This window comes from Carica papaya, chromosome 8 (genome assembly GCF_054855325.1).
Source record: "Carica papaya isolate Zhongbai chromosome 8, ASM5485532v1, whole genome shotgun sequence".
NCBI lineage: Eukaryota > Viridiplantae > Streptophyta > Magnoliopsida > Brassicales > Caricaceae > Carica > Carica papaya.
This window is the reverse complement of record NC_142316.1, coordinates 2,692,271-2,836,449: the sequence shown is the minus strand read 5'-3', so window position 1 is coordinate 2,836,449 and position 144,179 is coordinate 2,692,271. Positions and strand designations below refer to the sequence as shown.

The 144,179-nt window shown below is 36.9% G+C and overlaps 6 protein-coding genes and 1 long non-coding RNA gene across 12 annotated transcripts; 2 read left to right on the top strand and 5 right to left on the bottom strand.

Moving 5' to 3' along the window:
• Positions 1 to 11,121: 11,121 nt before the first annotated feature.
• Positions 11,122 to 12,519, bottom strand: LOC148240351 (uncharacterized). Its single transcript, XM_088209734.1, has one exon. It carries the CDS (start codon positions 12,517 to 12,519, stop codon positions 11,122 to 11,124), a length of 1,398 nt encoding a protein of 465 aa, XP_088065860.1.
• A 26,177-nt stretch (positions 12,520 to 38,696) lies between these two features.
• On the bottom strand, positions 38,697 to 47,678 carry LOC148240350 (uncharacterized). Its single transcript, XM_088209814.1, has 2 exons — positions 47,144 to 47,678; positions 38,697 to 42,025 (listed from the first exon to the last, which is right to left on the bottom strand). Exons 1-2 carry the CDS (start codon positions 47,676 to 47,678, stop codon positions 41,967 to 41,969), a joined length of 594 nt encoding a protein of 197 aa, XP_088065940.1. The 3' UTR covers positions 38,697 to 41,966.
• Positions 47,679 to 53,150: 5,472 nt separating this feature from the next.
• LOC110826025 (uncharacterized) lies at positions 53,151 to 61,107 on the top strand. The gene is made up of 2 exons (XM_088209733.1): positions 53,151 to 54,401; positions 60,994 to 61,107. Exons 1-2 carry the CDS (start codon positions 53,151 to 53,153, stop codon positions 61,105 to 61,107), a joined length of 1,365 nt encoding a protein of 454 aa, XP_088065859.1.
• Positions 61,108 to 71,874: 10,767 nt separating this feature from the next.
• LOC148240349 (uncharacterized) lies at positions 71,875 to 79,436 on the bottom strand. Its single transcript, XR_015813993.1, has 4 exons — positions 73,680 to 79,436; positions 73,399 to 73,469; positions 73,068 to 73,165; positions 71,875 to 72,096 (listed from the first exon to the last, which is right to left on the bottom strand). It is a non-coding gene; the product is annotated as an uncharacterized LOC148240349 (long non-coding RNA).
• A 22,472-nt stretch (positions 79,437 to 101,908) lies between these two features.
• Positions 101,909 to 103,273, bottom strand: LOC110825604 (uncharacterized). 2 transcript variants are annotated; one of them, XM_022056070.2, is made up of 3 exons: positions 103,115 to 103,273; positions 102,350 to 102,577; positions 101,909 to 102,186 (listed from the first exon to the last, which is right to left on the bottom strand). In XM_022056070.2, the coding sequence occupies exons 1-3, from the start codon at positions 103,262 to 103,264 to the stop codon at positions 102,052 to 102,054; spliced, it is 513 nt and encodes a 170-aa protein (XP_021911762.2). In that variant the 5' UTR covers positions 103,265 to 103,273; the 3' UTR covers positions 101,909 to 102,051. The 2 variants fall into 2 exon arrangements, with proteins under 2 accessions (XP_021911762.2, XP_088065878.1); XM_088209752.1 differs by having other exon boundaries at positions 101,909 to 102,174.
• Positions 103,274 to 103,556: 283 nt separating this feature from the next.
• Positions 103,557 to 110,980, bottom strand: CEV1 (Cellulose synthase family protein). Of its 4 annotated transcripts, none has more exons than XM_088209749.1 (16): positions 110,859 to 110,980; positions 110,638 to 110,758; positions 109,801 to 109,997; positions 109,497 to 109,692; positions 108,921 to 109,141; positions 108,720 to 108,834; positions 108,430 to 108,631; positions 107,889 to 108,155; positions 107,410 to 107,755; positions 107,127 to 107,264; positions 106,803 to 106,928; positions 106,508 to 106,720; positions 106,074 to 106,338; positions 105,344 to 105,546; positions 104,795 to 105,145; positions 103,557 to 104,425 (listed from the first exon to the last, which is right to left on the bottom strand). In XM_088209749.1, exons 3-16 carry the CDS (start codon positions 109,822 to 109,824, stop codon positions 103,841 to 103,843), a joined length of 3,252 nt encoding a protein of 1,083 aa, XP_088065875.1. In that variant the 5' UTR covers positions 109,825 to 109,997; positions 110,638 to 110,758; positions 110,859 to 110,980; the 3' UTR covers positions 103,557 to 103,840. The 4 variants fall into 4 exon arrangements, with proteins under 4 accessions (XP_088065875.1, XP_088065876.1, XP_021911761.2 ...); XM_088209750.1 differs by having other exon boundaries at positions 110,638 to 110,719; positions 110,859 to 110,979; XM_022056069.2 differs by lacking the exon at positions 110,859 to 110,980 and having other exon boundaries at positions 110,638 to 110,826.
• Positions 110,981 to 122,147: 11,167 nt separating this feature from the next.
• LOC110809291 (folate-sensitive fragile site protein) lies at positions 122,148 to 143,781 on the top strand. 2 transcript variants are annotated; one of them, XM_088210430.1, is made up of 11 exons: positions 122,148 to 122,634; positions 122,798 to 122,865; positions 124,278 to 124,353; positions 127,110 to 127,193; positions 127,573 to 127,612; positions 129,198 to 129,243; positions 130,378 to 130,436; positions 139,080 to 139,147; positions 142,660 to 142,743; positions 142,828 to 142,892; positions 143,405 to 143,781. In XM_088210430.1, exons 1-11 carry the CDS (start codon positions 122,579 to 122,581, stop codon positions 143,488 to 143,490), a joined length of 732 nt encoding a protein of 243 aa, XP_088066556.1. In that variant the 5' UTR covers positions 122,148 to 122,578; the 3' UTR covers positions 143,491 to 143,781. The 2 variants fall into 2 exon arrangements, with proteins under 2 accessions (XP_088066556.1, XP_021890766.1); XM_022035074.2 differs by having other exon boundaries at positions 122,151 to 122,634; positions 124,278 to 124,359.
• Positions 143,782 to 144,179: the final 398 nt, after the last annotated feature.

Here is a 144,179-nt window from a genome sequence, read left to right as displayed (position 1 = left end):
ACAACCGGACGGGGTATGGGGACAGCCTGCTTCACCCTCATACCAGACGGGGTATTGAGGTTTAATGTCTTGGTGCTCATACCGGAAGGGTATAAGGATGGCCCTAGAATTAAGATTGTTAGGGGAAATGGTTCACGTGTAACAGGGACACCCTTATAGATCCCCATGGAGACTGGTAGGCTGGTGAAAATGAGAAACAGTGATAATCAGCTATTATTAATGAATATGGATTTATGATATGTTTTATGTTACTGATTATGCATGAAATTGTGATTTGTATGATATTACTGCTTCTGTAATTTGTTTCCACAAATTCCCCGATGGTAAGAAAAAAGGTAAGTGGTTTTATTTTAAATAAATGTATTGGTTTAAATCTACTGCTCCAGTGGTTTTTTTTTATTTTCTACTAGCCTTTGCTTATGTGATTGTGATATAGTGTGATGTCCTTACTGGGCTAGTGTAACTCATTCCTTATTTAACAATTTCAGATTAGGAGGACCTAGTTCCCGAGCCCAATCCACAAGAACACTGCGAGTAGATGCTAGATACTTTATAGTTTCCTTTATTTTTTTCATTTCTCGTATTTCTTTCAGAGAACTTATTCCGTGATGTTGTTTAGTACTTTTAAGTTATTGTGTAAGGGACGTTAACCTTAATCTTTTATTTCGCTTCCGCACTCAGATTATTATATGTATTTTTTTTTGTTCCTCGGACCCGTCCCTTACACAATAATACTTAGAGAAACACCAAACCAATGAATCATTACTCAACCATTCCTTGTGAAATGCAGGTACAGAGAGATGAGAAGAGGAAGACCTCCACTAAACCGAGTAGCCCAGGATGGTTCGGGAAGACGTTGACAAGATATCTGAGATGCTGGAGAGACTCATTGCTGCCCAGCAGGGTCGAGAGGAGAGGAGGGAGCTACCTGACCCTCCCCCGCTGCAACAGGTTGAGCCACCACTGCAGCGAGAGGATCCCGAGCCACCCCGATATGACCCTGCTCCTCTACAGTACCACCCGACACCACCGCAGTATAATTCAGTGCCCCAGCCACAGTATAATCCAGTGCCCCCACCGTATCAGCAAGTACCACCACAGGGCCCCCCAGTCTATCCTCAACCTGGCCCAGTCCCTCTTCCACGGGACCTAGTTCCTCCCACGATTGACCCAGGCTACATAGAGAGGTACAGAAAACTGAACCCATCTACTTTTGCAAGGGAATTCTCTTTTGAAGATGCCCAGTACTTGTTGGCGGAGATGGAGAAGGCCTTCAAGACCCTAGGGGTGACTCCCGAGCAGTGGGTCACCCTTGCTACCAACATGCTAGTAGGAGAAGCAAACTGCTGGTGGGAACTCAAGTAGACCACCCTGCCTGTTCCAGTTACTTGGGAACAGTTCCTAACAGCCTTTCATGCAGAGTACCTCCCAGAGCACATCCGACATCTGAAGGAGATGGAGTTTGTCCAGTTGGTTCAGGAGAACATGACTGTGTTAGAATATGCTCGTAAGTTCCTGGAGTTGGGTTGATACTCCCCTGAGATGTTGTTGGATGAGGGCAGGAAGGCTAGGAGGTTTCAGTGGGGCCTCCGCCCAGAGATCAAGCAACATGTATTTGTACTGGAGCTCGGGACTTATTTGGTTGTTTTGGCCAAGGCACAGTTAGTGGAGAGGAGCCTCCACACCCTCCCTCAGTCAGAAGGGAACCACAGACCCTTAGCTCCACCCCACAGACCGGTGATCCAGGCTCTCCCTCAAGCTCTAGTGGGAGGACGTGCTAAGATCTGTTAGCATTGCGGCAGGGATCACGGGGACAAACCCTGTTACCGCCTCAACAACACCTATCGCATATGTGGTAGTGCCAACATTATGCGAGAGAGTGCCTGAGGAACCAATAAGGGCAGACACCTTATTCAGGGCAGAGCTTACAACCTCATCCAGCAGGATGCCGAAGCCGACCCAAACGTGGTTCAGGGTATGTACACTATCTGTAACCATCTTGCTCATGTTTTGATTGACACTAATACATCGCATTCATTTGTTTCACCTATTTTTGCATCAAAATTGAATGTATTACCTAATAAACTTGATTCAATGTTATTTGTGTCTACTGCTGGGAGTGTAACACTATTGGGAGAAGTTGCCTACAAGGCTTGTGCCGTAGAGATAGCAAATAGGAAACTAACTGTAGACCTAATAGAATTAGACACGGAGAATTTTGATGTAATTTTAGGGATGAATTGGCTAGTGGCGTATCACGCCACCGTAGATTATTTTTGTAAGAAGGTTTTATTCACTCCTCCTAATGAGGAGCCATTTACAAATTAATAAAATCATTTAGTACTTATTCTTTGATGGCAAATTTTCTTATTCGTCGAGTGCCTTAATTTTGCTGTTTTCTCTAACTAGGCAAACCAAAGAAAGAGAATTGTATTCAAGAGATTCCGGTAGTCTGAGACTTTTTAGATGTATTTTTGGATGAACTACCCGGACTGCTAGTGGACAGCGAAGTCGAGTTCACCATAGACCTACAGCCAGGCACCCAGCCTATTTCAGTTGCTCCTTACCGCATGAGCCGCGTTGAGATTGAGGAGCTGAGAAAACAGATCACTGAATTGCAAGACAGTGGTTTTATCAGACATAGTGTGTCCCCTTGGGGTGCCATAGTCACTTTTGCCAGAAATGGAGATGCAACTTGAGACTATGTATTGATTACAGAGAATTGAACATGGTCAAAATCAAGAACAAGTATCCCCTTCCCAGGATTGATGACCTCTTCGATCAGTTGCAGGGTGCGCAGGTCTTCTCCAAAATAAACCTGCGATCAGGTTACCATCAAGTAAAAATAAGGACAGAAGTCATCCCCAAGACGGCTTTTCGAACTAGGTACGGATACTATGAGTTCCTGGTCATGCCATTTGGGCTAACCAACGGCCCAGCCATCTTCATGGATATGATGAACAGGGTCTTCAGACAATTCTTAGATCAATTTGTTATCGTGTTCATCGATAACATCCTGGTCTATTCGAAAAGCAGAGAGGAACATGCTCACCATCTAGCTCAGGTTTTGCAGGTTATCAGAAGAAAGAAGTTGTATGCAAAGTTGAGTAAGTGTTGATTTTAGCTTCGGTGATAATCAGTTATTGTTAGTGAATATGGATTTATAATATGTTTTATGTTACTCATTATGCATGAAATTGTAATCTGTATGATATTTCTGCTTCAGTAATTTGTTTTCATAAATTTTCCGATGGTAAGAAAAATGGTGAATGGATTTATTTTAAATAAATGTATTGGTTTAAATCTACTGCTCCATTGCTTATTTTGATTTTCTATCAGCCTTTACTTCTGTGACGGTGATATAGTGTGATGTCCTTACTGGGCTAGTGTAACTCATTCTTTATTTAACCATTTTAGATCAAAAGGACCTGGTTCCCGAGGCCGATCCACAAAAACACTGCGAGTAGATGCTAGATGCTTTATGGTTTCCTTTATTTTTCTCATTTCTCGTATTTCTTTCAGAGAACTTATTCCGTGATATTGTTTAGTACTTTTAAGTTATTGTGTAAGGGACATTAAACTTAATCTTTTATTTCGCTTCCGCACTCAGATTATTATATGTATTTCTTTTTGAATTTCCAGGGCCGTTACAGTTGGTATCAGAGCCGTGTTCCTCGGACCCCTACCTAGCACAATAATACTTAGAGAAACACCAAACCAATGAATCATTACTCAAAACTTCCTTGTGAAATGCAGGTACAGAGAGATGAGTAGAGGAAGACCTCCACTAAACCGAGCAGCCCGGGATGGTTCACTTTGGGAAGATGTTGACAAGATATTTAAGATGCTGGAGAGACTCATTGCTGCCCAGCAGGGTCGAGATGAGAGGAGGGAGCTACCTGACCCTCCCCCACTGCCATAGGTTGAGCCACCACTGCAGCGAGAGGATCTTGAGCCACCCCAATATGACGCTGCTCCTCCACAGTACCACCCGGCACCACCGCAGTATAATTCGGTGCCCCAGCCACAGTACTGCCTGGCACCGCCACAATATAATCCAGTGCCCCCACCGTATCAGTAAGTACCACCACAGGGCCCCCCAGTCTATCTTCAGCCTGGCTCAGTCCCTCTTCCACGGGACCCAGTTCCTCCCACGATTGACCCAAGCTACAAAGAGAGGTACAGGAGACTGAATCCATCTACTTTTGCAAGGGAATCCTCTTTTGAAGATGCCTAGTACTGTTTGGCGGAGACGGAGACGGCCTTCAAGACCCTAGGGGTGACTCCCGAGCAGAGGGTCGCCCTTGCTACCTACATGCTAGTAGGAGATTCCAATGGGGCCTCTGCCCAGAGATCAAACTTTGTGTCTAAATACTTGGTATGTCAGCAGGTCAAGGTAGAGCATCAGCGCCTAGGCGGGTTACTTCTGCCATTACCGATCCCATAGTGAAAGTGGGAACATATCGCCATGGACTTCGTGACAGAGTTACCCAAGGCACACTCAGGACATGATGCCATCTGGGTAATTGTTGACCGGCTTACCAAGTCTTCCCACTTCTTGGCCATTAAGGTGACCGATCCCCTGGACAAGTTAGCAAGAATGTATATCCAAAAAATAGTCAGATTGCATGGAGTCCTAGTGACAGTGGTGTCCGACAGGGACCCCCGGTTCACTTCTCGATTTTGGAGTAGCTTCCAGCAAGCCATGGGAACAAAGCTGTCCCTCAGTACTGCCTTCCACCCTCAGACTGATGGACAGTCAGAAAGGACGATCCGTACACTTGAGGATATACTCTAAGCTTGTGTCCTTGACTCCGGGGGCTATTGGGATGACCATCTACCCCTGATAGAGTTCGCCTACAACAACAGCTACTAAGCGAGTATTGGCATGGCTCCGTATGAGGCATTGTATGGGCACCGATGCAGATCACCGATTTGTTGGGAAGAAGTGAGTGATAGAAAATTGTTCGGCCCGAAGCTGGTAGAGGAGACTACATCCAAAATAGCTAAGATCAGGAAAGACATTCTGACGGCTCAGAGTAGGAAGAAGAGTTATGCGGACACCCAGAGGAGAGATTTAGCATTTGAGGAAGGCGACCGGGTGTTCCTTAAGGTTACTCCTTTTAAGGAAAGCAGTAGGTTCGGCAAGAGGGAGAAACTGAACCCTCGATCTAAATAATGATATCAAAGTAGTAACAATGACGATGATAATATAGTAACAACATCAATAACAAAATATGGAAGAAACTACTAAAAAATTTAAGCAAATGGATTTAATTTTTCGTATGATTACTATTATTCTTATTATTATGATTATTATTGTTATAAGAGAGAATCAAATCAAAATAAAAATAAAAAGACTAAAAGTGGCAGCCTAGTCTATTTTGCGCCTCAATTAAGTGTGTTTTTTTTTTCTTCTTTTTCCTGTTATTTTCATTTTATTTCTTGGACCCAAGCCTTCAACCTAGTAAGTAGACCCAATCCCCATCCATGAAGAAACCATAAAGAAATCCAAATCAGCCCTGTGAAAGAAGCTTACAAGTTATCTCGGCCCTTTCCTTACATAATCCAGAACACATTATTTTATAGTCATGAAAAATTACACCCCAAGGTTACTTGAAGGATTCTTTGTTGCTTGAAGGTTTGATCATGATTTCTTTTAGAATGGATCGTGATCTCTTGTTTACAAGAAAACCTAAAAGAGTTGATGGAGGATGACACTTACTCTTAATCTCTTTGCAACTCTTTATACAACTTTAGAAATCTCTATTTTTCATGCTGATAGAAGACCTTTATTTATAAAAATTTCATGCATAGCATGTGCTGATATATTTATATAATATTGACCTTTTCATACAGTGTTTGCTTGAGAAAAATGCCCTGCCTAGCCCGAATTCAGAAGCGTGTGCAAACCAAAAACATTTAATAAAAGCAAAATCAATTAACCATTCCTTTATTTTTAATTTTTAGCTCCTAGTCTTCCCTTTCTCCCCTATTTCATACTTGCACATATACCTTTACAAATACACATATATATATATAGACACACATATGCACATATAATAACCAAAACAAAAGCAAAAAACTCTATAAAAATATCTTCTTATCTTGGGTCTCTAATGGTGCTCTTGGTAGCTAAGTTTACAAAACTCTATATTAAACTGGAGAATCACCATCACTATCACCACCACGATGATCATCAATGATTAGAAGAAGCCGTATTGGGTTTTTAATATGATATTTTCTTTTCCCTCAATCAGTTTGTGGGAAATTAGAATCCAGTTGGATTATAGAGCCTCTCCCTACCATGGATTTAGCAAGCCTTAGAGCTCATACCCATTGTCAACCAAGCTTTTGTAAAGCTAGCTGTGGATATAGACTATCCCATGAGAAAATGGGAGGCTACTTCTGTTGAGAATTATCTCAATGACACCTTCCACATCTTACATCTTCTCAATTCCTTTAGTTCAACACTTTTTCAGCTCGGATAAGCCTAGCTTTCGCTGTCCCATGCTCTCAGCCTACTTGAGAATTCACCTTCTCTGGCACTCTACCATCTCAAAGTGAAGAATTCAATTTCAGTCAAGGATTTTCTCAAGCCAGAGAATAATAACAAGGTAAGCAGTGAAGACATATCAGTATCATGGTCTGGAAAAGAGAGAATAGGCTTATGGGTTTGTAGTATTCTACTATTTGGTTTGCATGGAGAAACTACACTATATTTGGAGATCAAAAAACTGGCAGATGAGTTCACTAACTCATCAGTGATTGGATTGGATTTGTAGCTCATTTCGAGTAAAGGGTTTGTGTTGGAGGATGTGAAAGGTCCGAATTATGATGTGGCTTCCCTTGCAGCAGCCATAACTAATGGAGAACAACAGAGTGATGCAGCTGAGGTATAATACCCAGGCTAAAAAAATTAGTCCGGAATAAATTTTGTTAATTTAAAGATGTATAAAAAATAAAATAAAATACATTTTATAAATTAATTTAATGAAAATTTTGTTTTATTTGGAAAAAATAAATTAGGGATGAGATTGAAAATAATTTTGGTAAAAATGGGTAAAAATTTGAGTTCAAGGGATTTTTTTGAAAGAAAAATTAGAAATTGAGAGTCGTAATGTAATTTTAAAAATTTTACCACATAAGACCACCCAGTCAGTAGTCTCGACGAACAGGAGTGCGCCGCGTGGCAAGGCATGCTGAATCGGTGCTACGCGGGAGGCCATGTTGACGATTCGCTTGCCCCGCGATCGGATGACCCAGAAGCCTTCCCGCGCGTGTGGACGAATCTATTCCCTCCCTAAGCGTGATCAGACGGTCACGATCAAACGCAATGAACGGTCCATATTCATTTTCTCCTTATGCGCGATCAGACGGTCGAGATCAAATGCAATTAACGGTCCAGATTCGTTTTCTCCTTAGGCGTGATCGAACAGTCAAGATTAAACACGATGAATGGTACAAATTAATGTGAGATTGGTATAAATATTTTGCATCACAATAACCCGAACCCTAGCCACCAGCGCCCCACCAAAGAAGAACCAGTCGCTTGAGAAGAGAGTTGACCACCGCACGTCGCCACACTGAAGCTACCTCCGACCTCTAAAAAATGTAAAAATTCTCCCACCCACTAAGAATTTGATTTCGAGCACCCCTATGGCCATATCGGAGTAAAACAAATGGTGGATGAGCTGAAAACTGTGCGCAAAGCCTGGCGGCGCTGCCACGGGCAAAATTGCAATTGCCTCTGATGAGCCCCTTCCCGTTTCCCGTTTCGTGCGATTTTTTCACCGTTGTGTTCAATATTTTATTTTCTACAGGTTGACCAAAGAAAAATGCCCAGCTGCGAAGGTGAGCCGGCGGAACCGCTGCACCAGAAAATTCCACCACCGATAGGTTTATGTTTTTTGATTTGTTTTGGCCAACTGAGGCCCCCTAACGTATTTTCTCATAGGGATGGGTACAAAATCGGCTGAAATCAGCCAAAATCGGCCAAAAACTGCCAAGCCAAGGCGTTTCTGTCACCTCGGATGGTGGTGCCATCGTTGGAGCATGGCGGTGCCGCTGTGTCAGAATCTTGAAATTGGTTGGAAAAGAGTTTTTAACACCAATTTTGAATTTTAGAATATTATTAGGTACGTAAAGTGTGTTTTAATCTCCGCATGAAAATTTAGGAAACTCAGAGACCGTCAGTAGGTGCAGTAGAAAGTTCGGTATTCAGATGCCGATTCGAGTAAACATCTATCATCTTACTCTATGTTATGGAGTTGATATTTAATAATCGATAATATAGTATTTTCTGTAATTTAAAAGACTTTGAGAATAATTACAGGTTACTAATGGAACCAGAACTGGTTAGTTATTTATTATTTGTCTTGTTTAACTGATAATTTGATTTTATATCTTTAAATACATGATAATATACTGGAATGCTTAAATGATTCAGTTATTCTTCCTTGATGCATGTATTATTTGTCTTGCATGATTTATGGTTAATTTGTGAAATTAAAAATTAAAATGTAAATGAAAAATTACTTGGTTAAGTGAATTAATAAAACGGTAGTCTTACTGGATATCCTGAGAGATAGTGGACGGACCGGGTAACTAGGGAACCCTACTGTGAACGTTGTCTCATACCGGATGAGGTATCGAGGAATGGTATTTTTAGCACTCATACTGGACGAGGTATGGGGACGGTCCGATTCACCCTCATAGCAAACGGGGTATTGAGGGATAGTATTTTTGGCGCTCATACCGGATGGGGAAGACAGCCGATTAGTTGACAAGTTTTGATATTGGTTCACGCGTAGTGGGACATCCCTATGGACCTCCAAGGATATCAGTAGGTAAATAAAAAAAGAAAAGTTATTGTTCTTACTCACTTGAATATAACATTAAAATATTATTTAAATTATTGTCTCTATAGGCCAATTTTAGAAATCTCGCAACGGTAAATATATGCAATAAATAGTTTTTCTTATGATAAATGAATTTACTTAAATCAAGAGCTCCACTGGTTGTTTTTATAATTTTTACCAACCTTCAATTCTTGTATCGGTGAGTAATGTGATATTCTTACTGCACTAGTGTAGCTCACCCTTTCATTAACTATTTCAAATCAAGATGGTCAAGATTCAGATCCCGATCAACAAGAGGGTTGTAAATAATTCACCTCCTGGACTCCCTTCAAAAGCTAGTGAAGGTCGTCCTAAAATGCTCAGTTGTTTATTTTTCGCTTATTTCTTTAATTTTCGTTTGTTCTTTTTGAAATGGACATTCCTATAGCCCTATTGGGTATTCTAAACTATTATGTAAAGAATGTAAACCCTAACTCTATTATTTTGATTTCGCATTTAATTATTACTTTATTTCATTTTAAGTTCCAGACCTTTACATGAGGAATTGAGGAGGAAACTGAAGGTGGTTGGGAAGCCTTTGGAGGATTTAAGAGCAAGAGTGGATTACATATTTTTCTCAACATTAGCCATAAGAAATCAACTTTTTGATATTGTTTGAAAACAGAATCAACCATGGCAACGGGAGTAGAAAATTTTTAATCATACAAAAAAATTATATTTTTAAATTCCTAGTCTGTACATAGATTGATTTGAATTTGATCATTAACTACAATGTATCAATCAAAAATTTCGTGCATAGCATGTGCCAAAATAAAGTAACATATGTTCTGAATTCCAATGAGGTAAGGTCTCCCTAATGCTCCAATTCATCTTTGTATATAAAAATTATAATTATTCTTTCAAATATAAATATTTTACTATTTTACAAATTTTTAATTTGAAAAATGATAAGATATTTTTGCATCTACCTATAATGACGAGAATAAGAAAATTCAAAGAAAAATACTTCAAATATTATCCATTTAAATAAAATAGTAGTCAAAATTATAAATAAATGACTCTGTTATATTTTTTGACATATCATAGGGTCTTTTTAACAATAAAACAAATTATGTATGTCAAAATATTTAATTTATTGATTTCTGCAAAAATAAAAATAATTAATAAAATGTAAAAAATATTGTATTAGAATATAAAAATGTGATAAATAATATAAACAATAACATTGTGACTATAATAAAAGGAAGAAGAAATTAATAATTTTATTAATTGAAAGTACTATAGAGACCCATTTGAAAATTTTCAAATAATACGAAAGGCTTCTAGAGTACATATTTTTTTAGGTTATGACTTTTAAAAAGTGTCATTTTTTTTCAAAAATTTGAAATTTCTTGTTCGGATCCAATCTTTTGCGGTTTCTTTCAAAAAGTGTTAGGTTCGGGTATATTCAAGTTCGAGTAAGCTGGATTTGGTGGGGCGGTATAGGTTCATGTTCAAAGATGAAAAATCTATCTGAATGTAATCCAATACTTCAAATATAAATACTCAAAAGATAATATGTGATAATGTTGTTTGTGCATCTCTTATAACTTCTATGTCAATTGGGCTTGAATTTACTGCAATAATACCATTTATTGATTTTGGCCTAACTCAAAGCAGTAAACCAGAATTCTAGTAAAGTGCTTGATTTTTTTTTTCTATTAAACTTATACATTTATTTGAAATAACTAAGCCTATTGGATTCTGTATTTAGTCTATTTATACTCTTAGTATCTTTTGGTGCTACTTTCAAATATTAATTTGCTTTTATCTGCACATGTAAATAAAACTCCATTAAGTATTTATTAGGCAAAGACTTGCTCCTTATCAAGATAAATATCATGAAAATGATTGATAATTCATCTCTAGCACCATTCAAATTCCAATAATTAAAAATTTAATTTTATCAATAACTTATACGATCAAGGTTATTTGATATGATATATAATATTAAAAATAGCTTTATTATAATAACTACATTATGAAAGATACAACAAAACACACAAGCAATAATAAGAGCACAAGTTCTTACCCAAACATAATAGAGACATTAACACAATATCCATAACACATTACAGGAGCATATGACAAGAAGTGGGACTTCGCGACAGAGATAAAGCCCATTTTATTGTAATAAGTAGCTAGCTAGGGTACCACAACCATAGATTTCTTCCCTTAGCTAGGATACCACAACCATAGATTTCCTCCCCTTTTAAGTCGATCAAAGTTTCTCTTCTTTAGCTTCATACTTAAAATTGAAGGAGTTAATACCAGTGTAAAGACCATCATCCAGATAATAAGTAGTTTGTTCTCCATTTGTAAGGGTATCGCGCTGAGAGTATGAGAATGGAACATCACACGTTCCTTTTGTTGCAAGCAAACTCACTGTTATTGTAGTCATTGGTGGCACAATAACCTTGTAAACTGTCTCTATTTCTTTTTTTGTTTCTTTTGTTTCTCCCCATTCATATGATCCTTCAAACTCTGCTGAAATTTCAATATCTCCTCCTGCGATGATTGGAATGCTCGTCTTAATGGTAGTTTTAACACCTAACTTCAATGAAACACTTGAGTTCCAAGTATTGCTTGTAGTATCTGAATATGTGAACTTGATTTCTGTTTCATTTGGTTGGTTTGTGCTAATCACTGCAACTTCCTTAGCCATGGTAACAACTTTCTCATCATAGATTCGGGCATCAAGGAGGCGAAAGTTGACATTATAAATTTTCCTTAAAATGACAAGCTCTGAAATCTCCATGCGAGCGTCCCTAGAAATAGTTGATACCCCAGCATTAAGACAATTTGTTTTACCTTCAGTTGTAAGTCTTTTGCAAAAGTTGTTGTTACCCAAATTTCGAAGGGCAACAACATTGCTAGAAACTTTAACTGGCCAAAATAATGTATCGAGATTATTACTGTTGGTGTCTGTTGTGTCGGCCCATATCCAATTTGGACTGCACCTCCAAAATTTACGAAAGTAATCAGATTTCACGCGAATACTTCCGTCATTAGTTGTAAAAATCTCATAACCCACAGTTGGATCACCAATATCATTCGATGCATATTGGTGATATTGATGTCCTTCTATCCAACGAGCACTAAGATACTGGTCACTGTCACCCTTGAAGGCAACATGTTTGGGCAATATTAACAATGACTCCCAATCAATAGTCGTGCAAATATCACAACCATCCTTGTCAATTTGTTTAAAGCCTGCAAACAAGCAGTCACCAAAGGGTGGTGCTATCCTCCACAAACAACAATATTGTTTAAGTTGGACATGGAGAAATCGAAGATTTTGAGAATCGGCATCCACTGAAATGGGTTGAAATAATGTGCAAGACCAATCAGATAGATTTTCATTTTGTTGGTCAGCACTGCAAACAATCCACCAATGATTTTTGGACCACCTAACCCAATATTTATTGTTGTAACAACACCGTAAGTGTACAAGTCCACTTGCAGTCTTAGAAGGCTCTACTTCAAATTTTGAATATGGACTTACAACCTCATCTCCGGAGAATTGGAGAAATCCATGGACTTGCGTATCTTCATGAATGTAGCGTAAATATTTGTTATTGTATTTTGATTTTAGGACAATGTACCTTGGCAGTACCATTTTCTCTCTTCTCTTCTCACTTGTAAAGTAGTCTCTTTTTAGCTTAGTCTTACTTATGTGATTTTGTTAAGACAACTTGCTATGTTATTTATACCAAGCATTCAGGCAATGAAATGTTAATTTATTGGCATTTAAAGAACATATTCTCATTGTGTCTTGTTTTTTGCAGTGCATAAATGAGGAAGAAAAAAACAGGTGATTGTGGTGGACCATTAATTTTGGACTCGTGCTTCCTATTCCATCATCTGGTGTGAGAACAAAGCAAATACTTGCCAAAATCTTAGAAACACGTAAAGTTAAATATTTTATATGAACTAAAAGATGGCACTAATTTAAAAGTTCTGAGTTCTGAAATACAATTTATATATTTATATTGATAATCCATATATATATATATATATATCCACGGCTGAATATTTTATATGAAAAATCTTAACCAAGCTATATTTATCAATATCAAAGTATTTCTTCTGTTTTCGTACTTCTGCCACCTTCATTTTTTATATTTTTTTATTTCTTTCCCGTTTAGAATTATTAATTTTCTTTTTTAACAATTTTTTTAATTTTAAATAATTTCTTATTATTTCTTTTACTTTTTACATTTATTTATCTTTTCAAATACTTTGATTTTATTATTTTATTATTATCCTTTTTTACGTTATTTATTTTCACACATTTATTTATTTTATTATTTTGTTTTGAGTTTTGTTGATAAGATAAATTATTAAATTTATATTTTTGTGCACAAGTTTAATGTCTTAAAACTTATAACTCTTTTATTGTTTACTCAGAAAAATTAGGGAGATGGAGGGAAGATAAAACCAAACAAGGTTCAATTTTTTTTTAATGATTTTTTTAATTTAAAATTGAAGGGGGCTTTCGTTTTTTTTTTTTGTTTCTAATTAAATTCCCAGATTATTCTGTAAAAAAATATTTAAAAGTAAAAAATAATTTGGGCCAAATTCAGAAACCAAATCAATAATTTTCATTCATAATATTCAAGTAAAATATTGTTAAAGTCATATAATGTTGAGTGCGGAACCCTTTTGATATAAGCATGGATGACATAAGCCATCCCAAACAAAATCCAAGCAAAGAAGACAAAGAGAGGGATGGCCAATGGAGCTTCATGGGTGGCCAAGAGGAAAAAAGGCCACATGGATGGCCAAGGGAGCTTCATGGGCGGCCAAAAGGAAAACTTGGGCAGCCAAGAGAAGAATTCATGCGGCAAGTCTCCACTCAACAGTGGAGACTTGCCGTCATGGAGGTTCGAGACAAATTTCAGGTAATTTTGATGGACTTGGATCATCTGGGAAGAGCATTATGATGACAAGTGGACCCATTACAAAAGAAGAGCTAAAAGACTCCAACAAACCTTTCAACTCTTCGTTCATGAATGGATAAGTGAGGAAGAAATACTTAGATTTAACAAAGATGCCCACAAGAGGGAGAAAACAAGCCCATAAAGCTAATGGTATAATGGTATGCATCATAATTTAATTGGAAAAGGAAACTATGAGAAAAAGGGAAGGAAATCTTCCCATGTGGGAGTCCTCCCAACCCGAGAGGGACTTCCTCCCAAATTGGAATTTTCCGATTGCAACTGCAAGCAATCTTCTCCCATTTAAGGAGGAATCGACCGTCAATGTCATTCCTTTCCCAAACCAATCATGATATCAAGAAAAGAAAAATAAATCTCAGGCCTTAATGGGAGTTTAAACCTCACGATTTAGGGAGTATTAGGGGCTATTTTGGCTTCTACAAGCCAGCCCTAAACTTTCATTTTTCTTCATCCTAAAACATCCACAATTAATAAAGATTTTCATGATTAATTGAAGATATTTTCACAAAAAGATGGCATATCCACACTATTTTAGTTTTTATTTAATTTTCTATGTAAGTTTTATAATTAATTTAAGAAATTTATTTCCTCACATGGGCTATAACTATAAATAGGTCTTCAATTTATAGTTTTAATCATCAAGTTTTGAGATTAATAAAATTACAAATTTTAGTTTTTAACAAGTAAGATATTCTTCATCTTTTTTGTTGAGTAAGGAATTGGTCCAACTTATTAAGGTAATTTTGTGATATTTTATCAATTCTTTAATTTTCTCAATTACCTGAGTTCCTGAGTTACTATCACAAATTGTGTAACACCCGGACAAAAAATATGGCCCGGGATAATTTATTTTTAATTTATAATATATATATATAAATAATTAAATTTTATTTTAATTTAATTTTGTTAAATTGTTGAGAAAAAAATGAATCAGGGACGAAATTGAAAATAATTCTGGGAAAAATGGATGAAAGTGTGAATAAAGAGGGTGTTTTTGAAAGAAAATTTGAAAACAGTGGGTAGAATCACAAAAAGTGAATGTTTAGCCAGGTGGGACGGTCCGGTCAGTAGTCACGGCGAACCAGAGCACGCCATGTGGCGGACATGCTGCCATCGGCACCATGCAGGATGTAACGGCCCCGGAAAATATTAAAAAAAGAAATGAGTATTTAAATATATCGAATGCGGAAGCGAGATCAAAATTTCAGTTAACATCCCTTACACGAAAAAACCAAAAAAACGTACTTAAAATATAAAAGGTTAAACTAACTAAGAAAGAAAACTCGAAAATAAACTATGCGTATGACTACAGAGTCTCTAGGCATCCCCTTCGTCGTCCTCCTGCGGAACGGGCTCGGGAACCATGTCTTCCTGATCTGAAATGGTTAATTAAGGAGTGAGCTACACTAGCCCAGTAAGAACATCACGATATCTCACCGTCACGGAGATAAAGGTGGGTAGAAAACCACAAAAAGACCAATGGAGCATAATTTACAATAAACTCGTTTATTAACATGAAAACCTTTACCATCCACTTACCTCGGTGGAATTTATGAAAACAATATAAGAAAAATAATAACATTATCACAATCATGGAATAATATAAGCTGTAAAACATAGCACTTATCACGCCTTTTGTAATTCAATCATTATACAACATATCCTTTTCTCATTTACCAGCCTACTAGTATCCGTGGGGGTCCATAGGGGTTCCGCTACCCGTTAACCTTTAACATTCATAATCAGTTTCCAGGGCCGTCCCCATACCCCGTCCGGTATGGGCGCCAAAACCATGAACCTCAATACCCCGTCCGGTATGAGGGTGAAACGGGCCATCCCCATACCCCGTCCGGTATGGGCGCCAAAACCATAAACCTCAATACCCCGTCCGGTATGAGGGTGAAACGGGCCGTCCCCATACCCCGTCCGGTATGGGCGCCAAAACCATAAACCTCAATACCCCGTCCGGTATGAGGGTGAAACGGGCCGTCCCCATACCCCGTCCGGTATGGACGCCAAAACCATAAGATCTCCATACCCCGTCCGGCATGTGAGACCACAATCCCGGTAGGGTTCCCTACGGACCCGGTCCGTCCACCATCTCCCAGGATATCTAGTCAGGCTGACCCCCATAATACAATTATCAGTCTACACAATCTTTCATTTTCCTTTTCCTCAGTTAGCATCATCAATTCACATACAAACAAGCAAAACAGTAATTCATGCCAAACAGACAACATACAGTATCAGTTTTTTCAGTCATTCAACCCATGATTAATAAAAACGTAGTATATGCACACAAATCTGTAAAATGAACACATCAAACCTCATTTTGCATTTAAAGCTGTAAACAGGCCAAATAACAGTAAATCACCAATCACACTAGACTCGGGCTCCATTAGCCACCTTAAGCAATTTCACACATTCGTTAATTCAAGAAATACCGTTTTATCATTTTGAACTTTAATACCGTGATAGGAAATAGGGTGAGGGGTCCTTACTTGTTTTCGGGATCCGAATACGATTCACAGTGCGCCTGCAGGCTGTCCCTAATTTTCCCTGAATTTTTCCCGGGGAACTGAAACACACTAACAGTACCTGCACGTGTTCCAAAAAAAATCCATATTAGGCCCAGGGCCTCTTTCGGCCCAAATCGCAACTCCGGCACGGCGGCTCCGCCGTGCTCCGGCGACGGCGCCGCCGCTGGCGGCGGCGAGTCGCCTCGGGTTGACTGTTTTCGACCGTTTTTTGGCCGAATTCGGCCACACTCGCATTGGTCCTTGTCAGAAAACAACCCTAGGGCCCTCGGGGGGCCAAAAAATCACGGAAAAACAGAGCTTACCGGCGGCGGCGCTCTCGGGTGCAGCGGCTCTCCGGCAAGGTTCGTGTTTTGGTGATTCGGCTCCGGTCAACCTGTAGAGAAAAGAATGGTGATCACGGTGATATAAAAATTGCATCAAACGGAGGCCGGGAAGGGCCTCGTCGGAGGCAAAAACCGAGAGGGGGCGCGGCGGCGCCGCTGGGCTTCGGCCGCGTATTCCGGCCGTTTGGCTGGGATTTCGGCTTCGATTTGGCCATAGGAGGAATCAGTGGGGAAAAACGAGTCGGGGGTATGAAATTTACCTCGATCGGCGGTCGGAAATTTCCCCGGTGCGGCGGCGAGTGGCGGCGGGTGGCGGCGGTCGGCCTCTGGTTCGTCTTCTCCGGCGAGCGGCTGGCGGCTAGGGTTTGTGGTCTGGTGTGGGGGTTCTATTTATAACCCCTTGCCTTTTGATCACAGCCGTTCATTTCGTTTTAATCTGGGCCGTTCGTTTTTGATTGAATCTGGGCCGTCCGTGTGTTTGAATCTGGGCCGTCCGATCGCGCGATTGATCTGGGCCGTCGGATCGCACCCACGCGGATCGCCAACGTGGCTCCTTTTGGAGTGACGCGATCTTGCCACGTGGCAGGCCCCGGTTGGCCGGGACTGCTGACCGGGCCTGCTGACGTGGCTGCTGACGTGGCCCCCCCCCCCTTTTTTTTTTTTTTTTTTTTTTTTTTTTTTCCTCCTCCTTTCCGGGTGCTACACAGGAGGCCAAGCGGGCAATCTACGTGCCTAGATAATCCGACGGTCCAGATTGCATCCCGAGCGCATGAACAGTCTAGATGCATTCCTTCTTTAAATGCGATTGGACGGATGAGATTAATCGCAATGGACGGTCCAGATTCGTTCATACAATTGGCCTAAATAGGCAACTATTGGACGACTTTCCTGGCTCCACGTCGATGCAGATAAACGGCCAGGATCGAAGAGAAGAGAGGTATTTAAACCTTTCTTCAGTCGGCCTCGAAACCCTAACCGACACCTAGTCGGAGAAGACGAAGAGGAAGGCGGTCAGAGGGAAGACCAGCTGCTGGAGAGACATTATGTAACACCCAAAAAAAAATCTTTTTTAATTTCATTATTATTATTTTATTTTATTTTATTTTATTTTAATGGAAATAAAAATAATAATAATAATAATAAGGGGTAAAAATTATTTAGAGATTTAATTGAAAATAATTTTAGGGAAAAGGGGTGAAAATTTGGGTTTTGGGGGTATTTTTGAAAGAAAAATCAAAAACCGAGGGTTAAAATGTAATTTTAAAAAATTGCACCATGTTAGCTGCCCGGTCAGCATCCCTGGCCAACCAGGACGCGCCAGGTGGCAGAGATGCTAACGCGGGAGGCCATGCGAAAGGGAGTCACGTGGGCAATCCGTTTGCACGCGATCGAACGACTGAGATCCTTTCGTGCGCGCAGGACGACCCAGATTGAATTGCGCACAGACAGCCTAGATTGAATCGCGATGAACGGTTCAGATTTATTTCTTATTTAATCCCGATCGAACAGTCCAGATTAAATGCGATGGATGGCTCAGATCAAAATTGGATGATTATAAATAATCTCATTTGCACCCAAACCCTAACCCTAGACGCTAGAGCCCCTCGCCAAAGAAGACAGCCCATTCGCCAGGGAGCCGACCGCGACCACCCGCCGCAGTATTGGAGCAATTTTAGGCTGCTAAACGAGGTAAAAATTCTATCCTTTGCTCAGAATTCGATTCTAAATCCACATATGGCCAAATCAGAGTGAAAGCACCGGCCAATTGGCCGGAAAATGCCACTGAAACCCAGCGGCACTGCCGCGGGGTGTCCTTATTTTTACCTCCGATGAGGCCCTTTCCGATTCCCATTCGACGTGATTTTTTCACCTTTGTAATCACTATTTCCTCTTCTACATGTTGACCGGAGCAAAACACCCAACCGCGATGTGAGCCGGAGGAGTCACCACACCAGAAAGCCTCACCACCAGTGAGTTTCAGTTTTTCACATTTTTTCGGCCCACCGAGGGCCCTATGTGTGTTTTCTCATAGGAACCGATGCAAGTTTGTCTGAATTCAGTCGAAAACGGCCGAAAACAGCGAACCCAAGGTGGATCGCCGCTGCGAGCGGTGGTACCGTCGCCGAAGCACGGCGGAGCCACAGTGCTGGAATTCTGAAATTGGCCGAGTAGGTCCTGGGTCTGATTTTTTGAGTTATTTGGGACTTGTGTAGGTACCGTAAGCGTGTTTCAGTTTTTGAGAAAAAAATTTAAGGAACCCAAGGACCGCCCATAGGCACAGTAAAAATATAGTTTTCAGCGTCAAATCAAATAAAGACCCCTCACCCTATTTCCTATCATGGAATTGAAGTCTGAATAAATGATAATACTGTATTTTGTACAAATTAAGTAGATATACATAATTAATTACGGTTGTTAATGGAGCCCGAACCAGACCTATTTCTCTCTCAGTTCCTGTTTGATTTATTTTCCCGTTTAAGTGCATTATGGTATCTCGTTTATCTATTCTATGGTTTTAAATGCATAAATCACTGCTTACTTCACCACTGTTTGATTTTAGGAATCTAAGATATGCTTGCTTTGTTGGATACACGTTACTTGTTTATGTATTCATGTTTGAGTTAGTAAGTAAAACTAAGGACCAATAGGAATGGGATGTAATTTGATAAATAGATATGATGACAGCCTCACTAGATATCTTGGGAGATGGTGGACGGACCGGGTTCATAGGGAACCCTACCGTGAACGTTGTCTCATACCAGACGGGGTATGGAGACTTGGTCATTTGGCGTTCATACCGGACAGGGTATGGGGACGGCCCACTTCACCCTCATACCGGACGGGGTATTGAGGTTTATTCATTTGGCGTTCATACCGAACGGGGTATGGAGACGGCCCCCTCTACCCTCATACCGGATGGGGTATTGAGGTTTATTCATTTGGCGCTCATACCGGACTAGGTATGGGGACGACCCGCTTCACCCTTATACCTGACGGGATATTGAGGTTTATTGTTTTGGCCCTCATACTGGACGGGGTATGGGGACGGACTTGGAATTAAGTTTGTTAAAGGGAATGGTTCACGTGTAGCGGGGACCCCTATGGATCCCCATGGATACTAGTAGGCTGATAAAAAAAGGCAATTGTTGTTTGATAATTTGAATATAAAAGTATGATATGTGCTATGTTACAGATTATATATGAATTCATGATATCTATAATGTTATTGTTACTATAGGTTGTTTTTATAAATCTCACTACGGTAAGTGGACGGTAAATGGTTTGATTATTGATAAATGAATTTGTTTAAAATTTGTGCTCAATTGGTTGTTTTTTATTTTCTACCAACCTTTACTTTTGTGACGGTGATATAGTGTGACGTCCTTACTGGGCTAGTGTAACTCATTCCTTACTTAACCATTTCATATCAGGAGGACCTGGTTCCCGAGCCCGATCTACAAGTAGACGGCGAGTAAATGCTAGATATCTTATAGTTTTCTTTATATTTCTTTCATTTCTCGTATTTCCTTTAGAGCACTTGTTCTTCGATATTGTTTAGTACTTTTAAGTTATTGTGTAAGGGATATTAACCTAAATCTTTTATTTCGCTTCTGCACTAAGATTTTTATATACATTTTCTTTTGAATTTTCAGGATCGTTACACGCTACACCGTCGCATAAGAGCCATCGTCGACCGCTGAAAAAGGTAAAATTTTTCCTTTCCTTCTCAGAATTCAATCTCGAGTCTCTCTATGGTCATATCGGAGCAAAAGAGTCAACGGGTGAGCAGAAAACTATGGGAAAAGCTCAGCCTAGCTGCCACAGCCAAAACCCAAAACACAAAACCCTCTCTGATGACCCCCTTCCTGCTTCTCATTTCATGTAAATTTTGACTGTCATGTTCACTGTCCTTTTCTAGTGCAGGTTAGCGGAAGGAAAACTTCAGCCGCGAAGGAGGATCGGTGGAGCCGCCGCACCCGGAGACCTTCCGGTGGTAGGGTTTTGGTTTTTTGCCTTTTCTGGCCAACCAAGGCCTCCTAACTTGGTTTTTTTGCATGTTTACGTATAAAACTGGCAAAAATCGACCTAAATCGACTAGACTGAGGCGAACTGCCATCATGGGCACTGAATTCGGCGCCTTGCTGGATCCCTAAAATTGGCTGAAAAGATTTTTCAATGTCTATTTTGGCATTTTGGGATATTTTTGGATGTGTGACAAGTGTTTGAATTTCTACAAGAAAAATTCAGGAAACCCGAGACCACCAAGAGGCGCAGTAGAAAGTACGATATTTTGGACACCAATTTGAGGTAAGAATCTCTAACCCTTTTTCCTGTTACGGTAAATTAAATCCTAATAATCGATAATATTATATTTTGTAAAAATTAAAAAACCCTAAAAATAATTACAGGTTACTAGTGGAGTTAGAACCGGTCAGTGCATATTTGCCTTATCTTACTATTTATTTTCTCTCGTACTATTTAAAATGCTTACTATTATATTATGTGTATTAAATTGCTAGTTTAAATTTCTCGGTTATTTGGTTTACCTAACTACATAGCCCTCATTTGTTGATGTGTTTTGCAATAAATATCTCAGTCATGTTTCTTGATGTATGTATCGCCCATTTGCATGACTTACATTTGATTCGTAAATATGAGATATTGGTATGTAACTGGTAATTGATTAATGGTGTGAATATATGTATGAAAAGGATTACTAGGTACCCTAGAAAAGGGTGGACGAATTCGGTACATAGGGAACCCTACTGTGGATATTACTTCAATCGAACGAGGCTAATAAGTCCCATACCAGAATAGTTTGGGAGATATATTTTACCCTTATACCGGATGGGGTATCGAGGCGATGGTTTATTTTGCACCCATTACTAGACGGGATATGGAGACGACCAGTTAATTGACAAATTTGGATATTGAGTTTATGTGTAGGGGGACATCTCTATGGACCTCCAGAGGTACCAGTAAGCAGCTAAAAAGGAAAGTTGTTGTTCTTGCTCACTTGCATATGAAATCATAATGTTATTGTAGTTATTGTCCTTATAGATTGATTTTGAAAACTCATAACGGTAAGTATAAAATAAACAGTTTTATATTAAATGAATTTATTTAAGAAAGCAAATGGTTCCAGTTGTTGTTTTATAATTTTTACCAATCTTCAGTTTTCCGTGTCAGTGATTAGTGTGATATTCTTATTGGCCTAGTGTAGCTCATCCCCCTATTTAACCATTTCAGATCAAGAATTGAACAGCAAGAGAGTTGCGAGTAAAGGTTACCTCTTGGCCCCATCAAAGTTGCTAGTGGAGGTTAACCCCATAGGATTTTAACTTCATTCATGTTCTGTTATTTTAACTCTTATAAAAAAGGAATATTCTTGTAACCCTATTGAGCATTTCAAATTACTGTGTAAAGAATGTAAACCCTAATTATTATTTTCTTATGCTATTTTAATATATATATTTCTTTCCATAAAGGCTGGACCTCTACACATTGATAGTGGGTTAAGTAGAAATGATTTATTTAGGGATTAAGTCTTTGGTACTAATTAAAATTGTATGAGTTTTTTACTGCATTGTTGATTCTGGATTCTGCATCATTTGGTATCACAGCTTAAACTCGACATAAACCTTACTATCTTTGTAATGCCCAAAACTGAAAAGGAGATAAAGACATGAATTGAATGGGAAAGCGAAATAAGAGAGTTTAAGTAGCTTTTGAAGGAGTCCAGGTGGTGAATTATTCACAACCCTCTTATTGATCGGGATCTGGGTCTTGGTCCTCTTGATCTGAAATAGTTAATGAATTGGTGAGCTACACTAGCCTAGTAAGAATATCACACTACTCACCGATACAGAAAATGAAAGTTGGTAAAAATGATAAAAACAACCAATGGAGCTCTTAATTTAAGTAAATTCATTTATCAAAAGTAAAACTATTTATTGCATACTTACCGTTGCGAGATTTTCAAAACTGACCTATAGAGACAATAGCTCAACAACATCATGATTTTATATTCAAGTAAGTAAGAATAGCAACTTTTTCTTTTTATTTGCTTACTAGTATCCATGGGGGTCCATAGGGATGTCCCACTACGCGTGAACCAACATCCAACCTTGTTAACTAACTGGCTGTTCCCGTATCTCATCCTGTATGAGTGCCAAAAATATCATCCCTCAATATCTTGTCTAGTATGAGGGTTAAACGGACAGTCCTCATACCCCATCCGGTATGAGCGCCAAAAATACCAATCTCCGATACCCTGTCCGGTATTAGACGACATTGACGGTAGGCTTCCCTTTGTACCAGGTTCGTCCACCATCTTCCAAGATATCTAGTACGGCTACCATTCAGTCATTCACTTAACCAATCAATTTTCTGTTTACCTTTAATTTTTAGTTTCACAATTTAACCGTAAATCGATGCAAGACAAATCATACATGCATCAAGAAAACGCAACTAAATCCTTTTACCAATTTTAGTATATTATCATATATTTAAAGCTGCAAAATCAAACAATCGATTAAACAGGACAACAATAATAAATAACTGGTTATGACTCCATTAGTAACCTGTAATTAATTCTCAAAGCTTTCTAAATTATGCAAAATACCGTATTATTTATAATTAAACTACAATTTCATAACAGGGAATAAAGTGAGGGATTCTTACCCGAATTGATGTCCGAAATATTAAATTTTTTTCTGCGTCTATTGGTGGTCCACGGGTTTCCTAAATTTTCCTCCGAAGGTAAAAACAAGCTTCATATACATAAAAATACCCCAAAAATCTAAAATCGGTATTAAAACCGTTTTCTGGCTAATTTCAAAATTCTAGCACGGCGACACCGCTGCGTGCACGGTGGTTTGCCTCGGACTAGACATTTTCGGCCAGTTTTGGCTAGTTTTTGCCAATTTTATACTAATCCCTACGAGAAAACACGCTGAGGAGCCTCGGTTGGCCGAAAAAGGTGGAAAAATAAAAACTTAAGGGCAAAATTTTTCAGTACAGCAGCTCCACCGGCTCGCCTTTGCGGCTAGACATTTTTCTTCGCTCAACTTGTAGAAATCAAAATGGTGAACACAATGGTGGAAAAATCACATGAAACGAAAAACAGAAAGGGGTTCATCGGAGGTGATTTTTAGTTTTTTCCCCAGTTGCGTCGCCGGGCTTTACTCGCGATTTTCATCTCATCCACCATTCTTTTTGCTCTGATTTGGCCATGGGAGTGTTCAAAATTAAATTCTGAGCGAATAGAAGAATTGCTTATCTTTTTTTGACGGTCAGAGATGGCTCCGGCGCATCGGTGGGCGACAATCAGCTCCCTTCTCCAGCAGGGGGCTGGCCGGTTTAGGTTCGATATGAAGTGAGATATTTATACCCATCTCCATTAAATCTAGACTGCCAATCGAGTTTGATCTCAACCGTCCGATCGTGTTTAAAGAGGAAATAAATTTGGACCGTTCATCACGATTTGATCTCGACCGTACGATCGCATTTAAAAAGAAAATAAATCTAGATTGTTCATCACATTTAATCTCGACCGTGCGATCGTGCCTGAGGAGGGAACGGATCCAGACCGTCCACGCGCACAAGAACACATCCGAGCCATCCTATCGCGGATACGTGGATTGCCAGCGTGGTCTTCCGCGTGGCACCGAGTTAGCGTGCCTTGCCACACAGCGCGCTCCGGTTCGTCGAGGCTGCTGACTAGGCAGTCCTATGTGGCGCACTTTTTTTAATTGCGTTTTGACCCACCGTTTCTTATTTTTCTTTCAAAAATACCTCCTGAACCCAAATTATCACTCATTTTTTTTAAAATTATTTTTAATTTCATCCTCCACATATTTTTTCTTATTTTTACATTAAATAAAAATTTAAAAATTATATTTATATATATTTAATTTTAAAATTAATTTCGGATTAAATTTCGGGCCCAGGTATTACAATTTTTACATTTATCCTTATACTTATGTTCATCATTATCCATTGTTTAAAAAAAAAGATTCAAGCAAGAAGGAACAGCTTGGAATGCTTTCTTTGCTTGTTACTTTTGCCTATTAAGCATCATCATCATCGTCTTATTTTGTTCACTTGAATATCTTTCCATTTTTAAACAAGTGACCAAGTTTCCTACTTAGTCAAAATAAAAGGGGAAGAAAATCTATCATTCAACATATCATCTGGTACACACTTTTGTTGCTCACTATTCATCACTCTTAATTGCAAAAACTAACATTTCTTGGTTTTTTTTTTTGTGCAAGGCCAAAAGTTTCACCACCATCAAATGACTTTCCTTTTTTGTTTTCTATTCCAAAATCAACTTACATCACATCTATATATACACATTACATTAGCATTAAAACTTTATCATTAGAGAGTAGCGTACATCGAGATTAGAAATTAGGGACATCTTCGGTTTCCTGGTTAATGACAAAACCGAATCCATACATTATTTTCATAATTGTTTTCTTGCACTCCAAGTTTTTTTCCTTCTTAAGTTTTAGTTCCAAGATGCTATTAAATAACTAATGCATCCTAGTTATTTAATATAATAAAATAAACACACTTTACTTCTCATTCATGTGTTAAACTCTTCCTTCTAAAAATTATGCTATACTTTCTTTGCATAGGACTGAGTGAAGTGTTTTAAAACAAAACTTAAATACCTTGATTCAAGAGGATCCTATCTAACACTCAACTTGCTTGAGGAAGACAGAGAGTAAAAGACAAGAGCAGTTAAGCTCAAATGAGGGTAAAATCCGAATTTGAGTGAAACACGAGAGACCTAGTAAGGAGGTAAATTTTTTTTACTAACTTTTTTCCATGAAAATTTTTTAAAATATCATAAACCAGTGAAAATCAAATTATCATTGATATAAGACTCTTTAAGGAAACAACATAAAGAGAGATGACCTAAATTAGTAAAGCGTTGGAAGAATTCAGGATGAGGCATGATGAAGTAAGACTAATGCAAAATCCATGACCAACAATGCAATCCAAAATTTACACAATTGTTAATAAATTTCAAAATCAATTTTGTTGTCTAATAGCAAGAACCATCTTTTTAATGGCCTTATGGTCGGGTATTGGAGCAACATTACTCCTCGATAAGTCCTTAACTTTAGGTCCTTTTAATTTAAATTGATTCAATTGTAATGTAAATGTATTACACTTTCACTTTTATTTCGTTCATCATATAAACTATAGCTTCTACTCCTCTTGATGATTTTCCATAGAGAGTTAATTTTTATATTACTTTTTTATAATTATTATGGAATTACATACATTATATATATAATTATCATAAAATGTCGAAAATTAAACTAAAATAATAAATATTTTAATTATCTAGAAATTATAATTTTATCTTTTATAAAATATTAAATATGTTATAATTATGTTTAAACATTTAAATCAATAAATTGGGCCAAAACTTCTTTTTTTTTTCACTTTGTATTTAATAAAAATCAATAATGATATATTAAGTATGTCTTTAATCATTACATAAACATATGTAATTAATAAATTTTATATAATAATTGTGATGATAATTATGAAGTACGTCCTTAATATTACGCCAACATATGTAATTAATAAAATTCATAAGTAATATAAACCTTGACCCGATGCCAATATTATAAAACTTAATAATGATCAACTTAATTATTACATTAAGGAAATTAGTCCCACCAGATAATTACAGTACTATTCCTATTTTAATATTGCAAAAGCATATGTCAATTTTACAGTGACATAATTGGGGAACATAACCCACTAATTATAATGTATATAATTTCTAAGCAAACAAAAAAATTTTATTAATCGTAATTTATTATGTCTGTAATCAATAGTTAAATCAAAGTGCTTTTGAAATAGAGTAATACAGAGGTTTTGTCAAAAAGAAAAGAGTATTCAAAGGGTGGGGATGAAGCCTCGTGATGGGCAAGAATAGGAAATTTAAATTTTATATTGATTTTTATTTTATAACTATTATTCAAATCTTTTTATTTATATATATATTGGAACATATTTTAACTACATTAAACCATACCTAAAGAAGCTTTAAAGATTAAATATGTGAAAATATAAAATTCAAGTGTTATGAATATGTGTGTGTAAGATATCCGAGATGGATTTGATATGAAAGATTTTTGTTTTATGAAATATGTGGATCCATTTGTGTGTGCGCTAAATTTTATAGATGTAAAACTTATGTAAAAGAATGCGTAGAAGTGCGGAAATGAAATTAGTAATAAATGTGGAAAATGAGAAGAAAATGAAGAAATTAGTAAGATATGCGAATCATAAGGAAAATATAAATTGAATAAGGGGTAAGAATTCATAAATAATATAGTAAATAAGATTATAGTAGAATCATAAAGATAAGGATAAGTTTTTATGTTTGATGTTTTGCCTGGTAGTTCTTTCATTTAAAATTATATTTTTTTAATATATTTGTTCATGAATGTGTGAATGTAAATCTTCGTTATAAAATATTTTTTTTACTGAACTCGTAAAATTCACCCCAGTTCACACTCTATTTGAGATCTGGGAAGACCAAGAGGGATTTCAAGATCAATAGGAGATATTGAAGAAAACTTTTTATTTTTTTGTTTTAAAATTGTACAGTAAATAAAAATTAAATTAAGAAATTATTTATAAATAATTTTATTGATGCCTCACAAATCTCAAATTTAATTATTATTCTGCTTAAGGGATGTATAATAATGTGTAACGTTGCTGCATGTATTAATATTTTTATTCGTTCTATTAGTTAAAAATGGTGTACAAGTGTCCGCACCTACCAACATTAGGGTTGAAACATTACAAACAATCATTGGTTAAGTTAAAATATCTGTTAATGATAAAAGTCTTGAAAGTTGCTATACAACATTAATTTTACCTATAAAAAGGCATAAGTAATTATACTTTTTAGAATATGAAAATAAAAGTTATATTTGAAATATCCTAAAAACTTTATCACGATATATATTAGAATAATAAAATCTTTTTCTATATACTTAAGATGGAGCAAAAGAGTCCTGGAATTTAGTAAAAAAAATTTTGCAATCAGATACAATATGTAAATTTTAATCTTTCTCTTAGTTAATATAAAGTTATGTTATTTACTAAGTTTTCAAATTATGACTAGTAAGCGATAACGTGTCACATGAGGTGTCTTTCACGTCAAGATATGTTAGTTGATTTTTTTTTATCTAAACCTTTATACGACTTTATAATCTATTTCAATGTTATACTTTCAAATTTTTACTGAATCCATCCTTAACACTGTATGAGTTTTTAGTATTGACTAATGCCGTTTTATAATTTTTGTTACACCCCAAGTCCAAGAATTAGGCTCGAAATGTTGAATTTTAATATTTTTCTAATAATAAAAATAAAAGAGTTTTTAATTTTTATTTACATTTATTATGTTTTAAGAATTATGCATTTTGGACGTTTTTGAAATAATTTTCAGAAGTCAGGGCCAAACTGTAAATAAGAGGAGGGTATGTTTGAAAGAAATCTATAAAAAACGGAGCCATTTCGCAAATTAAAAGAAATTATCCACGTAGGATGGCCGCATCAGTAGCACGACGAATCAGAATGCACCGCGTGGCGGACACACTGGCACGGGCTCCACGCGGGCAATCCGCGTGCCAGGGTGATCGAATGGTCTGTATTCACTCCTGCACGCACAAACAAACCAGATCTATTTCTCGAATAAGCTCTAATCAGATGGCTTCTGTCGTCCCACATAGACCCGGATGGACGACCCAGATTGGTTTCGCAAATAGGCTCGATCGAACGACCATCTGCATGCCACATTTCCCAGAATGGACGATCGAGATTAGAAGAAGAAAGGTATTTAAACCTCTCTTCAAACAAACCCTAACTTTAGCCAACGACATCAATCTAGAGAGGAAGAAGAGAAGCGGCCGGAAGGAGACCTAGCCGCCGGAGGAATATCGACGCCACCGTGTCGGAATGCCGAAAATTCTTTCCGTTCTCTCTGTTTCTCCATCTTTAACCGTATAACTTGTTTTTGTTTAGGGCAAATGAGAACAACTGCGAACTGCGAGGGAGGAACGGTGGAGCTTAGTTGAGCCACCACACTGAAGGACCAAAATCGTAGATAAGCTTATGTTTTTCCCCTCCTTTCCTCGAGAAACACCTACTAACCATGATTTAAACAGATTTTTACCGAGAATTAACAAAAAACGAGCTGACCAAGAGGAAGAGCCACTAGAGAAAAAGGACTAGACAGTGGAGCAGGGCAGCACCGCTGTGCCGAAACCCCAACCTGAGGCCCCGATGAGATGTTTTGTCTTTTTTGTTGTTTTTGGCGTATTTTCACGCCATTTTGACGTACGTTTCGATCTTAGCAAGAAAACTAAGATATTCAAGAACCGGGAACCATAGTGAAAAAGGGCAGTGTTCTTAAAACCAATCCAAGGTAAGAATCCCTCACTCTTTTTTTCTGTTATGGTTAAATTGAAGTCAAACTGATAATAAATAAAAATGTTAGATAATTGGCAGCCCTTTAATTAATTAAGTACAGGCTGTCAATGGAGTAAGTAACCGGTCAGTCTATGCTTATTTTGAGTTTTAATTGCAGTAATTATTTCTTCAGTCATTTATTATACATATCTCTTCATTGTTCTGCTTACTTTAATTTATTCACTTTAAGTCTATTACTAACGTGATAAGGTTTCTTAATCTATGTTTTCATGTCGTTCTATTGGGTGCATAATACGTTTTTGTCAGCATAATGCATGTTTATTTCATGTACATACTCTAAAATATGAATTCTGTACTTATATGTTGCTTGGGATGCAGATATACATATCTTTTAAGGCTAAATAGTGAATAAAAGAAAAGATATGCATGAATTAATGGTGTTAAATAAAAGGGGCTTACCGGATGTCTTCAAAAAGAGTGTACAAACTTGGTGGAGGTTGAATCCTACCGTGTATGTTATCCTCAGCCATACGGGATTGAGAAGTCCCGTACTGGATGGGGTATGAAATTGTTTTAATTACACTCATACCATACAGAGTATTGAGACGGTTGTGTATTGTGGCGCCCATTATTGGACGGGTATGAGGACGACCGTTTGATTGTAGAGAAAATATTCGTGTCTATGTGTAGTGTAGATCCCTATGGACCCTCAACAACACCGGTAAGAAAGGTAAAATGATAGAGATGAATATGGTAAGGAATCAAATTTTAAAAAATACCGTAGGATTAATTGTAATATGTCTTTTAGAATGTGTATTGTAGATTGCTATCCTGATTCTTACCTTAATAAATAGCATTTAAGAATTTACATGTGAGTTGAGAAAATATTAACGTTTTTAGTGAAATGAATAATGAATACACTAGTATTCGAGTTTTATTAAGAATGAGCTCCATTAATTGTTTTATGTTTTCTACAACCCTTTGATTTTTCATATCATTGGTATAACGTTGATATTCTTACTGAGCTAGTGTATCTCACCCCTTTATTATTAACCATTTCAGATTATGACGACCAAAACCTAGATCCTGAACAACACGAAGCTAGTTAAGAGATTGCCTCTTTCGCGTCATCAGTTTTGAGTCGAAGTTAATCATATTTATTTTCTCTTATATTTTTTTCATTTAAATTTCAAAGGCAATCCAGTAATCTTATTGGGTATTTTAAGTAAATTGTGTAAGGAATGTAACCTTAAATTTTATTTATTTATGTTAAATTATAAATTTCAGTATTGTTTATTTGATTACTACTGAATTATATGTTCGGAATTTCTAATAGGGGTTTAGGCTTTTAGAGTTTGTCATAAACTTATAAAAAACTGTAAATACTATTGTTTAACTTTTTTCAACTTCTTTATTCTCTATGCGAAGATTCTACGAACTTTTTTATTTGTTTAAGGAACCACAATCGGCAACAAAGAATGCTATATTATACTTATAGATTTATTCATATTATTTGTTATTTATATTACAACATAAATTAGTGCATAATTTTTAGTTATTGTTACACTTTTACCTTTGTTCTATTTACCATATAAAGTATAATTTTCTCTTTTAGATGATTTTCTAAATAGAGCTAATTTTTATATTACTGATTTCTTTTATTATTATGGAGTTACATGCATTTCTTTCACTTTATATTTATTAAAAATTAATATATATATATATATATATAGTTTAACTCAGAGCTAAGCACGGGCTTCACCTGGTTAATAATTATGATACATGAAGTTTGCCCTTAATCATCACATAAACATATGTAATTAACAAATATTATATTGTAATTATGATGATAATTATGAAGTATTTGCTTAAAATGTAATTAATAGATTTATGTAGAGTTAATTGCCATTCTCAAAGGCTTGACACTTTCTTTAAGAATCACAAAGGTGGCTTGTAATAATAAACAACTATAATTTTCTAAATATAAAAAACATATGTCAATTTTACAGTAACATAATTTTTTATTAGATAAAAAATATGAAAATATACATGATTGGTAGAATTTTTTATTTATGTATATAACTTCTAAGCAAATAAAAAAAAAATTATTAGTCGTAATTTATTATGTCTGTAATCAATAGTTAAGTCAAAGTGCTTTTTTGAAATAGAGTAATATATATATATATATATATTGTATCATATTCTCACTATATTAAACCATAAATCATGAACCAACATTAATAATTTCTACAATTAATTTTTAATTAAACACATGTATTAAAGTATATCATCAAGTAATTTTGGCTTATATTATTCTACAATCTTATATACATTTATTTTTCCAATTCATCTTTGTATATAAAAATTATTTGATTGCGGTAAATCCCTCATTGTATTTGTATTTAAAATTTAAACTAAATTAAAAATTAGATATTTTGTCTTATCTATAAATAAAACCTGTAAGTACTCCGAAATATTTAAGAGTTATAATACTTGTAAAAATTAAAAGAGAAAAAAAATGATTTAAAATTACAAAACGTATATATATATATGTAGTGACCCGGAACCTAAAAAGAAATAAATTATAAATTAAATACGGAAGTGAAATAATAGAGTTAGGGTTTATATTCCTTACACAATAATTTAGAATACTCAATAGAGATACGGGATTGAATCTTCTAAAAGAGCAAGCGAAAAATCAAAGAAATAAATGAAAAGTAAACAATTAGGTATCCTAGTACGATCTTCACTAGCATTTGAAGAGAGTCCGGGTGGTGAACTATTCATAACTCTCTTATTGATTGGGATTTAGATCTTGATCCTCTTGATCTGAAATGGTTTATGAAAAGGTGAGCTACACTATCTCAATAAGAATATCACACTACTCACCGATACAGAAATAAAGGTTGGTAAAAATCATAAAACAACCAATAAACTTCTTAATTTAAGTAAATTTATTTATCATAAACAAAATCATTTATTGCATACTTACTGTTATGAGACTTCCAAAACCGACCTGTAGAGACAATAACACAAATAATATCATAATCTCATATTCAAGTGGCCAGAACAATAACTTTCCATTTTTATTTGCTTACCGGTATCCCTGGAGGTCCATAGGGATGTCCCACTACGCGTGAACCCAAATCAAAACTTGTCAATTAACCGACCGTCCCCATACCCCGTCCAGTATAAGCGCCAAAAATACTATCCCTCAATACCTCATTCGGTATGAAGGTGAATCGGGTCATCCTCATACCCTGTCCGGTATGAGGTAACGTTCATGGTAGGGTTCTTTATATATCCGGTCTGTCCACCATCTTCTAAGATATCCAGTAAGACAACTGTTTTATTGATTCACTTAACCAAGCAATTTCTCATTTACATTTAATTTTCAGTTTTACAATTTAACTGTAAATCACGCAAGACAAGCAATACATGCATCAAAAAAACACAACTGAATCATCTTGCCAATTCCAGTGTATTATCGTACATTTAAAACTGTAAAATCAAACAATCAGTAAAAACAACACAAACAGTAAAAAATAACCAGTTCTGCCTCCATTAGTAACCTGTAATTAATTCTCAAAGTTTTCTAAATTATACAAAATACGGTATTATTTATAATTAGACTTCAATTCCATAACAGATAATAATAGGGTCGGTCTCCATGATCTTTGCCACAGTGCTAGCAAATTTTATCGCATCCTGCTATTGGAGCCTCGGGAGGAGCCTGAAGTGCGGGTTTTGGTCTCTTGTTCTGTTGGTTCAGTGCAGTATGTGCTGGTCTGCGATGCAGAACTGAAGGCCTAGAGTTGCCCCTTGCTAAGGGAAATATACGAATATTCCTCTCGATCAACTGTGCATTGGCCAAGACTGCCGAATAAGTGTCAAGCTCAAACACAAAGTTGCGATCTAATCTCAAAAATAAGACTCCATTCAAACCTTTTTGCTTCCTGCCTTTATCTATCATGCTCTCAGGGGAGTACCGACCTAACTCTAGGAATTTTTGAATATATTCTAATACTGACAAATCTCCTTGGACCAGGTGCACAAACTCTATTTCTTTTAGATGTCAAAGATGTTCTGGAAGATACTCAGCATTGAAGGCTGCCAAAAACTGTTCTCAGGTGATTGAAGTGGGTAGAGTAGCCTACTTGAGTTGCCACCAATGCCTTGCCTCATCCACGAGCATATATGTGGCAAAAACAATCTTCTGTTCGAGAATCATCCAAAGTGTCACGAAGGCCTTCTCAAAAGTAGATGGTTAAGAATTTTATATCTCTCTATGTAACCCGGGTCCATCGTAGACGAAGCTAGGTCCTACTAAAGGGGAATTAGATTATGTTGGGGAGGAACTGGGTAGCCCTATGGCAGCACCGAGTTGTACGGTCGAGGCACTAGATTGTGCTGCGGCGGTGACAAATGGTACTGTGGAGGAATTGAGTTGTACCATGGGGGTATTAGATCCTCTCGGTGTAGAGGTGGCTCATACTGTGGTAGGGGTGGAGGGGGATCAGACAACTCCCTTCTCTCTTCCCTGGCATGCTGGGCAGAAATCAGTCTCTCAAGCATCTCGAAGAGTCGATCAACGTCCTCCCAAAGTGATCCCTACCGAGCTGCTCTATTTAACGGGGGTCTTCCTCTCCTCATGTTTCCTTACCTACATTTCATAACAATGGTTGAGATTTAGGTTGCATTAACTTCATTCTAACTAAATGTGCAAGGAATGGTTCTGAGAAACGCGACTCTGATACCAACTGTAAATGTTCAAAAACACCTAACAGGGATTTCAAGGGTTTTGTTAAAGATTTTGTCCATTTGTAAGGGTATCGCGCTAAGAGTAAGAGAACAGAACATCACACGTACCTATTGTTGCAAGCAAACCCACATTCACTCTAGTCATTGGTGGCACGGTAACCTTGTAAACTATTTGTATTTCTTTTGTTGTTTTGTTTGTTTCATCCCATTCATATGATCCCTCAAACTCAGTTGAAACTTCAATATTTCCTTCTGCGATGATTGGAATGCCTGTCTTAATGGTTGTAACACCTAACTTCAATGAAACACTTGTGTTCCAAGTATTGGTTGTTGTATCTGAGTATGTAATGTGATTTCTACTTTATTTGGTTGATTTGTCCTATTTATCGCAACTCCATTTGCCATGGTGACAATTTTTTTATCATAGACTCGATCAAGGAGGTAAAAATTACATTATAAATTTTTCATGAAATGACAAGCTTTGAAACTTCCATTCGAGCCTCCCTAGAAATAGTTGAGACCCCAACATTAAGACGATTTATTTTACCTTCAGTTGTGAGCCTTTTGCAAAAGTTGTTGTTACCCAAATTTTGAAGGGCAACAACATTGCTAGAAACTTTAATTGGCCAAAATAATGTGTCACGGTTATCGGTGCTAGTGTTTGTTGTGTCGGCCCATATCCAATTTGGACTATGCCTCCAAAATTTACCAAAGTAATCAGATTTTACGCAAATGCTTCCATCATTGGTTGTAAAAATCTCATAACCCATAGTTGGATCCCTGACATAATCACATGCATACTAATGATATTCGTGTCCTTCTATCCAATGAGCACTAAGATACTTGCCATTGTCAACCTTAAAGGCAACATGTTTAGGCTATATTAACAATGACTCCCAATCAATGGTCGTGCAAATATGACACTCATATTCTTCAGGATGATCATAGCCGGCGAACAAACAATCACCGTAGGGTGGATCTAATCTCCACAAATAGCTATAGTGGTTAAGTTGGATATGGAGAAATCGAAGCTTTTGAGAATCGCCATCTATGAAAATGGGCTTAAATAATGTACAAGAGAAGTCATATTAATTTTCATTTTGTTGATCAGCACCTTAAACAATCCACCAATGATTTGGGGACCACCTAACCCAATATTTGTTATTGTAACAACACCGCAAATGTACCAGTCCACTTGCAGTCTTAGAAGGCTCTACTTCAAATTTTGAATATGGACTTACAACCGCATCTCCAGAGAATTGAAGAAATCCATGGTGTAACATCCCGCGTTCTCTTCCAAGGAGAGAGCACTACCATACACATAGAACCTAATTGTTTATGCAGTATTATGCTAAAATTTATAAGTCAACGTCACATCTCTTATACGGAGTTACCATTTATGAGACTAACAAAAATCTTTAAACCATATCTCTATACTATATTTAGATCCACTTTAGAACAAAACTTCTAAAATCGCTAAAACTTCCTTTAGAGTCTTCTTTTGATCCTGAACTTGCTTTTGATCTAAACAAATCTACGCCGGAAGGGTGGTGGGAATTGGGATGAGCTTCACAAACTCATTAAAAAGAGGATAATGTCCAGACAAAGATATGCAAACAAACAATCATACATATTTTTATAAAACAAATGCTGATTTTTATTTTTATAGAAATCCAATTTGAAAGGCAATCATACTCATCATCATTATCGCAAAGTATAACAAAAAAAAAAACAATTAAGAACCTTATCCTTTTCATTACCTATCCAACATATTTATATCTAGATACCGTAGATATCATTCTCATTCATAAATATCATCATATCGTATTGGATTCATATTCAGATAATATTGTTTCGTTCACAAATACCATCAACCACACCAAATACGTATTCAGATCATTTTTATTTCTATTACATATTTTCATTTCCATTACTAGTATCGCTGAGGGCCAAAAGAATCCCTGCTACACACAGATATACAAAATAATGACGGAAGCGTTCGCGTGAAATCTGATTACTTCGGTAAATTTTGGAGGCGTAGTCCAAATTGGATATGGGCTGACACAACATACACCAAAGATAATAATCCCGATACATTATTTTGGCCAGTTAAAGTTGCCAGTAATGTTGTTGCTCTTCGAAACTTTGGAAACAACTATTATTGCGCACGACTCACAACTGAAGGTAAAACAAGTTGTCTTAATGCTTCAGTGCCAACTATTCCTAAGGAGGCCAGGATGGAGGTTTCAGAACTTGTCATTTCAAGGCAAATCTATAATGTCAACTTTCGCCTCCTCGATGCTCGAGTTTATGGTGAGAAAGTTATCACCATGGCGAATGGAGTTGCGGTGAATAAGACAAACCAATCAGATGAAGTCGAAATCACGCTCACATATTCAGATACAACAAGCAAAACTTGGAACTCAAGTGTTTCATTGAAGTTGGGTGTTACAACCACCATCAAGACAGGAATTCCAACCATTGCAGAAGGAAATATTGAAATTTCTGCTGACTTCGAGGGATCGTATGAATGGGGAGAAACAAAGGAAACAAAACAAGAAATACAAACAGTTTACAAAGCTACTGTGCCACCAATGACTACTGTGAGGGTGATGTTGCTTGCAACAGTAGGTACATGTGATGTTCCATTCTCATACTCTCAGCGCGATACCCTTACAAATGGAGAACAAACTACTTATTATCTGGATGATGGTCTTTACACTGGCATTAACTCCTTTAATTTTAAGTATGAAACTAAAGAAGAGAAACTCTGATGGTTGTAAAAGGACAGGAAATCTGTGGATGTGGTATCCTAGCTAGGGAAAGAAACCTATGGTTGTGGTATCCTAGCTAACTACTTATTAGAATAAAGTGGGCTCTATCTGCCGCAAAGTCCCACCTCTTTTGTTGTGCTCATGGACGTGTTATGGTTGTCGTGTCTATGTCTTTGTAATGTTTGGGTAAGAGGTTTGGCTCTTATTATTTCTTGTGTTTTTTGTTGTATCTTTCATAATTTGATTATTATAATGAAGCTATTTTTAATACCACATATCGTGTCGAATCACATTGATAATACAAGTAACTTATAAAATTAAATTTTCTAATTACTGGAATTTGGAAGGTGGTAGAGATTGAATTATATATTATTACCATGATATTTATCTTAAAAGGAGCAAATTTTTGCCTAATACGTACTTGTTGGAGTTGTGTTTACTTGTATACATAAAAGCAAAAACGTTCGTGAAAGTAATGACAAAAGTTGCTGAAAATATAAGTAGACTAAACTGATAAATCAGTAGGCTTAGTTAATTCAAATAAATGCATAGGCTAAATAGAAGAAAGCTCAAGCACTTCAGTAGAATTTTGGTCTATTGCTTCAAGTTGGCCAAAACTAATAAATGATACTATCAGGATAACTTCAAGCCCAATTGAAATATAAGTTATAAGAGATGGATAAACAACAGTTTTCACATTACTTTCTAGAATCTTTCTTTTAAATTTTAATTATCTTACCACATCTATGAATAAAAATCTTCTATCAAACTTGAAAGAATCATTATAATTGCTTAGAGAGCTCAAGTATTCAAGCCATTTTAAGGATTAGACTGAGTCTTCCGTGAGAGTATTCATAAAGGGATCAATAAGCAAAAGTGACAAATTTCCAGCATGTATTTATTAGTCTTTCTTTCACCAAAGTTTACCTTGGTTGTCAAATCAAGGAATATCTATGGAGTTCAAAAGAAGGAATAGTTTAAAACTCGTTTATTTGTCAATAAATATAAATTGATTTTTTTCTAATATAATTTTGTTTAAGTATTTTAGACAGTAAATTTGCCATTATAAACTTTTAGCATACCCAGTGAGATTAATCCACCTCTCATCTCTCTCCCATTCAATAAGACATCAAATTGCTCAAGAAATTAGATCTTACACTTAACAATAAGTAATAAAAAGAAAGAGAGACTTGTAGAAAGAGGAGGGAAGAGAAAATAAAAAAAATTCATTAATAGAGAGAAGAAGAAACTTAAAGCATATTATCGTAAAATGTAAAGCTTAATATGAAAATAAGTAGAATGTTTTCAAATTTTGAGGTTTTTATTTTTCATTTAGTAGAGATATTTTATTAGCTTCTATATTAATTGATTTCTTAATAGAAATTTTGTACATATTTTTTGCCTATTTTAAAAATGTATTTTCAATTTTTTTACCGAAATCCACTTTCAACATTATATGTTGTATAGAGGTTGTTAACTTTTTGATATGTGGTTCACAACTTACCTACTCATGACTAGTGTGCAATAACGTGTCACTTAACGTGTAATCTACGTCAAATTAAAGAAATTAACATTAATGCCCTATCAACCTATGTGCTAGTTGATTTTTTTTTAATCTAAACCTTTATACTAATTTATAATCTATTTTAATGTTATACTTTCAAATTTTTACTGAATCCACCCTTAACATTGTATGAGTTTTTAGTATTGACTAATACCGTTTTACAATTTTTCATAAACTCATAAAAAGCCGTAAATGTAACACCCCAACCCTTTTCTTTTTTTTTATTATTATAATTATTTTATTTTAATTTTTGTAATTATTATATGAATATAATGATTTATTATGTAATAATATATGGTTTTAATTTAATTTAATTTATTTAAATAGAAATAATAATAAAAAGTGGTAAAAACAGTATTTAGGGATTTAATTGAAAAAATTTTGGGAAAAAAGGGTAAAATTTTGGGTTCTAGGGGTATTTTTGAAAAGAAAATTGAAAACTGGGAGTCAAAACGTAATTTAAAAAGATTGCAGCTCGGTCAGCAGCCCTGGCCAACCAGGACACGCCGTGTGGCAGAGATGCTGACGCGAGAGGCAACGCAGAAGGGAGCCACGTGGGTGATCCGCGTGTGCGTGATCAAACGGCTGAGATCCGTTCTCGCGCGCACGGATGACCCAGATCAAAAACACGCACGGACGGCCCAGATTGCACGGGCACAGATAGACCAGATTGAATCACGCACGGACGACCAAGATTGCATCGCGATGAACGGTCCAGATTCATTTCCTATTTAATCGCGATGAACGACTTAGATTAAAAGTTGATGGTTATAAATAATCTCATCCGCACCCAAACCCTAACCCTACCCGCCAGAGCCCATCGCCAGAGAAAATAGCCCAGCCGCCGGGGAGCCGACCGCCGCCACCTGGCGCCACACCGGAGCAATTTCTGGCCGCCAAACGAGGTAAAAATTCTCTCATTGGCTCAGAATTCGATGTTGAGCCCACCTATGGCCAAATCTGACAAAAAACATCGGCTAATTGGCTGAAAAATGCCGCCGAAGCCCAGCGGCGCTGCTGCGGGTTTTTTCAATTTTTGCCTCCGATCAGGCCCTTCCTAATTCCCGTTCGATATAATTTTTTCACCATTTTGACCATCGTTCCCTCCTCTATAGGTTGACCAGAGTAAAACACCAAATCGCAACTCGAGCCGGAGGAGCCACCGCACCGGAGAGTCCTGCCGCCGGTAAGTTTCAATTTTTGGTGTTTTTTCGGCCCACCGAGGGCCCTAGGGGTATTTTCTCACAGGAACCAACGCAATTTTGGCTGAATTCGACCAAAAACAACCAACCTGAGGCAGATCGCCGCTGCTCGCGGCGGTGGCACTGTGCCGAAATTTTGAAATTGGCCAAGTAGGCCCTGGGTCTGTAGGCACAGTGAAAATGTGTAGATACCGTAAGCGCGTTTCAGTTCCCAAAAAAAAAATTCAGGAAACCCAGGGACCGCCCGTAGGCACAGTGAAAATTCAGTTTTCGACGTCGAATCAAGTAAGGACCTCTCACCCTATTTCCTATCATGGGATTGAAGTATGAATAAATGATAAAACTGAGTAGATATGCATAATTAATTACGGTTGCTAATGGAGCCTGAATCGGACATATTTCTCTGTCAAATCCTGTTTGATTTATTTTACAGTTTAAATGCATTATGGTATCTGGTTTATTTATTCTATGATTTTGAATGCATGAATCACTATTTATTTCACTACTGCTTGATTTTGTAAATCTAAGATATGCTTGCCTTGTTGGATGCACGTTGTTTGTTTAAGTATTCATGTTTGAGTTGGTAACGGAGACTAAGGACAAATAGGAATGGGATGCGAATTGATAATTGGATAAGATGACAGCCTCACTAGATATCCTAAGAGATGGTGGACGGACCGGGTTCATAGGGATCCCTACCGGGAACGTTATCTCATACCGGACGGGGTATGGAGACTTTAAATGTTTTGGCGCTCATACCGAACGGGGTATGGGGACAGCCTGCTTCACCCTCATACCAGACGAGGTATTGAGGTTTATTGTTCGGCGCCCATACCGGACAGGGTATGGGGACGACCCTGGAAATTAAGTTTGTTAAGGGAAGGGTTCACGTGCGGCGGGGACCCCTATGGATCCCCATGGATACTAGTAGGCTGATAAAAAGGGGGCAACTGTTGTTTGATGATTGAAATATAAGAGTATGACGTGTGCTATGTTACAGATTTTGTATGAATTCATGATATATATGATGTTGTTGTTTCCATGGGTCGTTTTTTATAAATCTCACTGAGGTAAGTGGACGGTAAATGGTTTGATTATTGATAAACGAATTTGTTTAAATCTACTGCTCCATTGGTTGTTTTTGGTTTTCTACCAACTTTTACTTCTGTGACGGTGATATAGTGTGATGTCTTTACTGGGCTAGTGTAGCTCATTCCTTACTTAACCATTTGAGATCAGGAGGACTTTGTTCCTGAGCCCGATCCACAAGAAGACGGTGAGTAGATGCGTAGATGTTTATTAGTTTCATTTCTAGTATTTCCTTTAGAGGACTTATTTTTCTTGATATTGTTAGTACGTTTAAGTTATTGTGTAAGGGATATTAATCTGAACATTTTATTTGGGACATGTGTAGGTACATGTGTAGGTACCATAAACGCATTTCAGTTCTCAAAAAAAAATTTAGGGAACCCAGGGACTGCCCGTAGGAGCAGTGAAAATCCAGTTTTCGACGTCGAATCTAGTAAGAACCCCTCACCATATTTCCTATCATGGGATTGAAGTCTGAATAAATGATAAAACTGTATTTTGTACAAATTGAGTAGATGTGCATAATTTATTACGGTTGCTAATGGAACCCGAATCGGACATATTTCTCTGTCAGTTCCTGTTTGATTTATTTTACAGTTTAAATGCATTATGGTATCTGGTTTATTTATTCTATGATTTTGAATGCATGAATCACTGTTTACTTCACTACTGCTTGGTTTTATGAATCTAAGATATGCTTGCCTTATTGGATGCACGTTGCTTGTTTAAGTATTCATGTTTGAGTTGGTAACGGAGACTAAGGACAAATAGGAATGGGATGCGAATTGATAATTGGATAAGATGACAGCCTTACTAGATATCCTGAGAGATGATGGACGGACCGGGTTCATAGGGATCCCTACCGGGAACGTTGTCTCATACCGGACGGGGTATGGAGACTTTAAATGTTTTGGTGTTCATACCGAACGGGGTATGGGGACAGCCCGCTTCACCCTCATACCAGACGAGGTATTGAGGTTTATTGTTCGGCGCCCATACCGAACAGAGTATGGGGACGACCCTGGAAATTAAGTTTGTTAAGGGAAGGGTTCACGTGCAGCGGGGACCCCTATGGATTCTCATAGATACTAGTAGGCTGATAAAAAGGGGACAACTGTTGTTTGATGATTGAAATATAAGAGTATGACGTGTGCTATGTTACAGATTTTGTATGAATTCATGATATCTATTGTAACGGCCCCGGAAAATATTAAAATGAAATGAGTATTTAAATATATCAAATGCGGAAGCGAGATCAAAATTTCAGTTAACATCCCTTACACGAAAAACCAAACAAACATACTTAAAATATAAAAGGTTAAACTAACTAAGAAAGAAAACTCGAAAATAAACTATGCGTATGACTACAGAGTCTCTAGGCATCCCCTTCGTCGTCCTCCTGCGGAACGGGCTCGGGAACCATGTCTTCCTGATCTGAAATGGTTAATTAAGGAGTGAGCTACACTAGCCCAGTAAGAACATCACGATATCTCACCGTCACGGAGATAAAGGTGGGTAGAAAACCACAAAAAGACCAATGGAGCATAATTTACAATAAACTCGTTTATTAACAACAAAACCTTTTATCAATAATAAAACTTTTACCATCCACTTACCTTGGTGGAATTTATGAAAACAATATGAGAAAAACAATAACATTATCATAATCATTGAATAATCTAAGCTGTAAAACATAACACTTATCACGCATCTTGTAATTCAATCATTGTACAACATATCTTTTTTTCTCATTTACCAGCCTACTAGTATCCGTGGGGGTCCATAGGGGTTCCGCTACCCGTTAACCTTTAACATTCATAATCAGTTTCCAGGGCCGTCCCCATACCCCGTCCGGTATGGGCGCCAAAACCATGAACCTCAATACCCCGTCCGGTATGAGGGTGAAACGGGCCGTCCCCATACCCCGTCCGGTATGGGCGCCAAAACCATAAACCTCAATACCCCGTCCGGTATGAGGGTGAAACGGGCCGTCCCCATACCCCGTCCGGTATGGGCGCCAAAACCATAAGATCTCCATACCCCGTCCGGCATGTGAGACCACAATCCCGGTAGGGTTCCCTACGGACCCGGTCCGTCCACCATCTCCCAGGATATCTCGTCAGGCTGACCCCCATAATACAATTATCAGTCTACACAATCTTTCATTTTTCCTTTTCCTCAATCAGCATCATCAATTCACATTTAAACAAGCAAATCGTAATTCATACCAAACAGACAACATACAGTATCAGTTTTTCAGTCATTCAACCCATAATTAATAAAAACGTAGTACATGCACACAAATTCGTAAAATGAACACATCAAACCTCATTTTGCATTTAAAGCTGTAAACAGGCCAAATAACAGTAAATCATCAATCACACTAGACTCGGGCTCCATTAGCAACCTTAAGCAATTTCACACATGCGTTAATTCAAGAAATACTGTTTTATCATTTTGAACTTTAATACCGTGATAGGAAATAGGGTGAGGGGTCCTTACTTGTTTTCGGGATCCGAATACGATTCACAGTGCGCCTGCAGGCTGTCCCTAATTTTTCCTGAATTTTTCCCGGGGAACTGAAACACGCTAACAGTACCTGCACGTGTTCCAAAAAAAATCCAAATTAGGCCCAGGGCCTCTTTCGGCCCAAATCGCAACTCCGGCACGGCGGCTCCGCCGTGCTCCGGCGACGGCGCCGCCGCTGGCGGCGGCGAGTCACCTCGGGTTGACTGTTTTCGGCCGTTTTTGGCCGAATTCGGCCACACTCGCATTGGTCCTTGTCAGAAAACAACCCTAGGGCCCTCGGGGGGCCAAAAAATCACGGAAAAGCGGAGCTTACCGGCGGCGGCGCTCTCGGGTACGGCGACTCTCCGGCGAAGTTCGTGTTTTGGTGATTTGGCTTCGGTCAACCTGTAGAGAAAAGAATGGTGATCACGGTGATATAAAAATTGCATCGAACGGAGGCTGGGAAGGGCCTCGTCGGAGGCAAAAACCGAGAGGGGGCGCGGCGGCGCCGCTGGGCTTCGGCCGCGTATTCCGGCCGTTTGGCCGGGATTTCGGCTTCGATTTGGCCATAGGAGGAATCAGTGGGGAAAAACGAGTCGGGGGTATGAAATTTACCTCGATCGGCGGTCGGAAATTTCCCCGGTGCGGCGGCGAGTGGCGGCGGGTGGCGGCGGTCGGCCTCTGGTTCGTCTTCTCCGGCGAGCGGCTGGCGGCTAGGGTTTTTGGTCTGGTGTGGGGGTTCTATTTATAACCCCTTGCCTTTTGATCACAGCCGTTCGTTTCGTTTTAATCTGGGCCGTTCGTTTTTGATTGAATCTGGGCCGTCCGTGCGTTTGAATCTGGGCCGTCCGATCGCGTGATTGATCTGGGCCGTCGGATCGCACCCACGCGGATCGCCAACGTGGCTCCTTTCGGAGTGACGCGATCTTGCCACGTGGTAGGCCCCGGTTGGCCGGGACTGCTGACCGGGCCACCTGACGTGGCTGCTGACGTGGCCCCCCTTTTTTTTTTTTTTTTTTTTTTTTTTTTTTTTTTTTTTTTTTTTTTCCCTCCTCCTTTCCGGGCGCTACAACTCTCCCCCCCATAAAGAAATTTGGTCCCCAAATTTGCCTCATTACTCTTGATCAAACAGATGAGGATATTGGGCCCTAAATTCTGATTCCAGCTCCCAAGTCGCCTCCCTAGGCGTGTGGTTCTGCCACAAGACTTTTACAAATGATATTTCCCGGTTACGGAGTATTCTGCTTTCTCGGTCCGTGATACTGACCGGTACTTCTTCATAAGACAAGTCCTCTCGGAGTGAGAGCGGTTCATGAGCCACGACATGAGAAGGGTCCGGATTGTACTTGCGCAGCATAGATACATGAAACACATTGTGAACCCGGGAGAGCTCAGGGGGCAGTGCAAGTCTGTAGGCAGTGGTACCAATCTTGTCTGAGATTTCAAAGGGTCCAATGTATCTGGGATTTAATTTTCCCCTTCTGCCGAACCTACTAATTCCCTTAAAGGGGGTGACTTTAAGAAACACCCGGTCACCTTTCTCAAAGGCCAGGTCTCTCCTCCGGGTATCAGCATAGCTCTTTTGCCTACTCTGAGCTGTCTGGATGTTCTTCTTGATCTTAACTATCTTGGACGTGGTTTCTTCCACTAAATCCGGGCCAAACAATCTTCTATCGCCCACTTCCTCCCAACAAATCGGTGACCTGCACGGACGCCCGTAAAGCGCCTCGTATGGGGCCATGCCGATGCTTGCTTGGTAACTGTTATTGTAGGCAAACTCTATCAGGGGTAGATGGTCGTCCCAATGGCCTCCGGAGTCAAGGACACAAGCTCGGAGCATATCCTCCAGCGTACGGATTGTCCTCTCTGATTGTCCATCGGTTTGGGGGTGGAAGGCAGTACTGAGGGACAGCTTTGTTCCCATAGCTTGCTGGAAACTATTCCAAAACCGAGAAGTGAATCTGGGATCCCTGTCGGATACCACTGTTACTGGGACCCCATGCAGTCTGACTATTTCCCGGACATACATTTTTGCCAACTTGTCCAACGAATCAGTCATTCTGATGGCCAGGAAGTGGGAAGACTTAGTGAGTCGGTCAACAATTACCCATATGGCATCGTGTCCCGATCGTGCCTTGGGTAGTCCCGATACGAAGTCCATGGTGATGTGTTCCCACTTCCATTCTGGAATCGGTAAAGGCTGAAGCAACCCCCCTGGGCGTTGATGTTCTGCTTTGACCTGCTGACATACCAAGCACTTAGATACAAAGTCGGCTATATCTCTCTTCATCCCATTCCACCAGAATCGGGGTCGCATAGTTTGGTACATTTTTGTACTTCCTGGATGCATGGCGAACCTTGAACTATGGGACTCTGTCATGATGTCTCTTTTTAATTCATTGTCGTCTGGGACACACATTCTGTCCTTGAAACGAATCAATCCGTCGGCAGAGATCTGAAATTCTGAGTTCACTCCCTGTTCTGCATCCTTCTTGCGGTTTACTAGGGCGGGGTCGATTGACTGGGCTTCCTTTATTCTTTGGATTAGCTCGGGTTGGACTGCTAGGTGGCTCAAACATGTGGCCTTCTTCAGATCTTGCAGTCGAACCTGCTGCGTAGCCCCAATGGACCTGCATTCCGAAACCATCAGATGGGCTAGGGTGCCTGCACTCTTCTTACTGAGGGCATCGGCTACTACGTTGCCCTTACCTGGATGGTATAGGATGTCACAATCATAGTCCTTGAGGAGTTCCATCCACCTTCTCTGACGCATGTTGAGATCCTTCTGAGTGAAGATGTGCTTCAAGCTCTTATGATCGGTGTAGATCTGAAAGGTCTCTCCATACAAATAATGGCGCCAGATTTTCAAGGCGTGTATGATTGCGGCAAGCTCCAAATCATGGGTAGGATAGTTCTTCTCATGATTCTTTAGCTGTCTAGACCCATATGCTATAACCTTTCCATGCTGCATCAGGACACAACCCAGGCCCAGATAGGAGGCATCACTATAAACTGTATACCCTCCTGATCCACTCGGTAGAGCCAGCACGGGTGCAGTAGTCAGTCGCTTCTTCAATTCTGAAAAACTCCTTTCGCAGTTCTCATTCCAATCAAACTTTGCATTCTTCTTTGTGAGTCGGGTTAGAGGGGCCGCTAGACTGGAGAACCCTTCGACAAACCGGCGGTAATAACCTGCCATCCCTAGGAAACTGCGAATTTCCTTAACTGTTGTCAGCCTTTTCCAACCAAGTACCGCTTCAACCTTTTCGGGGTTCACCGACACCCCTTCCTTCGATATAACATGTCCTAGGAAGGCGGTTTGCTCGAGCCAAAATCCACACTTGCTCAACTTTGCATACAACTTCTTTTCCCTGAGTACCTGGAGGACTTGGGCAAGATGATGAGCATGTTCTTCTCTACTTTTTGAGTAGACTAAGATATCATCGATGAACACGATGACAAATTTATCCAAGAACTCTCTGAAGATTCTGTTCATTAGATCCATAAAGATGGCCGGGGCGTTGGTTAGCCCAAACGGCATAACCAGGAACTCATAGTGTCCGTACCTGGTTCGGAATGCCGTCTTGGGGATGTCTTCTGCTCTCACTTTTACCTGATGGTAACCTGATCGTAGATCTATTTTAGAAAAGACCTGTGCACCCTGCAACTGATCGAAAAGGTCATCAATCCGGGGGAGAGGGTACTTGTTTTTAATTGTTACATTGTTTATCCTTCTATAATCAATACACAGTCTCAACGTTCCATCTCATTTCTTTGCAAAAGTAACCTCGGCACCCCATGGGGAAATGCTGTGTCTAATGAAGCCACTGTTTTGTAGCTCAGTGATTAGTTTCCTTAGCTCTTCCATCTCGATGCGGCTCATTCGGTAAGGAGCTACCGAGATGGGTTGGGTTCCTGGCTGTAAGTCTATGGTGAACTCGACCTCTCTGTCCCCTGGTAGACCGGGCAGTTCATCCGAAAATATGTCTGGAAAGTCTCGGACTACTGGAATCTCTTGGATACAAACTTCTTTCTCGGGTTTACCATGTACCACGTCCGGGTCTGCGTCGGCATCCTTCTGGGTAAGATTGTAAACTCTGCCCTGGATTGGAGGCCTTCCTTGATTCTGGTTCCTAGGACACTCCCTCGCATAGTGCTGGGCACTGCCGCATATGCGATAGGTGTTGTTGAGGCGGTAGCAGGGTCGGTCCCCATGATCCCTGCCGCAGTACTGGCAGATCTTCCCACGAGCTGCCCCCATAGCCTGAGGAGGGCCCTGAGCGGCAGGCCTGGGTCTCTTGCTGGGTTGGACCGGCATGGTAGGCGCTGGCCTGCGGAGCGGGGCTGAAGGTCGGGAACTTCCCGCTAGCTGAGGGCGGGTGTCGAAGCTCCTTTCTATGATCTGCGCCTTTGCCAGGACTGCCGAATATGTCTCGAGCTCCATCACTAACAAGTGCTGTCTGATCGCCGGGCGGAGGCCCCACTGGAATTTTCTGGCCTTTCGGCCCTCATCCAACAATGTCTCCGGGGCATGTCGGCCCAGCTCCAGGAACTTGTGGGCATACTCCGACACTATCATATTACCCTGGACCAATTGAGCAAATCCCAATTCCTTTAAATGTTGGATGTGTTTAGGGAGATACTCCGCATGGAAGGCCGCTAGGAACTGCTCCCAAGTAACTGGTACGGCAGGGTGGCCCGCTTGAGCTCCCACCAGCGTACCGCTTCCCCTACCAGCATGTAGGAGGCAATGGCAGTCCTCTGCTCAGGAATTACTCCCAAGGTCTCGAAAGCTCTCTCAGTCTCTGCCAGCCAGTATTGGGCTTCTTCGAACGAGGATCCCCCTGAGAAGGTAGAAGGGTTCAGTCTCCTGTACCTCTCTATGAAGCCGGGGTCGATCAAGGAAGGAGCAGGGTCCGGGGTAGAGGGACTGGGACCGGCTGAGGGTGAACTGGGGGACCTTGTGGTGGAACCTGCTGATGTGGTGGGGGTACTGGAATGTGCTGTGGCGGCGCCTGCTGGTACCGTGGCTGTGGTACAGGGTCGTACCGCGGCTGTGGCGCCGGGTGGTACTGTGGAGGAACAGGCTCCTGCCGGGGTGGCTCGGGATCAGCCTGCTGTAGCGGGGGCTCAACCTGCCCTAGCGGAGGAGGTCCGGGTAACTCCCTTCTCTCCTCTTGCCTTCGCTGGGCAGCTACGAGAGCCTCCACCATCTCATACAGTCTGTCAAGATTCTCCCGAAGCGAATTATCCTGAGCCGCTCGGTTTAGTGGGGGCCTTCCTCTCCTCATTCCCGTGTACTTGCATTCATAAGGAATGATTGAGTAACGATATATCGGTGAGTATTTATCTAAGACACTATTGTGTAAGGGATGGATCCGAGGAAATGCGGCTCTGATACCAACTGTAACGGCCCCGGAAAATATTAAAATGAAATGAGTATTTAAATATATCAAATGCGGAAGCGAGATCAAAATTTCAGTTAACATCCCTTACACGAAAAACCAAACAAACGTACTTAAAATATAAAAGGTTAAACTAACTAAGAAAGAAAACTCGAAAATAAACTATGCGTATGACTACAGAGTCTCTAGGCATCCCCTTCGTCGTCCTCCTGCGGAACGGGCTCGGGAACCATGTCTTCCTGATCTGAAATGGTTAATTAAGGAGTGAGCTACACTAGCCCAGTAAGAACATCACGATATCTCACCGTCACGGAGATAAAGGTGGGTAGAAAACCACAAAAAGACCAATGGAGCATAATTTACAATAAACTCGTTTATTAACAACAAAACCTTTTATCAATAATAAAACTTTTACCATCCACTTACCTTGGTGGAATTTATGAAAACAATATGAGAAAAACAATAACATTATCATAATCATTGAATAATCTAAGCTGTAAAACATAACACTTATCACGCATCTTGTAATTCAATCATTGTACAACATATCTTTTTTTCTCATTTACCAGCCTACTAGTATCCGTGGGGGTCCATAGGGGTTCCGCTACCCGTTAACCTTTAACATTCATAATCAGTTTCCAGGGCCGTCCCCATACCCCGTCCGGTATGGGCGCCAAAACCATGAACCTCAATACCCCGTCCGGTATGAGGGTGAAACGGGCCGTCCCCATACCCCGTCCGGTATGGGCGCCAAAACCATAAACCTCAATACCCCGTCCGGTATGAGGGTGAAACGGGCCGTCCCCATACCCCGTCCGGTATGGGCGCCAAAACCATAAGATCTCCATACCCCGTCCGGCATGTGAGACCACAATCCCGGTAGGGTTCCCTACGGACCCGGTCCGTCCACCATCTCCCAGGATATCTAGTCAGGCTGACCCCCATAATACAATTATCAGTCTACACAATCTTTCATTTTTCCTTTTCCTCAATCAGCATCATCAATTCACATTTAAACAAGCAAATCGTAATTCATACCAAACAGACAACATACAGTATCAGTTTTTCAGTCATTCAACCCATAATTAATAAAAACGTAGTACATGCACACAAATTCGTAAAATGAACACATCAAACCTCATTTTGCATTTAAAGCTGTAAACAGGCCAAATAACAGTAAATCATCAATCACACTAGACTCGGGCTCCATTAGCAACCTTAAGCAATTTCACACATGCGTTAATTCAAGAAATACTGTTTTATCATTTTGAACTTTAATACCGTGATAGGAAATAGGGTGAGGGGTCCTTACTTGTTTTCGGGATCCGAATACGATTCACAGTGCGCCTGCAGGCTGTTCCTAATTTTCCCTGAATTTTTCCCGGGGAACTGAAACACGCTAACAGTACCTGCACGTGTTCCAAAAAAAATCCAAATTAGGCCCAGGGCCTCTTTCGGCCCAAATCGCAACTCCGGCACGGCGGCTCCGCCGTGCTCCGGCGACGGCGCCGCCGCTGGCGGCGGCGAGTCGCCTCGGGTTGACTGTTTTCGGCCGTTTTTGGCCGAATTCGGCCACACTCGCATTGGTCCTTGTCAGAAAACAACCCTAGGGCCCTCGGGGGGCCAAAAAATCACGGAAAAGCGGAGCTTACCGGCGGCGGCGCTCTCGGGTACGGCGACTCTCCGGCGAAGTTCGTGTTTTGGTGATTTGGCTTCGGTCAACCTGTAGAGAAAAGAATGGTGATCACGGTGATATAAAAATTGCATCGAACGGAGGCCGGGAAGGGCCTCGTCGGAGGCAAAAACCGAGAGGGGGCGCGGCGGCGCCGCTGGGCTTCGGCCGCGTATTCCGGCCGTTTGGCCGGGATTTCGGCTTCGATTTGGCCATAGGAGGAATCAGTGGGGAAAAACGAGTCGGGGGTATGAAATTTACCTCGATCGGCGGTCGGAAATTTCCCCGGTGCGGCGGCGAGTGGCGGCGGGTGGCGGCGGTCGGCCTCTGGTTCGTCTTCTCCGGCGAGCGGCTGGCGGCTAGGGTTTTTGGTCTGGTGTGGGGGTTCTATTTATAACCCCTTGCCTTTTGATCACAGCCGTTCGTTTCGTTTTAATCTGGGCCGTTCGTTTTTGATTGAATCTGGGCCGTCCGTGCGTTTGAATCTGGGCCGTCCGATCGCGTGATTGATCTGGGCCGTCGGATCGCACCCACGCGGATCGCCAACGTGGCTCCTTTCGGAGTGACGCGATCTTGCCACGTGGCAGGCCCCGGTTGGTCGGGACTGCTGACCGGGCCTGCTGACGTGGCTGCTGACGTGGCCCCCCTTTTTTTTTTTTTTTTTTTTTTTTTTTTTTTTTTTTTTTTTTTTTTTTTCCTCCTCCTTTCCGGGCGCTACATCTATGATGTTATTATTTCCATGGGTCGTTTTTTATAAATCTCACTGAGGTAAGTGGACGGTAAATGGTTTGATTATTGATAAATGAATTTGTTTAAATCTACTACTCCATCGCTTGTTTTTCGTTTTCTACCAACATTTACTTCTGTGACGATGATATAGTGTGATGTCTTTATTGTACTAGTGTAGCTCATTCCTTACTTAACAATTTCAGATCAGGAGGACTTGGTTCCCGAGCCCGATCCACAAGAAGACGGCGAGTAGATGCCTAGATGTTTATTAGTTTCCTTATAGTCTTTCATTTCTAGTATTTCTTTTAGAGAACCTATTTTTTTGATATTGTTAGTACGTTTAAGTTATTGTGTAAGTGATATTAATCAGAACATTTTATTTCGCTTCCGCACTCATATTCTTTATATACATTTTCTTTTAAATCTCTGGGGTCGTTACAGTAAATATCATTGTTTGTCTTTTTTTTTACTTCTTTATTTTATGTGCGAAGATTTTAGGAATTTCTTTTTTTGTTTCACAAACCACAATCGGCAATAAAGAAGGCTATATTTTACTTATACATTTATTTATATTATAACATAATTTAGTACATATCTTTTAGTTATTGTTACTCTTTCATTTTTGTTCTGTTCATTATATAAAATATAATTTTTACTATTTTTGATGACTTTCCAGAGGGAGTTAATTTTTTATATTACTGTTTTCTTTTATTATTATGGAGTTACATGCATTATATATATAATTATCATTAAATGTTGAAAATTAAACTAGTTAAACAAATATTTTTTATCTAAAAATTATAATTTTATTTTTTATAAGACATTAAATATGTTATAATTATATTTAAATATTTAGATCAATAAATTAGGCCAAAACTTCTTTTTTTTTTCTTTCACTTTATATTTATTAAAAATTAATATATATATATAGTTTAACTCAGAGCTAAGCACGGGCTTCACCTGGTTAATAATTATGATACATGAAGTACGTCCTTAATCATCACATAAACATATGTAATTAACAAATATTATATTGTAATTATGATGATAATTATGAAGTATTTGCTTAAAATGTAATTAATAGATTTATGTAGAGTTAATTGCCATTCTCAAAGGCTTGACACTTCTTTAAGAATCACAAAGGTGGCTTGTAATAATAAACAACTATAATTTTCTAAATATAAAAAACATATGTCAATTTTACAGTAACATAATTTTTTATTAGATAAAAAATATGAAAATATACATGATTGGTAGAATTTTTTATTTATGTATATAACTTCTAAGAAAATAAAAAAAAAATTATTAGTCGTAATTTATTATGTCTGTAATCAATAGTTAAGTCAAAGTGCTTTTTTGAAATAGAGTAATATATATATATATATATATATATATATATATATTGTATCATATTCTCACTATATTAAACCATAAATCATGAACCAGCATTAATAATTTCTACAATTAATTTTTAATTAAACACATGTATTAAAGTATATGATCAAGTAATTTTGGCTTATATTATTCTACAATCTTATATACATTTATTTTTCCTGGCTTATATTATTCTACAATCTTATATACATTTATTTTTCCAATTCATCTTTGTATATAAAAATTATTTGATTGCGGTAAATCCCTCATTGTATTTGTATTTAAAATTTAAACTAAATTAAAAATTACGATTTTATTTTTTATAAAACATTGAGTATGTTAATTATATTTAAAAATTAGATATTTTATCTTATCTATAAATAAAACTTTTAAGTACTCTGAAATATTTAAAAGTTATAATACTTGTAAAAAGTAAAAGAGAAAAAAAGAAATGATTTAAAATTACAAAACGTATATATATATATATGGGGATTTATCATCATAAATATATAAATTGTATTTCAAAACTCACAACTTTAAAACCAGTTCCACATTTTAGTGTAAAATACTAACTAATTTCTAGTTAATTACATATATTAGAAAATAACTTCACATGTTTCTAAGGCTTACCAAGATTTTGACAAGTGTTTGCTTCACTCTCACACCAAAATTATGCACTAAGATCCACCACAATCACATGTTTTTTTCTTCCTCATTTATGCACTAAAAATACAAGACACAATGACAATAAATTAACTTTTCATTGTCTGAACGTTTATTATAAATACCGTAGCAAATTGTCCTAACAAAATTACAAAAGTGAGATTAGTTAAGAAGAGAGTACTTTACAAGTGAGAAGAGAAGAGAGAAAATGGTATTGCCAAGGTACATCGTCCTAAAATCAAAATACAACAACAAATATTTACGCTACATTCATGAAGATACGCAAGTGCATGGATTTCTCCAATTCTCTGGAGATGAGGTTGTAAGTCCCTATTCAAAGTTTGAAGTAGAGCCTTCTAAGACTGCAAGTGGACTGGTACACTTGCGGTGTTGTTACAACAACAAATATTGGGTTAGGTGGTCCAAAAATCATTGGTGGATTATTTGTGGTGCTGACCAACATAATGAAAATCAATCTGACTGGTCTTGCACATTGTTTCAACCCATTTTCATAGATGGCGATTCTCAAAAGCTTCGATTTCTCCATGTTCAACTTAAACATTATTGCTCCTTGTGGAGGCTAGATCCACCCTTCGGTGATTGTTTGTTCGCAGGCTATGATCATCCTGAAGAGTATGAGTGTGATATTTGCATAATTGTTGATTGGGAGTCATTGTTAATATTGCCCAAACATGTCGCTTTTAAGGGTGACAATGGTCAATATCTTAGTGCTCGTTGGATAGAAGGACATCAATATCATCAGTATGCATCTAATGATATCGGGGATCCAACTGTGGGTTATGAAATTTTTACAACCAATGACGGAAGCGTTCGCGTGAAATCTGATTACTTCGGTAAATTTTGGAGGCGTAGTCCAAATTGGATATGGGCTGACACAACATACACCAAAGATAATAATCCCGATACATTATTTTGGCCAGTTAAAGTTGCCAGCAATGTTGTTGCTCTTCGAAACTTTGGAAACAACTATTATTGCGCACGACTCACAACTGAAGGTAAAACAAGTTGTCTTAATGCTTCAGTGCCAACTATTCCTAAGGAGGCCAGGATGGAGGTTTCAGAACTTGTCATTTCAAGGCAAATCTATAATGTCAACTTTCGCCTCCTCGATGCTCGAGTTTATGGTGAGAAAGTTATCACCATGGCGAATGGAGTTGCAGTGAATAAGACAAACCAATCAGATGAAGTCGAAATCACGCTCACATATTCAGATACAACAAGCAAAACTTGGAACTCAAGTGTTTCATTGAAGTTGGGTGTTACAACCGCCATCAAGACAGGAATTCCAATCATTGCAGAAGGAAATATTGAAATTTCTGCTGACTTCGAGGGATCGTATGAATGGGGAGAAACAAAGGAAACAAAACAAGAAATACAAACAGTTTACAAAGCTACTGTGCCACCAATGACTACTGTGAGGGTGATGTTGCTTGCAACAGTAGGTACATGTGATGTTCCATTCTCATACTCTCAGCGCGATACCCTTACAAATGGAGAACAAACTACTTATTATCTGGATGATGGTCTTTACACTGGCATTAACTCCTTTAATTTTAAGTATGAAATTAAAGAAGAGAAACTCTGATGGTTGTAAAAGGACAGGAAATCTGTGGATGTGGTATCCTAGCTAGGGAAAGAAACCTATGGTTGTGGTATCCTAGCTAACTACTTATTAGAATAAAGTGGGCTCTATCTGCCGCAAAGTCCCACCTCTTTTGTTGTGCTCATGGACGTGTTATGGTTGTCGTGTCTATGTCTTTGTAATGTTTGGGTAAGAGGTTTGGCTCTTATTATTTCTTGTGTGTTTTGTTGTATCTTTCATAATTTGATTATTATAATGAAGCTATTTTTAATACCACATATCGTGTCGAATCACATTGATAATACAAGTAACTTATAAAATTAAATTTTCTAATTACTGGAATTTGGAAGGTGGTAGAGATTGAATTATATATTATTACCATGATATTTATCTTAAAAGGAGCAAATTTTTGCCTAATACGTACTTGTTGGAGTTGTGTTTACTTGTATACATAAAAGCAAAAACGTTCGTGAAAGTAATGACAAAAGTTGCTGAAAGTATAAGTAGACCAAACTGATAAATCAATAGGCTTAGTTAATTCAAATAAATGCATAGGCTAAATAGAAAAAAGCTCAAGCACTTCATTAGAATTTTGGTCTATTGCTTCAAGTTGGCCGAAACTAATAAATGGTACTATCAGGGTAACTTCAAGCCCAATTGAAATATAAGTTATAAGAGATGGATAAACAACAGTTTTCACATTACTTTCTAGAATCTTTCTTTTAAATTTTAATTATCTTACCACATCTATGAATAAAAATCTTCTATCAAACTTAAAAGAGTCATTATAATTTCTTCGAGCCCTCAAGTATTCAAGCCATTTTAAGGATTAGACTGAGTCTTCCGTGACAATATTCATAAAGGGATCAATAAGCAAAAGTGACAAATTTCCAGCATGTATTTATTAGTCTTTCTTTCACCAAAGTTTACCTTGGTTGTCAAATCAAGGAATATCTATGGAGTTCAAAAGAAGGAATAGTTTAAAACTCGTTTATTTGTCAATAAATATAAATTGATTTTTTTCTAATATAATTTTGTTTAAGTATTTTAGACAGTAAATTTGCCATTATAAACTTTTAGCATACCCAGTGAGATTAATCCACCTCTCATCTCTCTCCCATTCAATAAGACATCAAATTGCTCAAGAAATTAGATCTTACACTTAACAATAAGTAATAAAAAGAAAGAGAGACTTGTAGAAAGAGGAGGGAAGAGAAAATAAAAAAAATTCATTAATAGAGAGAAGAAGAAACTTAAAGCATATTATCGTAAAATGTAAAGCTTAATATGAAAATAAGTAGAATGTTTTCAAATTTTGAGGTTTTTATTTTTCATTTAGTAGAGATATTTTATTAGCTTCTATATTAATTGATTTCTTAATAGAAATTTTGTACATATTTTTTGCCTATTTTAAAAATGTATTTTCAATTTTTTTACCGAAATCCACTTTCAACATTATATGTTGTATAGAGGTTGTTAACTTTTTGATATGTGGTTCACAACTTACCTACTCATGACTAGTGTGCAATAACGTGTCACTTAACGTGTAATCTACGTCAAATTAAAGAAATTAACATTAATGCCCTATCAACCTATGTGCTAGTTGATTTTTTTTTAATCTAAACCTTTATACTAATTTATAATCTATTTTAATGTTATACTTTCAAATTTTTACTGAATCCACCCTTAACATTGTATGAGTTTTTAGTATTGACTAATACCGTTTTACAATTTTTCATAAACTCATAAAAAGCCGTAAATGTAACACCCCAACCCTTTTCTTTTTTTTTATTATTATAATTATTTTATTTTAATTTTTGTAATTATTATATGAATATAATGATTTATTATGTAATAATATATGGTTTTAATTTAATTTAATTTATTTAAATAGAAATAATAATAAAAAGTGGTAAAAACAGTATTTAGGGATTTAATTGAAAAAATTTTGGGAAAAAAGGGTAAAATTTTGGGTTCTAGGGGTATTTTTGAAAAGAAAATTGAAAACTGGGAGTCAAAACGTAATTTAAAAAGATTGCAGCTCGGTCAGCAGCCCTGGCCAACCAGGACACGCCGTGTGGCAGAGATGCTGACGCGAGAGGCAACGCAGAAGGGAGCCACGTGGGTGATCCGCGTGTGCGTGATCAAACGGCTGAGATCCGTTCTCGCGCGTACGGATGACCCAGATCAAAAACACGCACGGACGGCCCAGATTGCACGGGCACAGATAGACCAGATTGAATCACGCACGGACGACCAAGATTGCATCGCGATGAACGGTCCAGATTCATTTCCTATTTAATCGCGATCGGATGGCCTAGATTGAATCGCGATGAACGACTTAGATTAAAAGTTGATGGTTATAAATAATCTCATCCGCACCCAAACCCTAACCCTACCCGCCAGAGCCCATCGCCAGAGAAAATAGCCCAGCCGCCGGGGAGCCGACCGCCGCCACCTGGCGCCACACCGGAGCAATTTCTGGCCGCCAAACGAGGTAAAAATTCTCTCATTGGCTCAGAATTCGATGTTGAGCCCACCAATGGCCAAATCTGACCAAAAACATCGGCTAATTGGCTGAAAAATGCCGCCGAAGCCCAGCGGCGCTGCTGCGGGTTTTTTCAATTTTTGCCTCCGATCAGGCCCTTCCTGATTCCCGTTCGATATAATTTTTTCACCATTTTGACCATCGTTCCCTCCTCTATAGGTTGACCAGAGTAAAACACCAAATCGCAACTCGAGCCAGAGGAGCCACCACACCGGAGAGTCCTGCCGCCAGTAAGTTTCAATTTTTGGTGTTTTTTCGGCCCACCGAGGGCCCTAGGGGTATTTTCTCACAGGAACCAACGCAATTTTGGCTGAATTCGACCAAAAACAACCAACCTGAGGCAGATCGCCGCTGCTCGCGGCGGTGGCACCGTGCCGAAATTTTGAAATTGGCCAAGTAGGCCCTGGGTCTGTAGGCAGAGTGAAAATGTGTAGATACCGTAAGCGCGTTTCAGTTCCCAAAAAAAAAATTCAGGAAACCCAGGGACCGCCCGTAGACACAGTGAAAATTCAGTTTTCGACGTATTATCTTAAAATGTAAAGCTTAATATGAAAATAAGTAGAATGTTTCCAAATTTTGAGGTTTTTATTTTTCATTTAGTAGAGATATTTTATTAGCTTCTATATTACTTGATTTCTTAATAGAAATTTTGTACATATTTTTTGCCTATTTTAAAAATGTATTTTCAATTTTTTTACCGAAATCCACTTTCAACATTATATGTTGTATAGAGGTTGTTAACTTTTTGATATGTGGTTCACAACTTACCTACTCATGACTAGTGTGCAATAACGTGTCACTTAACGTGTAATCTACGTCAAATTAAAGAAATTAACATTAATGCCCTATCAACCTATGTGCTAGTTGATTTTTTTTTAATCTAAACCTTTATACTAATTTATAATCTATGTTAATGTTATACTTTCAAATTTTTCCTTAATCCACCCTTAACATTGTATGAGTTTTTAGTATTGACTAATACCGTTTTACAGTTTTTCATAAACTCATAAAAAACCGTAAATATTACTGTTTATCTTTTTTTTACTTCTTTATTTTCTGTGCGAAGATTTTAGGAATTTCTTTATTTGTTTCACAAACCACAATCGGCAACAAAGAAGGCTATATTTTACTTATAGATTTATTTATATTATTTATATTATAACATAATTTAGTACATATCTTTTAGTTATTGTTACACTTTTATTTTTGTTCTGTTCACTATATAAAATATAATTTTTACTATTTTTGATGATTTTCCAAAGGGAGTTAATTTTTTATATTACTGTTTTCTTTTATTATTATGGAGTTACATGCATTATATATATAATTATCATTAAATGTTGAAAATTAAACTAGTTAAATAAATATTTTTTATCTAAAAATTATAATTTTATTTTTTATAAGACATTAAATATGTTATAATTATATTTAAATATTTAGATCAATAAATTAATTTAATTTATTTAAATAGAAATAATAATAAAAAGGGGTAAAAAAAATTATTTAGGGATTTAATTGTAAACAATTTTAGAAAAAAAAAGGGTGAAAATTTAGGTACTGGGGGTATTTTTAAAAAGAAAATTGAAAATTAGGGGTCAAAATATAATTTAAAAAAATTGCACCACGTCAGCAGCCCTGGCCAACCAGGACACGCCGTGTGGCAGAGACGCTGATGCGGGAGGCCACGCGGAAGGGAACCACGTGGGCGATCTGCATGCGCGCGATTGAACGGCTGAGATCCGTTCCCGCGCGCACGGACAACCCAAATCAAAAACACGCACGGACGGCCCAGATTGCATAGGCACAGATAGACCAGATTGAATCGTGCACGGACGGCCCAGATTGCATCGTGATGAACGGCCTAGATTCATTTTCTATTTAATCGCGATCAGACGACGCAGATTGAATCGCGATGAACGGCTCAGATTAAAAGCGGATGGTTATAAATAATCTCATCTGCACCCAAACTCTCACCCTACTCGCCAGAGCCCCTCCCTGGAGAAGACAGCCTAGCCGTCAGGGAGCCGACCGCCGCCACCTGCCGCCACACCGGAGCAATTTCTGGCCACCAAACGAGGTAAAAATTCTCACATTGGCTCAGAATTCGATGCTGAACCCACCTATGGCCAAATCAAAACAAAAAAACCGACTAATTGGCCGAAAAACACGCCCAAGCCTAGCGATGCCGCTGCAGGTTTTCTCAGTTTTTGCCTCCGATCAGGCCCTTCCCGATTCCCGTTCGATGTAATTTTTTCACCATTGTGACTACTGTTCCCTCCTCCACAGGTTGACCGAAGCAAAACACCAAATCGCGACTCGATCCGGAGGAGCCGCCGCACCGGAGAGTCCTGCCGTCGGTAAGTTTTGGTTTTTTGTATTTTTTGGGCCCACCGAGGGCCCTAGGGGTATTTTCTCATAGGAACCAATGCAAGTTTGGCTGAATTCGACCAAAAATAGCTGGAAACAGCCAACCTGAGGCAGATCACCACCACCGCGCCGAAATTCTAAAATTGGCCGAGTAGGCCCTAAGATATTTGGGACATTTGTAGATACCGTAAGCGCGTTTTAGTTCCTGAAAAAAAAAATTCAGGGAACCCAGGGACTGCCTGTAAGCGCAGTGAAAATTTGGTTTTCGACGTCGAATCAAGTAAGGACCCCTCACCCTATTTCCTATCATGGGATTGAAGTCTGAATAAATGATAAAACTGAGTAGATATGCATAATTAATTACGGTTGTTAATGAAGCCCGAATCGAACATATTTCTCTGTCAGTTCCTGTTTGATTTATTTTACAGTTTAAATACATTATGGTATCTGCTTTATTTATTCTGTGATTTTGAATGTATGAATCACTGTTTACTTCACTACTGCTTGATTTTGTGAATCTAAGATATGCTTGCCTTGTTGGATGCACGTTGTTTATTTAAGTATTCATGTTTGAGTTGGTAACGGAGACTAAGGACAAATAGGAATGGGATGCGAATTGATAATTGGATAAGATGACAGCCTCACTAGGTATCGTGGGAGATGGTGGACGGACTGGGTTCATAGGGAACCTTACCGGGAACGTTGTCTCATACTGGACGGGGTATGGAGACTTTAAATATTTTGGCGCTCATATCGGACGGGGTATGGAGATGACCTGCTTCACCCTCATACCAGACAGGGTATGGGGACGGCCCTGGAAATTAAGTTTGTTAAGGGAAGGGTTCACGTACAGCGGAGACCCCTGTGGATCCCCATGGATACTAGTAGGCTGATAAAAAGTGGGCAACTGTTATTTGATGATTAAAATATAAAAGTATGACGTGTGCTATGTTACAGATTTTGTATGAATTCATGATATCTATGATGTTATTGTTTCCATTGGTCGTTTTTTATAAATCTCACTGAGGTAAGTGGACGGTAAATGGTTTGCTTATTGATAAATGAATTTGTTTAAATCTACTGCTTCATTGGTTATTTTTTGTTTTCTACCAACTTTTACTTCTGTAACGGTGATATAGTGTGATGTCTTTACTGGGCTAGTGTAGCTCATTTCTTACTTAACCATTTCAGATCAGGAGGACTTGATTCCCGAACTCGATCCACAAGAAGACGGCGAGTAGATGCCTAGATGTTCATTAGTTTCCTTATAGTGTTTCATTTCTAGTATTTCCTTTAGAAGACTTATTTTTTTGATATTGTTAGTACGTTTAAGTTCTTGTGTAAGGGATATTAATCAGAACCTTTTATTTCACTTCCGCACTCATATTCTTTATATACATTTCCTTCTAAATTTTCGGGGTCGTTACAGTTGGTATCAGAGCCGTATTCCTCGGACTCATCCCTTACACAATGATACTTAGAGAAACACGAAACCAATTAATCATTACTCAACCCTTCTTTGTGAAATGCAAGTACGGAGAGATGAGAAGAGAAAGACTCCCATTAAACCGAGCAGCTCAGGATGGTTCACTTCAGGAAGATGTCGACAAGATATTTGAGATGATGGAGAGACTTATTGCTGCCTAGCAGGGCCGAGAGGAGAGAAGGGAGCTACCTGACCCTCCCCTGCCATAGGTTGAGCCACCACTGCAACGAGAGAATCCTGAGCCACCTTGGTACGAGCCTGCTCCTCCACAGTACCACCCGATGCCACCGCCGCAGTATAATCTGGTGCCCCAACCACAGTACTGCCTGGCACTGCCACAGTATAATCCAGTGCCCCCACCATATTTTCAAGTACCACCACAAGGCCTCCCAATCTATCCTCAACCTAGCCTAGTCCCTCTTCCGCGGGACTCAGGTTACGTAGAGAGATACAGGAGACTGAACCCATTCACTTTTGCAAGGGAATCCTCCTTTAAAGATTCTCAGTATTGGTTGACGGAGACGGAGAAGGCATTCAAGACCCTAGGAGTGACTCCTGAGAAGAGGGTCACCCTTGCTACCTACATGCTGGTGGGAGAAGCAGAGCGCTGGTGGGAACTCAAGCAGACCACCCTGTCTGTTCTGGTTACATGGGAACAGTTCTTAGCAATCTTTCATGCAGAGTACCTCCCAGAGCACATCCGACATCTGAAGGAGATGGAGTTTATCCAATTGGTCTAGGGAAACATGACAGTGTCAGAATATGCTCATAAGTTCTTGGAGTTGGGCCGATACTCCCCTGAGATGTTGATGGATGAGGGCAAGAAGGCTAGAAGGTTCTAGTGGGGCCTCCACCCAGAGATCAAACAGCATTTATTTGTACTGGAGCTCAGGACATACTCGGTCGTTTTGGCCAAGGCACAGCTAGTGGAGAGGAGCCTCCACACCCTCCCTTAGTCAACAAGGAACCACAGACCCTCAGCTCCACCCCGCATACCAGCACCTACTGCGCCTGTCCAACAGAACAAGAGGCCCAGACCAGTGATCCAGGCTCCCCCTCAGGCTCCAGTGGCAGGACGTGGTAAGATCTGTCAGCATTGCGACAGAGATCACAGGGACCGACCATGCTACCGCCTCAACAACACCCATCGCATATGTGGTAGTGCCCAACACTATGCGAGAGAGTACCCAAGGAATCAGAATCAAGGAAGACCTCCTATTTAAGGCAGGGCTTACAACCTCATCCAGCAGGATGCCGATGCTGATGCTGACCTGGACGTGGTATAGGGTATGTACACTATCTGTAACCATCTTGCTCATATTTTGTTTGACACTGGTGTATCGCATTTATTTGTTTCACCTGTTTTTGCATCCAAATTTAATGTATTACCTGATAAACTTGATTCCATGTTATTTGTGTCTACTGCTGGGAGTGTAACACTATTGGAAAAAGTTGTCTAATGGCTTGTGTCGTAGAGATAGCAAATAGAAAATTGAGTGTAGACCTAATAGAATTAGGCACGAGGGATTTTGATGTAATTTTAGGGGTGAATTGGCTAGCGGCGTACCACGCCACCATAGATTGCTTTAGCAAAAAGGTTGTATTTAATCCTCCTAACGAGGAACCATTTACAAATTGATAAAATCATTTAGTATTTATTCCTTGATGGTAATTTTTTTAATTGTCGAGTACCTTAACCTTGCTATTTTCTCTAACTAGACAAACTCAAGAAAGAGAATTGTATTCAAGAGATTCCGATAGTCCGAGACTTTCCAGATGTGTTTTCAGATGAACTACCCAAACTACCAGTAGACAGGAAAATGGAGTTCACCATAGATCTACAGCCTGGCACCCAACCTATTTCGGTTCCTCCTTACCGCATGAATCGCGTTGAGATGGAGGAGCTGAGGAAATAGATCACTGAATTGCAAGACAATGGTTTTATCAGACACAGTGTGTCCTCGTGGGGTGCCGGAGTCACTTTTTCCAAGAAGGGAGATGGAACGTTGATGCTATGTATTGATTATAGAGGATTAAACAGGGTCACAATCAAGAACAAGTATCCCCTTCCTAGAATTGATGACCTCTTTGATCAGTTGCAGGGTGCGCAGGTATTCTCCAAAATAGACCTGCGATCAGGTTACCATCAAGTGAAAATAAGAACAGAAGACATCCCCAAGATAGCCTTTCGAACCAGGTATAGACATTATGAGTTCCTAGTCATACCATTTGGGCTAACCAACGCCCTAGCCATCTTCATGGATCTGATGAACAGGGTCTTCAGAGAATTCCTATATCAATTTGTTATCGTGTTCATCGATGACATCTTGGTCTACTCAAAAAGTAGAGAAGAACATGCTCACCATCTAGCCAAGATTTTGCAGGTTCTCATAAGAAAGAAGCTGTATGCAAAATTGAGTAAGTGTGGATTCTGGCTTGAGCAGACCGCCTTCCTAGGACACATCATATCAAAGGATGGAGTATCGGTGAATCCTGAAAAGGTTGAAGCGGTACTCGGCAGGGAGAAATTGACATCAGTTAAAGAAATCTGTAGCTTTCTGAGAATGGCGGGCTATTACCGCAGGTTCGTTGAAGGATTTTCTAGTCTAACGGCTCCCCTAACCCGACTCACAAAGAAGAATGTTAAGTTTGAGTAGAATGAAGACTGTGAAAGAAGTTTTTCAGAACTGAAGAAGCAATTGACTACTGCACCTATGCTGGCCTTACCAAGTGGATCGGGGGGATATACGATCTATAGTGATGCCTCATATCTAGGCCTGGGTTGTGTCCTAATGCAGCATGGGAAGGTCATAGCTTATGGGTCCAGACAGTTAAAGAGCCATGAAAAAAATTATCCCACCCATGACTTAAAGCTTGCCACAATCATACACACCTTGAAGACCTGGCGCCATTATTTATACGGAGAGACCATTCATATCTATACCGATCACAAGAGTTTGAAACACATATTCACTCAGAAGGATCTCAACATGTGTCAGAGAAGGTGGATAGAACTTCTTAAAGACTATGATTATGATATATTGTACCACCCGGGTAAGGGCAATGTGATAGCCGATGCACTCAGCAGAAAAAGAGCAGGTATCTTAGCCCATTTGATAGTCTCAGAATGCAGGCAAATTGGGGCTACACAACAGGTTCAACTTCAGGACTTGAGGAGAGCCACATGTTTGAGCCATTTGACCGTCTAGCCTGAGTTAATCCAGAGAATAAAAAAAACTCAGTCAGCTGATCCCACCTTAGTAGCCCTCAAGAACAATGCAGGATAAGGAGTTAGTTCAGAATTATGAATCTGTGCCGATGGGTTACTCCGATTTCAGGACAGGGTGTGTGTTCCAAATGACAGTGAATTGAAGAGAGACATTATGACTGAGGCCCATAGCTCAAAGTTTGCCATACATCCCGGAAGCACCAAAATGTACCAAAGCATGCGACCCTGATTTTGGTGGAATAGGATAAAAAGGGACATAGCTGACTTTGTGTCTAAGTGCTTGATATGTTAGCAGGTCAAGGCAGAACATCAGCGCCCATGCGGGCTACTTCAGTCTTTACCAATTCCAGAATGGAAGTGGGAACATATCGTCATGGACTTCGTGACAAGGTTACTTAAGGAACGCGCAGGACATGACGCCATCTGGGTAATTGTTGACCGGCTCACCAAGTCTTCCCACTTCTTAGCCATCAGAATGACCGATCCCTTGAACAAGTTGGCAAGAATGTATATCTGGAAAATAGTCAGATTACATGGAGTTCTAGCGACAGTAGTGTCCGACAAGGACCCTAGGTTCACTTCTCGATTTTGGAGTAGTTTTCAGCAAACCATGGGAACAAAGTTGTCCCTCAATACTGCCTTCCAACCTCAGGCTGATGGATAATCAAAAAGGACAATCCGTACACTTGAAGATATGCTTCGAGCTTGTGTCCTTGACTCTAGAGGCCATTGGGATGACCATCTGCCCCTGATAGAATTTGCCTACAACAACAGCTACCAAGCGAGCATTGGCATGGCTCCGTATGAGGCGTTATATGGGCGTCCATGCAAATCACTGATTTATTGGGAAAAAGTGGGCGATAGAAAATTGTTCGGCCCGGAGCTAGTAGAGGAGACTGCATCCAAGATAGTTAAGATCATAAGGAACATTCAGACGGCTCAAAGCAGGCAGAAGAGTTACGCGGACACCCGAAGGAGAGATTTAGTATTTGAGAAAGGCAACCGGGTGTTTCTCAAGGTCACTCCTTTCAAGAAAATTAGTAGGTTTGGCAGGAGGAAAAAATTGAACCCCCGATTCATTGGACCATTCGAAGTTTTAGACAAGATTGGTACTGCCGCCTACAGACTAGCACTACCTCCAGAACTTTTCAAGGTCCACAATGTATTTCATGTGTCCATGCTACGCAAGTACAACCCGGACCCGTCTCATATCGTGGCCCACAAACCCCTCCCACTCCAAGAGGACTTATCCTACGAGGAAGTACCAGTCGGCATTACGGATCGAAAGAGTAGATTGCTCCACAACCAAAAAATATCCTTTGTAAAGGTCGTATGGCAGAACCACAAATCAAGGGAGGCTACATGGGAGCTAGAATCAGACTTTAGAGCTCAGTACCCCCATTTGTTCGATCAAGAGTAAAAGGTAAATTTGAGGGACCAAATTTCTTTAAGGGGGGCGAGTTGTAACACCCCAACCCTTTTCTTTTTATTATTATTATTATTATTTTATTTTAATTTTTGTAATTATTATATGAATATAATGATTTATTATGTAATAATATATAGTTTTAATTTAATTTAATTTATTTAAATAGAAATAATAATAATAATAATAATAAGGGGTAAAAAAATTATTTAGGGACTTAATTAAAAATAATTTTGAGAAAAATGGGTGAAAATTTGGGTTTTGGGGGTATTTTTGAAAAGAAAATTGAAAATCGAAAGTCAAAACGTAATTTAGAAAAATTGCACCACGTCAACAGCGCAGTCAGTAACCCCAGCCAACCAGGACATGCCGCGTGGCAGAGACGCTGACGCGGGAGGCCACACAGAAGGGAGCCACGTGGGCGATCTGCGTGTGCGCGATCGAACGGCTGAGATCCCTTCCTGCGCGCATGGACGGTCCTGATTGCATCGCGATGAACGGCCCATATTCATTTCCTATTTAATCGCGATTGGACGGTCCAGATTGAATCACGATGGACGGCTCAGATTAAAAGCGGATGGTTATAAATAATCTCATCCACACCCAAACCCTAACCCTACCCGCCGAGCCCCTCGCTGGAGAAGAAAGCCCAGCCGCCGAGGAACCAACTGCCGCCACCCGTCGCCGCATCAGAGCAATTTTTGGCTGCCAAACGATGTAAAAATTCTTTCCTTGGCTCAGAATTTGATGCTGAACCTACCTATGGCCAAATCGGAGTAAAAACACCGGCCAATTCGCTGAAAAACGCTGCCGAAGCCTAGCGGCTCCATTGCGGGTTTTCTCAATTTTTGCCTCCGATCAGACCCTTCCCGATTCCCGTTCGATGTAATTTTTCCACCATTGTGACCACCGTTCCCTCCTCTACAGGTTGACCGGAGCAAAACACCAAATCACAACTCGAGCCGGGGGAGCCACCGTACTGGAGAGTCCCGCCGCTTGTAAGTTTCAGTTTTTGGTATTTTTTTGGCCCACCGAAGGGCCCTAGGGTTGTTTTCTCACAGGAACCAATGCAAATTTGGTTGAATACGGTCGAAAATAGCCAACCTAAGGGGGACCGCCGCCGTGCTGGAGTTCTAAAATTGGTCGAGTAGGCCATGGGTTTGATTTTTGGGTCATTTGGGACATGTGTAGGTACCGTAAGCACATTTCAGTTCCTGAAAAAAAAATTCAGGGAACCCAGGGACCGCCCGTAGGCGCAATGAAAATTCGGTTTTCAACATCAAATCAAGTAAGGACCCCTCACCCTATTTCCTATCATGGGATTGAAGTCTGAATAAATGATAAAACTGTATTTTGTACAAATTAAGTAGATATGCATAATTAATTACGGTTGCTAATGGAGCCCAAATCGGACATATTTCTCTGTCAGTTCCTGTTTGATTTATTTCACAGTTTAAATGCATTATGGTATCTGGTTTATTTATTCTATGATTTTGAATACATGAATCACTGTTTACTTCACTACTGCTTGGTTTTGTGAATCTAAGATATGCTTGCCTTGTTGGATGCACGTTGCTTGTTTAAGTATTCATGTTTGAGTTGGTAACGGAGACTAAGGACAAATAGGAATGGGATGCGAATTGATAATTGGATAAGATGATAGTCTCACTAGATATCCTGGGAGATGGTGGACGGACTGGGTTCATAGGGAACCCTACCGGGAATGTTGTCTCATACCGGACGGGGTATGGAGACTTGAAATATTTTGGCGCTCATACCGGACGGGGTATGGGGACGGCCCGCTTCACCCTCATACCGGACGGGGTATTGAGTTTTATTGTTCGGCGCCCATATCGAACGGGGTATGGGGATGGCCCTGCAAATTAAGTTTGTTAAGGGAAGGGTTCACGTGTAGCGGGGACCCCTATGGATCCTCATGGATACTAGTAGGCTGATAAAAAGGGGGCAACTGTTGTTTGATGATTGAAATATAAAAGTATGACGTATGTTATGTTACAGATTTTGTATGAATTCATGATATCTATGATGTTATTGTTTCTATGGGTCGTTTTTTATAAATCTCATTGAGGTAAGTGGACGGTAAATGGTTTGATTATTGATAAATGAATTTGTTTAAATCTACTACTCCATTGCTTGTTTTTCATTTTCTACCAACCTTTACTTTTGTGATGATGATATAGTGTGATGTCTTTACTGGACTAGTGTAGCTCATTACTTTCTTAACTATTTCAAATAAGGAGGACTTGGTTCCCGAACCCGATCCACAAGAAGACGGCGAGTAGATGCCTAGATGTTTATTAGTTTCCTTATAGTCTTTCATTTCTAATATTTCCTTTAGAGAACTTATTTTTTTTATATTGTTAGTACGTTTAAGTTATTGTGTAAGGGATATTAATCAGAACCTTTTATTTTGCTTCCGCACTTATATTCTTTATATACATTTTCTTTTAAATCTCTGGGGTCGTTACAGTAAATATTATTGTTTGTCTTTTATTTTACTTCTTTATTTTATGTGCGAAGATTTTAGGAATTTCTTTATTTGTTTCACAAACCACAATCGGCAATAAAGAAGGCTATATTTTACTTATAGATTTATTTATATTATTTATATTATAACATAATTTAGTACATATCTTTTAGTTATTGTTACACTTTTATTTTTGTTCTGTTCACTATATAAAATATAATTTTTACTATTTTTGATGACTTTCCAAAGGGAGTTAATTTTTTATGTTACTGTTTTCTTTTATTATTATGGAGTTACATGCATTATATATATAATTATCATTAAATGTTGAAAATTAAACTAGTTAAACAAATATTTTTTATCTAAAAATTATAATTTTATTTTTTATAAGACATTAAATATGTTATAATTATATTTAAATATTTAGATCAATAAATTAGGCCAAAACTTCTTCTTTTTTTTTTACTTTATATTTATTAAAAATTAATATATATATATAGTTTAACTCATAGCTAAGCACGGGCTTCACCTCGTTAATAATTATGATACATGAAGTATGCCCTTAATCATCACATAAACATATGTAATTAACAAATATTATATTGTAATTATGATGATAATTATGAAGTATTTGCTTAAAATGTAATTAATAGATTTATGTAGACTTAATTGACATTCTCAAAGGCTTGACACTTCGTTAAGAATCATTAATATACATGATTGGTAGAATTTTTTATTTATGTATATAACTTCTAAGCAAATAAAAAAAAAAATTATTAGTCGTAACTTATTATGTCTGTAATCAATAGTTAAGTCAAAGTGCTTTTTTGAAATAGAGTAATATATATATATATATATATATTGTATCATATTCTCACTATATTAAACCATAAATCATGAACCAACATTAATAATTTCTACAATTAATTTTTAATTAAATACATGTATTAAAGTATATCATCAAGTAATTTTTGCGTATATTATTCTACAATCTTATATACATTTATTTTTCCAATTCATCTTTGTATATAAAAATTATTTGATTGCGGTAAATCCCTCATTGTATTTGTATCTAAAATTTAAACTAAATTAAAAATTAGATATTTTGTCTTATCTATAAATAAAACCTGTAAGTACTCCGAAATATTTAAGAGTTATAATACTTGTAAAAATTAAAAGAGAAAAACAATGATTTAAAATTACAAAACGTATATATATATATATATATATGTAGTGACCCGGAACCTAAAAGAAAATAAATTATAAATTAAATACGGAAGTGAAATAATAGAATTTGGGTTTATATTCCTTACACAATAATTTAGAATACTTAATAGAGTTACGGGAATAAACTTTCTAAAAGAGCAAGCGAAAAATCAAAGAAATAAATAAAAAGTAAACAATTAGGTATCCTAGGACGATCTTCACTAGCCTTTGAAGAGAGTCCGGGTGGTGAACTATTTATAACCCCTTTATTAATTGGGATCTGGATCTTGGTCCTCTTGATCTGAAATGGTTAATGAAAATGTGAGCTACACTATCTAAGTAAGAATATCACACTACTCACCGATACAGAAATGAAGGTTGGTAAAAATCATAAAACAACCAATAAACTTCTTAATTTAAGTAAATTTATTTATCATAAATAAAATCATTTATTGCATACTTACTGTTATGAGACTTCCAAAACTGACCTGTAGAGACAATAACACAAACAACATCATAATTTCATATTCAAGTGGCCAGAACAATAACTTTTCCTTTTTATTTGCTTACTGGTATTCCTGGAGGTCCATAGGGATGTCCCACTACGCGTGAACCCAAATCAAAACTTGTCAATTAACCGACCGTCCCCATACCCCGTCCAGTATAAGCACTAAAAATACTATCCCTTAATACCTCATCCGGTATGAGGATGAATCGGGTCATCCTCCTACTCTGTCCGGTATGAGGTAACGTTCATGGTAGGGTTCTCTATGTACCTGGTCCGTCCACCATCTTCTACGATATCCAGTAAGACAACTGTTTCATTAATTCACTTAACCAAGCAATTTCTCATTTATATTTAATTTTTAGTTTTACAATTTAACTGTAAATCATGCAAGACAAGCAACACATGCATCAAGAAAACACAACTGAATCATCTTACCAATTCCAGTGTATTATCATATATTTAAAACTGTAAAATCAAACAATCAGTAAAAAATAACCAGTTCTGCCTCCATTAGTAACCTATAATTAATTCTCAAAGTTTTCTAAATTACAAAAAATACGGTATTATTTATAATTAGACTTCAATTCCATAACAGATAATAAGGTGATAGATTCTTATCCAAATCGGTGTCTGAAATACCAAAATTCTACTACGTCTACTGACGGTCCTCGAGTTTTTAAATTTTTCAATAGAGATTGAAACATACTTTACGTACCTAAAAATACCCCAAAAACTCAAAATTCGTGTTAAAAACTCTTTTTTGGCCAATTTTGAGATTTCGGCATGGCAGCACTACCATGCTCCGATGATAGGACTACTACCTGTGGTGGCGGTTTACCTCAGCCTAGCCATTTTCAGTAAGTTTTGGCCGATTTTATACCTATCCCTGCGAGAAAAAAAAGGGGCTGGCCGAAAAAAGTTAAAAAAAGAAAACCTACTGGTGGTAAAATTTTTTGGAGCAACGACTCTGCCGGCTCACCTTCACGACTTGATGTTTTTTTTGGTCAACCTGTAAGAAATAGAACAGTGATCATAATAGTGGAAAAACCACACGAAATGGGAATTAGAAATGGGCTCATCGGAGGCGGTTGCGATTTTTGCCTGGGGCGGCGGCGGCGGGATTTGCCCGTAATTTCTGTTTCATCCGCCGTTCCTTTTACTCCAATTTGATCATGGGTGTTCGAAATTAAGTTCCAAGTGGATAGGAGAATTTTACCTCTTTTGGCAGTCAGAGGTGGCTCCGGCGCGGCGGTGGACTCCCTTCTCCGGCGACTAGTTCTTCTTCTCCGATAGGAGGCTAGCAGCTAGGGTTTGGGTTTGGTTTGATGCGAGATATTTATACCTGTCTCGCATCAATTTGGGTCATTCATTGCATTTGATCTCGATCGTTCGATCGTGTTTAAAGAGAAAATTAATCCGGACCGTTTATCGCGATTTGATCTTGATCATATGATCGAATTTAAAGAGATAATGAATCTGAACTGTTCATCACATTTAATAGTGACCGTTCGATCGCACCTGATAAGGGAATGGATCTAGACCGTCCACGCACGCAGGAACGCTTTCGGACCATCCGATTGCGGGCATGCGGATTGCTAGCATGGCCTCCCATGTGGTACCCAGTCAGCATGCCTTGCCACACGGTGCACTTTGGTTTGTCGGGGCTACTGACTGGGCAGTCCTACGTGGTGTAATTTTTCTTAATTGCATTCTAACTCCCAGTTTTTTATTTTCTATTTTCAAAAACAACATCCAAACCAAAATTTTCACCCCTTTTTCTCAAAATTATTTTCAATTTCGTCCTCAACTATTTTTTCCATAATTCACATTAAATTAAATTTTATTAATTTCAAAATTAGATTTTTATAATTTTTTTTAGAATTTTAAAATTAATCACGAACCAAATTCCGGATTCGGGTATTACAATATATGTGTGTGTGTGTGTGGATAGTCATCATAAATATATAAATTGTATTTCAAAACTTAGAACTTTAAAACTAGTTCCATATTTTAGTACTAACTAATTTCTAGTTAATTACATTTAGTAGAAAATATGTAACAGCCCCGAAAATTCAAAATGGAATGTATATTAAAAATATCAAATGCAGAGGCGAAGTCAAAAATTCGATTAACATCCCTTACACTAAAACCAAAAACGTGCTCACAATATAAAAGATCAAACTACCTAAAGGAGAAACTTGAAAGTAAAAGCTACAAATATGACTATGGAGTCTTTAGGCGTCTCCTTCGTCGTCCTCCTGCGGAACTGGCCCGGGAACAATGTCTTCCTAATCTGAAATGATTAAATAAGGAATGAGCTACACTAGCCCAGTAAGGACATCACGATATCTCACCGTCACGGAGGTAAAGGTGGGTAGAAAACACAAAAAGACCAATGGAGCATAATTTACAACAAAACCTTTTATCAATAATAAAACCTTTACCATTCACTTACCTCGGTGAAATTCATAAGTCAATATACGAAAACAATAACATCATCATCATCATGAAATCATATATAAACTGTATAATGTAATACTTATCAAGCCTTTCGTAATTCAATCGTTACACAATATATTTTCCTCATTTACCAGCCCACTAGTATCCATGGGGATCCATAGGGGTCCCGCTACCTGTTAACCCTTAACACTTGAAATCATATTCCAGGGCCGTCCCCATACCCCGTCCGGTATGGGCGCTAAAACTATAAACCTCATTACCCCATCCGGTATGAGGGTGAAACGGGCCGTCCCCATACCCCGTCCGGTATGGGCGCCAAAACACATAAGATCTCCATACCCCGTCCGGTATGGGAGACCACAATCCCGGTAGGGTTCCCTACGGACCCGGTCCGTCCACCATCTCCCAGGATATCTAGTCAGGCTGACCACATTATACAATTACCCATTTACATAATCTTTCATTCTCTTTTTCCCTCAGTCAACATTATCAATACACATACAAACAAGCAAAACGATAATTTATGCCAAACAGACAACATACAGTATCAATATCCCAGTTATTCAATCCATAATCAGTAAAACAGTAAAATATGCACACGAAACTATAAAATGAAAACATCAAACCTCATGCTGCATTTAAAACTGTAAAACAAGCCAAATAACAGTTAACCGACAAACACACTAGACTCGGGCTCCATTAGCGACCTTAAGTAATTTCACACATTCGTAGATTCATGAAATATCGTTTTATCATTTATTGAACTTTAATACCGTGATAGGAAATAGGGTGAGGGGTCCTTACTCATTTCGGGGTCTGAACACGGCTTCACAGTGCGCCTACAGGCTGTCCCTAATTTTCCCTGAATTTTTTCCCGGGGAACTGAAACGCACTACTGGTACCTGTACGTGTTCCAAAAAATCCCAAATTAGGCCCAGGGCCCCTTTTCGGCCAATATCGCATTTTCGACACGGCGGCTCCGCCGTACTCTGGCGACGGCGCCGCCGCTTACGGCGGCGATTCGCCTCGATTTGGCCGTTTCCGGCCGAATTCGGCCACACTTGCATCGATCCTTGCGATTAAACAACTCTAGGGCCCTCGGGGGGCCAAAAAATTACGAAAAACTGAAGCTTACCGGCGGCGGTGCTCTCGGGTGCGGCGGCTCTCCGGTGAAGTTCGTGTTTTGGTGATTCGGCTCCGATCAACCTGTAGAGAAAAGAATGGTGATCACGGTGATATAAAAATTGCATTAAACGGAGGCTGGGAAGGGCCTCATCGGAGGCAAAAACCGAGGAGGGGCGCGGCGGCGCCGCTGGGCTTCGGCCGTGTTTTCCGGCCGTTTGGCCGGGATTTTGGCTCCGATTTGGCCACAGAGGAAATCAGCGTGGAAAAACGAGTCGGGAATATGAAATTTACCTCGATCGGCGGTCGGAAATCCCTCCGGTGCGGCGGCGGGTGGCGGCGGCCGGCTTCTGGTTCGTCTTCTCCGGCAAGGGCAGGCGGCTAGGGTTTGTGGTCTGGTGTGGGGGTCTTATTTATACCCTTTTGCCTTTTGATCTCAGGCGTCCATTTGATTTTAATCTGGGCCGTCCGTTTTTGATTGAATCTGGGCCGTCCGTGCGATTGCATCTGGGCCGTCCGATCGCACGTTTGATCTGGGCCGTCCGATCGCGCATACGCGGATCGCCAACGTGGCCCGTCCCGAATCGACGTGGTCTTGCCACGTGGCAGGTCCCGGTTGGCCGGGCCTGCTGACGTGGCTGCTGACGTGCCCCCCCCCCCTTTTTTTTTTTCTTCTTCTTCAATTTCCCGGGCGCTACAAAATAATTTCACATGTTTTTTAGGCTTACGAAGATTATGACAACTGTTTGCTTCACTCTCACACCAAAATTATGCACTTAGGTCCACCACAATCACATGTTTTTTTCTTCCTCATTTTGCACTAAAAATACAAGACACAATGACAATAAATTAAATTTTCATTGTTTGAACATTTATTATAAATACCATATCAAATTATCCTAACAAAATCACAAAAGTGAGACTAGGTAAGAAGAGAGTACTTTACAAGTGAGAAGAGAAGAGAGAAAATGGTATTACCAAGGTACATTAGCCTAAAATCAAAATACAACAATAAATATTTATGCTACATTCATGAAGATGCACAAGTGCATGGATTTCTCCAATTCTCTAAAGATGAGGTCAAAAAATCATTGGTGGATTGTTTGTGGTGCTGACAAATATAATGAAAATCAATCTGACTGATCTTGCACATTGTTTCAACCTATTTTCATAGATGGCAATTTTCAAAAGCTTCGATTTCTCCATGTCCAACTTAACCACTATTGCTCATTGTGGAGGTTAGATCCACCATTCGGTGATTGGTTGTTCCAAGGCTATGATCATCATGAAGAGTATGAGTGTGATATTTGCATAATTGTTGATTGGGAGTTATTGTTAATATTGCCCAAACATGTCGCCTTCAAGGGTGACAATGACCAATATCTTAGTGTTCATTAGATAGAAGGACATCAATATCACCAGTATGCATCTAATGATATCGGGGATCCAATTGTGGGTTATGAGATCTTTACAACCAATGACGGAAGCATTCATGTGAAATCTGATTACTTCGATAAATTTTGGAGGCGTAGTCCAAATTGGATATGGGCTGACACAATATACACCAACAATAACAACCCCGATACATTATTTTGGCCAATTAAAGTTTCTAGCAACATTGTTGCTCTTTGAAATTTAGGTAACAATAACTTTTGTAAAATACTCACAATTGAAGTTAAAACAAGTTGTCTTAGTGCTGAGGTCTCAACTATTTCCACGGAGGCTCGAATGGAGATTTCAGAGCTTTTCATTTCAAGGCACATCTATAACGTCAACTTTTGCTTCCTTGATGCTCGAGTCTATGATGAGAAAGTTATCACCATGGCTAATGGAGTTAGAGTGAATAAGACAATCAACCAGATGAAGCAGAAATCACGCTCACATATTTAGATACTACAAGCAATACTTGGAACTCAAGTGTTTCAGTGAAATTAGGTGCTACAACCACCATCAAGATAGGCATTCCAATCATTGCAAAAGGAAATATTGAAATTTCTGCTGAGTTTGAGGGATCATATGAATAGGGAGAAATAAAGGAAACAAAAAAAATACAAATAGTTAACAAAGTTACCATGACACAAATGACTACAGTGAGGGTGATGTTGCTTACAATAGTAGGTACGTGTGATGTTCCATTCTCATACTCTCAGTGTGATACACTTATAAATGGAGAACAAACTACTTATTATATAGATGATGGTCTTTACACTGGCATTAACTCCTTCAATTTTAAGTATGAAACTAAAGGAGAGAAACTCTTATGGATGTAAAATTACAAAAAATCTATGTTTTTAATATCCTAGCTAGGGGAAGAAACCTATGGTTGTGGTATCCTAGCTAGCTACTTATTAGAATAAAGTGGGCTCTCTATCGCGAAGTCCCACCTCTTTTGTTGTGCTCATGGATGTGTTATCATTTCTTGTCTATGTCTTTGTTATGTTTGGGTAAGAAGTTTGGCTCTTACTATTTCTTATGTGTTTTATTGTATCTTTTATAATTTGGTTATTGTAATAAAGCTATTTTTAATACTACATATCGTGTCGAATCACGTTGGTCATACAAGTTATTTATAAAATTAAATTTTCTAATTATCGAAATTTAGAAGGTGCTAGAGATTGAATTATAAATCATTATCATGATATTTATCTTAAAAGGGAGCAAGTTTTTGCCTAATACGTACTTGTTGGAGTTGTATTTACCTGTATACATAAAAGCAAAACAATTCATGAAAGTAATGACAGAAGTTGCTGAAAATATAAGTAGATCAAATTGAGAAATCAGTAGGCTTAGTTAACTCAAATAAATGCATAGGCTAAATAGAAAAAAGGTCAAGCTTTTTAGTAGAATTCTAGTCTATTGCTTCCAGTTGGACGAAACTAATAAATGGTACTATTGGGGTAACTTCAAGCCCAATTGAAATATAAGTTTTAAGAGACGTATAAATTTGAGCAAAGTTGATAAATAAATATATAAAAAAAATAATTAAAAAATATACAGAGTGTAAAGTAAAATAAAAATAAAATTAGAAAAAGACTAGACAAAACAAAAAATCACAGGTCTTTATTTACTATAACAAAAATTAAAACAAGAAAACATGAGTGTTGTTTTGTGTTTATTTAAATATTACTCTATCAACTTTAAAACCTGATTATTGAATAAGCTAATTAATTACGCTTATAATAAACACAGAACCAACCTAAAACAAAGAAAGTTGAGCCTCAATTTGTAAATAACTTCTCCCTAAAATCCCTATATGTTAAACTCCTATACAAATTCTCTCAAATATTTAGAATCCTACCATGTTACTTGAACTTTCTATCATTAGGTCAGATACCCTCTCTTTCTCTTCTCACATCCAGCCTTTAAAATGACATATTATAGAGAGATTTATCATGACAAAACCAATAATCGCATGCGATTATATCTCATCATGTCATGGTATCAAATCCTCTATATATACTTTATTGACACTTCTACTAGCCTATATACAGACATGCAACTTACTAATTTAATAATTACATATTTAAAGAGCAAACACAAAATAGTAAAACGATTCTGTTAATCATACCTAGTACATTCGGAACAAGATGGATTTTTCTAACCAAAAGAAAAAACTAGTAAATTCCTAATTGTGAGTAAAATAAGCCTAGTGCAAATCTAAACACACTTTTAAACCAAATCCTTGGTTATTGACTTCAAATTTTTCTCTTAATTAAACTTAAACAAGAAATGAAAGACTTCAGCAATAACCATAAACTAGTCAATCTTGGACAGGTAAATTTCCATAAGTATCTCAATCTAATATAATGGACAGCAAATGACTGAAAGAAGTGTATACTCTAAATAGCAATAATAACATATATAAAAAGCATTTCTAACATATTGATTGTTTTTATTAACAAATGTCAACAAGAAACATGGCAATGTTATTTTAACTTGCAAAAATAGAACATATTTAAAAGACCTAGAAAAGAAAGACTTCATTGAAACCCTCTATGATTTCAGGCAATGAACATCCTCCAGTTAATCAATAATTAAGCATTACTACTTAGAACAAAGTTTAACTGCATTTAATTTGAATCCTCAAATAGCAAGTAAAAATGGACTGAGGAAATAATAGACATATCTATAATAGTGAACTACAATTCAAACCTAACTTTGGTCATGTATGAAGTTCAATTATAACATACTCCATAAACATTCAACTAATAAAGATGAATTACAATCTTTCTTATCACAATAAGCAAACATTATTATGGTCATACCATAGTACAAACAATACAAAAGAAAAAATCCATATTTGTTAAATCTTAAGTGGACTTTACTAAAACAGAAGCTGAACAAGTATATGCTAGCTAGAGAGGAAACATAAATTCTTCATTCCATACGCAATAGTATTTTAATTGAAATACTTAAACACCAACAAAGAGACACTTATATCTTAAGTGGGCCGTGGTTAGGCATGTTTTTTTATTTCTCCTTTTATTTTATTTCTTTATTTCTTTGACCCATGCCTTCGACTTAGTAAGTAGACCCAGTCTGCATCCATGAAGAAACCAAAAACGAATCCAACTCAAGCCCATGAAAGCTTCCTAAAAAGGAGCTTGATCCTTACCTTACACAAGCCAAAACACATTGTTTTGTGGTCATGAAAAATTTCACACTCAAGTTGCCTAAAGGATTTGAACATTGATCTCTCCTTCTTGGTTGCTTGGAGGTTTGATCATGATTTTTTCTTGGCTTGGATCGTAATCTCTTATTTACAAGAAAGCTTGAAAGAGTTGATGTTGGATGAGGCTTCCTCTTAATCTCTTTGCAATTATTTATACAATTTGGAAAAACTCTATCTTTTGTGTTAATAGAAGACGTTTATTTATAAAGATAGTTAGTTTGTTATGATATAAAATAATTTTTTAAAAAACTAATATGGATACGTTCCTATATCTTTTGTTTAAAATAAAGTCATTTATTTAATTTAGATCGAAGTCAAAGCACTAGACCAGAACCTCTAGTGAAGGTTATGAGCCTTTTTCTATTTAGTCCAAACATTTATTTGAATTAATTAAGCCTAATAAGTTCTAAATTCGGTGCGTATATTCATCTAAAAATTTTCGTCATTATTTCCACGAAATACTTTTATCTTTATCTACACATATAAGTAAACCATCGAATGTGTATTAAGAAAAGAGTTGCTCACTTTCAAGATAAATATCATGATAATGATTGACAATTCATATTTAGGAACATACCTAAATCCCAACAATCTATAAAGTTTATTTTATAAATAATATTTATGACTAAGGTGATTTCACATGATGTATAATATTCAAAATAACTTTATTGCAATATTTAAAATTTAAAAGACATAATAAAGTACACAAGCAACATTAGTAGTAGAACTTCTAACCCAAACAATACAAATATTGACACAACAACAATACACCACATGACCAGGGGAACTTTTAAATAGCAACAGAGGCAACTAGTGTCTCTTTTTGTGTTTCATACTCCCAATTAAAAATCATGCAAATATCACGGCCATCCTTATCAATATGCTCAGAGCTTGCAAATAAGAAATCATTGAATGGTTGTTCCGCACTCCATAAGGAACAGTAGTGTTTAAGTTGGACATGGCGAAATCGAAGATTTTGAGAATTACCTTCTACAAAATTAGGTTGAAATAACGTACAAGTCCAATCAAATTGATTTTCATTCTGTTGATCAGCACCACAAATGATCCACAAATTATCTTTAGACGACCTACCCCAATATTTGTTGTTATAACAACACCTTAAGTGTACCAGTCCACTTACCGTCTTTGAAGACTCTACTTCAAACTTCGAATATGGACTCAAAACATCGTCTCCAGAGAATTGAAGAAATGAATGCATTTGCCTATCTTCATGGATATAACGTAAAAATTTGTCATTATATTTTGATTGAAGCACTATATACCTTGGTAATGTCATTTTCTCTCCTCTCTTCTCACATATAAAGTACTTTCTTTTTAGTTAATCGCACTTTTGTAGTTGCCTTAGAAGAACTTGTAGTTTATTTATAATAAGCATTCAACCAATAAAAATTAATTTACTACCATGCAAAAAACATGATCTCCTTTTTTATACTTTATTTATTAATTGCATAACATGAAAGCAAAATATTTTACCCTTTTAATTGTACATGTTATTATGGTACTAACCATTAACTTTTGAAATAAGGGTGTATAAGCAATCAATTTGGTTGGTTTGAGTAAGAGTTCTTAAAATTAAAAACCCGAATCATTTTAACCAGATTGAACCAACCGAACAAAGAGTATAACCAAAATCGAACCCAATCAGATAAATTTAGTCTATTTGTTTTTGAGTCGAGGAACCAATTTCTTTAGCATTTTCTATTCTTTAATAAAATTAATGGATAATTTATAAATTTAATAATTATATATTTATTTTTAAAAAAAAAAAAGAGAGATTCATGGTTTATTTAATAATTTTATTCTTTTTATGTTTCTCAACAACATATGTACATCTTTTGTTCTTAGTTAAGTAACACATGTTCTGTCACATATTTTGCCTTATTTTTTTAATAAACAAAAGCTATTTTTTGTGAATACACTCTTACTCGCAATAAATATGGCCAAAGCTTCTTTTTCTACTTTATTTTATGAAAGATAATTAAATTTTAAAAGATAGTATTAACCCGAAGATAAGCATAGGCTTTACCTCATTAAAAATTATGAATACAAATTTAATTATTACATTAGAATATTAATCGTACAAGACATTACAGTAGTGTTTCTATTCCTTTATAAAGACGTATGTGATTGATAAAATTTATATAACCCACTGAAAGAGCTTAAAATTTTTTTTTGGAAGACCAAATATAAAAATATATATGAGTTATATAACTTTCTAAAAATTATGAATACAAATTTAATTATTATATTGGAAATTTAGGCATGCAATATATTATAATAGTGTTTTTATTTCATTATATAGATGTATGTGATTGATAAACTTTATATAGAGATAATTAGCAAATACAAGCCAATGAAAGAGCTTAAAATTTTTTGATGGAGGAGCAAATATAAAAAGAATATATATTTGATTCGCATAACTTCTTAGGCTGAAATAATGAAGTACCTTGTACTATATAAAAATATTCAAAATTCAAAATTCATCTAGTACTTTCAAAAAAGTTAAAGTTTCACTTCTCTGTTAGATCCAGTTAACACTTTTTTATTTTTGAATACTCATGAATAAGTTAAAATACCATAATTTCCTTTGTACTATAGAAAAATCTTTAGAATTCTCCTAAACTATTTTTTTGTTCAAAACATCCTTTTCTTTTTACTTTTGAAAAAACTATCAGAAAATTTTTCTCTCTCCATTAAATGTAGCTAACACCATTTAGGAACACTAAGGTGGTAGGTAATATGTCAAGTGACTTATCACATTGTTTTAATTTGTCAGTGCAAATGCCATGTCAGCAACACATCAGGGCCAATTCCAACAATTTTGTTTACAAGTAGACCGTCATTTCTCCATCTTCATCTTCAACCTGTTTCGAATATAAAAAGCTTCAGATATGTTGAAAGCTAATAGTAACACAACTATGGATGTTGTTAACCCAGAGGTTTCTATTACATGCATAATTTGTCTCATGTGAGAAACACCTTCCACCTTGCTTTATTATGCACTAGGTGCCTCACATCTGAAAAGCTAGCCAAGTGTGAAGCTTCTAGAGTTTTTGACTCCCCGAATTATTCCAAAGAAGTCATGTTTAGCTCTACCAAAGCCCATTGACTATGTCTAATTTGTGATTGACAAAGGACACCTGGGGCAACAATTGTCGTTCAACTAGAGAAATATTCTTCTGATACTTAATGGTTTGTTATGTCATGAGAAGTTATATGAAAAAACACTCTTTGGATTTATCATTTTTCTTTGTTTTGCCTTCATCAAGTGAAGGGAAAAGGAGTAAGATTCTTTCCAAATTTTCTTTAAAAATATATGAAGCTTTCTTGCTTTGGGCACATTGGGACGAAGAAAATGTCACACGTCACACCCCGTCTTATAAGGTAATAACCGGAGCATACTTTCTTAAATCATATAGACTTAAGTAAAGTAAAGTAACTTAACTTTATTAATAATAAAAGAGTCGCAGAAGTATTACATCTTTTAAATATAAAACATAAACATAAGTACGAGACTCTAAATTTTCTTACTTATATTATTAAACAAAAGTACGAAATAATAACTTTAATATCAGAGTTTAGACTTTAGAAATTTCTTCTGTATAATCGCTCACTCTGTAGTGGTATCTTCAATATCTGGAGGATGATAGGGGGTGAGATAAAATATCTCAATAAGTAATATTATGAAATCATAGTATAGTACATGCAATACATAGTTTCTTTACAAATAACAAAATATATATCATATAATCTTTCCAAAATGTATACGAATCAGAAGATGAAAGCACAAATCAAAAAACATATTCATTATATACTTCATCACTATTATGGAGGATCAATCAGTTACTATACATTATGCATAAGTACAGATACTTATCATTGGTTCCCCATGTACCCGAACACAGAACGACATACATGAGTACCTTGAAATACTATTACGCCCCAAACATGGAATGACTAGGGCATGCGAATCAGACTATTTTCCCATACATCCAAACACGTAACGGTTATGTATGGGTACACACTTATCACTTCGCCAATACACCTAAATACGTAACGATTATATACGGGCAGATTGAAGCCTAACATAATGTAGGTGTTTTCAAAATAACTTCTTTCCACAATAAGTGGTATACACATATCAAAATCACATTTTGAAAATACAAAGCGAAATAATACTTATATTAAAATAAAACTTTAACAAATACTTACTTAGCAAATTTGGAAGATAAATAAAATACGTGTACATTTTTATATTGAAAATACGAAAAATACTTCAAAACTATGTAGGCTATGAATCCATAATATCCACTTACCTGAGGTCCGTAGCAGTCGTAGTCTTAATTCCGGCAGAGTTCCAAATTTATTTATGACTTTTTCTTCTAAAAAATTCGGAAGAGTTTTGTGATGATTTTTGGTCATTTTCTTGACTCAAAAATATCCAACACAATATTAAAAAACTAATTCCAAAAATCAAAGAGAAACTGAACTTCAAAAATTAAGAAAAAGCTTATCATTCTAATGGTTTATAACTTCCTTTTGATCGTGATCCTTATTCTTCTTCTTTTCCTCTTTCTCTGCTCTCACAAATTTAGCAGAGTTTCTTCAAGGTTTTTATCTAAAAGCTCAAAATACTCTCAAATATCACACACTTCGTACTCCCTCTTCTTTCTTCACCTATATGCTTTTCATTATTTTTCTATCATCCGAAATGTCTCTTCCTCCCTTCTCTTATCCCCTATTTATAAGAGTGGGGAGCCACGAGGAAAAGATTGCCACTATTTCGTCATACTATTTTATCTAAAAGTTGTCACTTTTCATCATGTCACTTCACTTAAAAGGTTACCACTCTTCACATGTCATTTTATCTATAAGCCCTTTTCACATGCCACTTTATCTAAAAGGTTCCCACTTTTCACATGCTACTTCATCTAAAAGTTGTCATTTTCTGTAATGTCACTTCATCTAAAAGTTGTCATTTTCTGTTATGTCATTTTATCTAATAGTTATTACTTTTCATTATACCACTTCATTTAAAAGGTTCCTACCTTTTTCCATACTTCTTCATGCTTATTGTAGCTCTTTCATCCTTATCCATCTTTTGTCTCTTTGACTCTAAACTATATCCGTAACCTTATTATATATTTTCAAACACATGTAAAACTAATTTAAATATATCAAATATAAGAAATTAACCCGGATGTATTTTCGAGCTATCACATCCTCCCTCCTTAAAAAGAAATTTGGTCCTCCAAATTAGACTTACCAGTAGTCAAAAACATATGTGGATATTTGGCCTTCATTTCCTCTTCTGGCTCCCATGTGGCTTCTTCAGTCTAATGGTGCTGCCATTGTACCTTTACTAAGGAGATTAACTTGGACTGTAATATCCTTTTTTTGCGATCCACTATCTAACAGGAAGCTTAATGTAAGATAGGTTATCCTAAAGTGCAAGGGGTTCGTATATGAGTACATATGATGGATCTAAGTGATATTTCTTCAACATCGAAAGATGGAAGACATTGTGTATGTTGGATAACTTATGTGGCAATGCTAAACGGTAGGCGACAGCTCCCACTCTATCCAATATCTTAAAAGGTCTAATAAATCGAGGACTGAGTTTTTCTTTCTTCTCAAATCTCATGATCCCTTTAATTGGTGAGATTTTCATGAATACACGGTTGCTTACTTCAAATTTTAAATCTCTCCTTCGATTTTCAGCATAACTTTTCTACCTATTTTGAGCTGTCAGAAGATGTTTCCTGATCAATTTCACTTTCTCTATAATTTCTTCCACTAATTGAGGTCCAACTAGTTTTCGTTCTCCAACTTCTTCCCAACAAGTAGGTGATCTACAGGATCTTCCGTACAAAGCCTCATAGGGTGCCATTTGAATGCTGGACTGATAACTATTATTATACGCGAACTTAATCAAAAGTAAATGATCATCCCAATTACCTCACAACTCAATGACACATGCTCATAACATATCTTCTAGAGTTTGAATTGTCCATTCTGATTGACCATCTGTTTGAGGATGGAAATTCATACTAAAGGATAGCTTGGTCCCCATAGCATTCTGTAGACTGGTCTAAAATCTTGAAGTAAAGTGGGGATCTCGATCAGAGATGATTGTGATTGGAATTCCATACAATCTCACAATCTCCTTGATATAGAGACTGACCAACTTGTCCAGTGGGTCATTTACTTTGATAGCCAGAAAATGAGCTGACTTGGTTAGTTTATCAATGATAACCCAAATAGCATCATGTTGGGATCTTGTTTTAGGTAAACCCACCATGAAATCTATAGTAATATGTTCCCGTTTCCACTCTACTACTAGTAAAGTTAAAGTAATCCTGCTGGTCTTTGATGTTCAGCCTTCACTTGTTAGCATATTAGACATTTAAAAGCGAACTTAGCTATATCCTTCTTTATCCCACTCCATTGATATTTGGTCCTTAAGTTCTGATATATTTTAGTGTTGTCAGGGTACATAGCAAATCTAGAGCAGTGTACTTCTTCTAATATCTCATTTTTCATACTATTATTATTCAGCACACATGCTCTATTTCCAAACCTGAATACACCATCTTTTGATAGTCTGAATTCTGGCCTAAGGCCCTTACTGACATCTTCCATAATTGACTTCAAGGTAAGATCAAACTACTAAGCTTCTCTAATTTTCTGCATCAAAATGGGTTGCAATTTTATATTGGCTAGGTATCCTCTTGATCTCTTATGTTAGACATTCAGATTCAATTTCTAGAACTTTATCTACGAGTCTCCATTCTAAGGCCATTATGTAGGCAAGAGTGCACATACTCTTCCTACTAAGTGCATCTACAACCATATTGCCTTTTTCTGTATGGTATAGGATCTCGTAATCATAATCCTTAAGTAATTCCATCCATCTCCTTTGGTGCATATTAGTTCTTTCTGCAAGAACAAATACTTCAAACTCTTATAGTCTGTGTGAATCTCAAAACTTTCACCATATAGATAATGGCACTAGATCTTTAAAATAAAAATTATGATGACAAGTTATAAGTTATGGGTAGGATAGTTATGCTCATAATTCTTTAATTGTTTGGAACCATAAGCTCACTTTTTCATGTTGCATTACCACGCATCCCAACCCTTGTTTTGAAGCATCACTGTAGATAGAGAATCCACTAGTACCATTAGGAATAATCAATACTGGAGCTATTTTCAACTGTTTCTTTAGTTCTTAAAAACTTTGTTCACACTTATCGTTCCATTCAAACTTAGTATCCGTTCTAGTGAGCTGAGTTAGTGGAGTAGCAATCTTTGAAAATTTTTCAATAAACTTCGGACTTCAGTTACCATTATAGGCCTTTTCCAGGTTACTACTGTTTCTACTTTAACTGGATCTACTGATATCCCGTCCTTTGAAACTATATGTCCAAGGAAGGCAACCTCATTTAACCAAAACTCACACATCTTAAACTTGACATACAACTTCTTTTTCCTAAGTATTCCAAGCACTATTGTCAAATGCTCTGCATGTTCAGCCTCTCTCCGTGAATAAATCAGTATATCATCAATGAAAACAATGACAACCTTATCTAAGAATGGCTAGAAGACTCTGTTCATCAAATCTATAAATGCTGCAAGAGCATTTGCTAAACCAAACGGTATGACTAAGAATTCGTAATGGCCATACCTGGTTCTGAAGGAAGTTTAGGAATATCCTCTTTCTTAATTTTTAATTGATGGTATCCAAAATATAGATCAATCTTTGAAAATACTTATGCTCCTTGAAGTTGGTCAAATAAATCATTGATACAAGGCAATGGATACTTATTCTTTATGTAACTTGGTTTAGTTACCTATAATCGATATAGAGTCACATGGTACCATCTTTCTTCTTCACAAATAATACTGGAGCTCCTCATTATATACACTTGGTCTGATGAAACCCTTATCCAATAATTCCTACAATTGTTTCTTGAGTTCCTCTAATTCGGCTTTTGCTATTCAATATGGAGCCTTAGAGATAGGACTCGTACCAGGAATTTAGTCAATGAAGAACTTGATCTCCCGGCCTACAGGTAAACCTGGAAGATCTTTTGGGAAAAAATCAAAAAATTCCTTCACCACTGGTATCTGTTGTAGATTGACTTCTTTACTTTTATTCTCCACTACGTAAGCCAAATACCCTGCACATCCCTTCTCAAGTAATCGTTGAGCTTGAATGCAAGACATGAAACATGGATGTTAGGGCTCCCTAATCCCTTTGAATTTAAAGGCCTTGTCAATGGGAATATTAAAAGTCACTGTCTTTCCATGACAATCTATATTGGCATGATATGCTGCCAACTAATCCATTCCTAGTATGACGTTAAAATCATGCAAGTCTAGGAATATGAGATCTACTAGTAACTCTATGTTGGCAATCTCTATAATACATGCTCGACAGACTGTACTAGTGGTCAAAGTCTTATTGGCTGGGGTAGAGACTACTAATTCATATTCTAAAGGTAATTGTTCATTGTTCAGATGCTGAGCAAATTCATGTGATGTAAAAGAGTGTGTAGATCCTGAGTCTATTAAAACTTTAGCCAAAGTACTAGAGATAGTGAACATACCTTGGATTATATCCTGAGAGGATTGAACATCTTGCTCTGTAATGATATATACTATTCCTTGAGTTGTTGGTCTGATATGCTCTTTGTTGATAGGATACTCTTTGATATGATGTTGAGTACTACCATCTGAAACATCTATTTATCAACTTGTAACAGGGTCTGACCATGATTCTTTCTACAATGGTAGCATATCTATTCCGACCCTTGTGCTGGGACTAAGAGATCCATTTTCTGCCTTTTATCAGGTTGTTGTGGCTCATAGACTTTCCTCTTATTGTTGGTATGAATGGTTTAACCCTCTGGATCTGTTGTGGGACTAGATTTGTAGCCTCTTCTACAATCTAGGCCTGTTCAGTGCTTCTTGATAGTCATTAATTTTCAGAATGGAGATTTTATCCTAGATCTCTTTACGTAGGCTTTTTTAAAACTTCCTGGCTCTTAGGCTTCCATCTGCTACTAAGTTGGGTGCGAACTGAGCCAGATTTATAAAATTTTCTGCATATTCTCCCACACTCATATTCCCTTGCTTTAATTCTAGGAACTCCATTTGCTTTTGTTCCTGAACAAAGTCAGGGAAATACTTATCATAGAATGTCACTCTAAATACTTCCCAAGGGATCAATGTCCTCAACGATCCCTTCTTCAGGCGCCACCAGTGTTTTATAGCTCCCTTGAACATGAATGTGGCTAATTGTACCTTTTGCTCTGAAGTGGCACTGAGAACATCAAGTATCTTCTCTAATCAATGATCCACTGTTTGGCTAATATTGTGTTGGTTGCTCCAGCAAATGATGGTGGGTTCATTCTCTTAAATCTTTCAATGAGTTTTTTATTATTTTCCTCCATCGGTTGGGTGTTACTGGTACTAGTATTATTATCGTTTGTAGCACTTTGGCTATGGACTACGTGTTGAATTACCTTTGTAGCCAAGCCTTCAACTATACGCAAGAGTCTATCTAGCCTCTGTTCGATCTGATCTTTCGAAATCTGATGTACCTGCTCTCTCGGTATCCTTGCCATTTCCTACATTCATGAAATTCAAATTTAGGGACATTTTCCTATGTTTTCTAACGCTATCTAAGTCTTATGTAACCTTAAGTCTTGTATTCAAGGGATATCATAAAATCGTGCTCTGATACCACTTGTCACAGACCACACCCCGTCTTATGGGATAATGACCGCATCATATTTCTTTAAATCATATAAATTCGAGTTAAGTAAAATAACTTAACTTTATTAATAATAAAAGAGTCACAGAAGTATTACATCCCTTAAATATAAAACATAAACATATGTATTAGACTCTAAATTTTCTTACTTAAATTACTAAACAAAAATACGAAACAGTAATCTTAATATCAGAGTCTAGGCTTCAGATATTTCCTCTGTATCACCACTCACTCTGCTGCAGTATCTTCTGTATCTGGAGAGTGATAAAAGGGGTGAGATAAAATATCCCAATAAGTAATTTTATGAAATCACAATATAGTACATGCAAAACATATACGAATCAAAAGACGAAAGCACAAATCAAAAAACAGATGCATGTTGTATATCTCATCACTATTATGGAGGATCAATTAGTTACCATACATTATGCATAGGCACAGATACTTATCACTAGTTCCCTATGTACCCGAACACAGAACGATATACATGAGTAACTTAAAATACTGCTAACCCCCGAGCATAAAACAGTTAGGACACGCAGATAAGACTATTTTCCCATATACCCGAATACGGAACGATTATATATGGGTATACACTTATCACTTGACCAATACACCCGAACACGGAACAGTTGTATACGGTCAAATTAAAGTCTAGTATAATATAGGTACTTTCCATAATGAGTGATGCACACATATCAAAATCACATTTTAAAAACACAAAGTGAAATAACATTTATATCGAAGTAAAACTTTAATAAATATTTACTTAACAAATACAGAAGACAAAATAAACATGTGCACATTTTTATATTGAAAACACATAAAATACTTTAAAACTACATAGGCTATGAATCATAATATCTACTTATCTTAGGTCCTTAGCAGTCGTAATCTTAATTCCGACACAATACTCAAAAACTAATCCCAAAAATCAAAGAGAAACAGAACTTTAAAACTTAAGAAAAAACTTACCTTTCTAACGATTTATAACTTCCATTTGATCGTGATCCTTATTCTTCTTTTCTTCCTCTTTCTCTATTCTCACAAATTTAGTAGAGTTTCCTCAAGAGTTTTATCTAAAATCTCAAAATACTCTCAAAAATCACACACTTTGTACTCCCTCTTCTTCCTTCACCTCTATACTTTTCACTATTTTTCTCTCATTCAGAATGTCTCTTCCTCCCTTCTCTTGTCCCCTATTCATAGGAGTGGGGAGCCACAAGAATAAAGTTGCCACCATTTCGTCATACTATTTCATCTAAAAGTTGTCGTCTTTCATCATGTCACTTAACTTAAAAGGTTACCACTCTTCATATGTCATTTTATCTAAAAGACCTTTTCACATGCCACTTTATCTAAAAAGTTACCACTTTTCACATGCCACTTCATCTAAAAGTTGCCACTTTTTTGTGATGTCACTTCATCTTAACATTACTACTTTTCACATATCAGTTCATCTAAAAGGTAAGTTATTTTTTCGTTTAACTCTAAACTATGTCATTAACCTTGTTATATATTCTCAAACACATGTAAAGCTAATTTAAATACATCAAATATAAGAAATTAACTTGGATATATTTTCAAGCTACCACACTTAATGGTTCTCAAACGATATTAGTTGGATTTACAGATAGAGAAAACTTTGACTGTTTTTAAAAAGTACAAAGAGAATTTTGAAAAAAAAAATAATTTAGAGAGAATTTTGAAAATTCTTTTATAGTATAAGAGGAATTTTAGGATTTTGCCTATTTGTGACTACTAAGAAATCAAACAATAGTAGTTGGATATAACATAAATGCAGAACCTTGTCTACTTTTTGAAAATACAAGTAGAATTTTGAATAAGAAAATTATTTAGAGAAAATTTTGGGCATTTTTGTATAGTACAGAAAGAAGTAATATCTTAGCCTAGATTTTGATGATATATATAACTTTTAAGCAAATAGAATATATTAATAATAAGGTATCAGATTCGTACTCAATAGTTAAGTTAAAACTTTTTTAAAATAGAGTAATATAGAAGTTTTATCGAAAAGAAAGAATACCCAAAGAGTGGGGGTGAAGCCTCGCGATACATTAAATCGAAAAGTTAGATTTTGTTTAGATTTTATTTCATTACTATTGTACAAATCTTATATGTGTATGTACAATTGTATCATATTCTCCTATATTAAATCTTAAATTATAAGCCAATATTAATCATTTCTTTAACTAATTAATAATTAAACCCATGTACTTTAGTACATCTTCAAGTAACAATTTGATGTATATTATTCTACAATCTTATATATATATATATATATGTATGTATCTTTCTTAAAAAAAATAATTTGATACGTACATGTAATTTTTTTTAATTTATATATTGCACTTTTTAAAGGATATATACTCATTTGAAAGAAAAAATTGAAGAATATATACATGCACGTCTACAAGAATATGAAACGAAAGATTTTTTCTTTTAAGATTCTTGTTAATGTTTCAATATATATATGCTTATATAAATAAGAATATGTATCTTAAATGTGATGAACAAACATGAAAAGCTTTAAGAAATTTTAAGGAGATGCCCCTTGGAAAAACTTTTGCAGAAGATTTTTGTTGATATTTTAAAGTTTTTTAAAAATAAAATTAATTATGTATATCAAAATATTTAATTTATTGATTTATTCAATAAAATGTAAAAATATTTTATTAGGGTCTGTTCATATAAAATATTGACCATGACTACATGAGGCTCCATCGAGAATTTTCCATATACTTAAGATGTAACGAGCGAGTAGAAACTTAAATATCCAAAAAAAATTTCCAACCAAATATAATATGTTGAAGATTTTATAATTATCATGAGTCTATATATTAATATTAATATTAATCAAGTTACATTATTTGTGTTATACTCTAATTATAATTAGCATATTAGAAGTTATTAGTAAAGTTATCAAAGTTATTTACTTTTAAGTTATCTCTTAAATAGTATGGCAATGTATAGAGACTTAACATCTTATTTTATTACATCATAGGGAAAAACAAAACAAAACTAAAGATGACAATATTGACTCGAACCTAATTAATCTAACCTGTCTAAATCCGATATGTTATAGTTTCTTTTAAAAAGTATCAGGTTCGGATGATTTAAGTCCGTGTCAGCATGGTAATATTGGCAACGCAAGGTAGGTTTGGCTATAGAGATTAAAAATTTGTTTGAATCGGATCCAACATATATCATATATTTAAATTTTAAATTAAAAATATAAAATATAAATACTTAAAAGACAAAAATCATGACACTAATTTCAAATTTCACTCATTCTTCTAAACTCAAAATTCATCATCGTCATCCTCATCTCCTGCCTCTTCTTCAACAACCACTGCTATCATTCTTGTTCATCTTCTTCAACAATTGTCCCCATCTCTTCCATCACCTTCCGCTTTTTAGACAACTGCCACTCTCATCAATTCTAACAATGAAAAAGCTTGGATGTTGAACTCTTGCAGCATTGACTTTGTTTTTTGTTTAGCTAATGGAGTTTCTTCAGGCAAAGAAAAAATAAGATTTCCTCATATTTATTCCTTTTATTTTTTCTTTATATATGTGTGTGTGTTATATGTATGTAGCAGGAAATAAAATTATCTTGTTTGGTAAAAACACAAACAAATTATCTTGTTTCAAGTAAGTGGCTTTCTTTTCCTTTTCTATTTAATAAGTTCAAGGATTATTTCAGGTTTTATTGTACTAATCCGTAAAAAAGCTCAAGTGTTTAATGTTTCTAAGGAATTACAATGGCTCCTTCAATTTCTCAAGGGATTATCGACTATAGATCTAGCAATTACAGTGTCAAAGATTTAATCACTATTTCTTTTTAGCTTGGATTTTGATTTCTTATTTGCTAGAAAGTTTGAAAGGATTTATGGAGGATGAGTCTTACTCCTAATTTTCTTGCAATTTTTTCAATAACTTTAGGAAATTAAGCCTATCATGTCGATAGAAGAACTTTATTATAGAAGTAATAAGATAATTAAAATTTAAAAGACTCGCAAAATTAATTTGAACATGTTGTTTGTCCATCTCTCATAAACTATGTCCAATTGGGCTTAAAGTTACCTTAATATTACCATTTATTAATTTCAACCCAATTTGAGGCATTAAACCAAAGTTCTACTAAAGTGCTTGAGTTTTTTTTCCATTTAGCCTACATTTTTATTTGAATTAACTAAACCTGGTGACTTTGAAATTTGATCTATATGTACTTTTAGCAATTTCATCATTGCTTTCATAAACTGCTTTTCTTTTCATCTACACACGTAAATAAAACTCCATTAAGTATATTTTAGGTAAGGATTTTCTCACTTCCAGATAAATATCATGATAATGACAGATAAGTCATTTCTAGCACCTTCTAAATTCTAATAATTTATAAACTTAATTTTATAAATAATATGTATGATCAAGATGATTTGACATGATACCAAATCTTTAAAATAGTTTTATTACAATAATTAGTTAGTTGTTCTTTGAGTTTTATAAAGCTTCTTTAACATTTGTCATTTCACTCAAACTTGACATTTTTCTTCGTGAGTCATGTCAGGGGAGTTGCTATACTTGAAAACCCTTTTACAAACCTATGATGATACCCTACCATACCCAAGAAACTCCTAATTTTTCTTTACCATAGTCAATTGCTTCTAACCCGTCACTGCCTCAATCTTGTCGAGATTTATTGACGCTCCATCTTTCAATATTATGTGTCCTAGGAAGGAAGTTTGCTCAAACCAAAACCTATATTTACTCAACTTTTCATATAGCTTCTTCTTTTTAAGAACCTATGACACTTGAGTCAGATGCTGGGCATATTCTTCCCTGCTCTTAGAGTAAACCAAGATATCATCAATAAAAACTATGATGAACTGATCCAAGAAGGGCCTGAAGATCCTATTCATCAAATTCATAAAGATTGCAGGTGCGTTAGTTAATCCGAACGACATAATAAGAAACTCATAATGTCTATACAAGGTCCTAAAGGTCGTCTTAAGATGTCTTCCACTTTTATCTCCACCTGATGATATCCTGAATGGAGGTCGATCTTAGAGAAAATTTGAACATCCTGTAATTGATCGAAAAGGTCATCAATCTTGGGGAGTACTTGTTCTTAATTATGACTCTGTTCAATTCCCTATAGTCCACAATCTCAAAGTCTTATCACTCTTTCGTGCGAACATAACTCCGGTACCCCAAGGGGATATGTTGTGTCGAATGAAACCATTATCCTGTAACTCTTTGATATGTTTTCTCAGTTCTTCCATTTCAACACGACTCATTCGGTATGAGGCAACTGAGATGGGTTGGGTGTCAAGCTGAAGATTAGTGGCGAATTCTACTTCCCGATCTACTGGCAGTCTTGGTAGTTCATCAAGGAATACATCCGAAAAGTTTTAGACAATAGGGATATCTTGAATGCAAATTTCTTCCTTGGCTTTGTCTATCGTGGAAAAAAAATGGATAAATTAATGGCATCCGATTAAATTCAATATACTACCACCGTGTACCAACAATATCTAAGATTTTATTAATTAGCAAAAGACTTTTCGTTAGGGATGTTGAATACAAGCCTCTTGTGATAACAATCAACAATACCATAATACGCTGCCCGCCATCATACTAGAGCTACCTCCGATCGCCGCCGGCCGTTATATTGGAGCCACCTCTAACCGCCAAAAAATGTAAAAATTCTCCTACCCGCTCTAAATTCGATTCTGAGCACCCTTGTGGCCATATAAGAGCAAAACAAATGGCGAGTGAGCCGAAAATCGCAAGTAAAGCCCAGCGGAGCACCGCGAGTAAAATCCGCAACTACCTCCGATGAGCCCCTTCCCGTTTTCTATTTCATGCAATTTTTTCACTGTTCTGTTTTTTATAGGTTGACTGAAGAAAAATACCCAACTGCGAAGGTGAGCCGACGTAAGGCACTGCACCGAAAAATTCCACCACCGATAGGTTTTTGTCTTTTGATTTTTTTTCAGCCACTCGAGGCCCCCTAACATGTTTTCTCATAGGAATTGGTATAAACCGGCCGAAACCAGCCAAAACCTACTGAAAACGGCTAAGCCGAGGCAAACCACCATTGCGGGCGACGGTGCCGTCGCCGAAACACGACGGTGTCACCGTGTTGGAACCCCAAAATTGGCCGGAAAATGATTTTTAACACTGATTTTAGATTTTTAGGATATTTTTATGTACGTAAAGCGTGTTTTAATCTCTAGAGAAAAATATAGAAAATCTGAGAACAGTTAGTAAGCGTAGTAAAAAATTTGATATTTCGGACACTAATTTGGGTAAGAATCCGTTACCTCACTTTCTGTTATAGAACTGAAGTTTAATGATTAATAATATGGTATTTTGTGTAATTTAGAAAACTTTGAGAATAATTATAAGTTACTAATGGAGCCAGAACTAGTTAATTATTTATTATTTGTCATGTTTAACTGATTGTTTGATTTTACAACTTTAAATGCATGATAATATATTGTAATGGTTAAATAATTCAGTTGTGCTTCCTTGATGCATGTATTGTTTGTCTTACGTGATTTATGGTTAATTTGTGAAACTGAAAATTAAAATGTAAACGGAAAATTGCTTAGTTAAGTGAATTAATGAATAGTTATTTTACTGGATATTTTGGGAGATGGTGAACGGACCTGGTACATAGGGAACCATACCATGAACGTTACTTCATACCGGACGGAGTATCGAGGGATGATATTTTTGGCGTTCATACCGAATGGGGTATGGGGACGATCCGATTCACTCTCATACCAGATAGAGTATTAAGGGATAGTATTTTTGGCGCTCATACCGGACGAGGTATGGGAACGGCCGGTTAGTTGAGAAAGTTTATATATTGGTTCACGTGTAGTGGGACAACTCTATGGACCCCCAAGGATACCAGTAAGCAAATAAAAAGGAAAAGTTGTTGTTGCTCTTGTTTACTTGAATATGAGATTATGATGTTGTTTGAGTCGTTTTCTCTATAGATCAGTTTTAAAAATCTCGCAAATGGTAAGTATACAATAAACGGTTTTACTTATGATAAATAAATTTACTTAAAATAAGAGTTTCATTGGTTGTTTTTATGATTTTTACTAATTTTCAGTTTCTGTATCGGAGAGTAATGTGATATTCTTATTAGGTTAGTGTAGCTCACCCTTTCATTAACTATTTCAGATCAAGAGGATCAAGATCCAGATCCCGATCAATAAGGGGATTGTGAATAGTTCACCACCCGAACTCCCTTCGAAAGCTAGTAAAGGTCGTCTTAAGATGCTCAATTATTTATTTTTCATTTATTTCTTTGAATTTTTCTTATTCTTTTATAAGAGACATTTCTATGTCCCTATTGGGTATTCTAAATTATTGTGTAAGAAATGTAAACCTTAACTCTATTGTTTTGTTTCCGCATTCAATTCATAATTTTATTTTCTTATAAGTTTCAGGCCTTTACATGATATTTTTAGTATATTAGAATTATCCATATTGCTTAATATATTGGTTTTAACTTTTTCATATATGGATGTATAGAATAGAAATATGTATAGATGATCGACGCAATCAATATTGTGGTTTTTGTTTGTTTGTTTGTTTGTATATAATGAGATTCATATATATTCAAATATATATATATACACACACACACATTATTTTTATGTATGAAAAGAAGAAAAAACACACCCTTTGGATCTAAAGTATCCAACATATAGACATAATTCATTATACACAAAAATTCAAAAGTGTATAAATGCAAATTTGTCTCTAGTAGAAAATTTGGATTTTTTTTTAAATGTTGAGAAAATTATGTAAAGCAATGATAATTAATGTTTAATTGGACCTCGTGTTTTGTTTTATGTCTTTGATGTAACAACATTTTTTTAAATTTTTAAATATATTGTAATAACTGAAAAAAGGGAAAAGAAAAAAAAAAGAAAATTTGTTTGAAGAAACGACGCCGTTTTGAAGAGGGGAAAACGACGTCATTTTGGGAGGGGGAGAACGACACCATTTTGGGAAGGGGAAAACGATGTCGTTTTCGGTAAGCTGGTAAGATATGAATGGGGGGTCGGGAAGGAAAGGGAAGAGAGGAAAAAAAAGAGAAAAACAGGGAAGGAAGAGAGCGGGAAGGAGGAAGGAAGAGAGGGAATAAGGTTCCAGAAGAGAGAGAGGGGAGTCGGAGCAGAGAAGAGCGAGAAGGGAGAGAGAAGAGAGCCGCGGACGACGAACTATGCGATTGGCAAGAGGAAAGAAAGTGGAAATGGAAGGTACGGTAAAAACTTTGGTTGTGTAGGTATTGGGTGAGTTGTGATGCTATTTGCATGTTGTCGAGGCCAGGGAGTCCGTAGATAGCTAGGCGGAGCTGAGAGGTGGAGTGTAGGACGGAATGGCAGAGACGTTCGCGGAGGAGGCCGTGAGAAGGAGAGGATGGCATCGTTGGGGCATACGGGAGATCTATGAGAGAGAGAGAGAAAAGGTTGTGTGCGGTGAGTGTGAGCACCGAGGGAAGGTCATTGAGAGGAAGAGGGAGTGAGCAGTTTAGTGTGTGTGGGAAAATCTGAGATGACGAAGGGAGTCATGTGCAGGAGTGGGGGTGCGGAGAGAGTTACGAGCGGAATAAGCAGGAAGAACGAATTCGGTGAGTGTCCGGTGAGAGGGGTTAGTGTGGGGAGTGTGACAGTGTGAGTTCGAACTGTGCGAGGGCGAGAGGGACGTGCGTGGTGAGTGGGACGGTGTGAGTTCGGACTGTGAGAGGGAGGGGACTATGGAATAGAAATTGACATGTATGAAAAGTTTTGGGTGAGGGAAGAGGCTTATGAAACCGTAGGGAGAGGTCGGTTTAGCGAGGGATAAGAACGTAGTTGCTGGAGATTGGGGTGGCATAGGAGGGGACTATAGAGTATGGTTTAGGGCGAGAGAGTAGGGACGTGTTGGTAGGGGTATAACGGGAGTGTGGTGAGGGGAGATGGTTTGATATAGTTACTATAAATTTAAAGGTTGGCGAGGGAACATCGCCAGCGTGTGCGGGAAGTCTTGGTGTGCGTGTGGCCTAATAAAGTTGAGAGGTAGTGGAGGGAGCATGAGTCACCGATGTTGGTGACGTACGAGAACGGATTGTGTGTGTGTATGGCCTGTTGGGGTCGAGGTGTGGACGGGTTGTGTGTGTGCGTGTCCTGTTGGGGTCGAGGTGTGGACGGGTTGTGTGTGTGCGTGGCCTATTGGGGTCGAGGTGTGGACGGATGGTGTGTGTGCGTGGCCTATTGTGGTTGAGGTATGGGGTAGTGAGCATGAGTCACCGATGTTGGTGACGTGCGAGAACGGATTGTGTGTGTGTGTGGCCTATTGAGGTCGAGGTGTGGACGGGTTGTGTGTGTGCATGGCCTATTGGGATCGAGGTGTGGACGGATGGTGTGTGTGCGTGGCCTATTGTGGTCGAGGTGTGGGGTAGTGAGCATGAGTCACCAATGTTGGTGACGTGCGAGAACAGATTGTGTGTGTGTGTGGCCTATTGAGGTCGAGGTGTGGACGGGTTGTATGTGTGCGTGGCCTATTGAGGTCGAGGTGTGGACGGGTTGTATGTGTGCGTGGCCTATTGGGGTCGAGGTGTGGACGAATGGCGTGTGTGCGTGGCCTATTGTGGTCGAGGTGTGGGGTAGTGAACATGAGTCACCGATGTTGGTGACGTGCGAGAACGGATTGTGTGTGTGTGTGGCCTATTGAGGTCGAGGTATGGACGGATTGTGTGTGTGCTTGGCTGATTGGGGGCGAGGGGTGGACAGATTGTGTGTGTGCGTGGCCTATTAGGGTCGAGGTATGGAGTAGTGAGCATGAGTCACCGATGTTGGTGACGAGCGAGAATGGTATTGTGTGTGTGAGTGGCCAATAGGGTCGAAAGGTAGAGATGTGAGTATGAGTCGCCGATGTTGGTGACGTGTGATAATGGTATTCGTGTGCGTGTGTGGCCTCTTGGGATCGAGGTGGTGGATATGAGCCGCCGATGTTGGTGACACGAGATGGTTGTGTGTGTGCGTGGTTGGCCTATTAGGGTGGAGTAGGAGAGAAGGGCGTACGAGTAGTTGATATTGGTGATGAATGTGAACAGGGCGCTTAGGGTGTGACTTCGACCGGGGAGTCACGTGGGATAGGCACCCGAATAGTCTACCAGGGTAGGGGGGCTGGTGTTGTACTAGGGTAGGGTTGAGGCAGGAGGTAGGTGGTATAGACAGGGTACTTATGGGGCTACTGGAGTTGTTGTTGCTGTATGTGTTATTGAATAGCTGGTCTTTCGAGGTAGGTAAATAACGGTTAGTTGTAGGGTGGTTCTAAAGCATGACTTGGGTAGTGTAAGAGAAATGCATATATATATACTAACTGTCTTGTCACTGCATATTATACCTGCAACTTGATTTTTATCGCATTGAGTTATGTGAACTCACTTTTTGTAGTTTTCCAGATGAAGTAGGGATGGAGTCGGGATCTGAGTTGCTGGGTACGAAGCCTAGTCTTTAGCGCCATAGGGCCAAGGTCTCCTTGTGGCGGGTTACCGCCTGTAAAAGTTTATATTAGTATGGATGTTGACTTGCTGGAAGGGTATGGTATGGGGTGTCATTGATGTATAGGTAGAACTACAAGTTTACCTTGAGTTAGAACAATGAACTGTGGACAAGTTTTGTTTATGGGGAATGCTATTGGTATGAAATTGGCGTGTTGGGTCATAGGATTGTTGATCGTATGCCGTTGAAAAAAAAAATAGGGCGTTACATATATGAAATTTCATTTCAAAATAAATTGTCAAGACGGAAAAAGGTAATTTATTAAACATTTTTCAACTTAATTTTAATATAAAAATTTGTAAAAACATTTTTTTGATTTAATGTGATTGAACATTTCTTTTGTTTATATACTTAATTCTTTTTGTTATTAATTAATTACTTTTATATTGTAAATTTTGATATGACAATCATCTAATAGTAGTGAAAAAACTTAATTTTGGGTTAAATAGTTATTCTTTATGCCTTATTTTATTTGAAAAAATAATTTATCAGTAAAATAAATATAACAATTGATTAACAATTATAATATTGATATTAACTTTTAAATTGCATTTATAACAACAACAAAAAGTTATTGAACTACAGTATCTATAAAGCTGAAGTTTAGATGCCCTAATAATTTACTTGTTAAACTCTTTCTCAAATTCTCACGGAGATCTTAATCGTCTCCCTTTAAGTTAATGAGAGCTTTATTTAGAACGTTAAATGTTTTTGAGTTCTCTTTTTTTATTATCAGCAACTCTCTGAATAATGTCAAGGATAAAAAAAAAAAAACTCTCTTTCCGCAATCCCAATTAAGCTTTCCTGAAAGTAGTGAATCATCAATTTGAATTAAAGGCATATATATAAACTATTTAACTTTTAAGATGAACATTCAAACAGTTTGTCTCGTATATTTTGAGAATTCAAGTATTTTAAACTTTTTTAAAAAATTTAACTGTTACCAGTAATGAAGTTGAAAAATTTGTCAACTCTTATACATTTATTCTTTGTAAAAATTTAATTTTCTCATTCAAGTACTATATTTATTTCAATACTTCTATGTTTTTTTCATCGATGTTTCTAACATTACCAAGTTTACACTTAAACAATGGGTTGAGTTTCAACTTGAGCATCTTGATTAGCATACATTTGCTCATATATCACTTAAATAGATAGCACTACTAGTTAAACTACTGAAATTTCTTTTAGATTTAATGCTGAAGTAAAGGTGAAGTGCAGTTGGATCTCCAATATCAGTAGATGCATACTAGTGACATGGATATCCTTCTGTCCAACGAGCACTAAGATACAGGTCATTATCACCCTTAAAGGCAACATGTTTGGGTAATATTAACAATGACTCCCAATCAACGACCATGCAAATATCACACCCATTGTTGTCAGTTTGTTTAGAGCCTGCGAACAGGCAGTCACCAAAAGGTAGTTGTATCCTCTACAAGCAAGCATATTGTGTAAGTTAGACATGGAGAAATCGAAGATTTTGAGAATTGTCATCTATGAAAATGGGTCGAAACAATGTGCAAGACCAGTCAGATTGATTTTCATTCTGTTAGTCAGCACCACAACAATCCACCAATGATTTTTGGACTACGTGACCCAATATTTATTGTTGTAACAACACCACAAGTGTACCAATCCACTTGTAGTCTTTAAAGGCTCTACTTCAAACTGTGAACATAGACTTACAACCTTATCCCCAAAGAATTGGAGAAATTCATGCACTTGTATATCTTCATGAATGCAGCGTAAATATTTATTGTTGTATTTTGATTTTAGGACGATGTACCTTGGCAATGCCATTTTCTCTATTCTCTCTTTACTTGTGAAGTACTCTCTTTTTAGCTAGTCTTTGTTTTGTGATTCGCTAGGACAACTTCCCTATGATATTTATAGTAAGCATTCAAGCATTAAAAAGTTAATTTATCCAATATGATTCACGTTGTCTTTTTTTTAATGTGTAAATGTGGAAGGAAAAAAAAATAAATAAACACGTGATTGTGGTGGACAATTAACTTTGGTGTGAACGGAAGCAATATTAAATAATAACTTTTTATCTTCTTTGTTTTTATTTAAAAAATTTATTTTCTTATCCTCTTTGTATCCACTTCAAATTTAGAACATATGTAATAATATAAATTATAAATATTTGTAGTAATCATAAATTTTTAGTTCATCTTTTTACCCTATTGTTTTCTTTTAACATTAGTAATGTACCAAAATGTGTAAGTATTTATTTTTGAGTAAAAAATTTATTTTCTTAAATAATTTAAGGCGTATTCTATTTTAAATATATGTTTTTAAACAATTTCAAACATCTTACATTAACAAAAATAATTGTTTCATAAAAAAATGTACTTATGTTCATTTTTTATTTACTTATTATGAACAATGTCATAAAATATATCAAAAAAAATTTACAAATGAGAACTACGTTTAAACAAATACCAAATAGCCTCTTGAATGATGAAAATCAACACAAATACTTTAAAAGCACAAAGAGAAAACCAAAGATTTATCATATAATAATAATTCACTTCGGGCATCTTTATACATCAAGGAGGAACCGTCGCGACAGCAAGCCGACCATTGACCCAAAAAGGAGAAGAAGAAGAAGAAGAATAAATAATAAGCACTCCTCAAGTTGAATATGAATAAGAAGAGCTTAGAGAAAGAGTAAACTTTCACATGGGAATTTATTAAACTAATATTCTAAAACTACTTAAATCCCAAGACAAACTTGGTGAACTCACACTCCATTCTTGTTGCTTCTTCGAGAACTTATCTCCATCTAAACTCTAATAAGCATGAAGATAATATAATCTATTTATAAAATGTCAAGACTCTCTACTATTGCTCTTCCTATTTTGTTATTATAATTTTTTAACCTTAAATCTTATTATAATTTCACACTATTTCTTAATAATATTATTGCTTATTTTTATTATATTTATGATTCAATACTCTTTACGTTTATTTATTTATTATTTTTATGTATTTTCAAATATTAAAAAAAGAGAAAAAAAAAATTAATATGAAATATTAATATTGAAATAAAAAAGAATCTTAAATAATACGTGATAGATTTGTCTTTTTCACTTTGTTTGCATATGATCAAGAAATAAATATATTATAATTACGTAGGAAATAGAAATATATATATATATATAGATGATCGAGTCATATCAATATTGTGATTGTTCGATTGTTTGTATATATTGTGATCGATATGCATCCACATGTATATATATATTGTTTATATATACAAAAAGAAGGCTTTATGAAAATGTCTATGTTGCTTCATATTGTTTAAAGAACCAAGGGACTAAATACTTGTCCATTCTCATTCAAACATGTAGATATTAACAATACATTATAATATATATACTTATATATTCAAAATTTTCTTGAATTAGAAACCAAACAGAATTTTAAGTGTGACAAACATATATTGAAAATAATAAAATCACACCCATATAATATGTAAGACTAAATTTATTACATAATTTTGTTTCAACCAAATACAATTATGTATTTTGTAAAAATATATAATAAATTAAAAACCATAAAAAGAGAGAGAGAAAAATTACAATCTCAAGTGTGCTTCTTCCCTTTCACAATGCGCTTAACAAGCTGTTTAATTGGCTTTTTCTTGTGCTGATTTTTCTCACTTCTCTCTTCTTCCCTCTTCTTCTCTTCTTCCAATTCTTCCTCCAACTGCGAACAAAGCTGACCATCTTAACTCATTAATTACATCTTAATCAACCCTTTAATTACACCATCACTACCCCCTTAATCACAACCTCAAACCAACCCATTAATTAACCCCTCAAGTAAATATCAATTAAGCCATTAATTACGAATTTAATTAAATATCAAGTAATCTTTTTACCTTTAAGACACGGTTTTCGACTTCCTCAACCCTTTCAATCAGGCTACCTTTAATTCCAATCTCCATCATGACACGATCCATCGGACGGCAGTGCTTCTCCATGATCTTTGGAGAGAAATCGACGGACGATGGATGGCCTTCACTGGTCAGGGCCCCACTTGATGTAGTGGACGCAGACCAACTCTTTGGAGATGTATTGGATCCTCTAATTTCTTCTAATTGCCTCAACTGCCAAATAAACCACTTGTGTGTAATAACTTTAATTTTTTCTTTTTTTTTTTTTTTTTACAAAAATAATTTTTTATTAAAATATTTTAAAATTTATTAATGTTTTGAACAGTCTTTTGTCTGTACTTTAGTTTTAAGTACTTATTAAATTTTTTATGTTCTAATAAAAAATTTAGAGAAATATTTAAAAATTTTGAAGATAATTTATTTTAAATTTGAAATAACCCAAAAAATAATAATTTTAAAAAAAAAATAACTTATTTTGAGCACAGATGAAATTTTTCTAAATTTTTAAAATATTTAAAAATATATTAAATATGTTAATTTTTATAATTAAAAAACAAACAAAAATTAAACTTTGAAAACAGATATAAAACGTTAAAAATGAAATTAGTAAAAGATTAATTAAATAATTTACTTCAATATGTCTAATAAATATATATATATATATATTTTATCAATTATAAGACTCAAACCCACAAACCATCCAAACATAAACTTACAAGATATTGTAAGATTAATGAAAAGCAAACTTACCATAGTGTCCAACCGATCAAGTCTAGAGATAATGGGTTCTTCTGTGATCGCCATTGCCGAACAGCACCTCCTCAAAGCTGAAAGTGATGAGACTTCTAAAGGGTATAAGTTATATGAACTATATATAAGAGGGAGATTGTATGCAGACATGCTTACATGTATATCATGTGGGACACGTGTTTACAACTCCAGACTCACACGTGACGCAGAAATTCTGGAACAACCTATGACTCAACTCCTCATGATGACACGTGAGGAGATAAGACCTTTTTTATTGTTTTCATGCAGTTGATGACAAACATTGGCTCGAAGTTCGAATGAAACAAAACAGTATCGAAATTAGCAAGTCGATCCGGTGCGTTTTGATTTTATTTTCAATATTATCCAAACTGATTATCATCGATTAAGTTATTAGATAGTATATGATTTGAATTAATTCAAATTTTAATAGAAAATAAATACTAAATTTATTTAACAGGGGACTTCTAAATTTGAATACAAAAGAAACTTGGACGGGTATAATCACCCTCCACCAGCAGTATCCATAAGTTACACCTCCAAAATATTACATGAATAAACAAAATAATTTGTAAACGACTGTAAGTCTCTATATAATCTGCACATATGATGTGAATTCACATTGACACCAAAACATTTTCCAGCTTAGCTTACATTTTCTAGTTGAGACCAAAACAAATCTGTCACCTTCTTCGGCAGGCAGACCTTTTAACAGTTGATCCCACATTGCTCGACATCAGGACCGGTGACTCTAGTGGTGAATGGATCAATCCGTACCCATAACAGAGAGAAAATGGAAGCAAGGAGAATTGACCAGACGACGACAATGGTGGGTGTTCGGTTTTGTCGTCCCATTAAACCTTTGAGGAAAGGATAGAGATGGATGATCACCCAAAAGGCAAAGAACAGCTTACCAAAAAGAGGTCCCCATGACTGATAACCGCTGTTTATAGCGTAGGAAATTCCAGCGACAACTCCGACCAAGTTAATGGTGAGCAATGTTGTTGGTGGAATAAGCAGGGTAGTCCACTTGAACATATACAGCTCTGCAAAATCCCCATCTTCGTCAGATGCCTTGGAGGTGACAGTGAAGTTGGTGTCAATGCCAGCAAGAACTTTCAGAAGACCTTGGAAAACAGCAAAAAGATGTGATGAAACACCACCAATAACCCAAAACTGTTCATTTCTCCACCACTCATCAATGCCGACACCACTCCATCTCATCTCTAGAATACCAGTTGCAAAGATGGAAAGAAAGAGAGATATAAACCATATGCTCGCCAGGTTACTAATCTGCATCCACAATCAGCCAAGTAAAAAGAAGTTCAGTATGCTGCATTGAGTATTCTCGGTAAAATGATGTACAAATGGGGAATCAACAATTTCTCTGCATGTTCTAAATAGAACAAATTTCTGAAAGCAAATTAAAGTATGGCCGTTTAACATCCTATGAAAAGTAAACTACTTTATGAGAATTGTATTTTGCATTGAAAAAGTAAAACAGTTTACGAGAATTGTTTTCTGCATTCCCAGCCGGTGAGGGATTTATGACAGAACAGATTAATGCTTTATAACTCATCCTCAAAAATAGTGACGAATTTGCAAAGGAACAAGACTATACGAGGTCAAATTGTACACATCTCTGAGAAAGAGTAAACAAACCTGTGGAATAATAAATTTGTTGGTAAGCAGACAAACGGCTGGAAGCGTACAGTACAAGAGAAGAGGGATAGCAGTTATTGGATAAATGGTAGTGTTCACATAAGCAAACCTCTCGAGCCACTTCAGCCTGCCACCGTAACCATACCAGATAGGACAGTGTCGACTGAAAAGAATTTCCACAGAACCTAGAGCCCACCGAAGCACTTGGTTCAGACGATCTGAAAGATTAATAGGAGCAGATCCCTTGAAGGCTGGACGCTTGGGCATACAGTAAATTGACCGCCAGCCACGGGCATGCATCTTGAATCCTGTAAGAATATCTTCTGTAACAGAACCATAGATCCATCCAATCTGCAAAACCAAGAATTTATAAGAATGTAAAGCAATAGCAAGAGAAGAAGGTTTTTTATTAGGTCTGACATAAAACATCACAAACAGCATAACTTTAGAAAAAAAAAATTGATAAGCGTAATAATTCCTCCAACGGAAGTAAACAGAAAATTTAGTTGGGTAGTAAAACATTAAACATAAAGGGGAGAAGAATAAAACCTCGGTTCCCCACTCTGTTTTGTCCTCGTATCCACAGCTAATGACATGAATAGCCTCTTTAAGAAGAGTTTCTGGTGTTGCAGATTGAGGAACACCACCATTCTCCATAAGTGTAGAGGCAACAAAAACAGCAGACTGCCCAAACCTCTTTTCTAGGCTCATTTGCGACATCAATAAAGACTTCTCATCATCAAAGCCAGCACCTAATATTACCAACATAAAAAATGAGACACCCTTACAAAACGCATTACCTAACGTCTACATTTAATACAAAACAACTTTCCTAAAGCAATTTATGCTAACTCCATTATTATCTGTTAACTGCCTCCCTAGACAACAATAGTGCATGCTCCAACAACATATGGGCAATGCTAGGGAGACAGAACACCATCTAAATACTAGAGAAATAAAATGTCATCCAAGAATGAAAAAATTATTTGTGATCATGACATCAAATCAATCAAGGGAGCATCATACAATCTAAAGCTTAATATACTATGCATTTCATCATGACACATCACGGCCAACAAAAGTAACAACTAAATAACATCCACCCATCAAAACAAGCTTGCATCATTGTGAAAAACATGACTGCTGCTATAGCTTTATACTTGAAGGTGCAAATTACTCAAGAATTAAGGCAGCAAAAAAATTGGTTTCTCTTTAATATTTAAGCAAAATATGTATTGTATTGTAGCTAACAAAAAACACTGTATTGGCATATGCTTACCTTCCACCCCTTCTTCTATGTCCTCTAGACTAAATATCGGCACAGTGGGGTCTACATGCTTGCCAGATTTCTTCTTATCTGAGCCCTTTTTACTAGAGTTTGAACTCTTCTTCCGTGAACCACCACAGAGTGAAGATAAGAATCCTGCTTTTCTGTGCTTAGGTTTGACTGGTGGTTCATAACCATACAAGGCCGTTCTGTTGAAAACACATCCAGTACCAACATAAACTGGCCCTTGAATGCCATCCAAGCCTCTCAAGTTTATCTGAAATGCAAAAAGAAAGAGACAGATGAGTTAGTGATAGCTACTACATTTTTGGATGCCCCTGGAACGCATTACACCCACCATAAAAAGACAAATAAAAATCATTCAACGTCAGACATCACATTGGACATAGGAGTAACTTTGCCCCATAAAAGAATGCAGCACTTACATCAAAGAAGACAGTGTTGCGATTAGCATATCGATCGTTCCTATCAATACCATCAAATCTCTGTGGAAACTGAACATAACAAACATGCTTCCCAAGGTTCGGATCCATCATGAAACACATGGCTTCCCTCAACGCCTTGCTATTGTTTATGTAGTGATCACAATCAAGATTCAACAAGAAAGGTCCATTTGTAAGTACAGCAGACACACGAACCTGCATGAGAATGACATTGGCTGTTGTTATGAGATGAACCCAAAGACAGAAATTAAATTCTGTTATTTAATGTAACACTTACAAGTGCATTCATGGCACCAGCCTTCTTGTGGTGTTGAAAGCCCGGACGCTTTTCTCTAGAAACATAAACCAATCTTGGGAGCTCATTGCCCTCAGAATCGAGTCCTCCACTTTGGCCTAAGAATACCTACAATTGACAAACAATATATGTCTTACAACATAATAACACTGCTAACTGAAAGCAAAGTCCTATCTATCTACTTTGATTGCCCAGGGGAAGCAAAACTAAGAACCAATGCTTGATAGAAATAACAAGGCGCAGGCAATGCAGAAGTTTTGCACGAAATAAGAAATGATTTTGGTCTCGCACACAAGATGTCTTTACCTGGATCATTCCTGGATGGTCTCTTGTGTTATTCCCTGGCCAAGGAGTACCATCTTGCATTACCCACCCTTCTTCAGGAACTTTTTGAGCCTTGGCCACAAGCCCATTAATACGAACCTTAAATTCCTCATACTCTCTCTGCAAGCAAAGAGGAAAAAATAACATAATAAAGATTGATTAGAAATCACATACTGCACCCAAATAAATGGGTAAACAATTCTTGGCTAAACGCCCAAAGAAAAGCTCTCAAGAGAACAAGGAAATAAGCATGCTAAGCCCTCACCTTCATGGCTCTGCGATCTTTGACAAATGATGGTTGAACTTTGTCCTTCAAGTAGTCAATCTTCTGAGCAAAGTACCATTCTGGAGCCCTGGGTTCAATATTGAATTTCTTGCAAAAAGGTACCCACTTTCTAGCAAATTCTGATGTTTCAGACAATGCTTCAAATGTCAACATAGCAGCACCATCATCAGAAACATAGCAAGAGACCTTGTCCACTGGATAATCAACTGCAAGAATGGATAGCACAGTATTGGCTGTCACAAGAGGAGGTTCCTTCAATGGATCAACAGTACTGACAAAAATGTCAACTGCAGCTAATTGTGATGGTTCCCCTTCACGATCATATCTGTTCCACATACACAATAGGAGTTCAAAACTCTGAGTAGAGAATCTAATGGAAACTGCTTGAAATACATGAGAGAAAATATAACTATGGCATGATTCAAGGTCATGATAACAATTGAAGAAAAGCTTCTAACCTCAATGCAAGCCTGTCAAGATATGTCTCACGGTTTACAGGAAGCCACTTAGGGAACTGATCCAATATCCAGGATAAGGCAAACCAAATCTCACAAATGACAGATATTAACCACAAAGCATAAGCATTGGGCACTGGATTTGTTATCCGGTAGTGCAAGAAAATGGAGAGAATGATTAGTCGCAAGACGATAACCATCCTGTAAGGATTTATTCTTGAGGAAGGGATGGAAACTTTTCTTGACAAAGGCTGTCGAGCTTCATCATTCCTACAAGTCAAAGAAATTTCATAAGATTATCTTCCAAAAAAATTCATTATTACTTATTTAGCAGCAAAGAAAATTTGACATATGGTACAAAAATTCCACATTTCGACATGTACAAGCAGAAATAAAGTCAAGAGAATCAAGGATGCAGCTAAGATAGTAAACAGTTTGGTAAGTTGAATTGACTAACAGAAAGGACTACAAACAAGTTTGAATTTTAAATGATAACCACAGTCAGAAACGAAATAGCATACAAGCTAATCAGGCAGAAACTCACAATAAAGCGTCATCCACAAGTACATCAGTGCTGGCATCAATATCTCCGCCACCCCTTTCGGAAGTAGCCTGGCCAGTGCTCATAGGAATAACGTTCTTGTCCTGCTTCATCTTCCAGCCATCAACTCTCTCCTTCCATGCCACATTGCCTAATCCTGGCGAACCAAACTCCCTCACTGGATCTACAACCCGTATATTAGCTGCTATTAACAGTAGCAAGAACCCAGAATCAATACCAGATAGAAGAGACATGTAAAGACAGCACATTTTAGAGTGGAAAGAAAGCAATACGTGATTGATTGACATCAGATGCATAAGGAAGATGATGGGCACGCTTCATTCCACCAGCTCCAGGGGATGCCATAGAAAGTCGTTCAGGTGATGCAGCAGATAACTCTCCTGAAACCTAAAGTTAAGAAACCACCAAACAATCAGCCCGAGTTCACTTTTAAGCCGAAACTTAATACTGCATAAACAAACTCAATCTCTTACCTCTTGGCCATTAGTAAGAAGAGGAATATGGTTGTGTGAAACCTCTTTATCATAATTTGGAGGCCCTACGTCCTCCCCTCGCCCGTATGTCATGTGCCAGCTCAACATGCGCTCTGAAATTTTTTGCTTTTGGCTCTGATTTTCTGAAGAGTAATTAAAATCACTAGCACCATCATCAGCATCAGTATCTTCTTCTCTGTCTCCAAGAATAGCAGGGCTACCTGGAAGTAACATAATAAGTGATCCATAAATCAATCACTTACTTCAAAGTATGGAAAGATACTTGGGCAATATATTCGATAAGTGTAAGGTGGTTAAGACGTAACAAAAACAAACTCATAACGGATTGGATAGTGACTTGGCAGGAAGAAAATAAAACTTTCTTCTGAATCTATGACCCTAATATAATCTATTCATTTTGCCACGAAGCCCAGAAGTTAATGGCATTTTCATTGCTTGAAACTTACAAATGAAAAACCAAACAAGTCATATATAATTAATGGAAAAAGAATATGCATAAAACTCAGGATTTACAAAACTAGAAAGATCTAAAAAACTATCCAATTACGAGGATACCTTTGTGCCTCTTGTATCTGGTTTTGCATTGAGGACAGGACTGATTCCCATCCTTCCTCTCATACTCATAGCACGGCCTGCAAACAGGAAATGCACAGACATCGCAGGCAACAAATGGTTCACCCTCTACAGTTTTGCCAACACTGTCACCACAGATCTGGCAGACTTGACCACCCAGGTTCCTCAAGGGCTTTGCCTGAGTTATAAGATATCACATTTTAACATAATTCTGAAGCACATAGAGATTCTTCATCTTTAGAAATGCAAATATGTAAACTATAACAAAGTTTTCTTTGACACTTACCCCAGTTTCTCCTTCTGATTCCATTGTTGCTCACTACTCTTTCCCGGTTGAGAACAACAGATAGAAGCGTTTATTCAGTATCAACCAGATCTATGCATTCCTAATAAAGCAAAAGACTTACGAAAATCTGTGCTTTTTCTTATTCTTCCACTTCAAAAGCAAGTTTTTCCTCAAAACAGGAAAAGTGAAAGCCAGATCTGCAGAAGAAAGTGAGAATCAAATTGTCACCTTCAACAAGCATCCACTAACTCAGAAACTTATTCATTAGAAGAGAGAAGCTCTTGATATTTATCTTCCGCTTCTTGGAAGTGTAAAAAATAAGATCAACAACTTCGACTCCTAGATCTTGAACTGACTACCACCAATCAAACAAAAGTTTAACCGATTTGGTTAACCAAGTTTCTTCCCGTTGGTGTCTCCGCAACAAACAATGAAGTGCAGTGCAAATTAACACAGAAGACCAGCCACAAATCAAGTCTTTAGCACTGAATCAGACCAGAGATAGGACATATTCTAAAAAATCAAACACAAAACAAAAACTTTTACTCTTCTATGCTAGTTCCTCTCTGACCAATCAAAAAAAAATCAGCCAAACTCGGTACGAATTAACACAATAAAATAAATTAAAAATCTCAGCCCTAACACTAATTTTAGACCGAAATCAAGGAAATTACGCATTACATTTCCCAAAAATATACGAAGAGCAGAGAAGCTCAAATACATTTCCCCGGATTTCTCCACAACCAAACAGAATGCTAACAAAATAGTCAATCAAATCCACATCAGATCCCACACCGGAAACCACAAATCAGCGAAAACGAAAATCGATTGACAAACCTCAGAAACTGAAGATCGATCCGGAAAATGACGAGAGAGTGACCCCGATTTCAAAGTAACAGCTATCCTCTGTCTACTCTCTCTATATCAAAGGACTATCAGTTTCTCTCTCTATTAATAGCTGTAAATGAATGTATGTAACGAAGATTGATAATATATATATATATATAGAGAGAGAGAGAGAGAGAGAGAGAGAGAGAGAAAGAAAGAGAATGGCTTACAAGAGACGAAAGCGACAGACCAACTAGAGAGAGGGAGAGAGAGGGAGCTTAATAGACTGAACTCCACCGACAGTGGTTTTGGAGAGGGAGAAGGAAAACAGATAATCCCCACCCAATCATTTCCTGCTGTCACTGCGTTTTATTTTATTATTTTCTTATAAATAAAATTCTAAGTATTAATTAAATTTTTATTTTATTTAATAGTTTTGTAAAAATATAAAAATTATATTAACCAATATTTTAATTTTATAATTGCATTTATTTTTTTAATATACATTACTCTCCAATTAAAAAGGTTGAAAAGAATAACAGAACCATATGAAATTAATAAACAGAAATGTATGTATTCGTGATTATATAAGAAAACTAAATTTGATGGGTTGATATTAGAAAAATTACTTGAATTTAAGGCTTGTTTGGAAATTAATCACAACTCTCTCTCTCTCTCTCTCTCCATGTTTTCATTATTTCCTTCTCTCTCTTCTGCTAATTAAATTGATAAACACCCATAATTTTATTCTTAATAATACTCTTTACGAAAATCCTGTCACCTGCACTGTTTTTATTAATTGAACTCTTGTTAATTGTTTTTTTTATTTTTCAATATAAGTAATATCATAGATATTAATTTCAGTACCATCTTTTTGTCTTCATTTACCAACTAGGACTATCTATACCGAACTTGATTATTGTAACATCCCGAGCCCGAATTTTAGGCTCAGGATGGCATAAATTAATTTTAATAATAATATTTAATTCTAATTTTTTTGAAATATGTACATTTTGGATACATTTGAAAACAATTTCAAAAGAAATAGGTCAAACTGAAAATAAGAGAACACCCATTTGAAAAGAAAAATTAAAAATGGGGGGTCAAATCACAAGAAATGAGAAAAGTAGCCATATAGGACAGTCACGTCAGTGGTACGGTCAGTCACCGCACGCCAAGTGGCGGACACACCAAGTTCTAACAGCTCAAGGCCTCTCTCGCACGCACGAACGGCTCATATCAATTACCCGGATAAGCCCGATCGAACAATCCGCGTGTCTTTAATCAAACAACCCGGATTTGTTTCCTAAATAAATGGGATTTGACGGTTGAGATTGATCCATGCGGGCTCGAACGGACAGCCCAGATTGAGGGGAGGGGAGTATTAAAGCATCGGTTTGGACGACCCCCAAAACCCAAGTCGACACTTCTGATCGGAGAAGAGAAGAAGGACGGTCGGAGAAAAGCTCAACCATCGGAGGGACGACGGTGCCGCCGCACCAGAGACCCAAATCAACATCGGTAAGTGCAATTTTCTCCCGCTCATTCTGTTTTTCTATTTTAAGCCACCCAAAACACTTTTTAATGCAGAAAAACTTGAGAAAAAATCATAAACGGAGGGCGGAGCTCAACTGAGCCGCCACACCAAAATAAAAAAATACTTTGGTAAGTCAAATCCCCTTCCCATGCCCTCTGGTTTTCCCACCTCCTAACCGCATAACCGGTTTTTGATGCAGGGTGACTGAGAAAGTCGCGAGCCGCAAAGGAAGAGCAGCAGAGCCCGGCTGAGCCGCCGCACCGGAGATCAGAAAATACCAATAAGTCTCGATTTTTCTCCTTTTTCTGCCGATAGGCACCCCCTAATCATGATTTGAACAGATTTTTATCAAGAACTGGCCGAAAACAGCCTCACCGATTGCTGGAGGAGGAGGAACCAGCAACGGAGCACGACGGCGCCACCATGCCAAAACCCTAAACCAACCTCTCCCCTTTGGTGAGTTTTGTCCTTTTTGGTTGTTTTTTTTGTGTATTTCCATGTTAATTTGACGTAAGTTTTGATTTTAACAAAAAAACCCAAGAAATTTAGGAACTAGGAATCGTCGGAAAACGTAGTGAAAAAGAAGGTGTTCCAAACAATAAGCCAAGATAAGAATCTCTCACCCATTTTCTCTGTTCGGTAAAATTAAAGCTAAACTGATAAATAAACAAAAAAATTTAGTTAATCTGTAGTTCTCTAATTAATTAAAGTACAAGTTGCCAATGGAGCAAGTAACTGGTCAATTTGCGTCTATTTGAGTTCTTAATTGTAGTAAATATCCCTACAATTGTTAATATGCTATTTTACTTGTTGTACTGTTTATTTTGATATGTTTGTCCTAATTTCTACGGCGAATGCAGTAAGACCTCTCTATACGTTTTGATCTCGTTATCTAGTTGTGTATTTAATATGTTTCTATTGGTATAACGCATTCTTATTTAATGTATTTATCTTAAAATGTGAAGTCATACAGTTGCGATATAGATATACAGACCCCTTATAGTTAAATAGTAATTAAAAGATGGCATATGCATGAACAAATAGTGTCAAATAAAAAGGGCTCACCGGGTGTCTTGGGAAAGAGTGTATGAACTTTATGCATAAAGTAAACCCTACCGTGAACGCTACCCTCAGTCGAACGAGGCTAAGAAGTCTCATATCAGAAGAGGTTGGGAATTATTTTGATTACACTCATACCGTACGGGGTATTGAGACAGTTGTATGTTTTGGCACCCAGTACCGAATAAGGTATTATAGGGATGACCGTTTGACTGTAGAATGAATGCTCGTGTCCACGTGTAGTGGTGACCCATATGAACCCCCAACGGCACCGATAGACAAGTTAAAATGATAAAGGTTAATTGTTGTTTTTCTTTTTGTATGTGTATTATAGATCACTATTCTGATCCTTATCTTTGTAAATGACATTTAAGAACTTACATGTAAGTTAAGAAAATAACGTTTTCAGTTAAACGAGTTTTATTGAAAAATGAGTTTCATTAGTTGTTTTACGATTTCTACAAATCTTTGATTTTTTCGCATTAGTAGTAAGATGTTGATATTCTTATCGAGATAGTATAGTTCATCCCTTCATTATTAACTATTTTATATCAGGACGACCAAGACCTGGATCCTGAACAATAAAAAAACTAGATAAAAGGTTATCTCTTCGCTTCCCTAGTTTCGAGCAGAGGTTGATGACATTAGTTTTCTTTATTACTCTTTTTCATTTTTGTTCTTTAAGAGTATTCTCGTATCCCTATTGAGCATATTAAGCAAACTGTGCAAGGAATGTAACTCTAAACTACTTCCACTAATTTATGAATTTTAATATTATTTTATTCTGTTATTTTCGGGCCTTTATAATTATCCTTTATGTATTTATTTTTATAAAAGTCGAAGATAATCAACAAAGATTCCTTGAAGGTTATTCAATGACGGCAAAAGGTTTTAACGAATCTGTGAGAGTAATTTGTGAATCGACAATTAGAAAGAAGAGTGAGAGAGTAAAACGTGTGTTGAATTAAAGTCCTTGATCGATGTTAGGGTTTCTTTATGAGGTTTTTTTGGGTAACAATGACTTAAGTGTAATGCATCTATTCAAGAGATTCTAAGATTGATTCATTCATTTATTGAAGCTAATGATGCCTTCTTTTAACACTTAGGAAATGTATTGTTTAAAGTTTAACTTTCAAGATTCAATTTTGTATGAAATGTCAATGTTAATACCAAATGCAAAGAACCTCAATGACATAACTAATTCATCCATAATACATGTGATTCAAGAAAACAACTCTAATTGATAGATTAAATTGCAATTACATTCATAAAATATTGTCTTAGTTGAAAAGATAACGAAAGAGAAAAAAAATTAAGAACTCATTTTTCAAAAATTTAGATGTTGTTAAAAAGTTGAAACCTTATTAAATGGTTTTTTAAAAGTGATTCTCGCCCTTTTTTTAACCTTTTCCCTTTCCTATATTTCTTAAAACCTAAAAACATTTTGTATTGCTTCAAAGAGGATTTATTAATCTTCTCATCATGGTTTTTAGTTCTTGGAAGAATGCGAGGTGGCTCAGGAGCAAAGTCAGAGGCGATAAGAGCAGTAATGCAGATATAATTCACTACTTCAACCAGTGATCTTGAAAGAAGTCTCAATTTAGTTTTTTATGATTTTCTTTGGGAAAATAGTATAAAGAGTAAGGAGAGAGAGTGATGACAACATGGAGTGTAAAGACTCGAAACTCAAAACAAGTAAATTTATAGTTTTAAATGTGGAAGCAAACAATAATATTAGGATTTACATTCCTTATATAGTAAATTAAAATATCCAATAGAGATACAAGAATATCTCTACTACAGCGGATCGTGAAGATAAGCAAATAAATGATTTAAAATAATTAGATAAATGTCATAGGGGTTAACCTCTACTAGTTCTTGAAGGGGTCTGTTTATTCTATACTTACCGTTACGAGTTTTTCAAAAATCAACCTATAAAGACCAATATCCATATAACTTTTTAATTTCGTGCACAAGTGAATAAGAAACGATAATTTTTCATTTTTTTACCTGCTTATTGGTACCCCAAGGGTTCTATAGGGATGTCCCCCCAATACATGAACCCAATATCCATATTTATCAATTAACCAGTCGTCTCCATACCTCGTCTGGTAATGGACGCCAAATATTTCATTGCCTCGATACCCCGTCTGGTATGAGGGTGAACTATATCTCCCAAACCTTCTAGTATGGGACTTTTCAGCTCTGTTTGACTGAGGTAACGTTTACGGTAGGGTTCTCTATGTACCGGATCCGTATACCTTTTCTCAGGATACTCGGTAAGCCTTTCATATAAATATCATCATCAACAAAACAACCACTAAATGCATACTAATATCTCATTTTATATTTACAAATTAATTAAATGATATTTATGCAAATAATATAATTTCATACCTTAATAACAAAGAAACGTACTCAGGGTCTTTATTTCTAATCAGTTAATCAGATCAATAAAGTAACGATTAGGCAGTCAATAAACAAAAAAATAATTAAAAGCAATAATTAAGGCACATAGTAGAATAATAATCAATTTAGCCAGCATAGAAAAATGAATAGGTAATATAGACAAACTAGAACAAATATAAACTGACTAGTTCCGATTCCACTAGTGACTTGTAATTATTTTTAGGATTTTTCTAATTGTTCACAAAGCAAAACATTATTGATTATTAATCCTCAATTTACCGTAACAGGAAATAAGGTGAGGGATTCTTACCCGAATCGGTATTTTGAAATGTCGTACTATCTACTACGTCTCCTAGCGGGTCCTGAATTTTTTGAATTTTTTCTTAAAAAATCAAAATACTCATCACGTACCTAAAAATACCCTAAAAAATTCAAAATCGATGTTGAAAATCCTTTTCGGCCAATTTTAGGGTTCCAACACGGCGACGATGTCGTGTTCCATCGCCGGCTCCGCCACCCACGATGGTAGTCTGCCTCGACCTGGCCGATTTTAGCTGGTCTTACATGTATTCCTGCAGAAAAATACACTATGAGGACTTGATTGGTTAGAAAATAAAAAAAAAAAAAACGAACCTACCAGCTGGGGAGGGGTCTCCAGGTACGGTGGCTCCACCGATTTTCTTTAACAACTAAGGTTTCTTCTTCAGCTAACCTGCACATAAAAGAACAGTGAACACAATGGTCGATAAATTGTGTGAAATGAAAAATGGGAAGGGGGTCATCAGAGAGGGTTTAGGGTTTGGGTCGCGGTGACTTCGTCAGGCTTTGCCCATGATTTCTAGTTCACCCGCTGTCCCTTTTACTCTGATGTGGCCATAGAGAGGCTCAAAATTGAATTTCGATCGCGAAGGAAAAAAATTTACTTTTTTTGGCGGTCAACGGTGGCTCCGGTGCGGCAATAGCCGGGGATCGGCCTCCTTCTTTGACATTTGGTTCTTCTTATCCGGTGAGGGCTGGGCGGCTAAGGTTAGGTTCTCATGTGATGCGATGTTTAAATACCCATCTCGTATCGATCTGGATCGTCCGTTCTGAAACACGTAGAGTGAGGAGGGTCGTTCGATAATTTCCCGTTTAGGCTGATTATGTGGACGAATCTGTACCATCCATCGCGATCAATCTCGTCCGTTCGATCGCGTCTAAAGAGAAAATGCATCTGGGCTGTTCGGGTGCACGGGATGTGATCTGGGCTGTCGGATCGCCCAAGCACGCGGATCACCCTTGTGGCCTCCCGCGTGGAGCTGATGTCAGCCTGTCTGCCACACAGCGTGCTCTGGTTCGTTCGGGTTGCTGATTAAGCCGTTCCACATGGCCAAACTTTTTTTTTATGATTTAACCCCCTATTTTTTATTTTTCTTTTATAAGCATCCCCTATATTCAAAATTTCACCCTTTTTTTTCCAAAATTATTTTCAATTTCGTCCATAATCTATTTTTTTCTCAAAATTTAACAAAATTAAATTGAAATAAAATTATGTTAATTATTTATATAATTTTTATAAATAAAAAAGATTATCTTGTGCCGAGTTTCGGGTCCGGATATTATATTGAGAGTTATAGACACTACGAAAAGTTTGGAGACTATTTTGCACACAAAAAAATACATTACCAAATGGGACAAAATTTGGGAATTAAGCAGTAATTTACCTTCTTATGTTAATTATAATATTTATGTTGGGTTAGAATTTAGTTTTCATCTTAATTTTCATCTTAATTTTCACCTATATAGCTAGTTTATATGGTCATTGACTCGTAATTTGTTAGGCTTATTTATTACTTAACCTAAGCCAAAATAACTACTCTATAGATCAAGAATTTGGAAAAATTAAATTGAGCAATGTTCAATATTCTTTTCTTTTCTAAATAAAATCATAAAACTATAAAATTCACACACTAAAACAGTACAATGTTTTAAAACCTTCATATCCCATATTTTATGCACTTTATGCAATAACATTTTCATATACTAAATCACCTATCTACTTGTTCCCATTTGTAAAGACAATTAACCCTTAGCATTGACCATGTATACCATATCAATGGCCCCAAAAAATGACAATGAAAGAGATTATGACTAAGAAGATTATAGAGCCTCTCAATAACACGAGTAAGTATGACATGAGTAGATATAAACCTAAGAAATTATAATCATACCATGACATTACTTATTTAGACCTGTATAAAAATGCTTCAAACTCAACATTATAGATTAATACCTATCTTTTACATGTTGTTATGCTCAACTTCCACAAGTTTTTTAGCTTTAATGGCATGGTTGATTCATTTGTCACACTTATTATATTGTTGGAAATCTTTTTTAGGTGAATGGACTTCAAATTAGTATGTAACACATTTGTCTTAAATCAGCTCAATAAAATATCATGTTTGATTCAACAACATATTACAACATTTCTTATTTTATATCTAAATCCATCAATTGTACAATGAGTATGTTACACTTTTGGCTAGTCAACTTTTGAAAGCTTTGATTATGTTAGTAATAAGTTTTTTTAAGTATCGTTTAAAGTATTAATTTTTTAGCAGTTGACTTCAACACATGTTTAGAATCTGACTTATTATTTTGTACTCAGTTCATATGTTATATTGTCATTTTTTTATCTTTAATAAATGCATATTACATAGTGCTATAACGTGAACTAGTAACATTTAGTCGCAAATTCATTTCACGTAACTAATTGTGTATTTTAAAAAGATGTGAGACCCTTAAGAGATAAGTGGAGTTTCATTGAGTGCATTCATATGTATGAGTTGCTACTCTAAATGATAAATCACATAGTAAGATACACAATGTTCAGTAATTCCATTTAAATGATATTAGGAACCTACCACAACCGAAGGATAATATAATTGTTTCAAAATTTTAGTAGAGCTCTATGGGTACATTTCATTTTGAGTCCATTGTTGAGATGATATAATATCAAAGGACTTTAATGGTATCATAATTTTCTTATTGATAAGGTTAATAGTTCCTACTAACATTAATTTGTCATTATGAAACTCAATTAAGATAACGAAATTACTTGGTTTTTTTGTGATTTATAGAGTACATTTGTTAAGAAAGTCAAGGTCTTTCATAATTAGGTAATATAATTATATGAGAACTTCAATGCAATTTATGAGAATGAGGAGCAATGGAAAATGATGTTTATATTAGTATCAATTAGAACTAAGCAAGTAAAGGGACATAATGCCAAAAACTTGTAGTTTACTATTTACCCTTACTAAAAAACTTTTTGACAATCAAATTATTTAATTAGGGTGGAACAACACCAGCACTTATCTACTTATATGTGGATTCACTACCGAAAAGATAACTTGAATTGGTGATTAATGGCATGCTTGAAATGTAAGAAAAGTTTATAATGATTTTTTAGTCAAGATATCATACTGTTAACTTTTCTTTATATATTATTTTATATTATTAGACAAGTCTAAATTTATAAGTACATCTATTCAAATAGATCAGAATGTTTACAAGGTGGCTCTATAACCTTCCTACATGTAAAATAATGAACGATAAAAAACGAGGGGCTATAACATTATCCGCAACAATACTAAGACATCTTTTATATTTTACTCCCCGATGACATAATGCCGAAACCATGAGGGAAAGAAGTTATAAATTATGTGTGAAAAAACAAAAATCTTAAGTGCGCTATAATTTTACTTGGATGTCCAAGTGAATGATACTTTCTAAAATGAGTATACACACAAATATAAGGAGCTTTTTATTGTCTTTGAGGGTGTAACACCCAAGAAATTTCTTTATTATTATTATTATTATTATTTTATTTTATTTTAATTTATTCTATATAAATATAAATAAGTATTAATAGAATTTATTTTATTTTAATAGAAATAATAATAATAATAATAATAATAATAAAGGATAAAAAGTATTTAGGGATTTAATTGAAAATAATTTAGGAGAAAATGAGTAAAAATTTGGGTTCTGGAGATATTTTTGAAAGAAAAATCGCAAAATCGGAGGTCAAAACGTAATTTAAAAAAATTGTGTCATGTCAGCAGCCCCGGCCAACCAGGACACGTCAGGTGCAGAGATGCTGATGCGGGAGGCCACGCGGAAGGGAGCCACGTGGGCGATCTACGTGTGCGCGATTGAACGGCTGAGATCCGTTCCCGCGCGCACGGACGGCCTAGATAAAAAATGCGCACGGAGGGCACAAATTGCATCGCGCACGGATGGTTTAGATTGAATCGCTCACGGACGGCCTAGATTGAATCGCGATGAACGACTCAGATTCATTCTCTATTTAATCGCGATCAGACGACCTAGATTAAAAGCGATGGACGGTTGAGATCAAAAGCGGATGAGTATAAATAACCTCATCTGCGCCCAAACCCTAACTCTAGCCGCCAGAGCCCTTCGCCGGAGAAGACAGCCCAGCCGCTGGGGAGCCGACCGTCGCCACCCGCCGCCGTACCGGAGCACTTTTCGGCCGTTAAACGAGGTAAAAATTCTACCCTTTGCTCAGAATTTGATTCTAAACCCACCTATGGCCAAATCAGAGTGAAAGCACCGGCAAGTTGGCTGAAAAACGCCGCCGAAGCCCAGCGGCGCTGCCGCGGGGTGTCTCAATTTTTGCCTCCGATGAGGCCCTTCCCGATTCCCGTTTGATGTGACTTTTCCACCGTTGTGATCACAGTTTCCTCCTCTATAGGTTGACTAGGGTAAAACACCAAACCGCGATGTGAGCCGGAGGAGTCACCACACCGAAGAGTCCCACCACCGGTAAGTTTCAATTTTCTGTGTTTTTTCGGCCCACTGAGGGCCCTAAGTGTGTTTTCTCACAGGAACCGATGCAAGTTTGGATGAATTTGATCGAAAACAACCAAAAACAGCCAACCCGATGCGGATTGCCGTCGCGAGCAGCGGCGCCGGAGCCGTCTCCGGAGCATGGCGGAGCATGGCGGAGCTGCTGTGACGGAATTCTGAAATTGGCCGAGTAGGCCCTAGTTCTTATTTTTTGAATTATTTAGGACATGTGTAGGTACCGTAAGCGCGTTTCAGTTCCCGAAAAAAAATTCATGAAACCTAGGGACCGCCCGTAGGTGTAGTGAAAATCTAGTTTTCGGCGTTAAATCAAGTAAGGACCCCTCACCCTATTTCTTATCATGGAATTGAAGTCTGAATAAATGATAATATTGTATTTTGTACAAATTAAATAGATATGCATAATTAATTACGGTTGCTAATGGAGTCCGAACTAGACATATTTCTCTGTCAATTCCTGTTTGATTTATTTTACAGTTTAAATGCATTATGATATCTGGTTTATTTATTTTATGGTTTCAAATGCATGAATCACTACTTACTTTACTACTGTTTGATTTTGGAAATCTAAGATATGCTTGCTTTGTTGGATGTACGTTACTTGTTTATGTATTCGTGTTTGAGTTGGTAACGAATACTAAGGAAAAATAGGAAAAGGGTATGATTTGATAAATGGATAAGATGATAGTCTTATTAGATATCTTAGGAGATGATGGACGGATCGGGTTCATAGGGAACCCTACCGTGAACGTTATTTCATACCGGACAGGGTATGGAGACTTTATTATTTTGGCGCTCATACCGGACGGGGTATGGGAATGACCCACTTCACCCTCATACCGGACGGGGTATGGAGACGGCCCTGGAATTAAGTTTGTTAAGGAGTATGGTTCACGTGTAGCGGAGACGGAGACCCCTATGGATCTCCATGGATATTAGTAGGATGATAAAAAAGGACAATTGTTGTTTGATAATTTGAATATAAAAGTATGATATGTGCTATATTACGGATTATATATGAATTCATGATATTTATAATGTTATTGTTTTCATATGTTGTTTTTATAAATCTCACTGCGGTAAGTGGACGGTAAATAGTTTGATTATTGATAAATAAATTTGTTTAAATCTACTGCTACATTGGTTGTTTTAATTTTAATTATGATGTCCTCGCTATAGCTTCTAGTGATCACTAGATTGATAGTTGTTATAATTCTTATTTTTAACCAATTTGATTAAATATTGATTAAAAAATTATGATTATCTTTTTACTACAAGTAAATTATTATTTAAAATTTATTCTATACATATAAGTTCAAGAATTTTTATAAATGTATTACAATCGGTTTGATTGAACGTATACTAGGATTAGGTTAAGGAGAATAAAGATGAATAGGTTAAATGAAGGAGAGTCGAGAAGATAATAATTAGAATTTTGTTTTTTTCTTAAACTTTAATTTCAACTCATTCTTTTTGCCTCAAACCAGAAGTCATAAGTTATTTCTTCACAAACAAACTCCAAGCTATTTATTTAAAGAAAATTAAAAATTCAGAAATTATTTTATAATGAAAAATATTTAGAATTAAAATAAACTTAGGGTTAAATTAGAGATTAAGATAATAAATTTCTTCTAAAAATAAAATAAGTTTAACCCCGGTCCAGTATAGCAACGGCGTAAGCACCAGCGGAGCAGCCGCTGTGATTTTCTTCCCCCCAATTCGTCTCTCTTCTCCATCGACCAAAAACCAGGTTCCTCCAAATCCTTATTTGCTACCGTCTGACTAGAGCTAAGAATCAGTAAACAAAGTATTCTAGGTTAGGCGAATCTCCTGCCAAAACAAGTTTCTTTGCTTCTGCATCACTCCATTACAACAACTGTAGCAATCTGTTAATCGCCCTCTAGGGCAACTCTGGTTCAAGCATGGCAATTTCATATCCTACTTTCCGAAATCAGAAACAAATGCGCTAAACCTTCACCAACACGGTCATAATCTTTCCGCATCCTTTTTAAGCCAGCTGAAATCAGAGTTTGAAGATCGGATTTCAGGCTTTTCCGAACAAAAGAGAGGAAAATGGCATTTTTCGGTTCACTCAGATCAGCAATCTTCGACAAGGAAGATCGAAAACGGTTGCGTTTCAACCATACTTTTTGCAATTCCTGCTATTCATTTCGTTTCCGTAATACCAAATGAACATATACACTAGCTGTTTACGTATATGAATGCATTTTTTTTTGTTTCTGCGTATGTATATATATGCTTTCGAGTGACGACCTTTGGATGCTGATACAGGCAGTACCAAGCTCATATTCGTGGCCTTAATGCATACGACCGGCACAAGAAGTTCTTGAATGATTACGGTATCAAGTTACAGTATTTATCCGTCCTTATATATGTATTCCGCTTGTGAATGAATAAACACGCGTGTTACTTGAATGTTTTTGTTCCTTTTTATTTTTTTCAATTGGATGCTGTCACTTGTATTTGATAGTCTGATGGAAATTCGTTGCTGGTATGTTTTGAATTGTCGCTAGAGGATTTAGGAACTTGATTGATACTTTGTTGGGGGGTTAGTGGCACTAAATTATTGATATGATTGCTCAAAAAATGGGACATTAGGGAATTGGTGGCAAATGGTGAATGGTTTATTTGTTGAATCCCAATGTCCTACAGTAAAATGGATGATGAACAATCTTCTCCTTTGAGTATGGCAGGGGGCTACAATCATCCTTACACTGTTTGTCTATGGGCTAAATCATGTTCTTCTATGTGTTGCATAAGTTCTAGTGCGTTTAGTGCGTTACCAGATATGGTAGATGTTAGTTTCATCTGGGCGGTATACTTGGATGTGGAATATGCATAGAAACATTGGTAAACCTTTTCTTTTTTTCAATGAAAATGGATTTCCTTTTCTTTAATGTAATATGTATCTTCTCCAGAGTAGGTATCAATTTGCATGAAAAGAAAAATCAGATTCAAATTTATTAGTAGGAAAAAATGAAAAGGTTTAGGGGAAAAAGAATTGCTCTTCTAATGCATTTTTCTTCTAGGTAAGCATTTAGTAAGAATAATGAGAATACAGGAAATAATGGTGCCATTTCTCAGCATTTAGCACTATGCATCCCTATGTAGCCACTTGTAACTTAATGGACATGCATGTTAGCTAAAAAATTGCACATTTCTGACTGAATTTTGTTACTTTGACTTGTCTAATTACTTTTCTAATGGGAGACTTTGAAGTTTACCGAGTGATGTGTGGTATTTTTAAATTGTTGCACCATTGAGTTCTGAGGATTTGGGAACTTGAGTAACATTCTATTGGGTAGCTTAGCTACATTTAGTTTTTGAGATGCTCATTGCAATTGTGGGACATAAAAGGAATCAAGTAAAATGGTGAGTGGTTTATTTGTTGAATCGTTGCGTCCTATAGAGAAGTGAATACTGAATGATCTTCTCCATTAAGTATGGCAGAGAGCTATGATCATTGCTATACACTTCCTTTGGACAAAGCTATGTCCTACCTCATTTAGTGTAAAAGCTACGTTCTATCTGTTCAGTGATGTAGTTTATCTATGTGGGCTGTGCATTTGGATGTGGGATTGCATAAGAACTATCTATCAGGGTTGTGAACCACAATGACTCTGGGCCCTTTTTTTGTTTAAAAACACTTTGAATCATGAGAAAGCTTTTGTCATTGCTGCTGCTACTTGGACCAATATGTAGTAAGTTTATAAGCCAATAAATATGTTTGTTTCCTGTTTTTCCTTTGTAGTTGGCTTCTATGGGAAAGAAAAGTTGTCGAACGTGAAATTGCCAGTTAAAACAGATCAGGACACCCTAAAAGAAGGGTACAGGTATCCTTATCTTGGGAAAAAATTATATTTAACTTCATTCTTTTCGTTGGATTCAACTATATTTTCATCCTGCTGTCCACTAATCTAGATGCATCTCATTGGGTGTGCATGAGAGCTTGGTTTGTGATGAAATTGTCCTTTCATTAATGAGAAGTTTAAAAATACTATGCTGTACTTTGGGTTGTCACAATTAGCTCCTTGTATTTTAAACCGAGACAATGTACGCCTGTACTTTATGCATGTTCCAAAGTAGGATCTTCAGTCAATAATTAAATATTATCTTTAAACTAAATATGGATGCATTGCACGTTAAGGTGTGTTTCTATGGAATAAAAGGATAATTTCCTCTATAATAGTACATATCGCTCCCTGCTTCCCCTAAAATAAAGTAGTCAATCCCATACCAATCAACATCTCGGTTTTTTTATGGGAGCGTTTGTTACTCTGTAACTGTGGTTACTGTTTCAGATTTATTGCTCTTTTATGTTTTATCTATAATTTTATATGTGCACAATTTGGTATTCTAATCTACTTATAGAAGATTATAGGAGGAAGTTTTATCTTCCGCTGTTGTAATATTATCTTTCTCTTCTTAATAATGCTTCTTTTTATCAAACGAAATTTTATATACAGACACACATAGTAATAACACTAATAATTAAGTTCTATAGAAATAATAAACTATTTAATTTGATACTCTATATTAAATATAAGTAATATACGGTTTCTAAAGTGAATCATTATAAATATTTAGTTTACAAGTAGATTAAATAAGTTAAATTAATAACTTCAAATATAAAAGAGAAGAATATTATACTAAAGTAAGTAAAAATTATAGTTATACAAACTTAAACATTTTTATTAAGTTTTCTTACATAAAATATAACCTTAATTTTGAAATTTTTTTGTTCTATTTTTTAAAATAAAAATTTAATATTTTTGATGATTTACTCGGTTCCAATCGGTAGCACTATTGGCTGGTATTAACCCGGTACAAAATTTAATTTATACTAGGATACATATCTATGAGCTGGTCCAGAATGTTGACTGGCCAAGACCCATATTGGTGCAATACTAATTACATTACCTAAAATCCTTAAATATACAAATCTTCCTCCCTAATTTTCGAAAAAGTTTGTAAATAATCATCCTTTTCTTCCTTTGGCTGTGGTAGAAAGATCAAAAAGAGAAAAAGGAGATTGATGAATTAAGTAGCAAAAATGGAGTTATAGTACGATTGATGGTTTTGGGTAAGGAGAGAAATTTGGATACTTGGGGATTTTTAGCGAATAAGAAAGACATTTTGGAGACATTTGTTTTAAGGAGAAATCGTACTGTTACTCCAAAGAAAATTATCCTTTTCTTGAAAGGGAAGTTTTAACCCCCCCCCTCAAACCCCCCCCCCCCCCTAAAGACTTGAAGTTCCCTAGCCTTCATTTATAATTTGTTCAAAGCCTCTGTATCCGTAATTAAGAGCAATGGGGACAAGGGACTGCCCTAATATGTTGTAACTAGTCAAAATTAGAGTTTTTGTTTAGAATTCTGTTACTTGGTCATTTTGTTGTGTTGTTGGATAATATAGTACTAGGAACAAACATGGCGGGCTGTGTAAAATTGTAATGGTAAGAAGATTACTTTTACTGCAAGCTAGTCATCAGCAGTAGTGACCTTAATAGTTGTACCTTGGTGGGGGAAGTATGAATAAAATCTTATGAATGCTCTCTAGATTCTATGCTTCCTGTTTTCTCTCTACTTTTCTTATGTCCATTCTCCCTTCTCTTCTCAATTCCTGTTCTTCTTCTCCTTTGTTTCCCTATTCTGTCCCTAGCCCACAATCCCACACATCTTGCCCTAGCTGTTAATGAGTCAGTATCCTGACATGATCTTCTCAAAAGGAAAATCCTCCTTTTCTCCATTAGTGTGAGAAGGGAAGTCCAACTGTCGATTTCCCAATCATTTAGGTTTTGGAGGAGAGAACAATCTGCCAGATTCCACCACTATACACATTAAAAGAAGCGATAACCTTCACCTATTTGAAATTGGCTATGCTGAAGATATCTGGTAACATCTCACTAAGAGGTTCCTCATCAATCAAAGTCAACCAAAATTTAAGTCTCCCCACCACAAATATGATGTTTTTTCGAAAAGCTGTCCAGCTTTTGTTGAACCATCTCCAAGGGCTACAACTGTATCTGCCTCTGTGAATTTTGGTGTTCCAAGAGCTGACATTTGGCCCTTTTTGTGACAACAAACCTCTCCTCCATGAAGCACCACTCTCTGTGATGAATCTCCATTTTCATTTAGCAATCAACACCTTATTGAAAATTCCAATGGATTTAATGCCCAAACTACCTTTTTTGGTCAATCTCTTAACTCCATCAGAAGTATTGAAGTGAAATTTCTTCACATTATTGCACAGTATCCATTCTCTTAACCACAAGAGTAGGAACTAGAAAAGGGATGAAAAGTTGACCAGTAACTCAGATGAAGCACTCTTGGTGAGAGCAAGTGTCCCGCCTTTTGATAAGGAATGTCTCTTCCAATTGGAGAGCCTCTTCTCTATCTTCTCCACATTAGGATCTCAAATCCCTCTATCTATGATCCATGGACCCTGTTAGAGACCCAAATATTTGATAAGAAAGTAGGCAATCTCATTGGTCTCCAAAGAAAAAAATCTGTCTTCACTAGATTATATAAAACATAGCCAAGCTTTCACTTCCAATTGCGTGACTTTTGTCTTTTTTATGAAGGTTCATACGTTCAGAGGAAGACGACATGAATCCGTCTTGGGAGCAAAGGCTTGTGAAGCGTTACTATGATAAGCTTTTTAAAGAGTATCCTTTGCAAGAAATTTTTATCAATTTCCTGAAATCCCTCTGGGTGTTATAGTAATTTCAAATTTTAGGTTATTTATCTGATTAAGGCTGATATTCTACCAAATAGAGGGTGATTGTATGTTTTGGCAATGTTGTTAGTTATAACTACTGAGGGATGTGGATAATAGGTATTAAAACATGTATTGCATGTTATTGTGCATTTATAGCTTGACTATGCATTTCTTTTAATAAAAATGGGTGCTTTTCTAGCGCAGACGAGTATCATTTTCAAGTGTTAGCTGTTTTATGTTAATGTATTGGCAGTTAATTATTTTTATCAAATATGTATAGAAGGAAGCAGTTATTCTGAGTTCATTGCCTTAAGACTATATCAAAGATATTGCATAGCTGACATGTCACAGTATAAGAGTGGAAAGGTACCATCTTATCATACTTAAGTTTTTTGTTTAAAAAAAATGTCATATTTAAGTTTTAATATGTTTATTCTGTACAGCCTGTCCTGATGGTAGTCTGCCCTTCTTTCCTTATCATTCTTTTGAGGAAACTTCTATCTGAATGTTCTTATACAATAGAAAAGCATTTCTACTTCAATTATGGTGGTTTGTTCAATTTTTTATTTATCGAATTTTGTTTGGAGCCAGGTATTCTTTCTTGGTTTTCTGTATTAGCTTAGGAGGACTGATACTTTTGCCATTGATAATGGACTTTATTTATTAATTTTTTTTTGAGATAGAAAGTAGAAAAATATATTAGAGTAGGCACCAAGGGGGTATCACCCATGTACAAAAGATTTACAAATCTAAGAGTATATCTACAATGAAATCAAAATCATCAAGGTTACAGAGGTGATGTCCCAATAATGTAGACCCAAAAAAGTGGAACCATTTGTCCTTGATGTTTCCAAAAGAATCCTCTTTGTCTTCGAAAACGCAGTTGTTTCTTTCTTTCCAAAGTATCCAAAAAATTGTAGGAGGGATTAGTCGGTAAGTCTTGTTACGTTTGCATTAAAATTCCCAAGCATTTAACTCCTTTTGTATAGAATCCGCAGGGCTCCAGCAAATGTTAAGGAGCCCCAAGACCATGGACCAAAGCTGGCGGGAGAAAGTACAGTGTAATAGGAGGTGATTGCAGGATTCGGCATCAGCTTTACATAGAGAACATCTGTTGGCCAGAATAATACCTTTTTTCATGCGGTTATCCAGAGTGAGAATCCTTTCCTTGGCGGCTTCCCATGTGAAAAAAGAGACCCGCTGAGGGGCCATACTTTCCATATCAATTTAGTGGGGAAGTCCAGGCTTCTAAATCTGTTGTGTTGAGTCAAGTGATGGTAGAAAGCTTTTACCGAGAAAATACCCTTGCTGTCAATATTCCAAAGGAGCTTGTCTTCAGTATTGGTGACTTTGATTGTGGATAAGAGAGTTAATAAGCTTTCATATTCAGTGATTTCCCAATCTTTCAGATTTCTAGAAACCGCTATATATTCCAGGCACCTCCATTTTCCCTGTCAAAAGCATTTTCGACCAACATTTTCTTGTCTTTGGTGATGTCATAAATGAGAGGAAATTGATGTTGGAAGTTTGAAGCGCCACACCATTTATCAGTCCAGAATTTGCATTTGTTCCCTCTGGCAACTGCCCGAGAAGAATAATCCATAACCAGCTTGTTAATGGAAGAGATGCCACTCCATAAGCTTTTACCATGAGTAGTATATTTTCCTCTGCTTCGAGGGTGTTTCCACTAATGATCCATTTGCAGTCAACAATTCTTTTCCACAAGGTGTCACTTTCATTCCAGAATCTCCAAATCCATTTGCCATGTAGGACAACCATTGATAATGGACTTTATATTCAACTCTTTTTATCTGCTGTAGATGTCTGCTTTCTTAATAAAGAAGTATTAAGTTTATTTTAAAAAAAAATATTAAGTTTATTTAAACAAAAAAGAAGTATTATGTAAGCTTTCTCCTTTAATAGTTCTCCTGATCTTAATAATTCCTTTCAGATTGGTTTGAGATGGCGGACAGAGAAGGAAGTCGTATCTGGGAAAGGTAATATTTTTCTCCACTTACTGATTCGGTTAAGATTTTTCATCTCATTGTTGACTCTTCAAAAAATTTCTCCACCTTAGAAAAAATTACTTTTTTGATTTTGGTGTTTGTTATTTCAGAATTGTTATTGTAGTTTCTTTGCAAGGTACTTGTATGATGATTTTTTTTCTGAAGAATTGTATGAAGATTGTTATGTGCATTACACTAGGCTTTTAATTTCAAAATAGTATATGATGAATTTGATGTTTATTATTATTTCAAAATAATATATGGCTAATTCATTTTGATTTGCTCGTGTCCTCTCTCCTAAGACTTGAGCTCAATGTTATTTTTGTTCACATCATGTTTATTTTCAAATTGAAAACTTATTCTACCAGAAAATCTTCCCTCGGGAAGAATAAAAAGTAACATCCTTTCAAGTTATTCCGTATCATATTAAATTTGGTGGTCAGCTTTCTTCTATAGCTTCTGATTTGTTTGGCATGCTTTAATTTTACAAACTGTACATAATCTAGTATTTTTCATTCTAATCATTAGTAATCTGGATGATATTTTCTCAATAGGGTTATGTTTTTAGCCTGTTTTTAGGAATGGATCCCAGAATTTTTATTCATGGATAAATGAGTTAATGGCTAAAAAACGAAGCCTGATAGTTTAAACTTCATGAATGATTTGACATCTGAAGCCAGTTTCACACAGATCAGATGATTCATCTGAAATCTAGATATATGTAATTTTCTCTGGACTGTTTCATTGTGTCATCGAAGCTATAATATAAGATAAGTATGCTTGTAAAAATGTGGTTAATAGAATGTTTCTATAATTTCATGGTGTCAACTGGATGTCAAAGCCAATTTGGGCAAGACAAATATGTAGATGTTGATATATCGTCTCTCCCTCTGTCTCTCCTACCATCTGAATTAAGAACGAAAGGAAGATGAAAAAAATTAAATAAACACTTCTGAACTGGGAGAGAAATCGTCCTGATCTACTAAAGAAAAGACTTTAATAGTACTTTCATAGTACTTTCTGTCAGTGTAAGAAGAAAATAGGGTGCTTTAATGTCACTAAGAGAAAGCCTTTTTTTTTTCCTGAATAAAGAGTTCTGAATTGAAGCCTTGCCATTCCTGTCAGGGCAGTTCATATGTGGTAACAAGCATTGTGATGAGAAAGATGGTTTGGCGAGCTATGAGGCAAGTGTTTGTGCCTTTACTTACTGATTTGATCTCTTAACTTCTTTTAGCTTTAATATAATTATTTAAGTTGTTCGTTATAATGTCTTATCTTCCTTGATTATAATGAACAGTTTATACGGTTTGTATTGTTATAATTTAACTATCTATCATGTTTATCTAAAAAAATATAACTATGTACCATGTGATACATAGTTATATCTAAGTGTCTATATATATTTTAATATAGCACTATTTGATGATGTTGAGAATTATATTAATGCCCTATTTTACTTGTTGGTTACGAGTCTCTAATATTGGGTATATCTAAGTGTCTGACTTGGAAATTTTATTTGGATTCAATCACTAACAATCCAAAATTGGATACTAGTACTTGGATTTGTTTGATATAAAAAATAATAAAACTAATATAAGCTTTAGGTAGTTAAGATGATTTTATACAGCCATTAGTACAAAAAGATAACAATATTAGTACTATTGACCGCATATTATTTACAGAAAGAAGTTCAAGGTATAGACATTCAAGAATTAGCAGTCTCATTTTTATGTACTCTTTCACCTTCTAAGTTGAGTCTCTTCCATCATCGTAATAATTCTCCATCATAAGTTTTCAGTACACACATCCAATGTCAGACAGAGATCCCACAAGCATACTAGGGTCATGTCATGTCCAATAAGAGTGTAAGCCTAAAATTGAGGAGTCCATGCAACATAATTGGTCCTTTAGACAAAATAACTTTTTCTCACTTTGTTGCAATAGATATTTTTTTAATCTTTCTTTTCCTGCTGTTATGATCGTTTAAATTTTGGATCTTATGTTTGTATTAACAACTAAACTATATCGAAGATATCTTTACCAAAAATGTTAAAGAGACATTTGGAGATGGTGAGGGAAGCAGGAAATGGCTTGTGGAGGTCTTGCGGAACCTTAATGATTGGGAAATCAATGAATATGGAGTACTTTTTGAGTACATTAGAGTCAGTTACTTTAGAGTCGCTTATGCTGAACGAAAATTATAGCCCACCGGTTTGGTCACTTAGTGTAACACCCAACAAAACTTTTTTTTATTTATAAATATAATTTTTTTATTTAATTTATTTTATTGTATTTTATTTTATTTTAATTTAGTGTAAAAATGGAGTAAAATTGATGGAGAATTAAATTGAAAACAATTTTGAAAAAAATGGGTGAAAAATTGGGTTCTGAGAGTATTTTTGAAAGAAAAATCGGAAACCAAGGGTCAAAACGCAATTTGAAAAAAATTTGTCACTTCAGACGCCTGTTCAGTGGCCCCGATCAATTAGGACGCGCCAAGTGGCAGAGGTGCTGACGGGGGAGGCCATGCGGGGGAGCCACGTGGGTGATCCGCGTGCGCGTGATCGAATGGCTGAGGTCCGTTCTCGCGCGCACGGACGACCTGGATGCGCTCCCTCCCAAACGCAATCGAACGGCCAGATTAAAAGCGATCGGAAGGCCCAGAGTGAATCACGATGGACGGCCCAGATTGGATCGCGATGAACGACTCAGATTCACTTCCTATTTAATCACGATCGGACGATCCAAATCAAACGCGATGGACGACCCAGATCAAAAGCGGATAGGTATAAATAACCCTCATCCGCATTAAACCCTAACCCTAGCCGCCAGAACCTCTCGCCGGAGAAGACGACCCAGCCGCCGGGAAGTCGACTGCCGCCACCCGCCGCCGCACCGGAACCCTTTTTGACCGCCAAAAAAGATAAAAACTCTCTTTTGCACGAAATTCAATTTTAAGCTCACCCATGACCAAATCGGAGTGAAAAGACCGGCCAATTGGCCGGAAAACACCGACGAAGCCCAGCGGTGCCGCAGCGGAAAACTTTACAAACTGCCTCCGATGAGACCCTTTCCGATTCCCGTTTCGCATAATTTTTTCATCGTTGTGATCACCGTTTTCTTCTCTATAGGTTGACTGAAGCGAAACATCCAACTGCAACGTGAGTCGGAGGAGCCGCCGCACCGGCGAGTTTCGACTTTTTGTGTTTTTTTTTTGCCAAACGAGGCCCTTTAACGTGTTTGCTCGCAGAATCGATGTAAAATCGACCGAATTCGGCCAAAAACAGCCGACCTAAGGCGGATCGTCGCCGCAGGCAGCGTCGCTGGAGTACGGCAGAATTGCCGTGCCGGATTTTCGAAATTGGCCGAGTGGGTTCTGGGACTGATTTTGGGTTTATTTGGAACATTTATAAGTACTATAAGCGCGTTTGAGTTTCCGGAAAAAAATTCAGGGAACCCATGGACCGCCCCATAAACGCAGTAAACCGTTTAGCTTTTCGGTATCAAATCGAGTAAGGATCCCTCACCCTATTCTCTATCATATAATTGAAGTTTAAATAAAAAATAATGTGGTATTTTGTACAAATTAAATAAATGTGCATAATTAATTACGGATTACTAATGAAGCTCGAGCCGGAAATTACTCTCTGTTGATCTATTTCACAGTTTAAAAGCATGATAGTATCTGATTATTCTATTTTATGGTTTGAATGCATGTATTGCTGCTTTACGTGACTACTGTTTGATTGGGATTTGAGATATGATTGCATTACCTGATGCATGTTTATTTGTTTATGTGATTACGTTTGATTTAGTAATAGATACTAGACTGAAAAAAAGAAAAGTTATGTGATCAAATAAGCAGATGTAACGACAGCCTTACTAGATATGTTGGGAGATGGTGGACGGAGCGGGTACATAGGGAACCCTACTGTAAACGTTGTCTCATACCGGACGGGGTATGGGGACGGCCCGCTTCACCCTTATACCGGATGGGGTATTGAGATTTAATGTTTTGGCGCTCATACCGGACGGGGCATGGGAACAGTCCTATAATTGAGATTGTTGAAGGAAAGGGTTCATGTGTAGCGGGAACATCCCTATGAACCTTCATAGATATTAGTAGGCTGGTGAAAAGGAAAACAGTTATGATTTGGTTTATTGTTAATAGATATGAATTTATGATATGTTTTATGTCACTGATTGTTCATAAAGTTATGATCTGTATGTTATTATTGTCTCCATAGATTGTTTTCATAAATTTCACTATGGTAAGTGAACGGTAAATGATTTTATGATTGATAAATGTAGTGGTTTAAACTTAATGCTCCATTAGTGGTTTTCGATTTTATACCAACCTTTGATTCTGTGTTGGTGATATAGTGTAATATCCTTACTGGAGTAGTGTAGCTCATCTTTTATTTAATTATTTTAGATCAAGAGAATTAGGTTCCAGAATTCGATCCACAAGAAAAGTGCGAGTAGATGTTAGATATTTTCTATTTGTTTTCTTATTTTTCGTGTTTCTTTTAAAGAATTAATTCCGTAATATTTTTAAATACTTTTAAATTATTGTGTAAGGAATGTAAAGTTTAACCTTTTATTTCGCTTCCGCACTTAAGTTATTATATATTCCCTTTTGGATTTCTAGGGCTGTTACACTTAGCACTACAGGAAATTCACTGTTGGGTCCCTCTACAGATACCTGGCTAAGAAAGAGCCCATTGAAAGCAATTTTACATACAAACAAATATGGAAGGTGAAGGCCCCACCAGGGGTAGTTTTCTTCGCTTGGGAAGCAGGCTGTGGGTGTATCTTGACATTGATAAGCTGAAAAAGAGAGGAAATTTGTGGTAAAGCAATGCTGCTTATGCAAGAGGGCGGAGGATTCCTGCAACCATGTTCTACTTTGGTGTCCCATTGCGCATAGCTTGTGGACTATGGCATATGGGATTCTTGGTTTCAATTGGATTATGGCAGGCATTCTAAGGAGTGAATTATGGGCATGGAAAGGATTGACTGAGCAGAAAAAATATTTGGGGCTTATCCCCCTCAGAATCTTTTGGGTAGTGTTAAAAGAAAGAAATAAGGGAGTTTTTGAGGGGGTGGAAGAAGGTATTAATAAGATTAGAGAGAAATGGTTCCAAATGCTGGATTTTTTGGTTATCCGCTGTTGTACTCCATGAAAAATTTAGGATAACTAATTGATGTTTTTACTGACTTGTAAATATTTTTGTACATGGGTTTGCATCCCCTTAGTGGCTATAATGAGTGATACATTTTATATTTGTTATTTGAAAAAATTAAAAAGAATCTTCACCTAAAAAGAGCAAATATCCAATTTGGTCCAAAGTATTTGTCGAAGAATGTACCATATATAACTAAGAGAGAATTAGGTTAAAGAACAGTAGGGTAAAATAGACCCTATGTAATTAATTATTTGGTTCCTTTTCGGTTCTAGAAAACCTTTATATAGAAGACTTTGATATTCAGTAAAATACATACTCAACTATTCTCAACATGGTATCAAAACCTTATGAAAAAAACTTCAGACCTATTTCACAAATCCTAATCGATCTTCATTGTTTGAAATAAGAAAAAAATTCCCAAGGGGCCAGCTTTCATTGGCGGCCACCACATCCTTACCGCTGGCCACCAGACCCAAGTCGGCCTTCATAGCTAGGCTCTAAGCAGCCTCCATAGCTGGAGAATGCACATTGCTGCCTTTTATGCGACTGCACTATCCGGGCAGCCAGCTATTGGTGCTGCTAGTCACACCTACAGGCCCTGCTCCAGCCACAGATTGCTCCAACTGGACCTGCACCAGCTACCACTAAGCAGGCTTGCCTAGCTAGAACAACCGCGCACCACCAAAGCAACCCCTTCAGTTGTGTGTCCAGCCTCTATCTGCATGCAGCCTAGCCATACATAGCTAGTCCTGTGCCACTCTGCCCAGCAAAAGCACCTCACCTCCAGCCGCGTTCAGCTGTTGGCCCAGTGTGCATCTCAAATAGCAGCAAACCCAGCTGCAGGCAAGCCACCTAGCTGTGCGGTTGCCACCACTTTCTGCTCCAACCACTCAGCCACCTTGTTGGCATTGCACCAGTAGCCCACTCTAGCTGTTGGACAAGCTGTTGCTGCGGTATACTGCATCATTGGCCAGCATCTGCGGTGATTCTTTTTGCCACTATCCAGCCACAACAAGCGGTATATTTCACCTACTAAACTGATATTTATTGCCTAATTTTCGGATCATGTCAGAAGTAACCTTGCATGGCAACTTCAAAACTCATTAGATTCAAAGTAGAGATTGAAAGACAAAGGGTTTGGCCCTTGGAGAAACCCACAGGTATAATTAATTGGCACACTCGGTATGTTTTCTACTTTACATGAACCAAATGTCTCAGATAACCTTTTGTACTATCCTCAATTGTAGATTCGGTAGTCACACATCACATGACCAACTCTAAATATTTTAACATCTTGTCCTGTGTTCCAATAGTAAGAAAATAGTTACCACCGATGGTTCATGAATCATTGTAGCAGTAGTTGAAAATATAAAATTTAGTTCCCGTTTTACACTTAATGATGTGCTTCATGTTCTCAAATTATGCACAAATCTTATTCAATGTGCAAACTATCACATGATATCAATTGCAAAGTGGTTTTTTTTTCATCTCATTGTGAATTTAGGATCAGTCGGCGGTGAGGATAATTGGACATCTGAGGCACAAAACATATTACTTCTTGGATACACTTGAGATGCCATATTCCATCCTCTCCACTAGTAACTTATGTAAGATGGTTACACTATAAATGATTGGGACATTATTCCTTTTTTATTCTCGAAGTTATATTTTCCTCCTTGTTTAAAAGTTTCAATAATGAATATTTACATTGTAATACATTTGAATTGACAAAATACAAACGGGTAAAGTTTTCTCTACGTGAGTATGGTCAATTAACCATTCTAGTAAACATGGCCAAGAAGCTGGAAGCCATTGAGAGAAGGTTTCTTTGGGGTGACATGGAGGATAGAAGGAGATATCATTTCTTGGCGTTAAGCAATTCAGAAAACCACTATCTCTTGGTAGTTTGAGTTTGCGGTTTTTGGTTGAGATGATGAGGCTTTGCAAGGTATGTTGTGGAGGTTTTTGACCAAGGAAGAAGCCCTTTGGAGAAGAGCGATTGTAGAAAAATATGGCATGGATGAGAGAGGCTGGTTCACCAGAGTGGGTTCGAGACCACATGGGAAAGGCCTATAGAAAAAAATTAGTTTATGCAGGGATTATTTTTAAGTGAACATCTGGTGGAAGGTTGGTAAGGGGGATAGGATCAGATTTAAGAAGACTAGTGGTTGGAGGATGGTACACTTTACGTTATTGCTCAACATAAAGAGATCAAGATCCGCAATTCTTTTGTGGAGGTTGAAGGAGGGGTGAAAGAATGGTAGCTCTTAGTGATGAGAAACCTGAATAATTGGGAGATTGGTGAATATGAGAACCTGTTGAGCACTCTATCCTTGGTGACTCTAGATGGGAGCGATGATATTCTCCTATGGCGTGGTACAACAAATGTGTCTTTCACTGTCTAATTTTTTTATAAGCAGCTGTTCAAGCATGATGGTAATAGCTTTACTCTCCCATTCAGATAGGTCTGAAAGGTCAGAGTTCCTCCTCGTGTATGGTTTTTTGCATGGGAGGCCAATAGGGGGTGTATTCTGATAATCGATAAGTTAAGAAGATAGGATAAGATCTTGTTGAACGCTTGTTATCTTTACAAGAGGGCTAAGGGGACTTGCAAACATATTTTGCTATGATCTTCTGTGGTCTTCAAGCTTTGGACTTTGGTATATAGTCTATTAGGTATTAGCTGGATGATAACAGGTTCAGTAAGAAAGAAAATTTGGGCGTGGAAGGATATGGGTGGTAGGAGAAGATGAGTGGAGCTAACTACTACTAACCATCTTTTGGGTTGTGTGGAAGGAGAAGAACAAGAGGACATTTGAGGAGATCGATAATGTGGATGGTTTTGATCTACTTAAGAATAGATAGTTCTATACTCTTGATTTTTTTTTATTGGGTCATCTTTTGCATTAAATTGAGTATTTAGGGAACTTTATTGACATTTTGATTGATTTGCAAATTTTTTGTATATAGGTGGGCGCTACCTTGGTGCCAATATCAATATATACCTTACACTTTTTTATTTTTTTATTTTTTAAAAAAAAAATTTTAAACGTGATAAAAGAAGCACATTTTTTTTACCTTGATTCATAGTGATATTTTGAGTCCGACAAACATTTCCACATTTCTTGGGTTAAATGGTTTGTTTCATTTATAGATGATTATACGAGGGTAACTTAAGTTTTCATTCTAAAATTCGGATCTAAAGTGAGTTGTGTGCTTCCCCAGTTTCACAACGTGATTAATACTCAACTTGGAGTAAAAAAATAATACAATATGATTAACACTTAACATTATTAATTTGAGATTTTTTTAAAAAAGTTATGCTTAAAATTTTAAAAGGTATATTTACCAAACATAAAATTTTTATTTTTTTGAAATAATAACACTTTTTACAATTATTTTTACTAAATACAAAATAACTTTTAAATAGAAGTATTTTTAATCAACAACTATTTTAATAGCATTTTTAAAACTCACAACACAAGTTACAGTCTATTCAAACACCTTCTTAGAAGGCTATATTGCTTTAAGAGGATATTTTATTTACCATGATTATAACATGGCTATTCTCATCTTGAATAATACTTTTTTTTTAATTGATAAAAAGATGCTTGCTTTGACAATGGTAGAAAACATTGAAGTAAGAATTCCTTATTAGGGTTTTATTTCTTTATTTTATAATCTTTCTTTCTTTTTACCCTTTTTCCTGTTTTCATCTTGTGTAAGTTTTCCATATCCTATATTGTGTCTTTCCCTTCATCTATTTCATCACGTATTTTTTTTTCTCTAATTCAATATTATCCTCATAAGTTATTTGTGGTAGAGGATGTAATCTCACTTTGATTAAGAATGAGAATTTGTTTCTGTTGGGCAACTCTTTTAATGTCATATGGTTTAAAGTAAGAAGCTAGCATGGTACCAAAGCTAATCTCTCCTAATAGCTTGGTTTTACCAAATATTTTGTCCATAATCTATTTGTTTCCTATCTGCTCACGTACACACTCCACGTGAAGGAGAGTGTCCGACCAACTATGAGGATCTATGTTAATTTACCTACATGTTGGCAACTCTTTTCTAACACTGTATAGTTTTGAGTAAGAATTTAATATATCTTTTTCGTAAAAAGGTTGATTTCAACCCACTTTTCCTACCTCATTTGGTTTTGGCTTAAGCAGCTTACATGCTCTTTTTGAGTTTAAAAATATTTTGTGATATGCTTGGTAACTAATAAAGAACTTAGAATCTAGATAATTTACAAGTTCTTCTCAAGAAAGAAAAAAACTTACAAGCAATTGGAAGAGTTATTTTAAGAAATTATAAGCGATCTAAAATAAGCTTGTGTCAATCAAGTAAATTATAATATTACCTTTGAAATTTTAAGTTAATATCATTACCGTTTTCAGTTTTTGTTAATTAAATATCAACTTATATGCACATTTTCAACCAAACAATTCAACAATATATTTGTTAAATAAGCTCATAACTTTTAAGCTAGTAAAATTAATTTTTTTGAAAAAAAAACTTTAAGCTAGGAAAAAACTTGTCAGCCATATAAGCACCTTTGTTTTAAGCTAACCCAAACAACCTCTTAATTCATCTTTATGCATAAACTGTAACTATGCTAGTTTCATGTTGCAGGTTAACTTTTCTTATTTTGAAGCTGGAGAACACAAACAAGCCCTTGTGAAACTAGTTGCTTGTGAAAGGTGCGGATATTACTGAGCCATATGAGCCTCCTTTTTTTTTGGTATCTCCTCTGTCTAGTTTATATAACTTCTTAAGTGAGCAGTTCATTTATTTAAAAAAAAAAAAAGTGAGCAGTTCCATAAAGAGATGAATGTTTTGCAGATCTTTCTTGGTTTGGGTGTTTGGTTTTAACACATTGTATCATGTAAACAGACTTTACTGGCCATGGTCTTTTTTTGGAGTTGTTCCTGTTGGGAAATATTTATTAAATAGGAAAGGATATTTTGTATAATCAGCGAAAAGGGTATATTAGTAAAAAAACTGTATAGGTAATTAATTGTATATTTTCTTTTATTACCCTAAGAATGTGTATATATAGTTGTCTTCTAATTCAGTAATACACACAATGTAGCACCCGGAAAGGAGGAGGAAAAAAAAAAAAAAAAAAAAAAAAAAAAAAAAAAAAAAAAAGAAAAAAAAAGGGGGGCCACGTCAGCAGCCACATCAGCAGGCCCGGTCAGCAGTCCCGGCCAACCGGGGCCTGCCACGTGGCAAGATCGCGTCACTCCGAAAGGAGCCACGTTGGCGATCCGCGTGGGTGCGATCCGACGGCCCAGATCAATCACGCGATCGGACGGCCCAGATTCAAACGCACGGACGGCCCAGATTCAATCAAAAACGAACGACCCAGATTAAAACGAAACGAACGGCTGTGATCAAAAGGCAAGGGGTTATAAATAGAACCCCCACACCAGACCAAAAACCCTAGCCGCCAGCCGCTCGCCGGAGAAGACGAACCAGAGGCCGACCGCCGCCACCCGCCGCCACTCGCCGCCGCACCGGGGAAATTTCCGACCGCCGATCGAGGTAAATTTCATACCCCCGACTCGTTTTTCCCCACTGATTTCTCCTATGGCCAAATCGAAGCCGAAATCCCGGCCAAACGGCCGGAATACGCGGCCGAAGCCCAGCGGCGCCGCCGCGCCCCCTCTCGGTTTTTGCCTCCGACGAGGCCCTTCCCGGCCTCCGTTCGATGCAATTTTTATATCACCGTGATCACCATTCTTTTCTCTACAGGTTGACCGAAGCCAAATCACCAAAACACGAACTTCGCCGGAGAGTCGCCGTACCCGAGAGCGCCGCCGCCGGTAAGCTCCGTTTTTCCGTGATTTTTTGGCCCCCCGAGGGCCCTAGGGTTGTTTTCTGACAAGGACCAATGCGAGTGTGGCCGAATTCGGCCAAAAACGGCCGAAAACAGTCAACCCGAGGCGACTCGCCGCCGCCAGCGGCGGCGCCGTCGCCGGAGCACGGCGGAGCCGCCGTGCCGGAGTTGCGATTTGGGCCGAAAGAGGCCCTGGGCCTAATTTGGATTTTTTTTGGAACCCGTGCAGGTACTGTTAGCGTGTTTCAGTTCCCCGGGAAAAATTCAGGGGAAAATTAGGGACAGCCTGCAGGCGCACTGTGAATCGTATTCGGATCCCGAAAACAAGTAAGGACCCCTCACCCTATTTCCTATCACGGTATTAAAGTTCAAAATGATAAAACAGTATTTCTTGAATTAACGCATGTGTGAAATTGCTTAAGGTTGCTAATGGAGCCCGAGTCTAGTGTGATTGATGATTTACTGTTATTTGGCCTGTTTACAGCTTTAAATGCAAAATGAGGTTTGATGTGTTCATTTTACAGATTTGTGTGCATGTACTACGTTTTTATTAATTATGGGTTGAATGACTGAAAAACTGATACTGTATGTTGTCTGTTTGGTATGAATTACGATTTGCTTGTTTAAATGTGAATTGATGATGCTGATTGAGGAAAAGGAAAAATGAAAGATTGTGTAGACTGATAATTGTATTATGGGGGTCAGCCTGACTAGATATCCTGGGAGATGGTGGACGGACCGGGTTCGTAGGGAACCCTACCGGGATTGTGGTCTCACATGCCGGACGGGGTATGGAGATCTTATGGTTTTGGCGCCCATACCGGACGGGGTATGGGGACGGCCCGTTTCACCCTCATACCGGACGGGGTATTGAGGTTTATGGTTTTGGCGCCCATACCGGACGGGGTATGGGGACGGCCCGTTTCACCCTCATACCGGACGGGGTATTGAAGTTCATGGTTTTGGCGCCCATACCGGACGGGGTATGGGGACGGCCCTGGAAACTGATTATGAATGTTAAAGGTTAACGGGTAGCGGAACCCCTATGGACCCCCACGGATACTAGTAGGCTGGTAAATGAGAAAAAAGATATGTTGTACAATGATTGAATTACAAGAGGCGTGATAAGTGTTATGTTTTACAGCTTAGATTATTCAATGATTATGATAATGTTATTGTTTTTCTCATATTGTTTTCATAAATTCCACCAAGGTAAGTGGATGGTAAAAGTTTTATTATTGATAAAAGGTTTTGTTGTTAATAAACGAGTTTATTGTAAATTATGCTCCATTGGTCTTTTTGTGGTTTTCTACCCACCTTTATCTCCGTGACGGTGAGATATCGTGATGTTCTTACTGGGCTAGTGTAGCTCACTCCTTAATTAACCATTTCAGATCAGGAAGACATGGTTCCCGAGCCCGTTCCGCAGGAGGACGACGAAGGGGATGCCTAGAGACTCTGTAGTCATACGCATAGTTTATTTTCGAGTTTTCTTTCTTAGTTAGTTTAACCTTTTATATTTTAAGTACGTTTGTTTGGTTTTTCGTGTAAGGGATGTTAACTGAAATTTTGATCTCGCTTCCGCATTTGATATATTTAAATACTCATTTCATTTTAATATTTTCCGGGGCCGTTACACACAACATTCAATTCTTCCACATGGTACCAGAGTTCTAGGTTAAGAAATTTGAACTCTTTTACAAAGCTTATTTGACCTTCATTGCAAAATAAAAAAACCCGGTAGGGGCTAGCCTTCGTAGCCGAAAAACAGCCCCAGTCAGCGCCTTCTTCCACCTATATAATATTACTAATGTAGAGAATATGTTAGGTTATACTGGAATATTTTTCTAATATAAAATGTCTGAACCTTTTTTCTTTTGAAAAATTAGTGTCATTTCAATACTAGGTTATAACATTCTTGTCCGTTTCTTCTCTGGGTAGCCTCCCATTCCCAGAATCCTATGGGATTTTCTGCCCTTTATTCCTCTTCTATTTCTTAAATCTCTACCTCTTTTCCCATTTTCTTGTCAGCTTGGTGCTACACCAATTTTCTTATTATCCATTCTAAAAGGCTACTCTTTGACAATTATAGTCAATTTTATTACTGTAAGTTCCTACTATCAATGGAGAGACATGGGAGCCGTGGACTATTAACAATCAAGGTTTTTAGATTTGTTAAGATTTATGTTAGTCTTCCTATTTTGAAGTTTTATATTAGAACCAGATAATGGGATCTTTTTGTGCGCGAGATTTTATTTTTGTTCTTTTACCAATGAAATGCTGATTTTCCCAGGCTTTTTGCTTCAGTAGCTTTGAACATCCGGTTTGATCTCTAACTGCATTTTCCTTTTTTTTTCGGTTTCCAAATAGGTGTGCGCTAAAGCTTAACTACAGAAAACTAAAAGAGAAGGAGCAATCAGAAGGAAGCAAGAAAAAAGAGAACAAACGGAAAAGGTACAAACTCAAAACAATAAGTGGTGTTAAGGAACATAAATCTATCTACAATTTGTCGACCTAATAATATTATAATTCATGCAGGGATCAGTCTCGGAGTGACAGTGACACGGCTGAGGATTATGATAGGAGGAAAGAGAAGAGAAAAGGTTAGATGTCTCTAATTACTTACTGTCCAGAAGCTTTCGTTTCATTCTTGAACTCACGTTATAACTGTTTTTTTCTCTTTAACTTTTGTTGGTTTTATAACTGGAGTGTGATCTTGACCTTCCATCAAATGTGCAATCAGTTCCACCTGTGGGTAACATTAACTAAACACTTCTAAACTTGATTTTGTTCAAGCTCTATGAGTTTATATGCAACTATCATGTCCAAGTTCGATGATTGACTGCAAAGTAATCATGAATAAACAAAAGATAATAATGAGTAGAGGACCAACATGGGAATAGATGATCCAATATTGTAGATGTGGTTTCTTGTCAATAGGCTGAGATACACACTTGGGTCGAGGTAATCTTAGTTGAAAAGCCTACCTATGTATTTAGAGAAACTAAATATTAGAACTTGATATTTGTTGGAATTATATTGTTTTCATTTTGTTTTTTTTTTTTTTTTGCTGTTTGCTAATGAATACTTTCAACATGTATTTTTTGTTTTCCAGGGAAAATGGAGTCAGTCCCAGATGACCATCGGGAAAGTAATGAAGATGAGAACTTTGATGAATTTCTTGAGGGTATGTTTCCTTGATTTATCTTTTCTTTTCAAGAGGAGGTACAGCCAGCTTTGGATCGTCCTCGCATCCACAGCATAGTCAGTCACTGCACAAGGTTTTCTTTAAAATATCCCCAAGTGAAACCTCCTCTATGTAATCAATTTTGTAGCTTGAGAATACGTGTGAATTGCAGAAGCGCAGTGGTTTTTCTGTTGCGCGTTCTAAAGCAATAACAGATGCGCGAACTTTGGATTGTATTGTATTTATGTAGCTTAGTCTTCTTCTGAATCTATATAATTTTTTAAAAAATAATTAATCTTGCATAACTCTACATATTTACCTGATGCTCTCATTTTAGCATATTAAAGGGTTTTTGAGTTGTTAACTTGATTGTTTTAATGATTAAAAAAAAAAAATGTAAAATCATAATACTCAACAATACTTAAATGGTATGTACATAGAAACACCCTTAGGAGTACTCTTTTTTTAACTACACAGAAACACCATAGGTTCATAAAACAACCAAAAACCTCAAAGTACATTCTATACATTTAGAGGATTTTGATGTACATTTGAGTTTTTGGCCATTTAAAGTGAACATGATGAGTGTTTGAATATTGAGAAACATTTTTAATTATTCTAATACTTTATATTAATATTTGATCATTCTAAATAATCAGGAGTTTTTTTTTTTTTTTGCTATTCTACATATTTACAAGAATAA

Coding starts and splice junctions, on each gene's coding strand:
- LOC110809291 (XM_022035074.2), top strand. CDS start 122,579: ATGGCATTTTTCGGTTCACTCAGATCAGCAATCTTCGACAAGGAAGAT. Junction 139,148..142,659: donor AAACTAGTTGCTTGTGAAAG/GTGCGGATATTA, acceptor GTTTCCAAATAG/GTGTGCGCTAAAGCTTAACT. Junction 142,744..142,827: donor AAAGAGAACAAACGGAAAAG/GTACAAACTCAA, acceptor TAATTCATGCAG/GGATCAGTCTCGGAGTGACA.
- LOC148240350 (XM_088209814.1), bottom strand. CDS start 47,678: ATGATAGTGTCGGAGTATGCCCACAAGTTCCTGGAGCTGGGCCGACAT. Junction 42,026..47,143: donor AGACCCGGACGTGGTACATG/GTAAACCCGAGA, acceptor TAACCATTTCAG/ATCAGGAAGACATGGTTCCC.
- LOC110826025 (XM_088209733.1), top strand. CDS start 53,151: ATGGTATTGCCAAGGTACATCGTCCTAAAATCAAAATACAACAACAAA. Junction 54,402..60,993: donor GGGTGATGTTGCTTGCAACA/GTAGGTACATGT, acceptor GTGAAATGCAAG/TACGGAGAGATGAGAAGAGA.
- CEV1 (XM_088209749.1), bottom strand. CDS start 109,824: ATGGAATCAGAAGGAGAAACTGGG. Junction 106,929..107,126: donor ACCATCCAGGAATGATCCAG/GTAAAGACATCT, acceptor TGTCAATTGTAG/GTATTCTTAGGCCAAAGTGG. Junction 105,146..105,343: donor AAACAGAGTGGGGAACCGAG/GTTTTATTCTTC, acceptor TTGGTTTTGCAG/ATTGGATGGATCTATGGTTC.
- LOC148240351 (XM_088209734.1), bottom strand. CDS start 12,519: ATGGTACTGCCAAGGTACATTGTCCTAAAATCAAAATACAATAACAAA.
- LOC110825604 (XM_022056070.2), bottom strand. CDS start 103,264: ATGTCTGCATACAATCTCCCTCTTATATATAGTTCATATAACTTATAC. Junction 102,578..103,114: donor TTGATCGGTTGGACACTATG/GTAAGTTTGCTT, acceptor TTTATTTGGCAG/TTGAGGCAATTAGAAGAAAT. Junction 102,187..102,349: donor TCGAAAACCGTGTCTTAAAG/GTAAAAAGATTA, acceptor TAAGATGGTCAG/CTTTGTTCGCAGTTGGAGGA.